We start from the raw sequence: 144,179 nt of genomic DNA on the forward strand, positions 1-144,179 counted from the left end.
ATTCGGGCTGGAAGTGAGGATTTGGGGGTTGTATATGAGTAGCATTTAAAGATGGGGATTTGGACGAGGTCACTCAGGGAGACCGTGGAGAAGGGCAGAGGCTGAGTATGTCCAGAGAGAAACCAGACGAGAGTCAGGTGGCAAAGCAGGGAGTTGCGCTAAGGAAGGGCCAGTCGGCAGCATAAGATGCCTCAGTGAGTTCTGCAGCTTGACAGGGTTTACTTGAGCCGGTGATCTGGGTGGGAGCAAGTCCATGGGAGCCGTGGAGATGGAAACTAGACTGTAGGGGTAGAGTGGGGCGACTCTAGCACTGCAATGAAGAATGTAGCGCGATGCTTCAAATAATGCGTGTGCTGCTCTCTTGCAGAGTCAGCCGGTCCACAAATCTCAAAATTAAAAAGGCATATCTTCCTGGTATGTCATTACATTATATTACATTATATTATATTTTCACATACACACATTATCATTTTTACTTTATGTGAGAAAAAAATGTTATATATGTTTCTCTGTAAATACATTTATATATTATATACATACTTTCCTCATGTCAAATAGAAAGGACATATATGTGCACATACATGTATATATACAGTCTAGATAAAGTTAACTGGAAACCCCAGTCCACCTCTGTGACAGTCCAAAGTCTTCTGCAAGATTTCTGAGAATTTCTGGGATGAAGGGGCTGGGGGCCAGAGGTTTATCTGCCTATTGTTGTCTCTGGCTCCACACACCAAGCATGCATCTAGCAAACCTATGGTTTAATGGCCCTATTTCAAACCACATGGAAATGGACCTGTGGCAATCAGCCCTCTTTCTTGGTTTCCACAGGTTCAACATTACATTAAAATTTGGGAAATAAAGGTAAGGTTGACATTACAGCAACACGAATGACTTGGTATCAAACATGAGATGTTATAACAATAACAGAGGGGCTAACTCCCCATCAGAGATTTTCTTCCCCCACTGGCTATTTTATCGCACATAATAGTCTGCATTTTCTTGTTAGTTTATTACATTTTCCTCTTCTCTCATGATTCACCCTCATTACTATCCTCCTAAATCACTCCTGGGAATTCCAGATTCTCTTCATTTTGTTTTGCACAGCCAATTCAACTCTCTCCAACCCCTGGCGAAGGGCAGCTCCAGTTTACCTTTGCATGTCCAAACTGGTCAGAGTGGTGCAGATCAAAAGATGCTTTTATTTAACAGGAGCCTCCCTAAGGTTATGGCTGTGAATAGAATTTCTCCCCTTGAAAATGGCATATCCTCTCATTGATCACCACAAAAACCTTTGGTGGGTCACTCACAATCTGTTATCCGGACTGTTGCCTCTGAACTGGCTTCTCCCTAACTGGTTCCTAACCAGTTGCTTCCTAACTGGTTTCTCTGTCTCCATTCTCCCTCACCCCACATTGGTCCTCCACATGATAGAGTGAGATTTTTCCAAGATGCAATTCTGTTGACATCAGTCACCTGCTTGAAATTCTTCCGTGGTAACCCATATTCTGCAGAATAAACTTCAAATCCCTTGGCCTGGCAAACATGGCCCTGCTGATCTTTCGACCTCATCTGTCCTCATGTGCCCTGTGCTTAAGCCATACTAGCATCGTGCAGTTCACTGAAGCAGTGATGCTGCCTCTTGACACACACCTTTCACATACCATCCTACCTGCCTGGAATTCCCCTCCCACTCTTTACCTCGGGGGAGCGCCTACTCATTCTTCAAGAGACCTTGAAGGATGAGTAGCTAATTGAACCAAGGAGATGGGGAACAGGGCGCCTTTCAAAGGAGACTCTATTCTCTTCCACACTCTCCCTGGGTGGCCTCAACCAAACTCCTATCTTTAAATTCCACTCGTACCACGTGATGCCCAAATCCTTACTTCCAGCACAAATACCACCCTCGTGATTCTAAACCCATACGTTCAAAAGAACAGGTACCTCAGACACAACGTATTTAAGGCTGAACTCATCTTTTTCCTCCAACACTGCTCCTGTTATAGTCTGTATCCCACTATCTTGCAATACATTTTACCTTGCGTTATATACTACCTGTGTAGATGTCTTAATCTTCCTACTATCCTACTGGATTCTATATCGTGGAGATCCGGGACTTTATCAGCAAGCACTCAATGCATATATCTCAATAGATGGAGATGATTAGCTGCTCAGCAACAATGAAGAGACCAATGACAGTATCTTCTCGCCATCCCTCCCAGGGTGGCCAAAGGGTGATGCGGGACCAAAAACGATCATGGTAGAGAAACCAAGCTTAGAGGCGAGATTGGTCCCAGGGTCTGTGACAGGGCAGGACCTACATGTGGAGGCTGAGGGGCTCCAAGGAGTGCATCACTAGGCAGCAGCCAGTGGTAGGCACTCCCTCTGTGTGCATTGCAGGGCCAGAGCTCTAAGAATATCTGCATCCACTCTTGCCGGCCCTCCTCTCTCAAAGCCTCACTCCACCCCTTCTCCCGTGTGATCTGGGGCCATGGTCAGGATGTAGTCACGAGCGGCTGCGCAAGCTACAGTCGGGAGAGTGTTCGGGTAAGCCGAGGACCGACAACTGGCGGGTGGAAGTCCTGTTCTCTACATCCTGAGGTCAAATGAGTATAATCCTTAAACCCCTAACCCTTGAATTCATTAGACAAATTTGCATGCCGAAGCAGAAGTCTTTACTCTGATATACTATCTATTCGTACATTGGCTATTTTGCACTAATTTTCAGATGACTAATCACTTGTTCCATATTGGAACTTTGTGTAATTAGCCATCTAGTCTTTATGACAAGTTCAGCAGCTTCTTAGCAACACGACTTTTGTGGGGCTAATAGATTTAGAAGTTTTAAAAATGAAGCATGTATTTGAAGTCTAGCCATCTCCTCTGATCGAAATACTGTTGTCACTCGTACCCACAGCTAAATTCTCTGTCTTCCTGAATGAAATCTCAGCTGATCCATCTGAGTAATCATCATTACATAAACACAAAAACAAATGATCTAAAGTCAGTCTCAAGTCACAATTTGAAATTTGCCCTCAGCTGTTGCCTCATAGTTGCAGACTATGCAGGAGACCAGCAGAAAGCTGAAAATATCACAGTCAGAAAGAACAAGATCATACTCACCAACGTGTTCATTTCTCTTTCTCTAAACGCTGCCAGGAAGTTTTGGTGATTCTTCTCCGCGACACTCATAAGAAGGTTAAGAATCTTGATCTGTCAGAACTTGTTGGGATGGTAACTATGCTTTTACCCCAGAAGCTGTCATTAATAAGTTTGTTTTTAAAGAAATGCAAATTATTTTTAACAGAAGCAAAAAAAGGCAAAACAAATCCAGCTTCTTCTCTACACATGATATTCACAAGTTAAAAGTCACCATTGGGGTGATGAAAAATATGAAATCCATGAAAAATGCTTAAGGAAAGAGACACACTGACAGAGATTACTTGAAATTCAGAGAGAAGATTCTGAGGTAATTCCAAATAAATTCTTGTGTAATCATTTATTAAGCATTTGGGATTACTCAAACGTGCCAGTTACCTAATCTAATATTTAAATGGAAAAAAATTTTAATGGTGATGGAAGGAGGAATGGGGATTGGGGATGAGCAAACACAACAATTATGAAAGATTCTATTTACTGAATACTCCAACCATCTGAGGCTGTACCAATCTCAAAACTGGCCTTGGCTTTTGCTTTAGTGGCTGTTGGTTTGGCTGCATGATTTTAACATATTTTCCTTCCTGCTTTTTTTCTTTTGGAAAACAGAATGACAGCATTTCCCTTTGGGTCTTTACATGTGCAAAAGCAGAACAATCCCAAGCCTCCTACATTTGAAGTAAAGATATTGGAGTCATATTTTTTATCCAGATCATTGCCGGTGTCTTGATTCACCTGAGAGGCCGGGAACTATAGTGGTCGAGGGTACATCCTTTGTATTAACACAGACCTAAGTCTGATGCTCAGCTCTGCCATTTACTATTTAACTTGGTGGAAATTGTTTGTTTCATTTGCCTTGGCTGAAAAATTGGGATAATAACCTCCTCATGTAAAACATTTCATGTAATGCCCAACACTTAATAAGTGGTCCAATAAATAGTGGTTAGTATTATGATGGGTCCTTTTAAACATGACTTTTCTCAAAGGAAAAACATCTCAGTTATGAAAGGTCCGGGAGTGGAATAAGCACAGCCAGGGGGCTTCTGGAAGCCCCTTTAACTGGCATCATCATTATCATCAAAAAGTGGCTTGGTCTGAACTAGCTGACTGCTCACATTACAGTATCCCCTGCAGAAAGGAGACAGGGCCAGGGGATGCCTCCCTGTGGAAGTTAGAGAACAGTCTACACTGGGAATTGCACACTAAGGGCGTAGGTGTTGACTGTGCCCTCTGGGGACAGTGTTTATCAGAAAAACACTTGTATGGGCAGGGAATGTACTCCCTGTACAAAGCAGAACCAATACCTGGAGGTGTTCTTTCTTTTTTTTTTTTTTCCTTTTTGGCTGCGCCGTGCAACCTGCAGGATCCTAGTTCCGCGTCCCCTGCAGCGGAAGCATGGAGTCTTAACCACTGGACTGCCAGGGGAGTCCCTATTTGAAGGTGTTCTTGACATTACTTATACAAGAAATCCATTGAATTTTCACTGTGCTCCCCAAATCCCAGTATCAACTCACAAGTCTCAAGAACCCACAGGTGCGAAACCAAATCCTCTTCTGTGCATTTTATACCCCCTAGCTCTCTTGGTTACCAGACAATTACCGTTAACTTCTGTCATGGGGGAGAGATGTAGGAGGGGATGACAGGAACCATAAAACGACAACAAAAAACATTGTATTGGATACTTTCTAGGAGAGGTAAGCAGAATGGAGGTTATTGCTTTAATAGTCAGAGAAAGAGTAAAGCTGGAGGATGATTTAAGGGGACAATGCTTTCAAGAGAAGCAGTAACTGAAGACTGGGAAGCAGCCCCCATAATTTTCTGAAACTTGTTGTTGCTTCCAGTTCCCTAGTCAACATTGTGCAGTAATTTCTATCTCTGGGGGAGATGCTGTGAAAAAAATGCCATTGGGAATTCAGGTATGGAAACCAAACAACTTGGGGAAAAGTTTTCTGTATTTTGAACTTTACATGGCATTATTTTTGTTCCTTCAGACTTGTCAGAACAGATCTCGAGTCAATTAATACCGTCGTCAAGGCGCACATTTATTCAGGCCAGTTATTCCAGAAGAAATAGATGACAGTCTAAATGTTGCCTGGGCCTGCATTTCACTGAATAGTGTGTAGGGTATCAAGATTTGTCCATGTCTAACGGTTGGTCGTTTTTCCCAGTTATAAGAGAACAAACAGCCATGGAGAGGTGCTGACATAGCGTTGACAAAGCTTGAGATGTATGTCCTATATTACATCAGTGATTCAAACTCTTGCCATATTTAGAGATAAATCTTATGGCAATGTGATGTTAACACTCCTACATAAAACAGTCTGGAGTCACCAAATCTTTAAACTAGCCTAAGTTTTCATCACTAAGCTCACTGCCAATCTTGTGGGTACCGCTTACCAATAGAAGTCTTTTCCCTATCTTTTTCTGTCTTCCCCACATTTTCTCATTAGATGCTGAGTGCAGTCCTGTGAACTCCCTAAGAATCATGACCTATGGCTAAAATGCTATTTCTCAATCTAAATGGATTCAGCTGAGAAACTGTGCACTAATTCCTCCTACTTATACCTGGGCAAGTTAGTAATTTCCACAGGCCAGGATAGTTCCACAAATATATTTTCTGTACATCAAAATACATAAATGTTCCTGTTCATACACACTAACACAAAGAAAATTTCTTAAATAACGTCAAGTGTCTCCCCAGTGACCTGCTAGAGGAACCCACACAAGTGTTTCTCCAACATCTAGTGTCGTTTTTTCTAGCCCTTCTTTCTTCTTCACCGTGTGCCTTTTTGCCATTCTTTCATGATCAGTCATGAGCACACCCTCTATTCCTGATTGTGTGAAGGTAACTGAGTAAACTACAAAAACCTGCTAGGGAGCTGGCAGGCGGGGTTGAGAGGGGAGCCTGATTTCTCAATGGGTCTTAGAATTACGTGGTCACATGAATTTCCTCTATTACCCTGATGTAGATATATTAATACATGGAATGAGAGATGTGTTTTATTCTGAAGCCTACTTCCAACTTACAGTAACAATAATCATTTAAAATAGTTTGGTTTAGGATAGGGCATTAGGATAACACTTGCGTTCAAGTGCATTCACCTAGTAGCTCTGAAAATACGATGTCTGGGAATTTGTGACAACTTGGGAACATGATCTAGGAGAACATGTCCTTATGTTTCTGTTTCTTCTTGCTTGATTCACCGGTTCCTATTAATATTTAAGAAACTTGTGTATTTGAAGGCTTTGGGGGCAAGATTCTCCAAAAATGTTAACAGTTTTTACAACGCCCATCCCCATCCTCAGTTTTGTGGAAAATCTTATCAACATAAAGACACAGCAATGGTTTTCATGTGTTGAAAGATACTCCAAAGTTTTATTATAATGTCGGACAGTTCATATGCGGGGTCATTACTGCAATTATAATTTACCACATATCATGAACTGAGACCAAGATATGAAAACAGTGCTACATCTAAGTGTTAACCAGCCATGCAGTGGAAAGAATACCACCACATTTTTTTCCTACAAGTATCCTATCTTTTCCAACAACCACCAAATCCCACTTGAGGAGTAAGCTTTACAGAATTACAACTGAACTCAAATGCATAATGTTTCCCCCTATCCATCTTCTCCCACGCAGGCTATTGGAATAGCCAATGTAATGATGATTGGTTTCAGATTTAGCTAGCTGGGAAATGAAGAAACATATAAGAAAAATATAAAGCGGTCCCTCAGTACACACAGAGGATGAACCCCATGGATACCAAAATCCAAGGCTGCTTGAGTCCCTTATATAAAGTGGCAGTCCAGTGGTTAGGACTCTGTGGTCTCTCTGCCAAGGGCCTGGGTTCAATTGCTGGTTGGGGAACTAAAATCCCACAAGCTGCACGTTGAGGCAAAAAATTTAAAATAAAAGTAAATAAATAAAATAATAAAAGTAAAGTAAAATAAAATAAAATAAAATGGAGTAGTACAGGGAATAGAGTTGGCCCTTTGTCTTTAGAGGATGCGACACCTGCGGGAACAGAGAGCTGACTGTAGTGTTCCCCGTCAAACCAGTTTTTCTGTTGTTCTGCGTTCTGGAAAACAAAGTGATGAAAATGGAAAGTAAAAAGGATGCTGAAAGGGCTCAGGTTGTGTGTAGAATTTCTCTTTGCTCGTGGTCTAACTGGCATAAACCTCATCAGGCTGTCCCAGACATGTTGGCTGTGAAACCGTGGGGCACTGGTACAGATCTAAAGCATTCATCAGGCTCAGAATCTACTTGAACTTTCTAAACATCTTGAGGCAACAGGTCCTTATAAACATGTTCCATAGGGGCCAGAGGCATTCATGCATGAACAAGGCAAGACCACTTACAGAAGAGAATCCATTTACAGGTGGCTTGGAAAGTGGTTGCAATTCTAGAACTACGCTTATTAAGTTAGACTCTAATAATAATTTTTTTAAGTTGGTTTTATTTTTTTAAAGATTTTTCTGATATGGACCATTTTTAAAGTCCTTATTGAATTTGTTACAATACTGCTTCTGGTTTTATGTTTTTGTTTTTTTGGCCATGAGGCATGTGGGATCTTAGCTCCCCGGCCAGGGATAGAACCTGCACCCCCCTGCCTTGGAAGGCGAAGCCTTAACCACTGGACCGCCAGGGAAGTCTTGACTCTCATAATCACTTAACTATTAATGTTAACTACATCACAACCTTCAGCAAATATCCATAGCAAAGTTCACAGGAGTCTTAAAAAGAAAAAAAATTTTTTAATTTCCATTTGAATGGGCTAGTATGGATTGAGCTTTAGCTGAATATACAACTAAGATGTTGGCCTTTCTACATTTACATCCTTGTGCAATGAACAAAACCCAGATATGCTAAATATTTCATCAGCTTCTCCCTAACGAGTTATCATCCTTCAAAATGGAGATCTGAATATACTTCTTAATTTTACTTGCTGAGTGTTTTCCCAATCCCATTCTGAAAACAAAAATCTGGCAGCAGACACAAATCCTTTCTGTTCTCTGCCTCCTTGGAGTCCCACTCTAGTTAAAAAAAAAAAAAAGAAAGAAAGAAAGAGAAGAAAAAGGAAAGGTTGCTTCTTTTTAGGCCCAGAAACTGATTTAAGAACCAGAATTGTCTTACAGACAACTACAGAATTGAGATATTATGAACAGCTTTGATGATCTGTTTCCCTACAGTTAAGTGGACATAATGTCTTTTCCTTTCACTTGTTTCTTTCAACACCACAAATACTAAATATGTTTTATTTTCCTGCCTCTTTTACAATAAGGGTGAAGTACATGCAACCAAATTAGAATCTCTCCTGTCTCACTAATAAGAAAACCAGGAAATTGGATTTAAAGTGTTCAGTTTGTCCTTGTACTCCTTGGAAGAACTCCTGGTCTTTAAATTGACAGTACAGCTGTTGATTGGAAATTATACAGAAAGATTAATACATCCTCAAAGTAATTTTCTGTGAGGCCGTTGACTAAGGTTTTACAAAATATGTATGTTTATATAAAGGCAATGCCCATTTTACATCTATAAGAAACGAATGAAAATAATTTGGAGGTAGAATAAAAAGCTCAATTTCATTTTGACCCAGTACTAAATGACAGGAGTGTCCTGTGACGACTGAATGCCTTGACAATGTAGGGTGGCCCCCATCACTGAGCCAGAATACTACCACATGCCTTAGAGTCAGAGGCTGGCTCCTCAAAGTAAGCCAGCTTTCCCCGGCAGATGACAACAGGATGTGCTGGAGGCTTCTATCAACACCCAGCTGACATGGGTGACATTTGTAGCCATAAATCTTTCAGAAACAAAGTAAATCTGCAATTTATCCACAACTTAAGGAAAATAGAGAAAACAAGGATAAAACAGTATTATGGTAATAAATGGAAAAGAGCAACTGACCTAGTAGCCAGATCTGGCTTCTAGTACCTAGCTTTCTAATGGGCTTCAGGCAAGGCCCTCAACTACCCTGGATACCCTCTCACCCAGGAAAGGAGAATAGGCTTGATATAACTCGATTGTCTCCAACTGTCTTTCAATTGTGAAGTTAAATATTTTAGATTTCAGGAGGAAGGGAAGCTGACTGAACTGTTATATTTTACAATACCCATCACATAGTTAATTTTAATCAACAGTTGTTTAAATAAGGTGATATTGATGCTTAAAAATTCTTAGACTTTTGGGCTTCCCTGGTGGCGCAGTGGTTGAGAGTCTGCCTGCCGATGCAGGGGACACGGGTTCGTGCCCCGGTCCAGGAGGATCCCACATGCCGCGGAGCTGCTAGGCCTGTGAGTCATGGCCGCTGAGCCTGTGCGTCTGGAGCCTGTGCTCCGCAACGGGAGAGGCCACAACAGTGAGAGGCCCGCGTACTGCAAAAACAAAAATCTTAGACTTTAGGCCTTGATGAAAATCCTCACACATCTAGCAATAACTAAGATAAAACTGAATTTAGGTCAGGACATGCCAACCAATTCAAGGTAGAAAATGCCAACATGACACTTGGAACTTCAAGTCCCATAACGCAATGTGATACTGCTAAAGCTGTACTTCTTCTTAAATAAAAAAAATTTTTAAATCCTTAAATTTTTTTGGTTGTTAAAAAATTAAGGGGCTACTTCGAATTACTAGAAATTCCCCAATACACAAACATCTAAGCCAGAAACCACCCATAAGCTACTGTTACATTTTACTCAAAATAATTGTTATTCATATCTTGACTTGTCAATCGTGATGGTGGTACACATGACCAGTTTAGATATACACTGGACTTGTGTAAAAAGTAATACTATATGTGTATCAATAGTTAGTATGGCCATTGGTATATATTAAAAAATGTTTTTTTAAGCTATGGTTTATTTATCTAGATTTTGTTCTAAAGCCAAAATTTGCAATGGGTTCCCTCATGGCAAGGGAGGATACCATGTATCACATATAGAAGTAAAGGCAGTCTTCGTATTAACTGCAAAGTAAGTTCCCCATCATATTCATAACAGCCAAGTTATTACACCTTTTTCCAGTGGCTTCACTAAAAGCAAAGTTAAAAAAACAATCTATGAATAAAAGAACAAGTGATTACAAAGAGTATGCTGTGTTTTGGAGGTATGATGTGACAATGTCAGTAAGATAGGTGTGCAAAATAAAATTTCTCAACTTTTCCATAAATAATTTTCTATTGTACAATAAACAGGCCTTATCTCTATAGCTGTCCTTTAAGAACTCCCTTTCTAAAGCAGAGTAAGTTGTTTCAGGAATTTCTTCACTGATTAGGTTAATATAATGCAACAAGAGCAATTCTGAGGCACTTCCCTCTTTAAAAAAATTTTTAAGAAACAAAATTTGTAATAGGACATATCATTATGGAAATGTTTAAATTTGACTAACACTCTTAGAAGGCATTTTTGTAGCATCCTACACGCTGGATTCCGTAACTCAGTTTAATCTTTAGACACCCACTTGTGCCAGGGCCAGGAGAACAGAAAATTCTATTTATCAAAAACTGAATTTCCTATTTAAAAGGAAGCACCATGTTTGATACCATTTATTAAAAGCTATTTAAGTCCCACATGAACTTTATATTTGGTTTCTACTGCAACTACCAGTAAACTCCACTATTACTCTGATTTAGGAAACTGCAACATTTTCGGCGTGCGAGAGTTCTGGTTTGACCTTGCAATGTGAATGCTCTGTGTACCACAGCAGTGGCTCCCAGGGGAACAGCTGAGCAGCCGTCACGTTTCCCACAACAGGGTGTAACATTCTTTTGCTCACCATGTTTATTTAACGGCACGCTCCAACTCTCAGGGCATGCAGTCGGCTAAAACTTTCAACCCTATTGTTCACTGCTATGAACCCGTTACTATACAGTTTAAGATGTTTTACCCATTTTAATCTCTTGACAATAAACAAATAAGAAACATACTATTTTATACTATTTGGGTCAAATTAATTTTATTATGCTCCATGATGAATTGCCACCAGTGCAACATCCTATTCACTATACATTTCAAAAAAATATTTCACATACTAAACAAAATTTCAGTTGATAAATGGAAATGAATGATTGAGAGTCTATGAATCTCATACATACAGCATGTGGCTAGCTGAAACTATCACGCAGCATTCAGATATAAAAAGCCTCATGCTAGTTTGTTAAAGGCGAAGGCTGTCAGACAATCATTTAGCTGGAGCACACATGGGAGGCCCTCAGGCTGTGCACAGGTGTAGTGCTGTCCACAACGCAAGGCAGTGGGGGACTGAAACATGCAACCTTTACGTCTAAAGCGGATTTAGTCTTCGTGGCTGGACGGAGCTCCACAGCTGCTGTGTTTAAACCAATAGCGCCTCAGACTTTGTGCAACAACAAACAACAACAACAAAGTCTTTTACTTTTCCTTTAAGAAGAAAGAATAAACTCGATTATCACTGGCAAATTTTATACCCACCTGACGTATTTCAAATTGCGTTTCCAATTCAAAGAATTGATATCCTCTGCTCAGAGCAGCTCCTGATAAATCTTTATCATAACAAAGTCAGCGGGGAAACCCTGAATTCCTTGCCCCAAAGTTAACAGAGATCTTAAATTGGCATTACTTTAAAGATATTTCTAAGATATTTAAAAAATTCTGTATAATGTCTAAAATAAAAGAAAGGAACACGTTTATTATTACTTAAAATAATTACAATGTTCTATTTACCATTTGCACAAATTTCTAATTTTACTGGTTAGTAGTTGTCCAGCCTCATCCACACCAGACCCACAGAGCTCAAGCCACAATAAAAATGAGAGTAAGCAGAAAAAGGTTTCCAGCAGCAGAGGGCACTGTTTTTGCAAGAAACAAAAAGTCTAGAATCTTTCCCACGTTCTTAAATTATTCCTGCAAGGTAGGTAACATTCTTTGAATAACTTAACTGTTTTACTGCACCACTTACTGCTTTCAGCAACAAAACCTTTTAAATTATTTCTCATGATAACTAGACGCATGATCACTAGAGATTATGTGATAACTGGTTAAAATTCAAGCCACATCTTGCAGGTCCAGCCTGTCAAGATCATGCCAACACCAGATTTTGGTCGGTACAATTATAGACAGCTTAATTTTTAGTTGGATATTGTGACTATAGTAATGAAATACATTTGCAACTACATTCTGAGTATGACTCAATGTGAGAAAAATAGGTGTCTGTATGTAAATCAGATAATTTTTCTACCTAAAATTTAAAGTAGGTAGGTATGATAATTAATGCTATAAATATGAAACAACCACCTTTAGGCAGACTAGTGTATTGTAGAGAGGCATCGTATCATTTAGCATACATAACAAATGTGCAGGTTGTAAAGTTTTATTTGTTTTTTTTTTTTAATCTGTCATTCAGTTTTGTATTTCAAGAAATTTGACATTGGGACCACCAATCTTTTAAGAAAAATGTAACCCTTCACCTGACATTTGACAAAAATCTTGAGAAATTATCAAACTTTAAAAAAACAGCATAATAGTTTCATCATTACAGTGTATACCTTTGCCAAATAGGTAAGATTTTTATGTCTGGTATTTCTGAATACCTCAATCTATACAGACTGCAAAATAAAAATACTTAATTCCACACCACTTTTATGATGTTCTGATTTTTACAGTATATTTAACCAAATATTGAAGTAACCACAATGTATAGCCTCCTTCAGTTCATGTAGAACGAAATTATCTCTAAGATCCCCAAACCTCAACAACTTTTGTTTCAGAATAGTACCAAAAATATTTTTAAAATTTTTGCCTAAAAGAGCCTGCCACATTTGCTATAGCACAAAATAACCTCAGTCAAGCATAGGTATGCAAGGGCTCCTTATGATTCCAGCCTCCAAATACCACATCTGTACAGTAACAGGCAATATTGCTGTAAGAGGTGTGTTACCATTTTCCCAACTAGCATCTCTGTAGTGATTTTACATAGCGCATATTGCTAAAATTTGAGAAACTGCATCAGTGTAGTGATGTCTAGAGAACTGTGCAATGTATCAGCTTCAACATTCATGTGGCATGTGTTCGAAATGAAGGGGCTAAATAAACTAAAGTTTGCGTCACTTAAAAAAGAATGTAGTGCTATACTAGATTTTAATAAGAAAATTTAGGTACAGAAAAAGTAGGGTATGAAAATAGTGTTTTCCTTCTGGCATTATAACTAAATTACATTAAGGTTTTTGTCAGTCTCACATATAATATTTAAACTCCCTTGTTGATGGAATGAGAAATATTCACAAATTAAGTGAGCATCCTGGTGTAAACGTGCACACAGTAACAGGGAGTAGCTTTGCAGAGGATTATGACAAACCCTTACAGATTAAATGAGGTATTGCACAGATTAATAAAAAAAAGCAAAAAAGGCAACAAAAATATACAGCAAATTGGTAGAACATTTACATGATAATTTTACAGAATCCATAGACAGAAAGTAGTGTTTAGTATTTCACCTTAAAAATATATATATAATATATAGATCAGTCTTCCCATTCATCATCATCCTCAAAATCTTCTTCGTCATCTTCATCCTCATCTTCATCTAGAAGAGAATCATTAATACAAACAATTAAAACGTATGTATAAATCAAATGACATTTCATAATTCTCAGGGGACTTCTCTAATTATTCAGCTTCTAAAACACAAACCTGGAGGAATCTAGTTACTAAAATGGTTTAAAATGAATCAGTAAAATACATCTAAAGAGTATTTGATAGTAAGCTGAAGATTAGAACATGACTAAGAAGACTTGGGTTCTAGTCCCTAAGTATCTATGTAACCAGTTTCAACCTGTGTTTCTTTATATGTAAAATCACATTTGAGTTGATCTCTCTGAATTTCAGGCTCACATATTGCAAACCCAACAAAGGCCCCTTCAATGACTGTCTTTAAAGAAAAGTTGTAAAAAATATAACCAGCCCATTGTTTGGCTACCAATTTTAATTATAACTCCAGTGACAGGTGGGAACCGCATCAGCACTAAGCCATAAAGGAAACGGAGTAGGCAGTCCCAGTACCTAATCTCCTCTTCTACCCCCTATTCTCCCTTGAACCCACTGACACCGCTCTTTCCGGGTCACCAAGAACCTACCGTTGCTAAAGCTAAAGCTCAATTCTCTGTTCTCATTTTCCTGACCCATCACACCCACCTGACCCAGATGATCACTCCATCCTCCTTCAAACACTTCTTCACCTGACTTCTAAGATACCACACTCTCCAGTGCTCCAAACTCATTAAACTTTCTCTTCTCCATTTATACCCACTTTGATGATCTCATCCAGTTCCATAACTTTAAATACCATGTATATCTTAATGACATGCAAATTTATATTAACCGTTCACATCTCTCCCCTGAATTCCAGACTCATAACCAAATGTCTACTCAATATCTACTTTTAATTTTTTAATAAGTATCTCAAATTTAATATGTACAGAATCAAATTCCTAATCCTTCCTTTCCAACTTGCTACTCCTAAATCTTTCCCACTCTGTTAAAGAAAATTTCACTCTTTCAGCTGCTCGGTTCAAAAACCTCAGAGTTACCCATCACTCCTTTTTTTCCAAACCTCACTTCCAATCCATCAGCAAACCCAATGACCTCCATATTCAAAGTATAACTGATATCCAACCACTTCTCAGGTGCTCCCAACCTGATTCAAACCTGCATCATCTCTAGCTTGGATCACTGCCACTCCTCTGCTAAGAACCTTCCAGTGGCTTCCCATCACATTCATGGCTTCCAAAGCCTTACTCCTGACCCGCTGCCACCTCTCAAACTACATTCCTTCTTCTTTCTCCTGCTCTCTTATTCCAGCCCTACTGACCTTGATTGGCACTGTTCCTCAACCTCAGGAACTTTGTACTGGCTGTACACACTTTCCTGTTTTCTACATGGTTTACTCCCTGAACTCCGTCTGGTCTTTTCTCACATGACATCTTAGGTAGGCCTCATTATCCTATTTCAAAATGAACTTCCCTCTCACGGCCTGTTAGTCCTTATATCTCCCTTTTCTGCTTAATTTCTGTCCTTAGTACATATCACCATTTAATATACATATTTTCTAATTTGTTTTATTTATTGTCTCTCTCTTTCTCACTAGAATGCATGGTCCATGAAGGCAGGAATTTTTGTTGTTTTGTTATTTTATTATTATTCCACAATAAATATTTGTGGACTGAATTAACCTATCCTATCTTTGTAACACGGTATGGAAATAAAAATGCCTATTTAAGAAAAACAAATGTTGCTAAAAGATCTTAGATACCCACATCCTTAAGGAGAAAGAAAGAGAAGGAAAATAACATTTACTGAACACCTACTATGTGCTAGGCAATCTGGTTAGTTGCATATTAGTTTACTTACTGTTCATATCAATCATCTGATTTATGAATTCTCTACATGTAACAAACTGGAGAATTGAGGTCCACCACAGGGAGTAAGTAATAGATTTAATAAGAACAAAGATCTGCTTCTAGTACATCATGCTCTCCAGTAAACCTCAACCATCACATCAGTAAAACCCATATTCTTTCTCTCTTTTAAAAGTGATATTCATTTACGTGGTGGTGTGTATATGTTTAATAACCTCAAATAAGTACTAGCTTATTCAAATAAACCTTTTAGGGAAAAAAAAAGAGGAAACAAAAAACTTTAGGATTCTTTACTAAACCCTAGAAACAGTATAAATTATCTCATTTCTCAGCCCCAACTCTTGCAAATCAGGGAAACCTAAATTTCTTATGTCACAAGAATGTCACAGGAATGAGATTCAGGACTCTCCAGCCTTGTTTACAAGTTGTTTGCCAGGCATTCTATTAGTATTTCTGGTTCAGGAAACAAAATTGTCATTTTGCTAAAGTTGTTCTTCCAATTTATGATTATGACAGTGGTGTCTTGACATCCATTAAGCTTCAAATAGACTAGTCACAGTTGCAACAACTTAAAATATATCCTAGAACCTACATCAATAAGTTATTCAATAGCAGGGGAAAATCTAGCAAAGACTGTGTCACAGAATAAAAAGAGAAGCAGAACTTCAAATATTCAAATTTATTAGATATATATATACACATGCAAATATACCTGAAGAATGAATGGCTTTGCTCCTTTTCTGCATCACTTCCATTAATGCACCTACAATTCCTGAAGTGGGTGCAGGTGTCGGTGGTGTAGACTCTGGGCCGTCAGATACCTTGGAAAGGAAAATCAGCAAAATTTAGTAACACATCCTTAGCAACAAATCTCTGTCTCCAGAAACTCTTTCTCTCTTAGAATCACTTTATTATTTTAAAACAAAACAAAACAAAAAAAGCAAACAATCAAGCCTAGAATAGGATTAACAAAATTAAGAAGAAAAAAAACTGCTGCCTTAAAGTAATTCTCCAAGATACATTTCCCCTCCTTAATGTATAAGCCATTAATACACTTCCAAATTTAATACAACAGTCAAACTTTTTCCTAAATAATACTTGCCCTTACAGCTGGGTTACTTCTGTTCATTCTAGTACACAAAGCCTTGGCTGATGAGAAACTTTAAAACGATTATCAAAGGACATCATTTTACAAAACTAAGGTAGTATTTAGATGCCTAAAGTTATTAGAGAAGAACATTTTAGGATATCTAAGAGCAATTAAAGAGACTTATGGTTTCCTAGAAAAACTCAGCTTTACTAATAGGCTTTATAACTTTAAATATTATACTTAATATAAAGTTATAATGTAAATATGTACAATATATAATATATATACTAGAATTCAAAATGAACCTTCCTTCTCATATCATGTAGGAGGAGGAGATCAGATGCGTAGCTTTCAAAATGTACCTCACAAGGCAACTAACTATCCCTAACTAAAGTACTTTACCAAATATAAACTACATTTGGGGGAAAAAAATCAATATCAAAGGGTCTCATTAAAATCTAATTTCTATATAAAATAATCCCTGATTCCAACACTCATTAAAAAAGAGACTACAGGAAGTTTGTAGAGATTTAGGAAAAAAAAATACAATTTAGAAACTATTGCTGTATGTGCACTGACTAAAATGAGCAGTCGTTTATACAAAACAGTCATTTTGTTAACTTTGTCCCTGGGATGATACTGGTATAATTAAAAATGAAATAGCACAGCTATACTAAATAATTACATACACACACACACACACACACACACACAGTTGACCCTTGAACAACACGAGTTTGAACTGCATGGGTCCACTTATATGCAGATTATTTTCAACAAATATATTGGAAAACTTTTTAAAGATTTGCTACATTTGAAAAAACTTACAGATGAATCACACTGCCTAGAAGTATGGAAAAAATTAAGAAAAAGTTAGATATGTCATGATTGCATAAAACATATATACACATCTATTTTATCATTTACTACCATAAAATATACACGAATCTATTATAAAAAGATAGAATTTATTAAAGCTTATACACAGACTGTACACGGCACCATTCCCTGTTGAGAGAAATGTAAACAAACATAAAGATGCAGTTTTAAATCATAACTGCAATAAGATTAACTGTAGTGCACATTGTACTACTGTAATAATTTTGTACCCACCTCCTATTGCTATTTCAGTATGCTCAAGTGTTGTAAGTATACGCTTAAAACTCCCTGTGATGTTATTAGTGTGAGCAGTTTGTCCCTCCAATAAATTGCATATCACAGTAAAAAGTGATCTCTCGCAGTTCTCATGTATTTTTCATTGTATTTAGTGCAATACTGCAAACCTTGACCAAAACCACGGGACCCATACTAAGCACCACTAGTAATGCTAGAAGTGCTCCCAAGAAGCGGAGAAAAGTCATGACATTACAAGAAAAAGCTGAATTGTGTGATATGTATTGTAGACTGAGGTCTGCAGCTGCAGCTGCCCACTGTTTCAAGACAAATGAATCCGGCATTAAGGACCATAATAAAAAAAAGAACAAGAAATTCATGAAACCATCGCTGCAGCTACATCATCAGGTGCAAAAACCTTGCACTTTTTGTGAAATAACTTTATATCTCATATTGAAATGCAGCTTCCATGTGGATGCAGGATTGCTATAAGAAAGGCATACCTATAGACTCTAATGATTTGAGAAAAAGTGAAGTCATTACATGACAACTTAAATGAAAAGGAAGGTGAAGGATCTAAAGCTGGAAAATTTAATGCCAGCAAAGGACGGTTTGATAATTTTAGAAAGAGGTTTGGCTTTAAAAGAAAAGCAGCTTCTGCCGACCAAGAGGCAGCAGAGGAGTTCCCAGATGCCATTAAGAAAATAATAGAGGAGAAAGGATATCTGCCTGAATAGGTTTTAAATGTAGACGAAAGTGTCCTAGAAGTGCCCTGGAAGAAAAATGCCACAAAGGACACTTATAAGTAAGGAAGAGAAGCAAGCACCACGATTGAGGAGGGATAGGTTAACTCTGCTGTTCTGTGCAAATGCAGTCAGGTTTACGATCAGGACTGCTCTTATCTATAAATTTGCTAACTCTTGTTGAAGGGAAAAGATAAACACCAGCTGCCAGTCTTTTTGGTTAGATGACAAAAAGGCCTGGACAAGGAGAACACTTTTTCTGAATTGGTTTCATCAATGCTTTGTCCCTGAAGTTAGGAGGTCCCTTGCCAGTAAGGGACCACCTTATAAAGTTCTTTTGATATTGGAGAGTGCCCAGGCCACCCAGAACCCCATGACTTCAACACCACAGTGGTCTACTTGCCCCCAACACAACATCGCTAATTCAGCCTCTAGATCAGGGGGTCATAAAGACCTTTAAGGCTCATTACACATGGTACTCTATGTGACGAACTGTCAACTACAGAAGAGAACTCCGAGAGAGAGAGCATCATGAAAGTCTGGAAGGATTACGTCATTGAAGATGCCATTGTTCTTACAGAAAATGTGGTGAAAGCCATCAAGCCCAAAACAATAAATTCCTGCTGGAGAAACTGTGTCCAGATGTTCTATATGACTTCATAGGATTTACAACAGAGCCAAGCAAGGAAATCATGAAAGAGATCATTGATATGGCAAAAAAGGTGGCAGGGGGTGGTGGCAGTGGTGGTGAAGAGTTTCAAGATACGGATCTTGGAGAAATAAAAGAGCTAACCAGAAAAATTAACAGAAGATGACTTGATGAAGATGAGTGTTTCCAAACCAGTGCCAGATGATGATGAAGAAAATGTAGAAGAAGCAGTGCCAGGAAAACAAATGGACATTAGACAATCTGGAGGAAAGAAGGGTTCTCGGACTATTCAAGACTGCATTTGACTTCCTTTACAACATGGACCCTTCTATGATATGGGTACTAAAACTAAAACAAGGAATTATTGGGTTGGCCAAAAAGTTCCTTTGGTTTTCAAGTAAAAATAAAAGACACATTTTTCATTTTCACCAAGCACTTTAGTGAACAATGTAGTCACCCTTTTGTTCCACTATCTTCTGCCACTTTTCAGGCAACATCATAATTCCATCTTCTAAAAACTTTTTTTTTTTTTTTGGCGGTACGCGGGCCTCTCACCGCTGTGGCCTCTCATCGCTGTGGCCTCTCCCGTTGTGGAGCACAGGCTCCAGATGCGCAGGCTCAGCGGCCATGGCTCACGGACCCAGCCGCTCCGCGGCATGTGGGATCTTCCCAGACCGGGGCACGAACCCGTGTCCCCTGCATCAGCAGGCAGACTCTCAACCACTGAGCCACCAGGGAAGCCCTTCTAAAAACTTTTTATCTTTTCGAGCAAAGAACTGTCCCAGGTGCCTTTTATAGTCTTCCAGGGAATTGAAATTTTTTTCATTAAAAAAATTCTGTGAAGACCGAAATAAATGGAAATCCGAAGGTGCAATGTCTGGTGAATATGCAGGATGAATCAGAACTTCCCAGCCAAGCTGTAACAGTTTTTGCCTGGTCATCACAGAAACATGCAGTCTTGCATTATCCTGATGGAAGATGATGCGTTTTCTGTTGACTTAATTCCCGATGTTTTCATCAAGGGCTGATTTCAGTTGTTCTAACTGGGAGCAGTACTTGCTGGAATTAATTGTTTGGCTTTCCGGAAGGAGCTCATAATAGAGGACTCCCTTCCAATCCCACCATATACACAACATCACCTTCTCTGGATGAAGACCGGCCTTTGGTGTGGTTGGTGGTCGTCCATTTCGCTTGCCCCACAATCTCCTCCGTTCCACATTATTGTACAGTATCCACTTTTCATTGCCAATCACAATTTGTTTGAAAAACGGAATGTTTTCGTTATGTTTCAGTAGAGAATTGCATGTGGAAATATGGTCAAGAAGGTTTTTTTTCGCTTAACTTATGTTGAACCCAAACATCAAAGCGATGAACATAAATCAAGCTGGTGCAAATGATTTTCACCGCTTGATTTGGATATTTTGAGTATGTCGGCTATCTCCCGCGTGGTATAACACTGATTGTTCCCAATTAATGTCTTGACTTGATCGCTATCAACTTCAATTGGTCTCCCTGACCGTGGAGCATCATCCAGCGTGAAATCTCCGGCACGAAACTTCGCAAACCACTTTTGACACGTTCAACCAGTCACAGCCCCTTCTCCATACGCTGTACAAGTCTTTTTTTACGTTTTGGCTGTGTTTTACCTTTCTTGAAATAATAAAGCATAATATGCTGAAAATGTTTTTCTTCCGTTTTCAATATTAAAACGGCTACACAAAAATTCACCAATTTTTGGTAAGTTTTTTTTTTTTTTAATGCACGCTGATATGACAGCTGTCACAATACAATCTAATAAAATTGTTTCGAATGAAGTTAAAGACAACCTAAGCGCTACTAGAGCCATCTTACGGGAAAAACCGAACAAACTCTTTGGCCAACCCAGTATGATACAGTTCTATAAAATTAGTGTGCCTGCCTCTCCTGCCTCCCCTTACCCCTCCCTCCACATCTTCCATTGAGGCCACTCCTGAGACAGCAAGAAAGACCAACACCTCCTTTTCCTCCTCCTGCTCTTCAGCCTGCTCAACGTGACGACAACAAGGATGAAGCCCTTTACGATGACCTACTTCCACTTAATGAATAGTAATCATCATGCTGTACAGTTAATAAATTTATCTGTTGTGTATGTGTGTCTCTGTGTGAAAATCTAATAACTATATGGCAAGAACTGTATGAAATATTTTTGTGTCATCATCATCACCTAAGTATTCATCATGTAGAACACTGTGTGTAAGAGTTGAAGTGGATAGCCGCTCCTTACATAGGCGTAAGGTGAGGGATATTTAATATAAAATTAATACTGTGTTAGTTTTCTTACTGTTTTACTTTGCTTTTGGAGAACTACATTACCATACAGTATGCCCCCCTCTCTCGTAACTGGAGAAACTGCGTATCTGCCTACCTTCACAGGCAAGTGGTTTTTGAAAAAACATATAACAATGTTCCCAATACAGTATTATGAATATGACTGTACTAACATATGCCATAAAAATTTTATAACGATTCATTCACTAGTATATAGGCTGGCTACTGTGAAGCAACCATATCGAATATGCTAGGCTACCATAAAGCAATCATATGGCTGCCTCTCTGTTAACGCTGCATGAATTATTATACATGTAAATAAATATAAATTTCTCACATTCTTTTCATTTTTGATGTCTACTGTTAGTATTACATATAACATCTACAGTGTTTGTATTATATTAATAAGACAATATTGACCAAATTGATGTAGGTACTAACAGATATTCATCTTGTAAACAGATGATGTAAACTTACAGCATCGATAAATACAGTTCAGTACTGTAAATGTATTTTCTCTTCCTTATGATTTTCTTTATAACATTTCCCTTCTCTAGCTTACTTTGTTGTAAGAATACAGTATGTAATACATATACAAAATATGTGTTAAATTAACTGTTTATGTTATTGGTAAGGCTTCCAGTCAACAGTAGGCCATTAGTAATTAAGTTCTGGGGAGTCAAAAGTTATACACAGATTTGACTGCTCAGGGGGCTGGCACCCCTAACTCCCATTGCTGTCCAAGGGTCAACTTATGTATTTGAAATTCTAAAGTATATGACCCCATTAAAATCTGCTATTCACCTGGGCTGTGGTCATTTTGACAATAATCCCCCCCCCCCAACAACTATTCAAAGTTCTTCAACTGCTCCTGAGAAACCTGTAGTCTGAACTAAATGGGGAGAGGGAGCAGAGGTGATTGTTCACAGGCTGATCTAAGTATCATCCTGAATACATATTAAGAAAAGATGTAGACACATTTTAAAGAAGTTTCTTAAATCTGTGCTAGGTTGATGTTTAAATGCTTTCCTTCGATTAGCTGTGTTCCCTAGCCATCATTCTCTTCCTAGCTAAAGCTTCTGCGATTTAGTAAGTTATCATAATTCTCTACACATTGCAAAATAATTTTCAATTAAAATCTCCTTTCAGCTCCATTTACTTCATAGAAAAATCTACCATCCGTAACCTGCCTGAAGCCCTGCAGAGCAAATGTTCCTCCTGGAACTGAGAGACCACACATAAAGGCCCAGAGGAAGCATGTGAATGTTAGCCAGGTTAGGCTCTAGGTCAGGGGTCAGGAAACTACGGCCATGGACCAAATCTAGCCCGTCCCCTGTTTTTGTATAACTTTTTTAAAGCTAAGAATGATTTTTTACACATTTTTAAATGGTTGAAAGAAAACAAAAGAAGAATATCTGTGATATGTGCAAATTACATGAAATTCAAATTTCAGTGTCCATAAATAAAGCTTTATAGAACACAATCATGCCCACTGACTTATGTGCTGTCTATGGCTGCTGCTTTTGTGGTATAATAGCAGAGTTGAGCAGCTGTAACAGATACCATATGGCCTGCAAGCCTAAAATGTTTATTATCTGGTCCTTTAAAAAAAAAGTTTGCCAACCTCTGCTCTGGAAGATGAAACGATGACCTCAACCAATTCAGAGAATCCAAAATTATCTGTCACTATAGAAATTCTAATTAGAACTCTGAATTTTCTGTGGAGTCTCATTCTCTACTAATCTAAATTTCAGACACATAAACTTTAAAATATGGTTTAGTTTTCATAAAGTTAATGGTTTGACTTTGCCAAAATGATTACAATTGGTTTCAACAGGGCTATTTTTACTTCTGTATAGTTTAATAAAGATTTTTCTTTAAATTAAAATTTATTTAAAAGTGTAGAACGACAGATTGCAAACATAGTGCAATATTCTTTATATGAAGTTCTAGAATAGGCAAACTAAACCTATGGTGATAGAAATCAGGTCAGTGATCCTTTCTGAGAAGGGAGAGGCATGAGGGAACTCTCTGGGGTGATATTTTGATACAGAAGTATGGACCACACAGGTAAAGGTATAAACTTACGCATTTTAGGGTATGTAAGGGTTGGAAAAACACACACCAAGAGAAAAAGTAAAAAAATTTTTTTCAAAGATGTCTTATAATTGCTTTAAAATTCCATTAAGACAGGCAGTCTAAACCGAAAGGAACAGATTACTTACAGATTTCAGCTGAATACCCTGCCGTATCTGGTCTAAAAGCGCATCCCTTCCAGAGCAGGACACCGGTCGACTGTTCTGTTCCACTTTTTTTAGCTGAGCACCCTCTCTGATTTGATCTAAAAGAGCTGCTTTGCTTCCTGCAGAAGTTGGAACCTGATGGTCACCATCGGAAGGGAGGCCGGGGGGAGGTGGCGGCCCCGGCGGCGGGGGAGGTGGAGGCGGCGGGGGCGGTGCCGCCGGCCCCGCCACCGACATTGGCGGAGGAGGTGGCGGCGGCCCGGAAGGCGCTGAGGAGGGAAGGGCCGGAGGAGGGGGAGGGTACATCCTGTTTGGCGGTGGCGGAGGCACCCCGACACCTGGCCTGGACGGAGGCGGCGGTGGCGGCGCAGCCGAGGGAGCTCTTGAAGGGGGCGGGGGAGGAGCCCCTCTTCCCCGGGCAGGAGGGGGAGGAGGGCCCGAACTGTGCGGAGGCGGCGGGGGAGGAGGCGGCCCTCCCCGGGACGGTGGTGGAGGTGGTGGTGCTGCAATGAAAACAGAAAAAAAGAAAAGCATGCTTTCCCCCCCCAAAACATGATACTGAAAAAGCGGCTCATTTCAACATGTATTAAAAAAAACCAATATGGGGGGGAAAAAAGAGGCCTCATCTTTGTATGTTACTTTACAAAGATACCTGGGCACAGATGATATCTTACAACTCTATTTGGGACTACTCGGCCTGAAGATCGCCTTCCTGGTCTATCTTGAAAAAATACTAGCTAAAATAGTAGAATTTAGTTTTTAGGAATCAGCACCACTTATCAAGGTAAGGGAATAAACACATTTTTATGTAATAATAATAATAAAACTATAACAATGATATCAAACATTTTGGGCAATAAGCGACATTTTACATTTTCATAAAAATGGATACCTTCTCTCTTTAAAGAATCAAGTATATTTAGTTGTTTTATAAAATTAATTTACATTCAGAATTAAATAGCTAATGTAGAATAATCTATTAGAATTTATTCAAGTTAATCTGAGCTAAACTCAAAACTTTTTGACAATGTAAATCTTTGTCACCTAACTTACATTTGTAATTTATATTGTCCTACATTTTTACATGTATAGAACATATAATAACATATAATACAAGTTATGTAATAAATATATATTATAGTGATATATAATACAATATATCATGTATATATTGTATCTGTTGTACTATATTAATAAAAGATGGTCAGCAATTCCAGTGATGGCATTAAGGGAGGCTGGTTGCTCAGCTGAAATGTTCAACTACTTATCCATTAACAAATTAACTGAGAATTTCTAAACACTGTAAAATTAAAGTTATTAATAAAATATTAACATTATCCTGGTAGTAATGACATATACATTCTTATTTTACTTAAGGGAAAATATAAGCTAAAATAGAGAAACAAATTCAAAGTACAAAATTTATTACATTTCTAGAGACATGATTTTACCAACAGCATACACAAACTTACATAATAATGAACTTCATTATTTCTCCATTCATTTAAAGAGTGACTAGAAAAAAATAACTATTTTTAGGAATAAAGAAATCCTAAAACCCATAACAGCTATTTGTATTTACTGGTACCAACTAATATATTATTGATGGATATTTTGACAATCTATATAATAAAAATACCTACCTTAATTTCAAATAATAATAGGCTCAGATGCTCAATAATACAATGATACCAGAGAAGAAAAAGCCCCCCTCAGTTCAAAGGAAATCAAACATTATCTTCTGATTTTATTTGGGACTATCAATGGGAAATACACTCTAAAATATGCTATCAAATATAGTCATGAACATTAGATGAAATATACGGAAAGGCCAAAGCTCACAAGGGTACTGTCTCCTGGCATAGAAACTTTTAAAACTGGAAATAATATATAGCTGCAAACAGGACAGTCATCCTACTTGGATACAGGCCATCACTGAGGGAAGTTCCTATGATTTACACTCAAGGCATACTGGAGATCTGGGTGTTGCAGCTAAGGTTCACCCAATTTTCTCACCAGATCCAAGGCAAGGAGGTTTAAACTTGCTAAAACCAAATTCTTTTCCTAACATAATTTGTAATAACAGGGTAAAACCAAGAGGATATGGCATATGTATATTATGTATACTCCCTGAATAAGATAGTACATCAAATCCTTCAAGCAGATACAAAGATTTCATTTTAATCAGCTGAGGTTTACATTTCAAAAAACAATGTTGTCTGAACTAGCATTTTTATGATTTAGTTGTTTGTTAATCAAGAGGAAAAGGACCCACTCTATTCTACTACAAAAGGTATTAGTCCATCATTTCCTGTGGTTTCACCAAGGACTCTGGAACCATAATCTTTTCTATGTACAATGATGTATCTCTTCAATAGATAGATTTAAAGTTCTTTTGAACTGGGAATAAGCACATTTATTGGAATAATTTGGGATTCAGCTAATACCCATTCAAAGAGACAGTAAATTATTGTTCAGGCAAAGGGAGAGCCTTAATTGATAGTGAATAAATTATCAACTGCACCAAGTTTGGGTACAGCACAAGTTCAGCATTTCTATTATCTGAAAAGTGAGCAGTAACATCTCTGTATTTTCATGAGGAAAACATCTATTACCAACTTTCTATTTTTAAAATCTGTATTATGCCTACATAAAAAAAGGAAAGTATGCAGAAGATATGCCATATCATACCAAGGTAAAAATGTGAAAGAATTAAAACAGGAGGAGAGGAGAGACAGCACGTTAGGTTCACATGCACAAAAATGTCTGCTGAGCAGATCACACACCACTGTGAGAAAGTCTGGCGGCCTACAGATTTTCGAAACTGAGTCACACAAACACCAGAATCAGAATGACAATGATAGTTCTTAGATATTTAATAAAGTAAAAAGCATGACACAAACGTTACAACAAATAAAACTGTTCTTACTATCAAAGCTTAGTTAGAAAAGAAGAAAGACTGAGGCTTATGGAAAAAACCCCGTCTTGATGCTGCACTATAAAGAAAAGTTGATATATTTAACTTTCAGATATTATTTCAGATCAAATTAATATTAAGAGTAATTGGTAGATAACTCTAGATATTTATTTAAGGGAATTATAAGCAGAAATTGTAAAATAATATAAATATAACTAATATTTAAAAGAAATGTAGTTTTATAGAATTCAGGAAACTACTCTCATGAAGATGAAGTAAACCAGGCAAGTATTATTCAAGACAAATTTAAACTTATGGGAATACTAACAACTCTCTGAGTAGTCATTTATAACTGCATGTTTGCTTATGTTTAGTCCTCCCCACTGCCCCAAATTAATGTAAAAACGTAAGTATATTTTATGTAGGTTATTGAAATAATGCCAATTGTGAAAAGCAATCACTAAAAATAAGTATATTAATAAAAACAGTGGTGCCGTTAAGAGGTAATCCACAGAATTTCAAAAAAATTATCTAAATTACAGATGAAATATGAGCTCTGACTCATATAGAAATAAACTTCCTTTTTTACTTTAGCATCTATGTAACATTAGTTACATAGCCCCAAACATTAGTTTGAATAGAAGGCAGAAAACCTTACTGGATGTTAGATTTGGAGGCAGGATAAATGAGTTGTAGCTTCTTTGAAAATAAACACATGCATAATTTAGTACACTGGGCCAAATAACATCCCCCATACATACCACTCCACTGTGGTGGACCTAAGAACAGATTATTAGAAATTAATGGACTTCAAACAATTGCAAAGACACACACACAAAAAGATACACTGGAAATCACAAGGTCTCCTACTTTTTACAAATTTGATTACATGATTTTACAAAATAAATTTCAAGAGATTTAAGTTTTACAAAATATATTTTTATGATAACTTCATAAACTTCTCTGTCTCTAATTTTTTTCATACTTCTGAACACACACTATGTTTTACCTAGAAAACATTTCCTTAATAAAAATCATTAATCTGTCTTTTTATTCTTCCTCTAAAAAAATGTACCTTCTATAAAATCAATCTTGGTTGTCTAAAAGGTTTCAAACTGGGAGTTAGATCCTTGAGTATATGAATCTTGAGTATAAGTTCCCAAAGCATGTTTTATGTAATGCCTGTGAATTTTTTTTGTTTTAGGTAATTTAACTGAGGAAAGACCTTGCCTAATTTGATGTTTTAAAAGCAATTAGAATAAAAAGCAGTAATAATAAGTTTAAAAAACAAACTCAATTAAGTTAATACAGACAACTCTCAGTTACAGATATTCAGGTGAGAGGGCAGCAGTATGGACTAACAAATGTCAAGAGTATTTATAAACTTATAAATTCAGAGAACTCAGAGAGACCCTGAAAATATTTTGGTATAAGGTGAAGGTGAGTGGTAACAGTGGAGAAAAAGAGAGTCAAGGAACAAACTAGGGGTCCACAAGACCTTCCATCATCTGTATACTAACTGTAACTACAACTCATTCTGGCCGCATTAAAAAACAATGTTGCTGTGCCCCAGATGTTTTTATTAAAAATCCACAGAATTTGGAAATGTAATCTCTTCATGAAATAAGATAAATTAGCATCATACTAGTTTCAGTGGAACTAGCATTGTGTTTCCACAACAGTAATTATGACTGTATACTTGTTTATATACCTGTTGTCACACCAGACTAAGATTTCTGGGGGCAGAAACCGTACCTTTATATCGAAATATCCTGAGTAGAGACCAGTGCTGACATAACAATGTTTACTGAATATATGAATGAGTGAATGAATGAACATCAGCAGTGAAAAAGATACAGGTAAGTCAAATACCTAATTGAAAATGAGTTAAATTCTTCAGAAGAATGCTATGATTAACTGGAGCTTTTGTTTTGCTACACTATCTATCATGAGTATGCAAAGACTAGGAAGAAGAAAAGTAACCCCAAATGAATAAGGTGGCAAAGAGATAACAGTCATATTAGAAAACTCAGAATTAACTGTATTTGCATTTTACTGTGATAATTATTAAGATATGACCAAAAAACAAGGTGATTTAAATAAAATATCAGATCTTAAAAGGTTGCAAGTTGTTTGTGCTCTCAGGTACCGAATGACAAATTTTATACTTTAGCCAAGAAAAAAAATGTATTTCAAAATAAATAGATTTTTCATTACTTATATTCTGAAAATGCTTATTATACATTACAGAATTCATGATTATATTTAAATTACTACTTCTGAATTGTAATAAAAACATTGATAGTGGTCTCTAAGATTCAGTAAGTGAAATATTATGCAACTATTATTTTTTATTCTAAAACAGATAGCCAGAAGATATTGTATGAATTTTCATTAATTTAATATAAGACTTTTTAATAATAAGGAAAGCCTTGACAAGTTTTTCAATTATACTGAAATAATGTAAAACACAGTACACTGGGCCAAACTAGTTCTCCATAAATTTGAACATTCTGCTTAAGGAAGGTTCACGTGAATGTATGTAGCTGTCGTCCACAAAACTGACCTCAAAAGATTCAAAAGAAAAAATAGATCAGAATGCCTGAATAGAAATAAAAGTTACCTTGCCTTCGTAGTTCATTTTTAACAGCTTCAACACCTCCTGTTTTTTCAATGAAGTCATATATAACTTTTGATGTTTCTCTGTCTTTAAGTTGTGCCTCTGAGATTCCACACAGATCAAAAAGATTCTTCAATTCTGGATCCAAATTATTCAGCTACAACAGACAAAATAACTGCTAACTATAAAACCTATGTCAAATTTTTTACAATAGCAAGTTGAAATATTATTCTCATATCTATGCCCTTTATGAAATTATTCTTTTATGTTTATAAATTTTTAATATAGTTAGATTATTTATATGCTAACTAAACTGTCTTATAAAAAATAGAAAAGATAAGAACGAAGAATAGGTTTTACATTTTATCTCATCTCTTTGTTCCCTACCTTTAAAAAGAAGGCATCTCATTTAAAGTTTTACTAATCCTTTCATGACTCAGACATCTCTAATGCTCACCTACTATTCCACCTTGTCCTAAATAAGATTTAGGTATAATCACAAATACCACAAAAAAAGTAAATCATTTGAAAATTTGAGGTCAAGGACCTCTTTATGACCCAAGCACCCTGTACAGTGCCCAACACAAAGAGGCACTCAAAAACATTGTGGTGTTAACACTGTAGTTCTAACAAAAATAACCAAAATAATTTTTGACCCCAATCACAAATAATATTTCTTTTCAAATAATTTTTCCAAACCCTGATTATCTGCCGAATGTTAAATACGTAACTTAGGTAACCAAGTTTCAACTATTTTGCTCACAATGCTATAAATTAATGAATGATGCAATTGCCAAAAAGAATAATAGAATAAAAAGATCTAGATAATTTTAACAATTGGATATTCAGAATTTTATTATAGTACTTTCCAGTAATTTGGCATATATTCCCCTCGAATGATCACTTTGCAGAAATAATTTTCTTCTCTTGGCTTTCAAAACATAGAGTTTTTACATTATAGTAGATAAAGCCAAGGAGTTAAAAAAAACTTTCTCTTTAGAGACTTAGCCATCAATGATAGAACAGTCTATGATTTAAAACCTCAGTGGAATATGAACATAAATACAAGCACATTCCAATAAACACTAGAGTTAACAAAAATGAATAAGAATAAAAGTCTAAAGATAGGCCATGACATTCCCACATATTTAGAATAATAATGCTTATGGCTTGAAAAGACACTTACATCAAAGCCAGTATTCGGATCCCAACCAACATGTCCAATGTGCCTAAAGCAGTAGATAGAAAAATATAGAAAAATAAAATGCATAAATGGCATTAAAAACCTAATATATATGAAATCCAATCCACTCAGTGAATTTTTGGCCTGAACTAACAGTTCTCATAGATATAACCATATTCAAGGAAAAACTGTACAAGTAGTCAAGAAACCAGGATTCTAGCCCAGGCTCTGCTACTAATTGAGCCGTAACATTTTTACACAATCTTTCTGAGTATCCATTTCCTTAACTGACAAACTAGCATAAGAACACAAGCATTATATGTATGAGAGGACAGGAGTTTTGTAATGAAGTAATGAAATAATGGATAAGAGAATGCTTGAGATATGTCAAATAAATACCAAAGGTATGATGCCTACTATAGACTGAGTGTGTCTTCCGAAAATTCCTATCTTGAGACCTAATCCCCAATGTGATAGTTCTTGGAGATGAGGATTTGGGGAGGTCATGAGAGTGGATTCCCCAAGAATGGGATTGGTGCCCTTAAGAAAGAGGTCCTGGAGAGCTCTCTCGCCCTCTTCCAACATGTGAGGACACAGTGCGAAGATGGCTGTCTATGAACCAAGAAGTGGGACCTCACAAGACATCGAATCTTGCCTGCCTCTTCCTTTCTCACAGCCTCCAGAACTGTGAGAAATAAATTTCTGTTGTTTATAAGCTACCCAGTCTATTGTATTCTGTTAGCAGCCCAAACAGATTAGGACAATGCCTTTAGGCAATTTCCAAATATCATTTATAGGGAAAAGTGAGATTTCCTTTTCATGTCCAACAATTAGTTGAAAAAACAACTCTAATTTTTCTTTTCTCATGGGTGGAAAAGTAAATAAACTAAGATTAATAAAACGTCTATTGAGCAATAGCCTTTAAAAAACTCCAACAAAATTTATAGCTAAAAAGGTTTGCAAGTGATAAATATAAGGGTTCTCCCAAAAAGCAAACCAAACTTTCTAACAATTTAAAAAATCAAGAGCAGAAATGAGTAAATCAAAAGTAAAGATAAGAATAATAAAAGAACTGTCTTACTGGAAATTGCTTGGTGTTCCAATATCTGCCTTAGTTAATCTCTTCTTTTTAGCTTTTCCTTTTTTCTTTTCTTTGGTATGGGAGATGTTGTTGACTTGTGGACCATAAAATCTATTTGTTGTAATTTCTGGATTTTTTATGTCAACTGTTGCCATGGGTAGATTAGGACCTGCAAATAAAGTCAAAATAATATAAAAGGGATATAATTTAAGATAACAATTATTACAATCATAATTTATAATTTAAATATTTTTTCCTGCAGTAGGACCACTTCATTACTATAAATTATTTAAATTTTAAACCTGCATGTTAATTTTTTATAATTTCAAAAATTCCTATATTTCCAAAGTCTATAATAAATTCTTTTTTTTTTAAAGTGTCTGTCTTTAATTCCATATAACTTTCTTACAGATTATACCATCAGTTACCTGAAGTGAAAAAGCAAAAGAGAAAGCAAAGCAAGACGCATATGCCCAAAACAGAGCAAGGGCAAAAGAATTTCATAAGGTGAGCAGCCACCGCCCCCCCCAATTTTTTATGTCTAAGGCACATCAGAACTATAACTGATAAATGTTATTATTCCCTCCACAGAAAACATTAGAGACACTTCGAGCCAAAAATATATGCTGACTTTCCGCACAAAGTGTAAAGGTTTTTTTTTTTTTATTATGTGTAACACAAAGTTATTTAAGTCAATAAATTTTTAAGGAATTTCACACGTTCTGATTCTTTCCACTGCCAATCACCTTAGTTCCTCCAAACTCATAATCTTCAAGATAAAACAGCCCTTTCAAAAAGAAGTTATCATGTGAGTCAGCCCACAATTCTTTTAGTTAGGCGTCTTTGATCTCCAATGAAATATGGACACACTTCAAAATTCCCCACCTGTAATCTTTGGGTTCCAATTTCCTCAAGCAATTTACTTTAGGACCATGTTTAGGGTCAGGAGATGGATCTGCCTGGTTCTGAATTTGACACCCTCTAAAAACGTATTAGGTTCAAATCATATTCACTCCTAAGCCATCACACCCTAGTACAGATCATTGGGATATGCCAATACCTAAGATAAAAAGTTTGTTAGGTTTTTCACAGTTTACTTGGCAGCTCTGTCTTGTAGTTCTTTCCCACAGATCTAACAGGTAGTTCTATGAGTAAAGGAAACCACGCAGTTAATCTATGAGGCGTTTCCAACGATGTAGGTTTACAGAAAAAGCCCCATCGGGATAGACCTCAACTATAATAAATTCTTAAACAAATTAGCATAGATACATTATTTCATAGCAAACTCTTTTTATAACATTAAATCTCATGAATATAAATTTTCAACAAGAATTTAAATTTAATTGCTCTGATCCATCAAATTTTGACTGTAACAGCCTCACATCCAACACATTACTCATTGGTAAAGTGGCATATATTACATGGGAAGAGTAAAAGAAGCATCGACTTTGTTTTAAATCTAGTAAAGAAGTCTAGTCTTACTTCTTTATTTCAACTTTATTAGTCTATGATGAACAAAAATTTATACAAATATTACTACCATTTTTTTCAAAATCTGTCATACTTAAGTCTAGTAGTATTCTCCCCATTATTATACATACACTTTGGCTAGCAGAAGTACACAGCTCAAAAATTTAAAATAGAAAAATTCTCAAAACATTCCATCTTCCACAAGGATCAACAGTAAAAAGATCTCAGGCATCTTCAGGTATTATTAATAGCATCTTCAGGAATGACACTAAACGTAGCACACAAAAATTTGTTTTGTAATTCACAGAAGTATTTTGGTCTTAAAAGTATGAGAGTCTGAACAAAATATATTCATCTTAAAAATTCCTTAAAAAATTTAACCAAAGGGCAATATATGTTCCTTAGAGATCCCATTTTAACATATGATTCTCTGACATAACTTCCTATTAGACCAAATTCCTCTGAGATGATATTAATGATGACTTTTAAAATACTGTATAAAATATAATCACTACTGTGCAGAGAAACAGTCAACATAGCAGGCCTGAGACTGCTATCTTTAGAAAGGCCTGCTTTGCAAGGTTGGCCCTTAGCTGGCATCTAGGATCTAGGATTTCAAGAGGGTTCCCATTATCCCCTGATAAGATGGGCTCATTGTGTCTCAACTATTTGTGCTAACAATGTGGTTTATGCTGAATACTTGCTTTCCTTCTGGGAGTCTAGAATCTTGGTATGTCCTAGACAGAAGACGCCCACGTGACTAGCTCCCAATAAACCCTAGGCACTGAGCTTCTTTAGACAACAGTTCATGTGTGTTGCAACAATTCATTGCTGGAGACATTAAGCATATCCCCTGTGACCAATGAGAGAATACTCTTGGAAGCTTGTGTGTAGTTTCCCCCAGACTTAACCCCATGTGTCTTTCCCTTTTGTTAATTTTTGTTTTATATCCTTTCACTGTAATAAATCTTTGCCATGAGTACCTCTATGTGCTCAGTCCTGTGAGCCCTAATGAATCACCAACTGGAGGAGTGGTCTGTGGAATCCCCAACGCAAGCATAGAATGGCAGACAGAAATCCCAAGACATTACAGGCTAATGTATATCGAGTGATCACTAAATGCTAACTTGACTATAATTCTTCAATTATGCTGAAAACCTCAAATGCATCCTATTCATAAAAGTTGTCTGAAATAAAATATTTACCTATATGGGAAATTATATATAACTAATTTTCTCTCCCTCAACTCTACTATTAAAGACAAAATAGAGTTAAAATAAAATTATAAATGCCATCTGCCACTTTATCAGACAAACAATTTTGAAAGAGGTGCAAAATTCAGCTATTTTCCCTTAATATTCAAAGTCTAATTACATAAGTATAATATGTAAATGTCTAAAGTTCTATTTATAATTTCACACAAAATTCCATGGGAAGTTGCTCATATTGGCAAGAAATAAAAATTCTTCTTGGAAAAAATGGAAGCTAGTGAACAATACGGATAAAACCTTTAAAAGCTGATTCAGTGTCAAGGAATAATCTGAAAATAATTGGATCAAAAGTTAAAGGTTAGTTAAACAATATAGAAGGCTTATTAAATAGTAGATAAAGAATTGGATTTTCAAATTGGTTCAGATTCAAGATTTCAGAATTCACTGTAGTTTCACAAAATAAGGGACTTATTAAAAATATCCAGAATTTGAGAGTTAGAGGGTTGAATTGGGGTGATACTAACATTTTCATAGACTTAATCTAGTAATATGTTTTCACTTCTCATTCTTCCCTTTCTGCTTTCTCTCCTCTTATAGTTTATCATTACCAATCATCATCAGCAACACCGTCCAAATTAAGATGTTGCAAATTATTACTCTCCTATCTTTACACTTAATAACATTTAAGAACTTCCTTGAGACAGACTTAGGTTAAGTCAGAGTTAGGCACTCTCTTTATACATGTCATCCTTCCTGAAATAGGTGTCCAAATAGTAATAATGAAGGAACAACCAGATTCACCATTAAAAAATAACAAAAAATTTGGGAATTCCCTGGCAGTGCAGTGGTTAGGACTCTACGCTTCCACTGCAGGGGGCCGGGGTTCGATCCCTGGTCAGGGAACTAAGATCCCTCGAGCCATGTGGCATGCCAAAAAAATGAAAACAAAAATTTAAAAATTATCATTAGTTTTTAGGAAAAAAATAAAAACATTTTGATGCTACTTTAGTTTACATAAAAGTAACCAATTATACTATGGATGTCCTAAATGCTATAGAGCTGGTAAGGTTAATAGTTTAAATTATCCAAACCAGTAAATTCTTTTCTGGGAAACAATAAAGTTAAGGTTCTTATAAGCCTGATTTATAACTCACTAGAGAAAATAACTCAGCCATCTCCGAAGAAAGCTCAAGGATGAAGAAGACAGGTATAAAATATAAGTGATACGCAGAATGAATACCAAAGTTTCCCCTCCTCTCTCTACCCCAAAATCAGGTGTGGATATATTGTTATGCATCCACCAAGCAGTTCATAAAGCTGTGGCATTAGCTCCTTAGTGTCCTTACACATGAACTTCATCAGTACTGGTTAAAACATTATTTAATTAAGTCTACATAGAAAAATCCAGATTACAGAGATGTACAGAAAATTGATATTCGCTGGGAAATTAAAGAGCTTTTCTAAATCTTTCATTTTACAGATAAAAACTAAGGACAAGAAGAGTCAGGTGACCTGTCTAAAGTCACACAATTAGTGACAAAGGGAAAGGTGGACTCTACTATCTTGGTTCCTACTCCACTACTCTTTCTATTAACTATTATAACTTTTTTCACAAAAGTTAAATGACAAGGTGATTGATAATGCTAACTTTACAAATGTTATATTTTATTTCTTTACCAATTTATCAGTTCTCTTAGTTTGCAGTCCAACAGTTCATCATTCAAGAAATACTTACGAATAACTTTCAAAATTTAGAAAAAAGGCTTTTTACACATTTAAGAGATTAGGTATTTGGATATTCCTGTTGACAAGCGTCATTTTACAGTTTGAAGATGTTAGGAAATAAATTTAAAATAATGTTCTAAAGCCCAATTAAATATTTGTTTCAAAAGTGACAGACCAAAAAAGTGATAAGTTGTATAAGGCACAGAGTCATTTTTTAATAAAGTTTATGAAAGATATGGTAATGGAAATACTCAAATCATATCTAGTAAAGTTTAATTATTCCATTTCTGAAATTACACTCATCCTAAGAACATGTACTAAGTAAACAGATAATAAAGGGGACTGTTTCCCTTCTTTTTCAAAAAGCAGTCAAAAGACAAATTACCTTCTTCTGATTAAGGACAACTGTCAGAGAAAAGATTTTTTAATATTCTCACTGAACAGCATTTCTAGTTAATTTTAAAACTAAAAGAACAAACTAAAGTCTTCCCCTTAATTACATAAAAAGCAGAGAGCTCTCACCAAGGTAAAATAGTTGAGAAATAGGGGGCCTAGAGGCCTCTAATGTCAAGCAGTCATGAAGCTGAGAACAAATCACTGGAAAGCATCTAAGCTAAAAGGTGAGACTGACCAATAAAGAAAAAAAAGAAAAATATACGGATTAGGAGTTAATGAGGAAGACACTGAATTGTATTTCAGGAATATATGTTACTTCTACATAAAGTGTCTTTTTAATAGTTAACAATGTGAAAAAGGTTTGCTAAACTGATCTTCTAAATGAGGATCTGGGACAAAGCTCCTGTATGGACACTGCTAGGCAGTTAAGGTGTCCACTGCCACCTAGTGGCAGTGCAGCAAATGCAAAAAAGTAATATGCCACCTGCAAAACAGTGGTCTCCACACCATGAGGAGAGCAAGGCAACCCACTGCACAGCAGGAGAAAATATTAAAACTTCTATTAATAATTATGTTATGTATATTTTAAAAATATATAAGTATGCAAATATTGTCAAGACATGCTGTATAATTTTGCATTTTAACAATGCCATTTTTTTAAACTCTCCTTTCATTTAATGAAAAAAAGTTTGGCACCACTGTATCAAAGGGTTAAAACTTTAGATCTAAAGATTTAAAACCAAGAACAAACTCAGAGAAAGAAACTGCATTTAATTATGAGTATCTCTCTTACTATGGGTAATAAAATTGTAAGACACCATTGTCACATAAAGAATATCCAAATTCTATTATGGATTAGGTGCCTTTTCAAAAATATATTTTATATGTATTGAAAAGATTAAATTTTAAAAAAACCATGAAGTATTTACATCCTTAACTTTAATTATATTATTTGTACAACATCTACACTTTAAAATCTCACTCAGGTTACTTTCCCCAAAGATGGTACCACTAGGAAGCCTTCTGCACTGGTAATTAATATATGCTCACAGAATGCCAAATAGTTTAATAAATTAAAAAAGACATTAAAATATTGAGCACAGAACAAGGGGGAAAAATTCTAACGCCACATTAAAGGTTCACGGATGAAGGACTTCTGGCTCAGCTGCTTCTGCTTCCTTTGTTTCTGTGACATACTAGCTGCATACCTCAAGGCATGTTACTTACTCTCTCCAGGTCTCAGTTTCTCCTTCAAAATCATCTTGACACAGCACAGTGGTTAAGGGGGCAGGCTCTTGAGTTAGAACACTTGAGACTGAATCTTGCTCCACTTTCCTAGTTTTGTGACCTGAGCAAGTTACCTATTTGTGCCTGTTTACTCATCTGAAGTAGGGATGATAGCAGCTACTTCATATGGTTTCTGGACAGTGCCTGGCAGGTAGTAAGTGATCACTCAATAGTAGCTGCTATTATTATCACTGTCATTGTCTTCATCATGATAACTATACTGATTAAGCACCATGCTAAACACTTTGATTACTTCATTTATCTCCAAGCAGCCCTATAACGTATTAAAAATTTCCATTTAAAAGAGAAAGTCAAAGTATATAACACTTGGCACATGGTAAGCACTACTGAAGGTACAGTCAGAGTTTTTTTAAATTATACTAAAGTAAGTAAACCAAAATTTAATACAGCAATATTTGGTTCATGTTTTTGTATCAGGAAAACAAATTTAAGGACAAAATCAGAAGGCAATATATTGGTTTAAAAGAAAAAATACCCAACAACCACTAACAGTTGTCATATATTAAGGACTCTGTACTATATTAACTGTTTCCCTGAATAATCACTCTAAATTCTGATGAGAGAATTTGAGATGCCTTTAAAAAGCAGCAGCTATATTCCCCATTATAACGAAGGCTCCTGGAGCAATGTTCTTTACTATCATAGGGTCAGGGGTCCCACTTCAATCTGATGAAATCCACGGATCCTCTCTCCCCAGAGAAAAGAACATATATACTTACAATATTTGGCACAAAGTTTCAGCGAGGGTTTATGGGGCCCAGGATGAGACTCTATGCCCTAGAGATCTGGCACCTTCGTATTCTGCTTTTATTCTTTGGTATAAATATATATATTTTAAATGAATCCATATTACTTCAAGTATTCGTTAGCAAATTAAGGAGAATTATGTACAGCTACTATGTGTTCTAAACGCACCAGCACAGTAAGCATAGCTACTATCTGTTTAAACACACCAGAATAGTTAAGTGTTCATTCTTGAAAGGGGCTAGTTTTATATTCCCAGTGTGAAATAATCTTTTGAAATAAGAAAAAAAAAGACTAACATGAAAATAGGAAATGAACAAATATGCTAGATAAAACTTACCACTTTTAAGGAAGACATTAAGACCAGGTTGTACAATTTCTAAACTTAAACAACTGTGAATAAGGAATTAAGATATAAGTAATAGTGATATTCACCCTATACAGTCTTCCCTCATCCTAGAAAAAAGCCAAAGAATAGTACATTTCTAAGTCCCATCTGTTATTTATTTTAAAATAAGAACACAATAAACTATAGTATTTAATCGTAGATATTAAATACTAGGTATTAATATATGATACATGTTTCCACAAGGATTAAATTAAATCTAAAATCTTTTTGATCAATAATTATCAAAGAGCTTACCGTTTGGAGGGTCTCGTCTTTTCTCTGTTAGGAAATAAAGGAATATTATTAGACATATGCAATACAAAAATCAACATAAAAAAATCAACTCATCTAAACTGTCTTATTCCTACGTCCATGTATAAGTGGTTAACAAGTTTCTCTGAGGAACTGACATTGGAGCAGACATTTGAATAAAGCAAGAAAGGGAACAACATATTGAAAGGCCCTCAGGAGGGAAGAACATGAAGGAACACCATAATACTGGACCGCAGTGAGCCAAAGGAAGAGCGGAAGGAGAGAAGTCAGAAGGAGAACCAGGGAACTGGAGCATGTAGGGTCCCACAGGGCATGGGTTAAGGAATATAGATTGTGTTCTATACATGATAGGAAGCTCTTACAGGTTTTTGAATAGGGGAAGTGACATGATCCAATCTATGTTTTTAAAAGTTTTGCCTGGTTACTATGTGGGAGAGAGCTACTAGGGGGCATACAGTGACAGCAGGGAGTCCGTCATAGTCCCGATGACAGACAACGGTAGCTTGGATTAGGGTGGTAGCAACAGAGGTGGTGAGACAGATCCAGGACTTGTTTTTGAAGATAGAGAAAATGGGACTCACTGATAGGGCTTATGAAGAACCACTGTGAGCCAGACTGACAAGGTGGAGCCAACGCCTTTTACTGGGATGGGGACAGCTAGGAGAAGAGGAGGAGCAGGTCGAACTGGGGCTTGGGGAACACGGGTCAGGTGTTCTGCTCACACATACTAGGTCTGAAGGCTATTCTGACACCCAGCTGGAGCACACAAGTCTGAAAGTCAGGGGCGAGGTCAACAGGAGAGAGAAAACTTTGGGAGTCAGCAGTATATAGACAGTGTTCAAAGCTATGGGACTGAACGAAAGCATAAAGATAATGAAAATACCTAGAGATGCCTGAGCTATGGGGGAGACCAAAATAATACTTAGAAGCTATAGCCAATTAAGTAGGAGTAATACCAGGAGAACTTCTATTAACCCTTTGCATTCATACTCTTACATATCAGGTTTGACACAATTTTGGTTTCAAGAAAGCTCAAAACTGGTTGAGAATTTTCAACAAATATAATTTCCACAGATTTTTCTAATACAAAATTTTCCAAAATTATAAGACAAATAGCCATAAATAATAATATAATAAAATATTTAGTTTATAAACAGCCACAATCCTAAAATTAATTGGATTTAATTGAGGGACAAGTTGAAAATCCTGGCAATGGGAAATATAAATGTATTACTCCATCTGGTGGTCTGATGAAGTAATTTTCTGAAACATTTGATGTAAGCACATCCTATCTAATGTCAATGAATGTCAAATCCCCAATTTCCAAGGTGATGTTACCTCTGCATCCACAAAGGAAATACTTCTTAAATTGGCAGTGCCACAAATATGGAAATATGCTGAGATAATGTAAAGTTCAGAGTATAAGTTCTAAAAAGCAATTACTTAGAAACATGACACTATCCTGGCTTGAGAGCCATTCTTATGAAAAAAAGAGAAGGTTTGGTTGAACTAAGAATGGGAGTTGATGGTGTGATGTATTTGCTAGAAACACTAGCAGAACAGTGTTTAATCATATTAGGGGACGTTTTTAGTATCACAGTACTAGTCATACTACTGTTGGATTACTGTGTTCAAATCTGGACATCATATTTGAGCTGGACCATTTTCTCAAATCTGGATCATTTGAAGAAGACATAAAAATGTACAGGGCATTCAGCGCACAGTATATAGTGCTCTGAATACAGTATGATGAGTCTGTAAGTTATACAGTATGATGAGTCTATAAATCATATCATGTGAGGAATAAGAAACTGGAACTGGTTAAGCTAAAGAAGTGTAGGCCTAAGGAGGGCATGGTACATGGCTTCCAACATTAAATGGCTAATGGAAGGAAAAGAAAACACTAATTCTTTGTTGCTCCAAAAGTTGGACCCCATGCATCTAAGTTAAAGAGAGGCAAGGCTGAAGGTTGACTTAGCATGAAGGGGCTACCCAACAATCAATCAGCTGTCTCCCATATGCTGTGATCTTCTGCTTCTGAAAACACGATGCCTAAAAGCTTAGGAACTGTATAAAACAGAATTCCCATACCAGTTAAAAGACACCTTCAAGTGACCTATCTATTTCAAAAGTCAATTATTCGATATTTTAAGAAGTATTTTTTACTTTTTTTTTAATTGAAAATTTAGTCACACAGTGTGACTAAAAGAAGTCCCAGGGAGTCCCTGGCCTGGCACCACAACATGTCATTGAAATAAGAACTGAACCGTGAATTATTCCACAGAATTAAATTCTTCCACAGCATGGAATCAAGTGGTAAACACCCTTGGCCCCAAAAAGAAGTAACAAAAAACAATAGGCTCCTAATCATTCTCCTATTCACTCATGACAAGGGGGATATATAAGATGGCAGTAAGTAAGGCAACAACTTAGTTCATTTCATTTTCATTTTTACATTACCTTCCTCTCGGAAACCCATTAAAATAACAATAAACATATATAAAATGTAACACACGTGTTTACATTTCTGTTTTCAGGATCCAGTGCCTTTCTTTTTCATGACTTATTCCCTCCTATTGGTAAAGCACATCCTTGAATACAGTGATTTTCAGACTGGGGTAACATGTATACTTGGATGTACAAACTTTTCAAAGACTATATGGGCATGGTTAGTTTTAAGGGGATTTATTTGCTGATCTCAACTCCCATATGTTATTTCTCCTAAAAGTGACCTGCTTAAGAAGATGATTTTGGAGAGGTTCACCTTTCCTAATCACCTTTCTCCCACGTTACAACAGAAAGGCCTGGTATGTGACAGCTGTCAAATAGTTCCACATCAATGAATTTAAAGCTTTACACTATCCTGCGTCGTTCTCTAATTGTCTTATATGTATTAAAGTCTCATGCATTAAACTAAGTTCCTTATAATTTTACAATATACAACATTAGGGACAAAATAGAGACAAGGCAATGTTTACAGATCTTGTTTGCAACTTTGCTTATTTGCTTCTAGGCTTGCCTAAAGTATTTGTTCACAAACTATAAAATATTTTTGTAAATGTAAGTTACAAATAATGTCATAAAAATGCAAAGTTAAGAGTCAGTATATGTAAAATGTTATCAACAGAAAAGGTTATTGGAATGAGTTCTTTAATAAACCTGAAAAAAATCAGCTCTCAATAAAAACAGTATTTCTTGTAAGGTTAAGGATTAGCAACCTGTTTTTTGTAAAGGGCCAGATATGCGTCACATAGTCTTTGTCATAACTAGACAACTGTGTTGTGGAAAAAAAGCAGCCAAAGACAATATGTAAACCAACAAGCATAGCTGTTTTTCAATAAAACTTTATTTACAAAAACAGATGGCAGGCCAGATCTGCCCCATGAGCCATAGCCAGCTCCTGTTTAAAGGAATTTTTTTTTAAAAAGTTTACCAGATTTCCTTTGTCGACGGCCCAACAAGTCTGTAACTGCTTTTCGAAATTTTTTTGCTTCTTCTTCATTGGCAAAATTAAGGGCAACTTGACAGGTCTGAAATATTTTCATCAAAAAAGGTAAACAACAAAAACCACAAATCTAGCTTTACTTAACAAAAAAATTAATAACCAATAGAAGTACACTCTGAAGAAGAAAAATTTCACTTTATTAGCAGACAAGAACTTACTTTATGACTTAAAGTTATAACTTATAACTTAAGAAGGCAAAAAGCATAGAGAAGGTAGAGTAAAAGAGTACTATTAGAGAGGTTACCTATCACAGTAGACACTCAAATGTTAAACTGAATACTTCATCTTCAATTAAAAAAACAAAATAGTAAATAGAATTTGATCCTTCATAAGAGCTCTATGAACATTTGGATTTGAAAAGGCAAACGCTGGAAACATTGATCAAATGCAGATCAACTCTATGTTTTTCAGATATTATTTAAATTATAACCTTAATTCATGTAAATTATTAGAAATGTGGAAACACCCTGCATTATTATGGCATTTAGTCCACACTTTTATATATGTACATATATTTATATACAATCCAGAAAAATGTGAAAAATAACAAATAAGGAAGAAAACACTTTTTGAAAAGATGGACATATCATCTAATCCAACCTTTTATTGTAGAAAATTTAGGAAATACAAATATGAAAACAAAAAAAATTAAAGTCACCCATAATCCAGTCACTCAGACAAGTCCTGTGAGTATATGGTATAAAAATCCTTCTACTTATTATATTTTAGTACTCTTCTAGATCATATTCTTTCACAAAATAATTTGAACAGCAATATAATCTTCAATTTTTAAAAGTTACCATGGATTAGTGGTTTCACTTTTATAGATAAGAAAACTAAAACTCAAGAGAGGTTAAACTATTTGTCCAAAGTCACACAGAGGTAAAACTATCTGACTAAAGAAAGAGAAGACGAAAAAACAAACCTCTTTTCTACATACCAAATTACATTTACAGTACTCTTTGAAACCTTTTTTTTCCCTTAAAATCTTAGCCATTGCTTCCTACTAAGCCATAATATGGAGGCTTTTAAAAGTAAAATAATTCTTTATATTTTATACAATGTTTACACAAAAAGCTCAAAAATACTTTCCATAGACAAATGTAACAGTAATTACATTAAACAGGGCAATAAAGAAAATATGACTTACATCTCCAGCAAAGGTATGAAAATATCCTCTAGGACTATTATATACAAAGTTATTGTATAGCTCTTGTTCCCACAATAGTTTCCCATCCTAGAAAAAAGTAAAAGTTAAAGTAAGAACTACCAATAAGTAAGCCTCTTGGAAAAAAAACACACACACACACACACAAAACAAAGCCGATGGGCCTTCCCTGGTGGCACAGTGGTTAAGAATCCACCTGCCAATGCAGGGAACGTGGGTTCAGTCCCTGGTCTGGGAAGATCCCACATGCCGTGGAACAACTAAGCCCATGCACCACAACTACTGAGCCTGCGCTCTAGAGCCCGCGAGCGACAACTACTGAGCCCACACACCACAACTACTGAAGGCCATGAGCTCTAACGCCCGCGTGCTGCAACTACTGAACCTGCATGCTGCAACTACTGAAGCCCGCGTGCCTAGAGCCGGTGCTCCGCAACAAGAGAAGCCAGGGCAATGAGAAGCCCACATGCCACAATGAAGAGTAGCCCCCACTCGCTGCAACTAGAGAAAGCCCGCGCACAGCGACGAAGACCCAATGCAGCCAATTAAAAAAAAAAAAAAAGCAGATGACTCATATTGAAGAAACTTTATATTAATACTAGCTTTTACATACACACAGACCACATATATGTATAATACATAAGTAACATATCACATAATTTAGTAAGTAGTAACAGTAAATACTGGATAATGTTTCTTTCATAAAAGCTACATACCATGTGAGTTGAATTCAGTATGCTAAGATATAATCTCATTAGCCAAGCATTTCCAAATATAGTTACTTGGTCAAATACATAACCAAACATTTACTAGATCATCAACGTCAGATAGAAGGGGTAGGATACTTTTATATATGCACTGATTATCAATGCATAGTTCCATCAGCAGTACTTAGACTGTAAGCTATCAAATATTACAGAAGGATTTCATTCTTTTCCTCAATTCTGTAGATGCTGGGAGGGTCAAATAAGTCTTCTCTGTACTGCTCATTAACAATCTTTGAATTCCTAAGTTTTGCAGAGTGGTCTAATTAAACATTGGTATAAACAGTATCAATCACGTGCAGAAGGAGACTGAGGATTAAAGTGCACCGAGGTTAAACTATGGTTAAGAGATCCATGGTGATTGTCATATTGATAGCTGTAGTACAAGAAATATAATTAACCTTAATACCAAAGGTGGCTAATTCCAAGTATTTAGCAATGGCTATCTATAATTGGAGATGAATGGTTAGACAAATATAATCATTGCCCTATTCTGGTTTTGTTGTTGTTGTTATTTTTTTTGCGGTACGCGGGCCTCTCACTGTTGCGGCCTCTCCCGCTGCGGAGCACAGGCTCCGGACGCGCAGGCTCAGCAGCCATGGCTCACGGGCCCAGCCGCTCCGCGGCATGTGGGATCTTCGCGGACTGGGGCACGAACCCGCGTCCCCTGCATCGGCAGGCGGACTCTCAACCACTGCACCACCAGGGAAGCCCCCATTGCCCTATTCTGAAATGCAAGGTTCTACATAGACCACAATTTTAAAATATTTTAAAATGTTGTACACACATTATGACCATTGTAATAGAATCCCTTTCTTCTCAGTGGAGTTATATGTACATTTGATTTCTAAACAGTGCTTCTCCTTGGTGGTGAGAAATAAATATATCAAAGGACTTAGGAGTGTCTTTCAAACTATGCATGTGTTCCCCATCCCCCAGAATCACTGCCATAGTAAGTAAGCTACTGTTAGTAACATGAGTATGCCACATCTCTCAGCTGTCTTGGGGTATGGAGAAGGGGATGTTACAAATTTCTAATGTACAAAGTGCAGTAACTTAAATATCATTTAATCTCAGGGGAATACTCTGCAACAGATCCAGATGGTTATTCCATTTTACTAATAAGTAAGCCGGAGCCCAGGGAAGTAAACCAGTTTGAATACAATCTGTCTAACCATAAGTATCGTCCAGGAGTTCAAACTCAGTTTTATTTTTCTGTAACTACAATCCCATTACACTTATAGCCACATATGAATATTAAGCAAGGAGGCTTACCCACGGAAAAGATTTTAAAAGATAAACGGAGACTTCATCTCAGCCAAAAAATTATTTTTAGTGACTATCAGAGATGAATTCCTGACAAAGGGTATCCAATCTAAGACAAGGTGGATTTATGTTTAAGAGTGAGGGATACAAAGCTGTGAAAATCGGAACATACCTATGTTGACAAACAACATAAAATGGGTAGCAAATACTTTATTATAGATATTGTATAATGCTTTAAACCCAGGCCAAAGTAAGTAAGTACACACCAGGCTAAATATACTTTTGTAGCTCTCTGAAAGAACTATATACACTAGTCTGTAATGGACAGGATGGGATAAAAAGAGTATCATTAGAAAAGGAGAGAATGTGGGAAAAGCTCAAGACCCAAAGGAATAAAAACAGACAAACCAACAAAACCTTTAATGTGCAGACAGATAAAATGGGGAACTATTCATGTCCTGGTTTAGAATGTATTCCCAATTTGGTCACAGTGCCCATGGTTCAATATCTAAAACCAAGCTTCACTCTTCTAGTGTTAACTGAAGTAGAATATAAATATTACATACAGGATAAACAAATCTATACTATTATAAATTACAATTGAGGTAGAAAACCCTACAGTTTAAGTGGAAGCAAAATAAAACTCACCTTGATATCAAATATTCTTAAAAAATAAGATCTCTGTGGATTGTCCTTAACAAGACAAGCAACACCACTGCACTTCTTTGACCACATACAGTTCCGATCTGCTGCATATAACTGTACCACTGCTGAAGACATAGTCTGCAAAATATAAAATTTATAGCCATTAGGTTCAAAATAACACTAGGATAACCATAGCTTCTGCTAACACCTTGACTGCAATCTCGTGAGAGACCCTGAACCAGGACCCCCTGCCAACCTGCTCCTAAATTCTGGACCTGAAGAATTAAACATTTATTGTTATTTTAAACTACTTTTTGAAGTAATTTCTTATGTAGTAATAACTAATATAATAACTATACTAAAAATAATTATTGAAAGCTAACATTCATTTAGGCTTAAAATGTGTAAGGAATGTGCTAATAAGCACTTTAAAATATTGGGTTGGCCAAAAAGTGCCTTCGGTTTTTAAGTAAAAATAAAAGACACATTTTTCATTTTCACCAAGATCTTTATTGAACAACATATTCATCTTTTTATTCCATCTTCTCAAAACTTATCACCTTTTTGAGCAGAGAACTGTTCCAGGTGCCTTTTACAGTTTTCCAGGGAGTGAAATTTTTTCCATTAAAAGAATTTTGTAAAGACCAAAATAAATGGAAATCTGAATATGCAATGTCTGGTGAATACGGTGGATGAATCAGAACTTCCCAGCCAAGCTGTAACAGTTTTTGCCTGGTCATCAAAGAAACATGAGGTCTTGTGTTATGCTGATGAAAGATTATGTATTTTCTGATGACTAATTCTGGATGCTTTTCGTCTAGTGCTGCTTTCAGTTGGTCTAATTGGGAGCAGTACTTATTGGAATTAATCATTTGGTTTTCCGGAAGGAGCTCATAATAGAGAACTCCCTTCCAATCCCACCATATACACAACATCACCTTCTTCGGATGAAGACTGGCCTTTGGTGTGGTTGGTGGTGGTTTACTTCGCTTGCCCCACGATCTCTTCTGCTCCACATTATTGTACAGTATCCACTTTTCATTGCTCGTCACAATTTGTTTTAAAAATGGAATGTTTTCATTACGTTTAAATAGAGAAGTGCATGTGGAAATATGGCCAAGGTTTTTTTCCGCTTAACTTACGTGGAACCCAAACATTAAAGCGATGAACATAAACCAAGCTGGTGCAAATGATATTCAGTGCTTGATTTGGATATTTTGAGTATGTCGTCTATCTCCCGCGTGGTATAACACTGATTGTTCTCAGTTAATGTCTCGATTTGATCACTATCAACTTCAACTGGTCTACCTGACCATGGAGCATCATCCTGTGTGAAATCTCCAGCACGAAACTTCGCAAACCACTTTTGACACGTTTGATCAGTCACAGCACCTTCTCCATATGCTGCACAAATTTTTTTTGCGTTTCGGTTGTGTTTTTACCTTTCTTGAAATAATAAAGCATGATATGCTGAAAATGTTGCTTTTTTTCTTTCATCTTCAATATTAAAATGGCTACACAAAAATTCACTAATTTTGATAAGTCTTTTTTTAAATGCACACTGATATGACAGCTGTCACATACAATCTAACAAAATTGTTTGCAATGAAGTTAAAGACAACTAAGTGCTACTAGAGCCATCTTATGGAAAAAACCAAACGAACCTTTTGGCCAACCCAACATAACTCAATTGTTATTACTATTATAACCTCACTTTATGCTTGAGAAACCCAAGGTTAAAGAGGATAAATAATTTGCCCAATATCACACAGCTGAGCTGAAATTCTAATCCAGGCAATTTGTGACTTTAGATCCTGTATTCTTACTCCCTGTACTATATACTGTTTTCCAATAAAATGAACATTTGATCAACAAAGTAGTAGTATCAATAAAGTCTGACATCCATAAAGCAGTTAACCCCTTAAGTAAAGATACTAAGTCAAACCTGAAAGCAAGATTTATGTTTACTAATTACAGTGCTGGAAACTTTGAACATATTATCATATTGGAAGATAAATTCTAACATCTCCTTTTTAAAAATTAATTAATTAATTAATTAATTTTTGGCTGTGTTGCGTCTTCGTTGCTGCACGCAGGCTTTCTCTAGTTGCAGTGAGCGGAGGCTACTCTTCGCTGTGGTGCGCTGGGTTCTCATTGCGGTGGCTTCTCTTGTTGCAGAGCATAGGCTCTGGGCGCGTGGGCTTCAGTAGTTGTGGCTCGTGGGCTCTAGAGCGCGGGCTCAGTAGTTGTGTCTCACGGGCTCTAGAGCGCAGGCTCTAGAGCGCAGGCTCAGTAGTTATGGCGCATGGGCTTAGCTGCTCCGCGGCATGTGGGATCTTTCCAGACCAGGGCTCGAACCTGTGTCCCCTGCATTGGCAGGTAGATTCTCTTAACCACTACGCTACCAGGGAAGCCCAAACATCTTTTTTAAAGATGATAAAACTGAGGGGAAAAAAAGATTTAAAGTGAACTGCACCTGGCCATACAGCTTGAAAGCTATACTGAAGATATGGAAAGTGATTTGAGTGACGACTGTCCCAATCATCCCAAGGATATACCTAACTAGTACTCTTTTAGATGCACAGTAAAGAAGCTAATTCATTACATACAATGGACACCTTAGAACGTGCATTAGGGTTTTCCAGTACACCACGCTGCCACCTCCCTCATGACTATATCATGAACCAGTGGAAACTTTCATTTAACTCTAATTTAAGTTTCCTGTATATTATAATCTAGAATGTTAACTATTCAATCCCAGTTTCTGTAAGAGTTATTACACCCATTACTGGTACAGTACTTACAAATCTTCTAAAAATGATAATTTTTTCTGATCCAGCAATCTCACTCCTAAATTAGAAATTAAGGAAACAATTTAAAATAAAACCAAAAATTGTATTTTTAATATAAATATAAAAACCAAAACAGTTATATGAATATATATTAATTATGGTTTTTTAAATAACCAGAAATAGGAGACAATTAAGTAACTTGGTACATCAGTTCAATGAATACTGGGCACTGTAATAAAAAACAGACTACATTAAGATATGGAGATGACACTGTTTTGGGTTACTTAACTATGCCTAGGGAATGCCCTCCTTTGACAAGAGAATTCCAAAGACCTATTCTACACGCGAGTCTTTTCTAATAATAATAAAGTCAGAAATGTAAGATCAGTGTACTGCTGGAGATCAGAATTTCAGAAGAACTTTCTTTCCCAGATAACAGTGATTGATGCCGTTTTTAACTTTTGCAGACCAAACTCATCTTTGAATTTCATAGACGGTCATGAACAGGACACAAAGTAGCAGGAAAAGTTCCACAAGAGCCATTTTAAAAATTATGAAGATAGCTTAGAAACTAGGACATTGGGTTTTTAAAAAGTAGATTGAAGAATGTGGGTGTGCCTTTGGCCTGCTCAGAACATACCAGTGTGCTGCAAGTGCACAGTCTCAGCATGATACCTCCACAGGCCCCCTGACCCTAAACCCCTAGCACTGAAACCATCAGAAAAATGGATTTTGCATACATTATACAAAGATGTTAAAGACCAAGCTGAAAAATTTAAAAATCAGATGAGAAAATTTGTTTTCCAAGGAAAATTCATATAAATTACAGCCCTTTTTAGTATGGTGCTGTCAAACTGCAGTCATTTCTAAACAGAAAAGCAATTAGTAAACTAGATACCAAGATAAAGTTCTAAGAACCTTACTTTACGTTTTAACTAGAAAATAAGAAGTTACAGCTTGCAAAAGAAAAAAGTGTGCTATTAAATAGAGTATGAAATTCCATTATGGAAATCCCCTTGTCAAAAGAACCAAATATAAAACCAAATGTAAAATACTGTCTGGATGTATATGTGAACTTAATAACAACAACAACAAAACCCCCCAAATCCCATTTAAACATTTACATAAATTTAAAACAAAATCTAAAACATCTGCTTTTAAGAAATAAAGACCCTGGAAACAATGTTATAATTTTCCACACAAACATGTTTGGCATTATAAACAATTCATAAACTTTTAATACTAAAGAACTCAACTAACCAGCAATTTTCAGTAATGGGATTTTCAAAATTTTGCTACAATGTTATTGTCAGTCTAAGTGTGCCTATTTCATTCCTTCTTATCTTAACCTGTCAAAAGTCTGAAAATTATATACTATAATACCTTATAAAAGCCTTTTCTGACTAATTCAGATTATAGTAAATGCAAGAATAGCATAACATTTAATAATACAAATGCCAGAAATAATAACAACAGTGACTAGAACTCTAGATTGACAGTGGCTTAATTAAGTTTTTAAAAACATTCCTTCCATTCCTTTAAAGTAATTATAGCTAATCAACTCTATTACTTTTTGTCTTTCATAATCAAGAAGGTAGTCTTGAAAAACAACCTAAGGACAAGTGCTTAGGAAAGGAAACCTATTTCTTATTAGCTCAATAATGTTAGGGTTAAAATTTGTTAATTAAAAGGGGAAAAAAGTACTCTATCAATTTTTGTAGAAACAGAACCTGCCCTATCTCACACATTCCTGATATCTCAGTAGTGAGTTACTGCAATAAATAGCACATCCGTCCTCAGAACTTTCATTGTCAAGGGCAGAAATAAAATGGAGGATGAATTCTGGGATGTGAATCCCTCCCACTCTCCTTCAGCATGGCATGTCCACCTCTCTGGGGCTGAGTGCACCAGTCACGAAGTATTTGGCTGATTCTCTAGGTTGAAACGACTGCTTTTTCTTCGTGTTTCTAGAGTACCTTTTTGTGTATCTTGTATGAAATCTTGTCATGTGACAGATCTTATTCTAAAATAGAATTTTCTATGTTGATTTACTATCTGTTAAGTAGACTGTAACTCCCTTAAGCACCTAAAATAGTTTTGTAAGCCTATATTTCTACGTCACCTATACTTTGCCCCAAGTAAGCAGACACGTGTTAAATTAAATTAAAAATTGCATACTATGATTTTGATAATGATACTATGATAATGAAAAAGAGATTGACCTTTATTTTAGGATACACACTCTGAAGTATATGGGGCATCATATCAGCAACTTATTCTCAAGTGATTCAGAAAATAATAATATGCACGTATATACACACAAAGAGTAAAATGTTATAAATGGTAAAATGGTAACCCATGGTAAAATGTTATAAATGTTTGACAAATATATTCGAAGGATTTACAGGAATTCTTTGTACTGCATTTGCAACTTTTCTGTAAGTTATAAAATTATTTTGAAATAGAAAATTTTTAAAAGCACAAATGATTCAAAACAATGCAAGACTCTTAACCCCCTTCCACAGTCATGACAGGCTTGCGAAGGTGGCTCTCTTCTCAGTCAATGCTACCTCTACACATGTTAGCCACTGCCACTCTGACCCAAAACTGAGAAAACTGCCACTTCTTCCAAGTCCCTCTATACTAATACTAACTTTGTTAAAAGGAGTTTCATCTTGAATAAGACTCAAATCATATTATCAGAACAACCATACTATATAACAGGTCAGAATAAGAATTTTAGGTCAAGAAAATAGATTTTTATTTTAGAATCAGCTAATGACAGGGAAAAGACTGAAAAACACCAGGAGTTACAGATCCTTGCTTGACAATCGTCTACAACAAGTACTATGACTTAATACTGAATAATTGTCTACAATGATTACTGTTTTAATAATCAAAAAACATACAATGGTGTTAAAGAAAAAATTTTTAATATATTTTCAATGAATATGAAAAATAAACTGAGTATGGAAAAGGAAATCATATGATTGAATAAATAAAAGTCTTTTCTGCAATCACAATGGCCTAGATTAATAGTCAAAAGATTTCAGCTTTTGGGCTTTCCTGGTGGCGCAGTGGTTGAGAGTCCGCCTGCCGATGCAGGGGACACAGGTTCGTGCCCTGGTCCGGGAAGATCCCACATGCCGCGGAGCAGCTGGGTCCGTGAGCCATGGCCACTGAGCCTGCGCTCCGCAATGGGAGAGGCCACAACAGTGAGAGGCCCGCATACCGCAAAAAAAAAAAAAAGATTTCAGCTTTTTTTACGTGCGTGTGTGGCCCCAAGTTCCTAAAAACGAATCTGGGAAAATCCATCCTAAGTTTTCTTAATACATAAAAACTAAGCTTTAAATATGTTCCTAGATACTCTGATGACACATTCAGATGAAATGTCCCATTATTATCCTGAACATGAAATTTTAATATGAAACATAAAAGAAATTTTAAAAGTAAAGAAAGATAAGGAGTTTGGTTATTCCTCAATTAAAAAAAATTTAACTGTAAAAAATTTGAATTCTTATAATTAATTATACAGTGATCTCAAAGAGCAATTTCTTAAATAATTAAATTATAACACCACCTAAGTTACATGGCAACCTAAAAACCCAATACAGAAACCACCCATTTAGAAAACAGAAACAAGATTCATAAGTGGTAAGTACCAGTAAAAATATCCAGAAAAAGAAAACAAATAATTCACTTTGGAAAGAAGAGATTTTTATTACCTGGTAATTTCCACAATGAGAAATAACCAGAAAAAGAAAGAAAAAAAAACAATAGAAAAGGTAGAGATTGAAAAAGAATACATCAAAGACAAAAGGCTCCACAAGGAGTAGTAATTTTAAAAAAGCAAAGCTGGAGGACTGAAAGAGGAGGAGCACAAAAGCAGTAAGTAAAAAGCAGGATTTCAACAGTGAGGAAAAATGGAGCCATATAAAAGCAGCTACTGCCTTAGGACCAAGCACAAGTAGTCTTTTAGGTCTTATTAGCTATTTAAGAAAACTGGTGCTGGATGTATTCATTCATCAAATGTTTACTGAGCACCTACTATGAACACAGGACTGATCAATGGGGGTGGGGAGGAATAAAAGTGGGGTCAAACACAAAAGTGAATTAGATAGACACGGTCCTCGTGAAACATGAGTTCTAATGGGCAGACAGACATTAATAACTATTACAAATGCTATAAAGGAAAAATCCAGTATGCAAGGAGTGTGTACAGTCTACCGAGCATGGAAAGGCTTCCCTAAAGTGACACTATACCTGAAGGATGAAAAGGGATGAGTCAGGTGAGCAAAGAGTTGGGGGGAAGTGGAGAGGAAACAGCATTCTAGGTAGACACATCAACAAAGACCCTACCACGGGAAAGTGCTAGGGGAGTTTTAGAAGCTGTTTGGGGTGGGAGATAAGAAAGAAAAGAGTGGTATGGAATGAAGTTACAGCCAATATTAAAGCAACATCAAACAGTTCAACTCCAGTTGAGAGAGATAAACAGAGATACACAGTTTGGAGATGTGGTACAGCGGATTAATCGTTCCTATATTGGCCCTTGATTCCTCTCAGAATCCAAGTTCTTTTATAAACTCTCCTCCCCCCCGACCCTGGGTATGTCTATATGACTTGCTTTAACCAGTAAGATTTCAGCAAAGTAGAGCTTGAAAAGTACTTGCACACTGTGCCTTGCCTTCTTAGAACTGCTGCCCTGGGGTAAAAGACCACATGGAGAACATGGGCCCAATCATGTCACCTGCACTTGCTGAGCCCAGTTCCCATCAGGCCTGCCAGGTGAACACCACTGCATGAGTGAGCCCAGATGACAGGAGTAGACTAAACACCCAGCCAGTCCACAGAATCGTGAAAAATAAATTGATATTGCTTTATATCACAAAAATTTTAGACGCTTTGTTTGTGGCAATACATAACAGATGTTGGGGATTGTTTTAAGATACTAAAAAGCACAGTAACCTATAATAGGTAACTGTAGCTCCTGCCTCCATTCCATTTATATTGGACCTGTGTTTAAAATTACAAGTAAAATCATAAAAATTCTAGAGCTCACTCTCATTACCAGTACACTCTCTTTTTCGAAACCATTTAAAAAATCACTTTATAAATGAAAGTCTTACTAAAAGATATACGCTGTGCAACAGATGAAGGTCACTCAGTAAACTCACAGCCACACATCATCTCATATGGTGCCTGTGATTTAAATTCATACATCTGGAACACTGTAAATTATGTGGCACAGATCTTCAGCATTACCTGCAAATGCTGGTATTTACAGATGCTAAAACTACAAATGGCAAGGCTTACTATATTCTTAATTTTCTACTTCAAGGATAATTATATACAGATTAAGGCTCTGAGAGGGATACTGATCTCATTACAGACTGGGTCACATTTGCAAGCAGGTGAGGACACTGTTAAAAGTGTGAGCACACAGGTATGGCTTGCTCTCTTCTGCTTCTCCCTTCGCTGCAGCTTAAGTGGACCTACTTAAAAGGAGTTTTTCTCTTGTTGCCTCTTCCCTTTGTCTGCTTCTCTCTTGCAAGGTCAGTTGGCTTATGGTAAAATCTGAAGTTTAGGATTGGGTTTTCAGGGAATGAAGGTGGGAAGGGTTCCCTAGGATGCTCACCTCAGCTAACCAAAGTTTAACGTTACCAGCTGAGACCCAAGCTCTCTGATGACAAACAATCCCCTCATTTTATAGATGAGGTCACTTTATTTGCCAAAGGTCATATATTGGTCAGCTCTGGATGCATTTTCCAATTAGCTGCTCATTTTCTATTCACTGTACACCATACTCATTGATTCATCTAGTTCCTATATTGTCATATTTTTGCCCTATCCCATCTAAATGATTCTCTAAGAAAAATATACCCTTAATATAATTTTATTTCTCTACTGATCCCATTTGGTTTAAGATTCTTACCTTATTTTGGCGGAGGGAAGGGAGAGGCTGGCGGTGGTGAAGGTGGTGGGAAATAGAAGATTGCTAGTGCCTGAGAGAAAAGGATCTTTGTGAAAAGAAAAACTTCAAACAGATATACATTCTATGTCCTGAGGACACAGGTAGATTTATCATGAAGTCAGTTAAGTTTAAGTTATAGGCAGATTTACCATGAAGTCAATTAAGTTTAAGTCAGGTTAAGTTAAGTTTCCTTTACTTGGAAAAGTCCCTTATAAGGCTTGGCTTATTCTCCTTTGAGGACACATGAAGTAGCAGCAACCCCTCTCATTCCCAGGGGATCCTTTCCAGCTATCCCTGGTGGTGATCTTGGTATTTCCACCAATGATGCCTTATCCCAACATCTGCCCAGCCCCAGAAATAACCTGTCCCTCTTGGACCACATGATCCACGCAGACCCAACCGTTAACTCTAAGCAGAAGGATCTGAATAAGTGCTGTCCAGCTCCCTGCTGGGGGTGGAATACTATGACCAAACTTCATGGACATTTCTGGGGGTGGTGGCAGCGGTCCAGCCAACTGAGATCAAAGAGGTGGAGTTTTCCCAAGGCAAGAAGCACCCTCTAAGCAAAGTGAAGGAAATTAGAGATGTGCCATTACCTGTAACTGCTTTCAAAAAATTTCTTTCAGCTTTACAACTATCAATAAATAATAAGAAACAATAAATTTTGATCAAAGGTACTAAGCAGGAATCTTTTTCTGCAAAGTGCCAGACAGTTAATATTTTAGGCTTTGTGAGCCATTTGGTGGTCTCTTTCCACTCTACACTGTAGTGTGCAAACCCAGCCACAGATAATTTGGAGATGCTTGTGTTCCAATAAAATTTTATTTACAAACTCAAGCAGGCTGGATTTGGTATAGAGGCCATAGTTTGCCAAGCCTTGGACAAGAGGAAAGATTCTCTCTATAGAAAATATAAGATTGCTGTCACGTAAAGAGGCGCTGATAAATATGTGGCCAAAAACAGTAGATAAAAACTATTAAGGAGGTGTATCAGTCAGTAGTAGCAGAAATAAGTTATAATACTAAGGAGCTACTTTTCTGAATTTTGTAATGTTTATGGTATTTTTTACTTGTTGTGATCCTTTCTCATACTAAATAACCATTCATTTTTGTATTTAGTTTTTGGATTCTTTTTCTTAAAGACAGCCTCTCCAAATTGAATAAGTTTCAGACCACAAAACCTGGATCAGCCTTACCTGGAGTGAGAAAATGATGCATCAATTAGAGCAACAAAATTCTGAATCTAAAGAAAATGAACTATCTAAGCTAATATATTCCTTTTGCCAAACCAAATTTAACATAGTTATTTTTTAACATACAATGACCTTTCCCCACTAAGAAAACAGGCTAAGCAACTTAAAAAAACCCCACTAAATAAAACAGGCTGGAAAGGCCAGTTATGTGTTTTGGGGGGGGGAAGGAGGGAGGGGATGCTTTTATAGTCAAATCCTTCATATAACATTCTTAATAGATGACTAAATAGCATTTGCTTGAACGCCTGCTGTAATGAGGAGCTTACAACTTGAGGAAAAAAACTATCTCATCATGGAGCAGCTCAGTTAGAAAATTATTAATACGTAACCTAAACCTGTTTTCCTAGCAATTACCACTCATAGGTATTTTAATCTTTAATTATCCATTTAAACACCTGTTGAGCGTTTGCTATGTGATAGGCACAGCGCTAGGTACTGTAGCTACAGCAATATAAAAGTGGAGGTGTGTACTGTCCTCACTAATTACAGCATACTGACTCCTGTGTAGCGGCAAGAACATTCACTTCCCTAGAGATGTGTCCCCACAACCCTATTTCTCAGGTCATCTCCTTTCCAGCTAAAATTTATTTTGATCATTCATCATCTGACCTGATTTATGGATTCCTTATCAGTCTGGTAAAATGAAGTAGATGATATTTAGATGTGGTCTCATCAATGCAGGATATTAGCTAAATGATGGGGGAAATAATTTATTCCCAATCACAAAAAGGAATGCATGTACAGCCTCATTCTCATCTATCACACTGCATATTGGAGACACACGGGATTGTCTTTGTCTAACTCATTATCCTTTCTCATATCCTGATCTTCCATTTCAATTCCATGCTCCCAAAGGCAAAACACCCTGCATCTCACCCTCCTTTTACCTGGCTAACTCTATTCATCTTTCAAATCTCAGTTCAGGGGTCATCTATGGGATGCCTTAAGTGTTAACACTTAACCTACTAGTATAGCCTACTACTTATGAGGATACGCAACATGAGCTTGCCTAACAAAATACTTTGGTCAGCTTCAGCCATCAAAAACTAGAGGGAGAAAGCAGTGCCTCTTTTCACTAGGCCTTAACAAAGAAGACTCTTCAAAAATGCCAATGGACTGGTTAGGTAATTAGGTCCTTTCAAATTACACAAACGAGTGGGTTAAATATTTTTTAGTGGACTGGAAATACTAAAGAATAAAATGAAATACAGAATTAAAAGCCAACAAGAAGCAAACATGCTGAGAAACTTAAAGTTCATTTGGAAACAAAAAAAAGCCTGGAACAGGAAAAATTACAATCTCTGATGTAGCTAGTACAGGGGTTTCCCCATTAGCACTCACAGATACTAAGAACAACTCTCCTAGAAGGAAGCCTAATGGAATGTTTCCTTGACAGCAGAGTTGCCATAAATCCTCTGCAGTCTAGCCCATGCACTCAAAAAATATAGGCAAGCATTACTCAAACAATCTTGCCTATGTGGAACAGTAATAAATTTATAAAACACTGAGAGAAAAGTTTTTAGTAATTAAGAGGGATGAGAAATATTACATAATCAAAGATAATATAACATACAGTATAAAAGAAGAGCTATAACTGATTGGCAATAACCCTAAAAAGTATTACCATGGTCAAGATGAATAAATTCATAAGATGATTAGATAATTTGCATCCTACAGTAACAACAGACTTTGGGGCAAGGAAATGCAACACAGTAAAATATATGGTACCCAAAATGTTCACATAGATGACCTACCTTATCATATAGGCGTTAAAATAAGTTCAGTTCAGTCTATTTAAACCAGGGTAAAGGAATAACTCATTTTAGAAACACTTCCATCAAAACTATTAAAATAATTCAAATCTTACATTTATTAATTCAAACCTTCAGAACCTTAAGATTATCCAAAATTACTCAGGCAACTGGAATTTTCTAGATCATCAAGAAAAATACCCACTCAATTTATTAAATAAGCCACAATTCAGCTATACAATGGGATATTATACAGCTGCTTAAAAAAAAATAAAGAGGCTCTTTAACTCATGATAAAGAAAGACCTTCAAGATATATTGTTATGTGAGAAAAAAGCAAGATATAAAATGAAGGGTATAGTATGCTAACATTTGTGTGCAATAGCAGAAGCAAGAATAGATAATTTGCATTGCCTAAATATGCATAAAACCATCTGGAAAAAGACACAGAAAGCTAGTAACAGTTGCCAGCTGTTTAGGGGTTTTCTGTGTGTGCATGGGTTTTGTCAGGCAAGGAGGGACTGGGCAAATAAATGTAGGATAGGATGAAAGAGAAACTTTTCACTTACTTTTCATACACTTAATTTTAAACCAAGTAAATATTTTAGCTTTTCAAAAAATTAAATATTGATTTGAAAAATACACACACAAAAGAAAAACAAAAGACCTATTCGTGTCATATCGTGGTATAAGTCTGAGAAAAATAAAAACATCATCTTTCTGATTTAGAAAACTATAACTGAGGAAGCATTTCTAGTAGCTTTTAAAAGCCTTCCCCTTAAAAAGAATTAGAAGTGAACACTGATGAAAATAACATACTACAGTGTCTAAAGCTATAAAGTAAGAGAAAAGCAAACTTTGGCTAGTACAGGGAGATAGCCTATGTCTGTAATGAAGGTCAAAGTCTATGATTTCTTTCACAAACTTTCCCTTTGAGTATTTTGAACTCTTAAACATGACTAATCAAGTAAGCAAGTTTAAAATACAGTTGGCTCTATCGCCTATATTTGTTACTATATATGCAGCAATTCATAATTATCCAAGCTTTTAAAGACAATCACAGGAATGTGCTTATATATTATATATATAAGCACATTTAATTTGCTTGACTTTCATATGTACAATCAAGCTGGGGAAGGACATGCAAAGAGAAGGTTAATCTAAGAGTCAGTAACAGTTTAAATTCAATGTACAACCTAACTTAAGGACTTTAAGTACAACATCTGAGACTCTCCCATATATTATGCATAAGAATTAGATAGGCAAAAAGGGGGGTGGGGATTGCAGATAGGCAAGAACAGTTCTGAAGTTGTTTTTACGATTTACACTTTATAGGGCTTCCCTGGTGGTGCAGTGGTTAAGAACCCGCCTGCCAATGCAGGGGACACGGGTTCGAGCCCTGGTCTGGGAAGATTCCACATGTCGTGGAGCAACTAAGCCCATGAGCCACAACTACTGAGTCTGCACTCTAGAGCCCGTGAGCCACAACTACTGAAGCCTGCATGCCTAGAGCCTGTACTCCACAACAAGAGAAGCCACCACAATGAGAAGCCCACACACCGCAACGAAGAGTAGCCCCCACTCGCCACAACTAGAGAAAGCCTGTGCAGAAACGAAGACCCAACACAGCCAAAAATAAATAAATAAATAATATTAAAAAAAAGATATGTACAAGCTTCCATGCACCTATTTAAAAAAAAAAAGATTTACACTTTATTACAATTTCAGAGACTTAAAACTGTAGTGTAAAACATTAATAATGATCTAGTCAGTAATTTGAAAAATAAATTTACTCAACAAAACAAGCTTTATATACTTCCTCAGAAAGCTCAATGTTGCTAGTTTCAAAAGGCAATTTTTATTCTAAATGCATGAGCCAACATTTCTAACTCTGGTTATTATTACTGAAATCGAATGACCATGCATAACTAGATGTTAGACTGCAACCCCTACAAAGGAGTAGGAAACTGACTGTATTTAAAAGGTATATCATATTAGTTTTTTTTTTTTTTAAAAAACTTTACCATTTAATAGATCAAGAACTGGTGGGTAGCAGGGGCAGGGGAGTGGGGAAGATGTGAGGATTTTATATAATAAGAACAGCTCTACTACCAGCTTATAAAAGCTAGTAACTGGAGTTCCAGCATTCCTCAGTTTTCAGCAAGTTGGTCAATGAAAATAAAGAGAACCAGGAAAAACCCCAAGCTTCCAAAAACACGAAAGATACTCTTACACCTTTACTATCTGCAAATCTAGGATCAAAGTTGTGACTAAAAAAGTACGCCAGTATAGTACAGAGTAAACATTTTTAATAATGGCACCTAAAGAAGGTTTAGGTCAGTGAGAGACCAAATAAATAACCATTTACTGTATCTCGGTAGGATTTTCACTAGCTTTTATATATATGATAAACTTACCTTGCAGGTCCTGCCTGTTCCCCACCCCCAATACTTCTAATTGTTAGAGAACTGCTGCCTCTTCCCAGGGACAAGCACAGGCGCTACAGCTCAGTCAGTTTAGATTCCCTCCCAGGAATTTAGAATTCCAAACTGAGTCATAAGACTGAGGAGTTCAGGGAAGAGATGAATGGAGTTGAGAGAAGTTCCACTGACTCTTGCTGTTCTCAGAGCTTCCCAGCCTCCTGCTGTTCCTGAAACTTTATTGTTCAATTCTGTTTTGGATTCCATGGGATCCTCTGGTAGCCAATATATTCCTTTTTCCTTAAGCCATAACATTTCATTTACACATCCAATGAAGCACTTATCACTGAATGACTTGTTATAGATTCCTATGTGAGGTATGCTTCACCAATAAACTGTTCATCCTCTAAAGACAAGGGCCATGTATGTCCCTCAGCCCTAGCACAGTACTTAAAATGCAGTGTGCACTCATTCACTGGATGAAATAAACTGAGAAAGGTGAAAAGTGAAAGGATTCTTTCTTAGAATCATATTAATTATTGCTACATTATCAAAATTATTTTAAATACTTTTTCAAAAAGTAGAAATTGCTAATCTGTGCTATTTAAATTATTTTTAGATGACAACAGTTCTCTTCTTGGCACTTCACTGACCGAAAAAAACATCTACATGACATAGTGAAAAACTTCAGTCAATGCAACCACATTCCTAATATTTTAAATGCCACAAAACACAGGAATTTGCTTCCACCACAACCTCCACCCACAGAAAAGGGGAGTGAGCAAGGGTTTGGGGACAAAAAAAGCATACCAAAGTCAAAACATATTTTTAAAAATAAGAATGTACTTTCCCCACTAATTTTCAAAGCATGTCAAGGCCAGTAAGATGAGCACAGAAGCAGGAAATAATTTCCAGTACATTCACTTAAATAAACAAACAATGCTGTGGTTTTCAAGTGAACCTAAAAAATAGACAGTGCTCATCTTTTAGAGAATACTCAATCCCATCCATCTGGATCTGGTTCACATTTATAGAATACTTCAACAGTAGAACACACATTCTTCTCAAACTTAAGTGGAATAATCACCAAGACAGACCACATTCTGGGCCATAAAACACAACAACAACAAGGAATTCATACATTGTTGTCTGTTCTCAGACAACAATGTAGGAATCAATATAAGAAAGACAGCTGGAAATTTTCAAAACATTTGGGGATTAAATATACTTCTAAATAACACATGGATCAATGAAGTCTCGAGAGAAACTTTAAAACATTTTGAACTAAATGAAAATTAAAACATGGCTTACCAAATTCTGTGGGATTCAGCAAAAGCAGTGCTTAGAGGGAAATTTATAGCACTGAATGCATGTATGAGAAAAGAAAAAAAGATCTAAAATCAATAACCTAAGCATCTACTTTGGGAAACTAGAAAATGAAGAGCAAATTAAATCCAAAGTAAACAAAAGAAAAGAAGAAAAATAAAATTTATAGCAGAAATCAATGCAATTGAAAACCGGAGGAAAGAAATCAAAAGACAAAAAAGAGATAAGACACAAATTAATAACATCAGGGCCCAGAAGTAGACCCACACAAACATATCCAACTGATCTTTGACAAAGGAGCAAAAACAATTCCGTGGAGAAAGGATAATCTTTCTGAAATATGGACATCCACTTACCAAAAAAAAAAAAAAATCTAGATACTGATCTTACACATTTCACAAAAATTAGTTCTAAGTTGATCACAGATTTAATTGTCAAGTGTGAATCTAAATAACTTCTAAAAGATAACATAGAAAATGTACATGACCTTGGGTTTCATGATGACTTTTTAGGAACAAGAGCAAAAGCACAACCTGTCAAAAGAGAAAACTGATAAATTGGGCTTCATTAAAATTAAAACTTCTGGGGCTTCCCTGGTGGCGCAGTGGTTGAGAGTCCGCCTGCCGATGCAGGGGACACGGGTTCGTGCCCCGGTCCGGGAAGATCCCACATGCCGCGGAGCGGCTAGGCCCGTGAGCCATGGCCGCTGAGCCTGCGCGTCCGGAGCCTGTTGCTCCGCACCGAGAGAGGCCACAACAGTGAGAGGCCCGCGTACCGCAAAAAAAAAAAAAAAAAATTAAAACTTCTGCTCTGCAAAAGAAACTGATAAATGAATGAAAAGCCACAGACTAAATAAAAATATATACAAAATGCATATATGATAAAGGATGTATATCCAAAATAGGCAAAGAACTCTTAAAACTCAATAAGAATAAATTAACAATCCAACTAAAACTCGGGCAAAAAGACTGAACAGACACCTCACCAAAGAAGATACACAGATGGCAAATAAGCATACAAAAAGATACTCAACATCATATGGCATTAGGACTTGCTAATTAAAAGGATGACCTATGATGATAAACCTATTAGAATAACTAAAATCCAAAATACTGCTAACACCAAATGCTGATGAGAATGTGTAACAACAGGAACTCTCATTTATCCCTGGTAGGAATGCAACAGCCAGTTTGGAAGACAGTTTGTCAGTTTCTCACAAAGTTAAACACAGGTTTCCCATATGACACAGCAATCATGCTCCTAGATATTTACCAAAATCAACTGTACACTTACGTCCATGCACAAACCAGCAAATGAATGTTTATAGCAGCTTTATTCATAACTGCCAAACATTGAAGAAATTGTGATTTCTTTTAATAGGTGAATGGATAAATAAACTCTGGTATATCCACACTAAAATGAAATATTTTTCATCAATAAAAAGTAACAAGATATCAAGCCACATAAAGTCATGGAGGAATCTTAGATGCATATTGCTGAGTGAAAGAAACCAGTCTGTAAATACCACCTACTGCATGGTTCCAACTATGACATTCTGGAAAAGACAAAACTATAAAGAAGGTAAAATATCAATGGACCCTAGGGTTTCAGCAGGAGAGAGGAGGGATAAATAGGTGGAGGAGAGGGTAGTTTTAGGGCAGTGAAACTATTCTGTGGGATACTGCAATGGTGGGTATATGACATGCATTTGTGAAAACCAAAATTATATATCTGTACAGACTAAAACCTAGTGTAAACTATGGACTTTAGCTAGTAACAATGTATCAATATTGGTTCATCAATTTTTTTTTTTTTTTTTTTTTTGCGGTACGCGGGCCTCTCACTGTTGTGGCCTCTCCCGTGGCAGAGCACAGGCTCCGGACGCGCAGGCTCAGCGGCCATGGCTCACGGGCCTAGCCGCTCCGCGGCATGTGGGATCTTCCCAGACCGGGGCACGAACCCATGTCCCCTGCATCAGCAGGCGGACTCTCAACCACTGCGCCACCAGGGAAGCCCGTGGTTCATCAATTTCAACAAATGTATCATACTAATGCAAGGTATTCATAATAGGGGAAAGTGGGGGTGGGGAGAGGGAGACAGGGTAACGTAAACCCTCTACACTTTCCACACGATTTTTCTGTAAATCTAAACCAGCTGAAAAAATAAAGTCTATTAATAAAAAAAAATACAAGCTAACTATCTATATTAGAAATCAGACCTTCAAACATAAATTTGGACCACAGCCAAGAATAATCAGATAATTGAGGAAACGGGAGCAAAGAAGAGAGCAACTACATGAATATTAATTGAAATTTTTTTTCAATGATGAGAACTTAAAAAAAAATTAGTATCTTCAGATATATTTAATTAGTTATTATTGCAGAAGGAGGGGGAGACTGCTCTTAAAATACAGCAACTAGCAAATGCAGAATACTTTGATGGAAAATAAAAAATAACACCTTACCATTAAAAATTCAAAGATAAGTGTCACAATATCTGGTATCCAATAAAAAAGTTACCAAGTATGTGAAAAAGCTCTTACCATGCTAGAGCAAAGATAGAACATGTTAAGTAGAAACACAGAATATACTTTTTTAAATCCAAATTAAACCCCAGAGATGAAAACTATAACATCTGAGATGAAAAAACTAACATCTAAATGGTATTAATGGCAGATTAGACATTGTAGACAAAAAAGATTAGTGACTTTAAAGACATAGCATTAGCTACTATCTAAAAGAAACAGCGAGAGAATAAGATGGAAAGAAAAAAAAAAAGAGCTGTACAGTAGTGAAGTCTAGGACAAATTCAAGCAGTCTATATGTGTCTAGCTTTTTTGAAGTCAAGGGTTTTTTTTTGGGGGGGTGGATATTTGGGGGGGAAAAAGACTGAAAATTTTCCAAACTTGATATAAACTTACTATAAACTCACATATCCAAGAAGTTTAAGAAATCCCAACATAAGAAACAATAAGAAAACTAGAGCAAAGCACATCATAATCAGAGTCCTTAAAACCAGTAATAAAGAGAAAAATCTTAGAAGTAATCAGAGAAAAAAGACATGTTGTATACAGAAGATTAAAGAAAAGGACAACAGCAAATTTCCTGTCAGCAGTAACTGCAAACCAGAAGATACTGGAGCAACATCTTTACAGAAAGAAGAAAAACAAAAAAACTATCAATCTAGAATTATATATATATCCAGAAAAAATATCTTTCAAGATTCAGGGCAAGACATAGACTTTTTCAGAGATACAAAGCTGAAAGAATTTACCAGCAGCAGACCTGTACTACAAGAGATGTTTGGGGGCGGGGGGGGGGGGGGGGGGGAAGAAAAGAAAGAAAAGGAAGGAAGGAAGGAAGGGAGGGAGGGAGAGGAAAAAATACTCTGAAGAAAACTGATAGCAGAGAGAAGTCTAGATCTAGACAAAGGAATTAAAGGCAACAGAAATAACAAGTGGATAAATATAAGAATTTTTTTTCCTTACCATCAAATCTCCTTAAAAGATACTTGAATCATTATGGCAAAATAACAATGTATCAAGGAATTTAAAGGTAAAATGTATGGCAACAATATAGCATAATGGCTTGAAGGGAAGAAATGGAACTGTGCTATTGTAAAGTTCTTATACTAAATGTGAAGTGATATAATAGCCTTTGAAAGTAGACTGTAATAAGTTATATACTGTAAGCCCTAAAGCAACTACAGAAACAAAATAGTTACAACCAATAAACCAGAAAAGGAGGTTAAAAGAAAATTTAAAAATACTAATCCAATCTAAAGAAAGCCAGAAAGAGGAGGAGGAAAGGAACAAAGAAAATGTGAGACAAACAGAAAACAAGTAGCAAGATGGTAGATTTAAACCCAATCATATCAATAATCATCTAATTAAATGTAAATGGTCTAAACACCCAAAGTAAATACTACCAGACTGGGCTTAAAAAGCAAGACCTAACTATGTGCCGCCTATATGAAACCCATTTTAAGTATAAAGACTCAAAGAGATTAAAAATAAAAGAATGCAAAAAACATTATAACACCAATCAAAAGAAAGCTTCAGTAGCTTTATTAATAACAAAGTTGATATACAAAGAGCAATGTATATCAGGGACAAAGGGGGTCATTTCATGATGGTCAACTCTTCAACAGGACATAACTGTTGTAAATGTTAATGCACATGATAAACAGGTTCAAAACAAGTGAAGGGAAACTGATAGAACTGCAAAGTGAAACAAATTCGTAATAACAGTGGAAGAATTCAATGCCTTTCTCTCAAAAAATTGATAGAGCAAGTAGACAGAAAATCAGTAAGGAGAGAGACGACTTAAACTACACTACGGACCATCTTGATATAATTAACATTTTCTGAACACTCCACACAACAGTGGAGTACACATTATTTTCAAAGGCATGTGCAATGCCAATTTAGACCATATTCTTATCAATAAAAAGGATCCATGTATTTTCTAACATAATAGAATTAAGTTAGAAATCAGTAACAGAAAGACATCTGGAAAATCCCTAAATCTTTGGACACTAAATTGCATACTTCTAGAAAACCTGTGGGTCAAAGAAATGAGAAGGAAAATTAGAAAGTAATTTAAATTAAATGAAAAATAAAATACAACATGTCCAATATGTGGGATGCCAGTAAAGCAGTATTTACAAGAAAATGTATAGCACTAAATCTCTACATTAGAAAAAGAAAAAGGTCTCAAATCAATTACCTGAGTAGTTACCACCTTAAAAAAGAAAAGCAATTTAAACCCAATGTAAGCAAAAGGAAATAATAAATATCAGAACAGAAATCAATAAAATAGAAAACAAGAAAAACAACAGAAATCAGTTAAACTTAAATCTGTTAAGAAAATCAATAAAAATAACAAACCTCTAGCCAGACTGATTAGGACAAAAAAAACCTTATATAATGCCCGCTATTTATTTCCAAATAATACAGGAAAGGCAAAAGTGGGTAGCGATATAAAGCAAACAAGACTGGCCATGAGTTGATACCCACTAAAGCTCAGTGACAGGTCCACGTAGATTCATTATCCTATTTTACTTTGCATATGTTTAAAAGTTTCCATAATAAAAATGTTAAAAAAAAAAAAAAAGCATGAGGTCAATCTATATGTACATAATATAATCTGCCCAGAATATGACCCCTTTCAGGTAAAATGCAGAGATACGTATTCATATACATACATACAAACAAAAAGGAAGGGAAAGAGACACATCAAAACCTTAAGAGCTTTCTATGGAGCCTAATTGTATTAGGGGATGAGAAGTGTAAAGGGCTGTTTTACTTTTAACTCCATATAGCGCAGACTGCATGTGTGTGTGTGTGTGTGTGTGTGTGTGTGTGTGTGTGCGCGGCGCGTGGTGTGTGTGTGTCTAAACAATGAGTATAAATGGGTATCGCTTTTGTACCTAAAAAAAAAAAAAAAAATTTAATGGCTAGTACGGATGATATGAAAACTATATAACTACAGAAGGAAATAAGACAAGTGGCAAATAAAACAGACTTGCTTGCCAATGGAAATCCCCACTATGTCAATTTTTCTTAAATTAATCTACAAATCCAATGCTATTTTAAAGCAAATATTCTTTTGGTGGGAGATGGGGTGGGAGGTAGTCTTGAAAAAATACTAAGCATAGGCACATAAAAATAGCTAGAAAATACTGAAAAGGAGAGTAATGAGGGACTTTAATCAAACTATGTCATAATTATAAAGCTACACTAATTAAAAATTCAGTATACTGGCAAAGAAATAAACAAAAAATAAGAGAATGTAGAAATGGATCTAAGTACATCTGGTAAGACAGCGTTTCAAATAGATGGGAGAAAATCAATTGCTCAATAAATGACATCGTTTGTAAAAAGGTAGCACTGGCTTTCTACTACCCTTGTTTTCCAAAGTCACTCCAGAAAGATCAAAGATAACACGTACAAAATAAGACCATAGAAGTACTAGGAAAATGTGAGTAAATATTTTTGCATTTCTCAACTAGGACAGTATTAAATAAGAACTTGATATACTAGAAAGATTATCATATTTAACTACACAAAATTTAAAACTTATGCAATGACCAAAAATACTCGTCGAAAAATAAAATGAACTGCCAAAAAATACTGTAAAATTACTATCCCTAAAGAGTTCTTTAAGTCACTAAGAAAAAACAACCCAATAGAAAAACGGTCTAAAGAATAGGCATTTCACAGAAGAAATATAAATGACCAACAGACATGAAAAAATATTTAACTTCACTAAAAACTACAAATCAAACAATGAGATTTTTTTGACCAGTGAAACTGTCAGAAGCAAAAAAAGATTTTTAAATTCTAGTGTTGATGTGACTATACAGAGTTTGGTAACACCTGTTTTGTAAGATAATTCAGCAGTATCTATTACTATTTTTTAATACTCATGCTCTCTGACTTCACTGCTTTGAATTTACTCTATAGAAATACTTGGAAAGGATACAAAGAAATAGGTATTTGAATGTTCATTACAGCACTGTTTCTAAAAATACACTGTTTATAAAAATACCCATTGTTATGGGTTGAGTTGTGTCTCCCTAAAAAATACACTTAAGTCCTAACCCCTGTATCTGTGAATGTGACCATATATCGAAAAAGATTCTTTGCAGATGTAACCAAGTTAAGATGAGGTCATTAGGGTTGACACTAGTCCAATGACTGGTGTCCTTATACAAAAAGAAGACAGAGAAACAGACAAGTAGAAAACATCCTGTGATGATTACATAGGTAGAGACTGGAGTGATGAATCTATAAGCTGAAGAATATCAAGGATGGTCAGCAGATGCCAGAAGCTAGGAGATGCATGGGACAGATTCTCTTTCAGTGCCGCCAAAAGGAACCAAGCCTACCAACACCTTGATTTTGGACTTCCAGCCTCTAGAAATGAGAGAGATTAAATTTGTTTTTTAAGCCACACAGTTTGTGGTACCTTGTTAAACTAGCCCTAGGAAACTATTAGAGGTTAATAAGCTATGAGAAATACATAAAATATAGGATGTAGTAATGAAAAGGATGTACCAGATATAAATGAACATGGAAATGTTTGAAAGATATACAATATAAGTGAAAAAGTTAAGTTGCAGAATACCACTTCTCTGGTAATTTAAAGAGAACATCTTTCTCCCCCTTCAACTCCTCACTGAAACCCATCCTTTTCAAATGTTGGTCAAGTCAAATATGGACTAGACTGCCTCCCTCTGTAATCTTCACGTGCACTGACACCTTCACGGATCTAACTCCACTCCTAAGGCCTCGACAACCAACACTGTAAAAAGGATTCCAACAGCTCTAATCCTACAATTTCTACTATTTAGCCATTTCCACAAGGAGGTTCTGTTGTCATCTTGAATTCACAGAGCCAACCAAGTACTGACATTTTTTTCTTCACAATGTTTCTAGAATAGAGCCTTGGAATGGCAACTAGATTTCATCAACTGTGAACATGGACTGATTGGTAGTGGCTGTGTGTAGGACAAAGTAGGAAAAAATGCTGTTAGTGATAAGTGGTGTCTGCCATGAGAGCAAAGGCCAAGGATTTACTATCCTTCATAATCCTTTTTCCGTACCAGATGCTGCTACAATTCAGGTTCCTTAGCCAGGCCAGGCCTGGTCTGCTAAGATAATGAATAAGAAACTGTTTAGTAAACTTTAAAGTGTTAATTATTCTTATTACGAATAATAATTTCCAGTTTTCCCCATTCCTAGATCCTTCCTATCTTGACATTTTTTGAATCAAAATCTTTGTGACTTCTCCCTACTTAGGGACTAAAGCTCAATCCCTAGGTTTGACGTTCAAGGTCTTCTAAAATCTGGACTCAATTTATCTTTCGAACTTATCATTCACTATCTCCTCAAGCAAATACCATTCTCAGTTCTAGCCAAGTCAGTCTATTCAGTGTTGCAGAACACTCCATGAAAATTTTCTACTCCTAAGTTGCTCACACATTTTCCTACACTTGAACTGGGCTACTTCCTTGTTCTGACATAAATTCTGTAGGCCATTTAAGGTTCTCATGCTCAAACCCCACAATGATGTATTAAAACCCACAGTGATACACCTATCTCTCCTATTATTCAAAACTTTATTATATGCTGGCTTGTAAAACTATCTTTACATGCATAATTTTTGTCTTCCCTGGCTTAGTGAACAACTGAGGGGTAAGGACTAAATCTTCCCTACCCTTTCCATGTAGTCCAAGATACCGGGAAGGTGTTATGTACTCAGCAAATCCTCAATTCTTGATCATGACTATATTTTATTAATAAGAATAGAGGAAATCATTTGATTAGCTTCATGCACTGCATACAAATCAATAAGCTCCTTTACTACTATGAATATTTCTTAGGTATTTAGGTATCCTCTGATATTTTTATGGCAACAAAAGTATTCATCTTACTGGAGGGAGAATTTCACTTAAAATTTTTTATTTTGGAACCAAAAAAATGATAAACAACTTCACCTCTATTTTAATACTTAAAAACACTAGATAATTTTAGCTTCTCCAAGTTTAATATGAAAGTTTAACTTTAAAATCAAACTTTAAAATATTTCATTGTCCTAAAGTTACTGTGTATTTGTCTGATGATAATTTCGATCTCCTCATATTTTTAACAGCATTTTATATTCCCAGATGTCTTTCGCATTTCCTTTTGTTTCAATTTATCTGGTCTTTAATGAGTACTCCTTTTATAGAGACAGATTTCTATAGTAATCTTCAGGTCAAGTAAAAAATAAGTTAAAAAGCCAAATCATCATGGCAGAGGAACCGAGGACATAGAGAACAATTAAACTAACAGATAGTCATAGTAATTGAAATATGAAGTTACTACAAATCTTTCATTTGATTTTATTTTCTAAAGGGAGTTCTTCTAGATTCACCTCTTCGACATTACACCAGTTATTTGGTTTCTTTAAAAAGAAAAGGGTAATAGGAACTTCCCTGGTGGTCCAGGGGTTAAGACGCCATGCTCTGTACGGGGGCCCGGGTTCCATCCTGGTCAGGGAACTAGATTCCGCAGGCGGCAAGTGAAAATCCTGCATGCCGCAACTAAGCCCCGGCGCAGCCAAATAAATAAGTATTTTTTTTAAAAGATGCTTTTCTAAATAAATAAAGGGTCATAAAGTCCTTTACAACACATTAACTCCAAAGGGAAACTGATGTTTTCTAATAATTCCACTCTCTTATATTAACACTATAGTGATGTAATCCTCTATTTCCAAGAATACTGACAGATACAATAAAGAAAAACAATATATTTTTGTTACACTACATTTATGAATATAGTTAAATATGCCAAATGTCTTCTAATTAGTAAACAATACTTAAAAAAATACTAGATTGTTCAGTTATACAGCCAGAAGAATTTTATTTACAGTTAACAATATATATTAGATTACTCTGGAGAAGAGTGTATAAACTTGTTTTGCTTCCAGAACCTTTACAATGAAAGTGAACTCTATTAATAATGCTGAGTTCTTATCTGTTGGATCAAAGCTATGAGTCTCAGACAGAATAATTTATAATGAAGCTGAACTCCATCTGCTCTTCTAAACCTCAACTTTTAATCATTCTAAAATAACCAAGTCAGTTCACTATAACTACTGAGTCTAACACTTAAAACTAAAAACTTAAAAAAAAAAAACCTTATTTTTAACCTTAGATAATAAGCAATAAAAGGTAACACCAAACTATCATATCACTAATAAAGTTTCATGCAAGAAATGAGGTTCTAGACGGAACTGGTTAACAAAAGAGGAACTCTTTAAAATAACTCCATCTTAATTAAAAGGCATACTTATAATAAGCCAAAAATTCCTTGTAATTAGAATAAATAATTAATAATTCAAAGTTAGTTGAGAGCTGATTATTCTATTACTAATGCTTTTTAATTCTGTTTACCCTGGTCTTTCTACGGTAAAATATCTATCAAATTATGATGCTAAGAAAAAGGTGAGTTAGAAATGGGAATCTGCAGGGAAATGACTGTAGATTATCTACCTTGCACTTAGATATATACTATCTTTGTCTCCACTGAGCAAAACACACATATTCCAAGGTTAACAGAAGCTCTGTTCTTTCCCTGCTAGAGTCCCTGGCAACTAGAACATTTAGAGTGGTAGAACATTAAAGGTGGAAAGACTGTGGTGTTACCTGTCCAACCACTCCTTTTCAGACCAGGAAAGTGAGGTTCAGGAAGGTAGATACCTGTTCACATTCACAATTAATTGGTGGAAGAGCATGGACTAAAACCCAGGAACTCCTAACTCTTATACCAGTATCCCTTTTTTCCTTTCCGGTCAGCAGCCAGAGGGGCTTAGGCTGCCCAGAAATTCCCCAAAGAGATTTGTTCCAGCTGCTGCTTAACTCTTAATTTACATACTCTATAATGTACTGACTTTAAGTCAAAATGTTAGAATTAATTTACCTAAATCAAAACAAATACAATATACAGTTCAAGATTTTACTTTAAAACCTCTCTGCCAGTAACAAGAAATCTAAACCAAGTAGTGAATAGTATTAATGACAACATTCTTTCACATGCTTCTCCAACTCCCAGAACACTTTGCAAGTGGCCAGCATTCTAACTGCTTTACACACATTATTGCATTATTCTCTGAAATCCTTGACTAAGTCCATTTTACAAATCTAGACACTAAGGCTCAGACTTGTTAAGAAATATGACTATACTATAGAGCTAAGAATAATAAAAAAAAAAAGGATATATAAACCCAGATCTGCTGGATTCTTCTAAATCTCCTGTGCTTATAGTTCACCCCGTATGACACTCAACTTTTGTACTCACCTTTTCCCTCTTCACTAGCCTAGGTTGCCTTCATGTCTTTGTCTATTCCAAATCCTGTGAATTTTTACCTTTTTTTTTCTCCTTAAATACCACTCAAGGTGAAATACATTCCCAGCACTAACTTCCCTCCGGGACCGCCTCAATTTAGAGCTTCATCAAGACAATCATCCCTCATAGGCACCTCTCTCTCTAAACCTATTTAAGAATTTAGCACAGAAACAAATGTTGGACAGCTACTGCTACCAACTACATTAGTTCAGCAGAAGAATTAAACCACTTTGTTCTCCTAATAAATGAAGACTGAAGTCCAGATACCATCTGTATTAGAAACTAAAGGTTTTAACAACCTGATCAAGTAATGAGAAATGCTGAATGAACTCCTAAGGAGTAAACAAGTTAGCTATTATAATTATGCAATCAGTAAGTATTCAGTGATCTGTATGCCAGTTATTATAAAAATTATAGAAGACTATGTAGGCATAAGGTCTAATCTCCCAGAATTATATATAGGGTGAGAAAACAAACAAAAAACTAAAGACTTTAAGCAAGTTTAAAACAAGTGCTGAGGAACTAAAGAAAATAAAAATTAAACTTAGTTAATAAAAATGCCTTCTTAATATCACTAAATCCTGAAACAAACCAAGTGAGTATGCAGGGAATGGTAATAGTTAACATTTCTAACCCCAATCCATCTGGACCAGAGGGATAGTATAAGGTTTTGTTTTCTCCCAGTCCTTAATTTCTTACTTATTCAGGAATGTGTATATTTAACTTTTCTTGGCAAGATGGATATACTCTTTACAGAAAATAAGTTAAATCACACACATGAAAGGCAACAGAACTAACTACAAAACTAGACCTAGTAATCTTGTTTCTAACCCTTCTTAATTGTTCTAAGAAAATACCACCAGCTAATAAATTGCAACAGAACTATTAACTTTATGTAAAATTACATAACATATATTTACATATAACTTTAAATGAACCCTCAACTTTTTCAAAATCTATTTTTAAAAACTGTGGTAAAACTATAGCTTTACTGAAAATTCACCTCCTCCATGAAAACAATCAGCAACCTAGAGTTTCATTAACATCTAGGCATATTTACATCTAGTGACACATGCATGTTTCTGCATACTTTTTCTGCTGGTGGTTTTATACCTGCCTTTTCCCCAGTTCCCTTCCTTCATGCCCTCTACCTAAGGGGGATGAAATCCTACTGGAGTCTTTTGCTCCTTTATCCCACTAGCACTGCTTTAATTCACACCCTCATCATATTTCATGCAGGTGATTGTAAACACATATCTGATCTCCTTTGCCTCCAATCTAACAACCCTCAATCCACCTTCTATAATAGAGTGCCTCTACCTTTCTCCCCAAACTTTCTAAAAGTCAAATCTGATCTTGTGGTACCCCACTAACTAGTGCAATACTTCCTCAACTGCATCTCTTACACCTATGAAACACACATTGTTATCTGAAGGGGTTAGAGAAATGCTGTCCTGAAAGAGTTTATGGACCAAAGATTGAGGGAAAACCTATTAATATTTCCAATGTGCTTCAGGATTACCCTATTAGAAAACAGTGGATTTTAGCAGTGGTTCTCAAACTGTGATATAAGTTGGAGACTTCTATTAAGCTTGCTAAAAATAGAAATGCCCAAGTTACACCTCAGACTCAATGAATTTGAATATTATCTAGGAATTTGGCCTAGCCATATGCATTTGTAATAATCTCCCCAATGATTCCAATGTATACCTAAACTTGAGACCCCTTCTTGCTCCATAACATACTATTAGGAGGTCCCCTGACTTCCCAAGCTGTTTCATACCTCTCATCAACCTGGGGGGTAGTTGGCCCTCCAAATCTCTGGACATGGAGGGCTGACTGCAAGGGACTTGAGCACCCGATGACGACTATACCTACTAATCTTAAATGTTCAGGTACTGACCATTCTAAAAAGCGTTTACTCATCCTCTCTTCTGATCTCCTAAACTTTTATAAAAATAATAGCATCTACACATATAGTCCTTCTAATCCACACAACCACCCCAAGAGATAGTATCCTTATTTTAGAAAAGAGAAAACCAATGCTAGGACAGGGGGCTTAAGAAACTTGTCCAAAGTGACCATATGAGTTTAAACCCTGATCTGCTGATTACAAAGCCAGGATACAGGATTTTCCATTGTGACATGCAGCCTCTTGCACATCACTCTGAAGTATTGACATACTCATCAGTTTACACATTTGTTTCTCTTTTTAGATATAGTAAGCTCCCTTAGTGCAGGCATCAACCCTGATTTTGACCTCAACATTTAGCTACTCAATACATATTTGCTGAGTGAAAGAAGGAATGAAACTCCTTGAGAGCTGGAACTACAACTACTCCTGTTTCATTTCCTGAATTCTTAGATAGAGTTCTGAATACATCTTGCTAAACAAATTTGGTTTGACCTATAAATCTCATTGCTTCATTTTTTTTTTTTAATGAGACCATGTATTTCAGTATTGTACAAAAAACTGCATAGTCAGCAAAGGGGAAAAAAAGGACTGTTCCAGAAAATTAACATATCATTCTTTACTCTGTAATTGGAGACTTCAAATATTAAAGTTAATCTCCGCAACCATTTCACACCACAAGAGCAGGTAACTACAACAGTGTGGTTTTAAATGACAGAAATTCATTCTCTATCTATCGTTGTATTCTTCCACATCAGTCATTTTTTTCAAACCAGTAAACATTACAGGTAAGCACAGAGCAATTAGTCAGTGTACTTGGGTATAAATGTAATGTCCTTCCTGCTTAAAGTTAATGCGTCTGGTAGGTAACACATGGTACAACTACTTGCTTTCTGATACAGATTACACAACAAAAGTGGTAAACCCACAAACTTTAAATAATGTCATTTTTAAAGTACTGAAGATTTTCCTAAGTTGAAAATATTCAAAAATTAGTGCTGCTTTAAGAGTCTTACACTTTAATTATATCAGTTTCTGATGAAAAATAGAAGTTACTATTTCTTTCATACCACTTTTAAATAAGTCAATAACAAGTAAGAAAAAAAACTCTTCTAAAACAACATGATGTAGTGGAAAGTACAACAGAGTAGGCATCAGGAGTCCTGGTTTTCTAGTTCTGGTTACATTACTAAATTGCTGGGTGACTTCGGGCTCACTGGCTCAGTTTTCTCATTGGTTTAAACAGTGTGTGTGGGGAGTAAAGGGCTTGACTGCCCTTACAGTTGTTTCCCCCAGTTCTCATTTTAAGCCACCCCCCTCATTTTATTCTTCTAATCAGGTCTAACTTCTGAAATCTGAAACACATCTGAACTGAATGTAATGATTCAATCTCCTACTGGATGGCACAGGATACAAAGGGTAAACTCCTAGAAAATTAACAATTAATCTGGTAACTTCCCAGAACCTGTCTAATCCCAACTTCTCAAACAAGCAGGTGGAGTCTGGTTTGACACACTTAGCACTACTAAGAAAAGCTGTAAAAGGTACAGCCCTGTTGGCATTTCACTCGGTGCTTCCCGGGTTCCAGTGGCACATACTCCGCAGGTGTTAAGCAGTAAAGGGGGGAGAAAGGGACCCAAACAGCGTTCCAACAAACTCAACCACAGTTCAACCCAGCCAGCGCAGTAAGATGCAGCCTAACGAGGCCTACCCCGCAGAGCAGAACCTCCCCACCCGCAGAAGTGCCAGCGGCCCGTGTAATGAACGCTTCCGTCAACAACACACATTCCCCTTCCCACAGCAGAGCAGCTCGCTCCCAACCGGCCATTGGGGCTTGGACCAGGCCGCACTGCACCAACCTAAGAACCATTCTCAGACCCCCAAAGGCCAAGAACTGCTGGAGACTGCGGTTCCTCTGCGCTTGGTGTGGGAAAGCAACATCTCCCACCAATGGAAAGAAAGAAAGAAAAGAAAACAACCAAAAAAACCCCAAAATCAAAAAACAGTGGAGAGGAGAGAAAAACCAGGCCTGGGCGAGACCGCTGGAGAAATAAACCTCGTTTCTCTGCAACGGGGAGCAGTAGCATTTCCTGCCCTCATTCTGAACAGACGCACTCGACTTCATTCCTCAAAGGAATGAAGATCCTCAAAGGAGATTAAAAAACCACCTTATGGTCCGATTCATTCATATTTGGGCCTCGGTCCCCGACCGACCCACTCCTGAAACCTCTGGCATTGTGAAGGAAGGCGCCCCCAGATCGGCTGTGGGTGGAGAAGCGAGGGCCAGTCCAGGGGCCCAGTTACTAAGATCAAGCAGCTCGGGCAAGAAGAAAATCCCCGTGAGGCCTGACAGTAAAGTCTGAATCAGCAGCAAGAGCACGGACCCGGGTCCGACCGAGCAGGGCTCCAGGGCAGGCCTGCGGAGGTGACACTTCCCTGCGTGCTCCCCGGGCAGGTCCGGGAGGCGGCGTCCGGCCGCGCCGGCCCGCACCCAGGAAGCCGAGCCGGAGGGCCGACGCGGGGCCGGAGGGCCGACGCGGGGCCGGGGCCGACGGGAGGCCTGGCCGGCAGCACCACCGCCCACCCGCGCCGCTCCCGCCTCCTTCCCCACTCCCACTTCCCGGCCCTCCAGCCCGGGCCCGTGAGGTAAGGTCGGGGGCGGCGACGCGTGTCTCGGCCACTGACCACACATTTCTTGCCCAGGAAGGTGAAGAGGGACTCGTTCTCCTGCGGGGTGAGCAGCAGGGACCCCACGTTAGTGACCCTCCGCGGCGGCGGCGGCTGCTGCTGGCCGGAGCTCATGGTTTCGCCGGCGGGGTAGGGAGGCCAGGGCAGTCTCCTCCAGCGAGTGGGCGAGCGCTCGTCCCCTTTCTCGGTGACAGGGGCGGGAGGAGGGTAATCAGAGGCGCAGCATCTCGCAGCTCCGCCGGCGCGGGGAGGAGGCCACGGGAAGGAGGAGTCGACGGCGGGCCGCGCTGAGAAAGGGAAGCTCCCAGCTCCGGCCGGCCCAGGCTCTGGCCGGAGGCTCGTTGTCTTCGCACTCCGGCGACTGCGCTAAACTCCCAACTCCTCCTCCAACCCTCCTTCCGCGGCGGCGGCGGCGGCGGCCGCACAATTCAACATGGCAGCGGGGACGGGCGAGACCACAGGACGCAAGACGCGGGGGAGCGCGCCGGAAACGCGCGTCTGCGGCCCCGGGAGGACCCCCCCCCACGTCGCGGCTGGCTTCGCCGCGCCGGACCGAGGCCACACCCCCTTCCGGCCGAGGGGCGGCCGGATGCGGGGCTGCGGGTCAGGCGCGGGCTCCCGCGTCTGGGCTCCTTTCTCGGGTGTTTTCCGCTGGCAGAGCCCTGGAGGGAGGAGGCGTCAGGTCTCCGTGGCCGAGCTGCCCGTCTCTCTTATGCTGACGCACACCTTTGCGGAGCTTCAGTGCAGACCCAGGTCATCCTCCGCGGACGAGGTCGCATTTCTGGGGCGCGACAGCCGGACGTTCACACCGCTTGTCAGAAAGGTCTGGAATCTGCAGACGGAAAATGGGCGAAGGGACGCGCTCCCCCGTGCTCCTCGCTGGTTCCGTCAGAGCCGCAGGTGCCTACGGTTTCTCAGAGTTTGTCCAGACTTCAGCAGTGGGAGTGGGAGTGAAGGACCAGGTCTCTCCCAGAATTCTGAAACAGATCTTGCTGATGGATGTTCCGAGAAAGCAGACGCACTTAGAAAAGATTTCTACCGCCCGCTGGTGTGTCTCGTAGGACAAATGTGTTTGTAACATTTCAGTTCAGCCTCTTCTCGAAGGGTCCTCCACACATTCCCCCCCCCCGTTTTGTGAATTAAAAAGTATTTCTTTTTTCCCCCCTCTCGTCTTTTTCTTTCTCTCAAACCCCAAAGACTTTGTGTTCTCTTTATCCAAAATGAATGTGCCCATTTTGGGGTGTCACCCAGGGAAATACATATTGTGATTTAATCCTTAGAACTTACAGATTTCAGGAGTTTTTTTGTTTTTGTTTTTGTTTTGTATGTCTCAGAATACTGAAAGCCACCTAGGATAACCCCCTTTGTTCAGTAAATTAAATACTAGACAGCTGTATTAAAACCAAGTTTTGGAATATGTAAATGATAAATAATACCCACTGCTGTGAATTATAAATAAGCATCTCCACTTTAAACAAATTAGCATTTATTGCATTAACTTTACCATCATGTTTGCTTGCTATTCGGTTAAAACAAAAGAGTTACCTATATTAAACTTAAGACATCTGTCCTTTGCCAAATGAAATTTGGTAAAACTATTTGATTTTAATATTTCTGAAAGCTCCCAGTACAAATCTTGGATGTACTAAACAGATTGCTAAACCATTATCAATACACTTTAAAAATATAAAAAATTTGGGCTTCCCTGGTGGCACAGTGGTTGAGAGTCCGCCTGCCGATGCAGGGGACAGGGGTTCGTGCCCCAGTCCGGGAAGATGCCATATGCCGCGGAACGGCTGGGCCCGTCAGCCATGGCCGCTGAGCCTGCGCGTCCAGAGCCTGTGCTCCGCAACGGGAGAGGCCACAACAGTGAGAGGCCCGCGTACCGCAAAAAAAAAAAAAGTGAGGTTCCTATATATAAAAGCCACAGTGATAGTGGAAAGCATTACCAATTCTTGAGAAGTAGAGATTAGTTCCGTAATATTTTCAAACCTGTGAACCAGGATAGTAACAGAAGTATAGGCTTCAGATAGGCCTAAGTTGGAGTTCTTATTCTGTCATTCTAACCTTACGGACTTTGGCCAAGTTGCTCTTCTGAGTTTGTTTCCTCATCCATAAAGTGAAAATAATTTCTGTTTAATAAAGGTGTAGCATAAACAGATAATTCAACATACTTCAAAGTTACAAAATTTACCAAGATAACGTGTAAAATACCTGATACAGAGTGGTTACTCAAATACTATTTGTCCTGTCATTGACCATCCTTGCCTGTGGTCCGCTCTGCCTTCCCTTAGCTAAGGGAGCAAGCGTTGAGCTGAAATGTGTACTTTTACCTTGGTCGTATCTAAGCATGCTACTTTGAAAACTGTCCTTCGTATTTGGGACTCTATATAGTTCTTCAGATAGATAGTGGTGAATTTGGGGCATAATTTCTTTGTTAGCAGAATTTCTAGTTAGGCTATATGTTATGTCACATAGGTTTATGTGTCCCAGTATGCTGAAATTACAAAACTTTTTGAAACTATCAATCTAGAGACAGAATCATATTAATTTCTAATAAAAACTGAAAGATAGCCATTTTTATGCCAGAATACCAGCTTTTAAACGTTGCAGACTACCAAACTATTTTGAAGATAGGAGAGAGAGATGTGGAAAAGGACTGAAAAAAGAAGCTATAGGAGGATAGTTGAATGGACAGTAGCTATGAGTTGAAGAATCTGTCCCGTGCTGACAACTGTTGGGTTCCAATCCTTTCACAACCTGTTGTTAGTCTAGACTATTTATGTTTTAATTGATTTTTTTTCTTTCAGGAAATTTTCAACAACTTATCTATTTCTAAATGCAATTTTCTGACTCTTTTGCCCTTGTTCTTTTTTCTTTAGAAATGAGGATGGGAAATTATAACGACCATAGGCTTTTGTCTCAAGCCCAAAACATGTCTTTAACTTTTCCTCAAAATTTTAAATATGGTTTTGTCCACAGAATTGCAATTTAAGTTCTTATTTTCTACCCCTTCATTGTCGTTTTTGCTTTTCTCTGGGCTTTTTCCAGCTTTTTGTTCTTAATTCTTAAATTGTGGGAAATGTAAGCGTGGACATTGCATTGGCAATAGGACTTCCTTACTCTCATGAACATGTGAACAAGCAATATTTGGATTTTCCTGCCTTACCATGCATACAAGGATTCTATTTTTCCACGATCATCCTGAGACCAAGCAGTACCAGCTGTATTTGTTTGAAAGGTTTTAGCAAGTCCCCTTCTTCCTTTGATTCTTGAGAGCATATCCTTTATTTGGCAGAACACAAGACAACCTTCTCTCTGTTTTCTTTGGCAAGTTATTTTCTTATCTCAAATTCTTTTTACCCAGTTTGAGAGACTGGATTTGATCCAGGAAATAAGAAGGATTCTATTTCCCTTCAACTAAGTATCTTGAAGTTTGTAAGCTAGGTGAAGAAGACTGTAGGGATTCTATCTTCCTGTAGGTATAAAATGCATAAGCTGTCTTAAAATGTCTATGGATATCACTCAGAATAAGGCAATTCATGTTTAATTTTTCCTATTGACTTTCCTTGACTCACTTAGAATCTATTTTAGGTCTTTTATTTTCTTCTCTCTTTGCTATAATCCTTTAAGGTAAAGTCCTCATTTTAACAGAAAACATTAGGGTAGCTTATTTACGGAAACGAAGGCATTTTTTTCAGATGCATTCCCTGCCGTTACTGTTATACTTTGCCAATTTCTCCTGTCCTAGTGCTCTGTTAATCCACTTTTCTCCTTTACAAATATCATTGTTTATGTACTGTTACAAGTCCTCTGAAGCACCCTGTTCCCCTTGCTAATGTTAATCATTTAAAAATGGAATGACACCCTTCCTTGTAGGGGAATGTAGAGGTAGCTGCACACAGGGATCTGTGACATTCAACAGCCATTGTAGTCATAATTACCAATCCTGACTTGCTGCTTTCCCATGGCAGAGCTGAGTTGTAGAGACAGAACAACAGCAAACCTGGCTGCTGCAGGAGTGGTGAATGTCACTTCCCACACGCAACCTCCAAGTGCCATGGGTTTAGAATATTCGCCTTGTAAAATATCTCTGCACGTTTATGCGAATGTTGCATATAGAAATGTTTAAGAGAATTTGTCCTTGTCCTCCCAAGTTAAATGTTTTATTTTTCATCAACTAAAATCTTGAAAAGTAAGCTAGCGAACGATATTCCACTCCCTCTCCCTTTTAAGTTCATTTTGAGTACAAGCCTCTCTGGGGCTTACTTTTTCAGAAATAGACAGCTTATTTACAACCCATTCTGATTTCTTATTGGTCTTAGTGGAAAACTGAATTCTTAATCGTGCTAGTGAATTACCAGTGATAGTTACTACCACTACATGGCCAGTACCACTAGTCTCCACATACCTAATACATAGCTTCATTCAAGAAATTATTTGAAATATGTATGTTATAGTTCCCAGGATGCTGCTAACTGTTTTTTTTTCTTTTCCACTGCTCTTTAACTTTAATGAATACTCAGTGGTTCTCAGTTGGATTATTCCAAATGAGAGAGGGAGGACATTGGCTTCTTTATTTTAGTGTGCTCAAGGTCAGTCTGCCTTATGGATGAGTAGGCAGTTTGGATACTTATGATGTTTTGACGATGTCTTGAGTCTCCATGGATTACTTCACTCAAAGTATTGAGATGAAGGATATGGACTCTTCTACCATATAACTTTTTTGTTGTAATTTTGATCAAGTTTGTTATTTCTATTTCAGTAATTTTTGTGTTCATTTTTATTACTCTTTTCTTCAGGTTTATTAGTAGTTCATTTTCCATTTCAGAGTTGAAACCTAGGCTTACATATTTTCTTTTTTTTTTAATTGAGATATAATTAACATATAACATTATATTAGTTTCAGTTGTACAACGTAATTCAATATTTGTACATATTGCAAAATACATATAAATTTTTAAAAATCAATTTTTAGCTTTATTAAAAATGATACATTCACATGATTTAAAAAATAAAATGATACTACAAAGCTTATAACAACAGCATAACCCAGAAGCTCCATGCTTCCTTCTCTACCCCCATTTACTCCCCCCCAGAGTCATCCTCCACTCTGAACTGTTTCTTTTGGTATTTACATTACAATATTTACATTCGTGTAGGGCTTTTACTTTGTTGGGTTTATTTTCCCCTCCATGATTTCTTCAAATTTTCTTTTGTTTAATTGTTTCATTTCTTCTGTATTCTTTAACGACTGTAAAATCCTTCCCCATACTCTTTTCCACATAATCAAATGTATCAGGAATCTATTAGATGTACTTATGTTGTTTTTGTTTGTTTTAATCAGAGACCTGTCTCCCAGGGCCCTCCGCTTAATCTAGACTGTTGCTCTCTTGACTGCATGGCTGTTGTCTGGGATTTCCTTTCACCTCTTTTGTGTTGGGTTCTCTGATTCTTGGATCCTATGTTAACTATCTTGTTTTTTTCCCTTGTTTGGAGAGCATGTATTCATTAGTGACTTCCCTAGACAAATATATGTAAAAAGTAAAATTTTTGAGATCTTGCACATCAGATGTCTTATTCTAATCTCACAAGTGGCTGATAGTTTAACAGGGTCTAGAATTTCAGATTGAAAATCACTATCCTTCAGAATTTGGATGTGTTATTCCATTGATTTCTAATTTTAACATTGCTGTTCAAATATGATATTATTCTGATGCTGGTCCTTTGTGTGTGGCTATTGTCTCTAGAAGTTTTTAGGATCTTCTATTTGCTCATGGAATTCTAAAATTTGATGATATACCAACAGTGGGATCTTTTAACATTTATTGTATTAAATGGGTATTTCAAATGCCCTTTCTATCTAAAAACTCATGTCCTTTAGTACTGGAAAGTTTTCTTGTGTCACTTTCTCATCATTTTCTCCACTCTTTTCTTCTCTTTTTGAAGTTTTTTTCTTCTCTTTCTGAAATACCTGTTGGTCATATGTTAGGCCTCCTGATTCATTCTCTATGCAACTAGGAACTACACCCAGGTTTCACTCTGGAACTGCTGCAGTGAACAGTGATCTGTTGTCATGTCTGGAGAGACACTGTAAATCCAATGCTAAAGTTGAGAACTAGAAACTAGAATTCTTCTGGGTTTCTAGAAGCTGTATATTTCTGCTGCCACCCTTATGCCACCTGCTTCTTTATGTGCTTTGAAGTCACATTTGCCCATGAGTTGTCTGTTTAGAGAAAAGTCACAAAGCTGTGTCCTAGCTGGAAGAGAGTCTGAGATTTCAGGTTCAACTTTAGGGATCTGCAGATTCATAAGGTCAGAAACTCCCTGAACATAGGATGAGTATTTATAGGTACTCAGCAACTAGTTAATTTAGTTGGGGAGAAGTTAGCAAGAGACAGTAGGAACTTTAGGACACTGGATGACTGGAGAGGAGGTCTTTTTAGACAAAGCAAGAATATAAAATATTAAACATAAATAGTACTTGCTTTCCAATTTTATGAAAGTGATAACGATAGCATTTTGTATACTGCATTACATGCATATAACATACATACCTGAGAGAATTATAAAACTTTGTCTCTTCAAAGTAAGCAGTCCTTTTTATTCCATTCTTTGTCTTTAATATGAACTAGCAATTTTTTTTCCCTCCACATAAATTAGGTTATTTGCCCTTGGAAAGCTAGTAATGGTTGAATGGATTGGTACCATAAGATAATACATTTTGATGTCATTTATCTATGAATAGCTACCTAGCTAATCCATTAAAGAAAATCATAGTGTATCATTTTAATATAATATATTGTCATAGCCAGTGATATACAGATTTTCCATTTGGAAATTATCATTACTTTTTAAATGTCTGTCTCCATTGTTATTCTTAAGGCTGTCTGAGAGCTGGGAGCATGTCTTATTCATCTTGATATCTTCTTAATGTTGAACCTATACAATATTAGATGTATACTTATAAATCAAGTGATCACATCTGATCCAAGGCACAATATGTGAATATTTTTCATGAGGTACAAAGATAGCTATACATGGTCTGAAATCAGGTCAAGAAACTTAGAGTCTTGTCCAAACTCTGCCACAGAGTATTAAGCATGTGATATTCTGCGAGCCCTGGGAGAGAAAATGCGATCTGCAGAAATCAGCACACAACCTAAGGGGAGCAGGGAGAGGGGTTGTGGCTAACAGCAGTAGACAGGAATGGCTTCCACCTTGGATGACAAGCAAATTAATGCAAGTCCAGAGCATGAAGTGATTTTTTTTTTTTCCTGAGCAGGAGTAGATATCCAGGGTCCCAGTCTGAGAGGAGAAATACAGGGTATGTTTTATGGGTTTCTGGGAGTAATAGTTTTTAGCTTGGTGCAATTGCCAGAACAGTAAATCAAGGTTGACTTGGTTTGGGAAAGCAACTCTGGAAGCAAATACTGGAGTAAGAACAAGAACCAGAACAAGATATAGTAGACTGGCCATCCCTAGGATCTTGGGGGGATAGACCAGTAGTTCTGAAAATGTGGTTCCCCCGACCAGTAGCATCACTTGGGAACTCGTCAGCAATGCAAAATCTCAGGCACCACGTTGAATCAGAAACTGAATTAGGAATGTTGGAGGTAGGCCTCATCAGTTCATGTTTAAAAGAGCCTTCCGGGTGATTACGATGGCCGGGCCTCCATGAGGGCGTCCAGGGGATTCAGGATTCAAGTTACCTCCACCAACAAGCACCTTCCCTCTCCTCCCCCAACATATGACACTCAGTAGTGTATGTCAGGCTGTATCTGAATCCCATTGCTTTTTTGGGAGGGAACTATAAACCCCCCTGGGATATATTCTTGTCAGTTTGAGGCCTAGATAGTGTAGGCTCTGTAGGGACAATGTCTTCATTGTTCACATCTGGCAAAACAGCTGCTAGGGCAAACGGATTAGCTGTTCTAATCTGAGTTCTGATATTAACTAGCCATGTAATCTTAGTAAAGTGACTCAGCTTCTGTATGCTTCCATTTACTGCTTTGTGAAATAAAAGGAATGAATTACTGATTGCTAAGGTCCTTTTCAGCTTAAAATGATATAATCAATCCCATGGGAAAAGACATCCAACTTTTTAAAAAGTAATGGGTAAAAAGGCAGTGCAAAAGAGAATATAAACAATATTTTTTTTATTATTACAAACAACCTTTTGGTGGTATAGAAATGAATATGTAAACCTTATTATAAGCCTACCTCTAGGAGGGGGTGATAAGAATTACAATCCCTTGAGCATAAATATCCTACTTTTAATTACCTCAGTAGAAAGGAATGGGTGATTTGTGACTGTGGTTTCATGGAATTATGGCTCTAATATGTATCATTTATATTCAAAACTAGATTGCATAATACTTGATCATTGTTAAATCAGTCATGCCTCTCAATTCCCCATGGCTGGAAGTTAATATTTTGGGGTTTTTTTTTTTTTTTTAAGTAGTTGAGGAAAAACATTGAACACTCAAATAATTTAGCCAAAGTCAGTGGTCATGTTAGAAATAAGTTCCTTATTCCTTGTTTGGGAATCAAGGGGCCTTAGCAATTATTTGTTCAAACTCCTCGTTCACCCGTGTCTAAAAATGGAAAAGGCAGAAAAGTATAAGAGAATATGTGGATGTATATGGTTTGTTATTTAGCAACAGCTGTCGATTAAATGTGTCTAAAAATTTCACTGAGAGGCAGCATGATATAATGAAAATAATGCAGTCCTTATAGTCAGACAGACCTAGGGTGAAGACCAGCTCTACAGTGGTCAGATTACTTCACTGTAGCTCAGTTTTCTCATCTGTAAAATAGAGATAATACCTATCTCATGGTTGTAGGGAATAAAATTGAAATAATGTATATAACAGCACCTGCTACAAAACCTGGCACTTAATGGTTGCTCACTGAATGGTAGCTATTGCTACTAAATAGAACTAAAGTTAATGGATCTCCCACAAAAAAAAAAAAGATTTTCCAGAATCCTTTTTTCTACTCAGCCATAAACTTGTAACCTGAACACCCTATAGAGTGTAGAACAAGTTTTAAAACTTATTTCCCTTCTGTTTTCTCAGTTCTTAAGTTTCCAATACCAAACAAAATATTTTGTCATCTCATCAATAATTACAACTTTGCATATTATTTAAGGATCGAATCCCTAAATCTTAGTATTGGAGTACCCATTTTATCTTATTGCTTAAATTATTCCTGTGTTTCTCCAGAATCTATTTGTCCTCGAGATTTTTTTTTTAAAAAATCATCATTAGTACTTGTATTAGAGCAGGTTCCCTAGAAACAAAGCCTGAGACAGGGGTTCAGGCACACATGCTTTATTGAAAGAACGTTCTTCAGGAAACACTTACAAGGGAATGAAGGAAGCTTCATAGGGAAGGGGAAATCACTGCACAGTTGACATGTCTGATGAAGTCTAGCCTTAGCCTGATCCAAGACAATGAAACACTGGATCATAAATGAAATTTCACTTCACAGAAATGTCACCTTGAGGCAAGAGGTTCAGCCTTTTGTGTGTCACTTATTACACACTCAGCCATTGGCTTTGGGAAGAGGGAGCTTTGGGATTTGGGTGCTGACTCCCATTAGCCAAAAGCAATGCCAAATCTCTGGAGAAGGGAGCAACTGTGAGCTGTTAGCAGGCAACACTCCCAGCAGCTGGGAGCTGGGTGCATGAACTGGTCAAGGGAAACTGTCAACAGTGTAGTTCCTTTAAGTGGAAGGTTTCTAAATCCATGATTTTCCATTGCACTCACAGGATGCCAAATGATAATTTCTATATCTGTATGAGCTGATATCTGGCTCACACTCTGTTAGACAAGTCGTGTGCCCTGGCACCCAGAGGAGACATCTTTTGCTAATTCCTACAAAAGCATTGAATAGACTAGTGACAGCTCTAAAGCATAGGCTGCAAGTGAAGGGCCTCAATAACTAGTCCTGAGCAGGGCAAGGAAAGCAATACTGACAAACGTTTAAAGTGAAATAGTACTTGGATATAAGTTATCTTTTCATCAAAGTCCAATAATTGTTTTTCTCTGCTTGGTCAGCGCTCTCACTGAGTGAACCCAGCTGGAAATCAGCTGATTTGGAAGCTGGGAATTGTATCTTGTAAGGGTGACCCCCCTACAATACAGAACCGAGCAGAGACAGGGTGAGAAATTGGTTCGATAGCAATTTCTCAAGGACAAGTACAGTTATTTGCTAAAATAACCTTAGAAGGTTGTATTTGGCCATCTAAGTTCCCAGTCCCTGTATCTCCTTTGGGCATAGCAGCATATATATATATATATATATATGTTTTCAAATCATTTCCTTTTGGCTGTACTTTTCCCATTCAGTTTCTGCTCATTGCTAGCTTTCAGATCACGTACTGATCACTGGAATCCATGTCATCTTTACTCTTCTATATTTTCCTGTAATAGATACCTATTCTTTTTCAAAAGCTGATGTTCATGATCCTGAGTAGTGGTAGCCACATTTATATTTTGTGACCTTGCCCTTAGAAGGTCACATCTAAGGTTTAAGGCCCTTCTGGCCATAGAAGATTGGACCAGGGCTAAATAATCTCTGGGCCAACAAATTTGTTTCCTGAGATCTGGGGATCATGTATTCTAGATGTTAGTATATGCTAATTGCATAAACTAAGGACATATAAATTCAAGGAATGTGGGGTGGCCATTTTCTGCTGTGTTCATGAAAGAAGAACAAAGCAATTTACAGAGAGAAATTGGAATGAAGTGGACTTAAAGAAAGAAGCAAAGATGTGAGATCATGTGATCTCTAGAGAGGGAGATAAAAGGAAGAGAAGTCTCCATCCCTGCTAGCTTTCCATTTCCTAGTTGAGGCCCAGTATCAGTTCTTGTTCCTGGATTCTCCATCGTCCTATGTAAGTTCCTCTTTTTTGGTTTATTCCAGAGCTCTCTGAAAGTGCACCTCAGGTGGTACTGGAACCCAGTTGCACCTCAGCTGGAACTTGAACCCACAGTCTTCCAACTGAAAACCACAACTCATCTCAGGACTTAATGAAGCTCAGGTTCTTTATGTCTCGGCACAGAAGGAATTCAGTAAGAGGCAAAGTGATAGGTAAGAAGTAGATTTATTAAAATAGGACGCTTGTGAAGGATTCAAGCAGGCAGTCAAGAGGGCTCTGCCCCAAGAACTAAGTGGGCTACATTTTTATAATCAAAGGAAAAGTGGGGAAGGGTAGAAGACCACCTTCCTCAAAAGATGTTGCAAGAAAATGGGGCATGAGAGGATGGTCATATCCCGGGTCTCAGCTGAGTCCTTGGGACAGGCCGCCAAATGAGGGTCCTTGGCTTCGTGCAGGAAAGAATTCAAGAACGAGCCAGAATAAAGTGAAAGCAGGTTTACTTAGATACTCATTCCATAGGCAGAATGGGGTCCATCTCAGAAAGTGAGACAGCCCTGGGAGATACACACTCCATAGATAAGAGTGTGGACCATCCCAGAGGTGAGAGAGCCCCCAGGCTGCAGGAGTGGTTAGTTTTTATGGGCTGGGTAATTTCATAGGCTAAGGAGTAGGAAGATAATTCCAACTCTTTTGGGGGTGTGGGTGGGGATTTCCAGGAACTGGGCTATGTTTTGGCCTTTGATGGTTGGCCTCAGAACTGTCATAACACCTGTGGGTGTGTCATTGAGCATGCTAGTGTATTATAAAGAGTGTATGATGAGGCTCAAGGCCTACTGAAAGTCTAATCTTCCACGTCTTGGGTTTAGTTGGTTCCAACCAGTTTATGTCTTATCCTCAATGGCTATGTCATTCTTTTAATGGTTGTGCCCTGCCCCCTTCTCTCCTGTCTCATTTCTATTACCTGCACCTAAAAGATCCTTGACCAAGATAACATTTTAAACTAATTTGAACAAGTTGTTTAAAAATTAAGTTTCATATTTTCTTTCTCCCATTTCCATTTTCCTCCTTTAAGATTCGTAGGAAGATAAAGACAGTGGAATACTGGCACTTCTTTTTTACCTGGATACTCTTCATACTGAAATTCTTCATACTGAAATTCCTGTATGTTTACGTTATATTCAATTAGACTAGGACTCTGAATTGATGAAAGAGGGAAGTTATAATAAGCGTCCAGACTGACTTGGTACGATGACTCAGCTCCTACGTAATGATGGTGTCTATGTGCACGCACGTTATAGTGTTCTGACACACGTAAGGAGAATGTGTCATTCTTTCACAATTAGCTGTTTTCATGCAGGTTCATACACATCCCAATCTTATCTTCCTCAGGCTCTCCAAGCACCATTGGATTTAATCTAGATCTGTAGCTCCGACTGATAAGCTCCTGAAAGGCATGGTGCACAAATTCGAACTCATTGATCTTTGTTGCAAATCTTTCTTCTTAAGGTGTTTTCTTGTCTTAGTGAATAACACAGCTGTGTACTCTTTTCCAGTCAGAAACCTCAAAACCGTCCTGTCCTCCTATCCCTCACACTGTCCCCGTCCTCTCTCCAGTCGCTATAGCCTGTCAGTTTTACCTCCTATTCACTATCATCACCTCTTTTTCGTCTCTTCTGCCTATGCCCCAAATCAGACCATCATTGACTGCCTTCTTGGTCTCCCTGTTTTAAGTCTCGCTGCTGTGCCCCCAGTTCATCCCGTACATTTTTGCCAGCAAGCAAGTGAGAAGCCGATCATGTTAGCCTCCCTAAAAATTTCTTCAGAGATTCCTCATTACTTAACAGGGTAAGATTTAAGCTCCTCACTCAGATATATAAGGCCCTTCAATATCTATCCCTCCCAACTTATTCAGCCTCATGCTCTGGTAACTCTTCCCCCTGCGCCCAACCCCTTACACTTCACACTCCGTCAGTGCTTAGAGTTGCTTCAACAGGCCACATTTCTCACACCTTATTCCCTCTGCTTGGAGTGTCCTCTCCTGTTTCCCTAAGGTTGTCTGTGTGGCAAGCCCTCCTTCAACAACCAGGTGAAGTATTTACCACTTTTGTGAAGGCTTTTCTGAATTTCCCAGGTAAGGTGCCCTTTTCTCCTTGGTTCCCACATCGAAACTTGCGTGCAATTCTGCTACAGCGTAAAATGAATTAAACCGATGTGTATTTATTTGTTTCCTCATTTGACTCTAAGGTGATGGATCCTGTATTTTTATGTGCATACGACCCCATATATGTGTATTTTTCAGTTACATGATCCCCCACTGCCTAGCACAGATTCTCAATAAATATTTGTTGACTAAGAATTAGAGAAACATGAAAGGGAAGGGAGGAAAGAAAGGAAGGGAGGGAAAAACTAAAGGAGGACTGTTCAGAGTTCTAAGAAACTGCTTCATATCCTTGTAGTTCTCAATATCCTTTTCTTCTAAATAATCCTGGCTCTCCCAATGCAAAATTTTTGAATCACGGCCAAGACTTCTGTTCTCACCCATCAGGATATAAATGCTGAAGCTACCCTCTGCAGCCAGGTGAGACTTCAAAATTCTCCGATTTTCATTGGGAGATCTTTTGCCAGGTACCAGCTTCCTCTCTAATCTTACTTGCTTTTCTTTGACACTCTTGATACATAACACTCTCATAAGCAAAGAAAACAAAAATTTATTTTGAAGGTGACAATGACTCTGAATAATAGAAATACATTCAATAGTAGTACTGGTTTGCCCAGGAATTATATATTATATTTAAATAATCTGTCTAAATACATTTCTACTGCAAAAATGCAACATTAAAGACATAGAAGCTAGTCACTGTGGACATTTTATTCACCATTCAAAGTATATGTTAGTCAAAAAACTTGTCAGTTTCTCATGGAAAACTGAACATACATTTTTCTGGAAGCTCTTGCCTTGTATTTCTTTTGAATTAACAAAGCTACAAGTGATAAATAAAGAAAATGAATTGTCACACTGATATTGCCTGTATAGAACAATCTTCTTGTTTTCTAAGCAAGTTGGGCAGGAGTAGGAAAGAGGGACCATGTCAGTATAAGTAAATAGAGAAATTGACAGTATACAGTTGTTGGGGTTACAGTATGTTAGGGGTTTTTGCAAGTCAAGGGTTTAAAATGTAATCATTGGGTGGAGAAATCACTGCTCTTAAGACACTATTGGGGCTTCCCTGGTAGCGCAGTGGTTGAGAGTCCGCCTGCAAATGCAGGGGGCACGGGTTCGTGCCCCGGTCCGGGAAGATCCCACATGCCGTGGAGCAGCTGGGCCCAAGAGCCATGGCTGCTGAGCCTGCGCGTCCGGAGCCTGTGCTCCGCAACGGGAGAGGCCACAACAGTGAGAGGCCCGCGTACCGCCAAAAAAAAAAAAAAAGACACTATTGGGTATCTGTTAATTCTATGGGAAATATGATAAGAAAGGGACTTATGGTCTCTTACTCTAATATTTTGCCTTTAATTCCCTTCTTAATTTCCATAAATTTCTGAGAAGTAGTATATGCTAATGAAGTAGTTTTTCCTGCAAATATTTATGCAAGTAAAAGAAAAAATAACTTACATGTTTAAATTACCAGAAACGAAGACTTAAAGGAATAACTGCTTTTGTAGTCCATCTTTCTAGAGTCATCATTTCTTCAACTAATTCACTACAAAAACAGTTCAGGTCTTTATCCTAGTCTTCATATTTATTTAAACTAAGGCTATGATTAAAACTATTTTCATACCTAAAAATAGAAAGCAATATACTCTTCTTGCTTCCTTAGTATAGCAAAACATTGTCCCAAGGAGCTTTAGTCTATCGATATGTTCTATCACTCTCTTCTGTTAGGTCAGGTTTCATTTTTTATCGTTTTACTCTTCCTAAAGCTATTTTAATTTCCTTCTGAAGATAAGCTTTCCAAGGCCAAGTCCTGATGTTTCTCTCATTTGCCTGTTGCTGTTGTTCCATTATAATACTTATTCTTTCTCCAACAAATAGATTGTTAGGTTTCCCACTCTCCAACTTCTATTCCTATAGTTCCTAACTGAAGAGGCCTACTAAATTTGGATTTCTAATAGCTTATTTTCTCTTCTGAGGGACATTATGTTGATATCTTACCTATCATGACAAGGTTCCTAATTGTAGTTGCTACAGAACTCTTTGAATTACAAAAAGCCTTTTCTTTTGGTCATCAATAATAGTTGCCTTTGTTTTCTTGATTTTGAAAACGTCAGAGTCTGTCCTCAAGTAGAAATGTAGAACACCAGTCCTTCAAAACCACCTCAGACAGCATAAACCATAATTTTTTGCTATTCAGCTACTCTCAAAACCCAGTGAGAAATGTGGGATTTTGAAAAGTTTTCAATGGAAATGCTCTCCATCGAAACCCCTAGGTAACTTAACTTTTATTTTTGCATTAAATTCAATCCCTGGGAGGCCGCATGGTTGTACTGCATTAACTTAAGCCACTTATAGAATCAAGTGCACTAAGTTATAGTGTAAAACTCTTGATTTTAATAGAAGATTATTGTAAGAAAAAGTATTATGAATTCACTTGTATATTGATGATAAAACTATTGTTCAGGATATTTTTATTAAGTAATATAAGTTAATAGTCTCTCTATAAGAGTGCTAAGTGAGAAGTTTCTTTCGGAATTTAGTTACAGAGAATAAGCTGTCCAGAAGCATTGGTACAATTTCTCTTTTCCGATGATAGTTGTAAAATAATGTATTTCTTTCCACACACCCCCTCCCAACCCCACCCGCCCCACCTCAGGCTGCTCAAATACTCAGAGCAAAATTTGATGCTATCATATCAACTATGTCAATGCTTTCAAAATTTCAGACATTTGCATGATACCTTCATGATGTTTGCCATATCCTCATACCTCCAGAAGAATTTATATTCTAATTTTAATCAAAGCAGTTTTTTACTTTAACAAATGTATTTTAAAAGAAAACTTGGGTTTGATATGCTAGCTATATTTTTAATCCACATCAAAATATTATTAAACTGTCAAAATAAATGCTTTGTATAATGCTTAAAATCATCTCACATACTATCAGTAGTACATATATCATGCACTGAAAAACATTGAACTGTGTTAAGTTAGGATTAGTTTATTTTGCTCTCCTATTCCTGGTTCTGATTTTCTCTTAAATAATTTTATTGTGTATGCCCTTTGTTGCCTCAAAATGTCTTTGATAAAAGGGACTCTTGACTGCAGGTGTCAGAATCTAAGTGCAACTAGCATATGTAAAGAAAAGAAGAAGGAGAAGAAGGAGAAAGGAGAGGGAGAGAGAGAACTGGGTCTGTTAACTGACAAGTTCAAGATAGACCTCTTAAGGCTTAGCTGGATCTGTCATTCATTGATGTCAGTATGTCTCAGCCCTTCATTCTCTACCTTTCAGCTTTGTTCTATGTGGCCATGATTCTTGGTCAGACTCTCAGTGTACTGGCTCCCTGCAGCTCCAGGACTTATCATCTACCAGTTTAGCAATAATTCCAGGGGAAAACACAGAAGCAAATTCCTCTTTTCGCACAACTAGAGCAAAAGTCTTAGGTCTGATTCTCATTACTCTGACAAGCATCATGTTACTTAACTAATCACTGTAGCACGGAGTTTTGCAGTGTCTGACTAATAAATTTGCATCATGCACCTGGGGAAGGTGGGTCAGTTCCACCCACACCAGATATAAGAATACTAGGGTAGATAGTTTCTAAAGTAAAAAAGGGTATGGTTACCAGCTGTAATAGACTTAATGTTTATGTCTCCTCTCCCCCAAATTCATATGTTGAAATCCTAATCCCCCAACATGATGGTATCAGGAGGTGGTGCTTTGGGGAGGTAGTTTGGTCATGAGGCTGAAACCTTCAAGAGTGGGATTTCAGCAACTATATATTAGGGTTGCTGGGCCTCGGCACTGTTGTTACTTTGGACTGGCTAATTCTTCGCTTTGGAGGGTTTTTAAACTAAAAGTTAGGTTGAAATATCAGAATCAAGGATAACTGTTTACTTTTTTGTTGTTTTTGTTGTGTTTTTTTATTTTTAAAATTTTTTATTGGAGTATAGTTGATTTACAATGTTGTTTAGCTTCTGCTGCACAGCAGAGTGAGTCAGTTATACATATACATGTATCCACTCATTTTTAGATTCTTTTCCCATATAGGTCATTACAGAGCATTGAGTAGAATTCCCTGTGCTATACAGTAGGTCCTTATTGTTATGTATTTTAGTGGTCCCCAACGTTTTTGGCACCAGGGACCACTTTCGTGGTAGACAGTTTTTTCAGGGAAGCGGTGGGGGGTTCAGGTGGTAATGCGAGCGATGGGGAGCTGCACGTGAAGCTTCGCTCCCTCACCCGCTGCTCACCTTCTGCTGTGGCCCGGTTCCTAACAGGCCGCGGACCAGGGCTTGGGGACCCCTGATCTATTTTATATATAGTCGTGTGTATATGTCAATCCCAACCTCCCAGTCTTCCCTCCCCCTCCCCCAAGGACAACTGTTTAAATAAGTGCAGCCATGTTTATATAATAAATGCTGCTTAATGCAGCATCTGTGCAGCATTAAGATGTTTAACAACATCTCTGGCCTCTATATGCTAGATGCCAGTAGCATCCTCCATTGTAACAGCCAAAAATGTTCCCAGACGTTGCCAAATCCCCCTGGGAGGAAAAGTTTCCCCAGTTGAGAACCACTGCAATATATGTAGATATAGATGTACAGATGTAATGACATTTACAGTTAGAAATGAGCCTCATTGCTGATCCAGGTTTGTGATTAATGGTAAAATGCTATTGATGGTATTACAACTACTCCATGACCAACATTTCCTTCCTTATTACATCTACATAAAGACTATCCTTAGTTGTATGGTCACTGATAAGATTTATTGAATTTATTGCTTGTGCTTCTGTATCTCTACCTCATGGATTCATAATTATTTTGCATGACAAAGGAGAGAAAACAACTTTACTGTACATCAGGGGAATCTGTCAGTTGCTGCTCTCACACATAATTCTATAGCCATTATTTATGTTTGAAATTGTATTTGATTTCAATCCATATCAATTGTTGTTCTTCTCTTCAGCTCATCATTTGCATATGTTTGTAATTCTATCATTTTCCTCCATATATATTCTTATAGTTGAGCTATGCTATAGCATTTCACCTTCCTGCTAGTATATTGGTTGCAGTTTAGAACATTTTGGTTGTTATAATATTTTGGCATTTTTGTTATGGGTAGTTTGTACATGATTCTAATTACTTGGATTTGGAGAGAGGTCACTAAGACTGGAAGCTGAGTGGTTAGTGGATAGAATCCATGGATAACTGCAATATCCGGTCACAATTCAAGTAAAGTGGGCACCAAAATTTACAGTGGGTGGAAAGAGCATCCTCAGACATGTGATACTCTGATGCCTAGATGTAATTGTCATCTGTGAGGGTGGTGCACAAATAATAGCATTTCCAACCATTAAAATGATGTTTCTAGAACAAAATTTCAAACCCAAAGACTGAAGTTTAAAAAAATAAATGGCCCCTAATCTAAGTGGTGGGAATGAGCAACTAGGCAAAAAACTGGAATTGAAACTGAGAATTCTGGACAGCACAGAGGTCCCATTAGTTGAACTATGTGGTATAGAAATTGTGACTTATGGAATAGTAAGGGAAACCAATGGTAAGCGAGGTATCTTTGGAACAGAATTATAGAAAACTGGCTTAAAACTAAGCTTTGCCTGATGAAAGCTTCTTGGGCACTTTCTGCCTCAAGTCAAAGTGGAAGTGCCATGGGGTGAGCAGATCAAAGAACCCAGAGGGCTATCCGCCAACTGATGAGCGATGGAAGCTGATAGCCGATGTTCCAGTTAAAAAACTGGATTTGATGGCAGGCTATACAACACCTCTGAAAAAAGATTCATAGTGCCAACTATTGATGACACAACATGATGTCTCCTAAGATTCATTGGTTGTCTTGATTTGATTTTCTTTTTTCTATGTCACTGGAACGTGTATTGCCTCATTAGAATATTTTTATAATGGTTTAAGTCTATTCTTGTCTGTGGAAGCTACTGGCAGTCTTTAATCTTTTTCCTGGTTCTTGCTCAGACTTATTACTTGCTCCTTTAGATTTGGCAGTCAATTCAGAAGTTTTTGCTGTTAATACAATGATGGTCCATGCTCTTCTTGTATGAGTTCCTGTTTGTGCACTTGTATGGGGAAGAATTGCACAAGCTGTAGTTTATCAGGCTTGAGCCTTAGTTTTACATTTTTTTAAACAAATTTATTTAATTTATTATTTGTTTATTTTTGGCTGCATTGGGTCTTCGTTGCTATGTGTGGGCTTTCTCTAGTTGCGGCGAGCGGGAACTACTCTTCATTGTGGTGTGTGGGCTTCTCGTTGCAGTGGCTTCTCTTGTTGCAGAGCACGGGCTCTAGGTGCGCAGGCTTCAGTAGTTGTGGCACGTGGGCTCAGTAGTTGTGGCTCACGGGCTCTAGAGCACAGGCTCAGTAGTTGTGGCACACAGGCTTAGTTGCTCCGCGGCATGTGGCATCTTCCCAGACCAGGGATCGAACCCGTGTTCCCTGCATTGGCAGGCAGATTCTTAACCACTGCACCACCAGGGAAGTCCCTAGTTTTACACTTTTAAAAAATTAGACATTTACTATTTCAGTTATTTAATAATTATAATTATGAATAATATATGAAGGAATAATGTAAAGTTTGCTCTGTTATTCTTTTTAATTTCTTTCCCTCTTTTCTATGGAAAATAAGATAAGTATAAAGTATCACTACCTGAGATTACATTATTGGTTTTTAAATTTTATATTAAATTGTACTAGCTCAATTTTATACTAGTTTGGAAAAGGATAACTACAGTGTATTTATATGCTCATCACATAAAATGTTTTTACTTAGCATGCATTTCTCACATGGTATTAGCTTTCTCAGTTTTACCTTAGTGTATGTATGTGTGTGTGTGTGTTCTCTTTACATCAACCAATGCATTGTTTGAGTCAAATCTTTACTATTTGCTTTACTTAAATCCCTTAAGCTTATGATTCAGATCTCACAAGATACCACAGAAATCTCAACCTAGATGGGAATTTCGAGTTGTTCAGATTGAGCTTTCTTCTTCTTTAGCAATGTTCATTCTTTGTTTTAATCTCTCCCCTCAGGTTCTGTGCTTTTTTAATGAATAAATTTAAGTAGTCAGTCAATCAGTGAATCCATATTCACCCATCCGTTCATAAAATATTTGCTTCACACTATGTCCTGCACGGCAGTTGGCTAGGCAGTGAATGGACATTACCTCACAAGCCAGATTCTTGCCTCTATGCTTTGCTCACCAGTGAGGTATGCTCCCCTGCCCTGCCCTTCAGTTAGTGAGCAAACCCTGTCAAGTCCGCCTCTTTTTCAACTGCTAAATCTGTCCTTTGCTGCTCCTACCTGTCTCTGTTACCACATTCCTAGATCAAGTGTCTATCTTTTGTCATTGGGATACCTACGACTGATGAATCTCTCTTCCTCTGATTCTTATTCAACTCTGCAGTCATAGGATCTTTCTGAAATGCAAACCAGCTACTCATAACCCCTTGGAAACCTTCCATTCTCCTACAGTGAAGTCAATATCATTAACATTCTTCAAGGCTTTTCCTGATCTGACTCAAGTATATCTCACCTGCCTCATCTCTTGATACTTCCTCCCTGAAACTCTTCTGTCCTTCTATCCTTTATATCCTTGTCTTCTTGTTTTTATGTCTCTTCTTGTCTTTATGAGACAAGGGAATTGTCTTTTCCACTCTTTATACCTGGAAACTAGCTTAGTACTTGTTATATTATAAGTGTTAAATAAGTACTTGTTGAATGAATGAATGATTGAACAAGTGAACAACTCATCAAGTATCTCAAATATTAAAAAAAAACCTTCTAAGTCTTAAAAAATGCCATTAGAGTCTATGTTCTATACTCCATAATAGGATTATAAATAGAAAATAACTAATGACTTTGTTGTTAGTTCTCAACCATGTCTGGAATAAGACAAAAAAAAATACATGCAGGAATAGAGTCACTTTGCTTTGTGTCATGTATAAAATGCTGAGTGCAGCCAATTTTCGACAGGGACTTAGATTTAGGTTTCTTAATTTCAATCTCTGGATTCCCTTTTCTTTTTTTCCCCCATTAAATGACACACAAAAAGAGTGCCCCCCCCAGACACACACACCTTTTTGTCATCATTCTCCGTATGAACCCTTAAAGTAGCAAACATTCCTAGACAACTGGTGTAATGGAAAGCCCACTGAACCAGAAGTGGAAGACCTGCAGCAATTTGGAAAAATAGGGGAGACTACATTTATCTCAAGGGCAGGCTTAAACTGGTTGGGCCACTTTATTCATCTGGGAAATTAGAGGAATTGGATCAGAAGAGGCTATTCCCGGAGAACATCAAATACTTACTATTCTATATTCCATTTTAAATAGGAATTAATTTACAAATTTTCAATTTATATAAAAGTTTCAGGAAAATACTACATAAAGTAAGGTATATTTCTATAGGTCTCTGCATTTGAATTACCTTAACTTGCATGTAAATCCTTATGTGACAGGGATCTCAACTTCAAAGTGGACTGGGTCCACCGCCAGGATTTAGTCTTGACTAAGCATCTCTTGAAAACTGCTTGCACAAGCCTCAGAAGAGCCTGCTTTTCATGGGTTGCTTGTCAGGAGGACTTTGGTTTGGAGCTTTGGGAAGTCTGAGGAAGCTTAGTGCATGGGAGCCTGGGCTCTAGAAACAAATGCTATGGAGGGCACCATGTCTCTTTCCTGATCTCCTATTAAATGAGAGCCTTTGGGGAAGAAGTGATTTGGGTGGAAGCTGAAGGAGCTTTTTTTATGACAGAAGGTGAGATTTTGGAGAGGGACATTTTCTACATTTTGGAGCAAGACATTGCTGCACTGGCACAGTAAATTGTGACTGGAGTGTGGTGCCACTTCTGATCCTTCAACTGCAGATTTGGGATGCACTGGGAGACACAGCTTTTGACAATGATGATGCCTCCCTTCAAGTGGCTTCTTAACTGAAGTAGGTATGGGGATTGGCTGTGAACACAGGCAAGACATCCCTGGACACTGAAAAAATATGCTGATGAAGTGGAATATTGCAACAGACTACTGTCCTGTGAAGTGTAAGGAACAACAAGCTCACCAAATCTGAGTAATTGCTATCAATAAAAACAACTCTTTTGTATCCCTAGGATGATGACACCAGGGGAAACTTGGATTAAATTTACAAAAGGGTCATATAGGTACAGTCTAAGCCATAACTACCATTGTGCTATTTTTTTTTTTTTTTTTTTTCGGTACGCAGGCCTCTCACTGTTGTGGCCTCTCCCGTTGCGGAGCACAGGCTCCGGACGCGCAGGCTCAGCGGCCATGACTCACCGGCCCAGCCGCTCCGCGGCATGTGGGATCTTCCCGGACCGGGGCACGAACCCGTGTCTGCTGCATCGGCAGGCAGACTCTCAACCACTGTGCCACCAGGGAAGCCCTGTGCTATTTTTTAATTTTGTTGTTTTATTTTATATTTTTTACTGAAGTATAGTTGCTGTGCAATATTGTATGTTATGGATGTACACTATAGTGATTCACAGGTTTTAAAAGTTATACTCCATTTATAGATATTATACAATATTGGCTAATTCCCTGTGTTGTATAATATATCCTTGTAACTTATTTTATACATAATAGTTTGTACCTTTTACTCTCCTACCCCTATATTGTCCCTCTCCTTTTCCCTCTCCCAGCTGGTAACCACTAGCTTGTTCTCTATATCTGTGAGTCTGATTCTTTTTGTTATATTCACTAGTTTGTTGTATTTCTTAGATTCCACATATAAATGATATCACACAGTATTTGTCTTTCTCTGACTTATTTCATTTAGCGTAATGTCCTTCAAGTCGAACCTTGTTGCTCCAAATGGCAAAATTTCATTCTTTTTTATGGCTGTGTGTATATATATACATATATGTGTGTGTGTGTGTGTGTGTGTGTGTATACGTATATACACAGCACAGTTTCTTTATCCATTCATCTGTTAATAAACATTTAGGTTGCTTCCATATCGTGGCTGCTATGAACATTGGGGTACATGAATCTTTTTGAATTAGTGTGTTTGCTTTTTTTTAGATATATAACCGGGAATGAAACTGCTGGCTCATATGGTAGTTCTATTTTTAGTTTTTGAGAAACCTCTGAACTGTTTTCCACAGTGGCTGTACCAATTGACATTCCCATCAACTGTGCAAGAGGGTTCCCTTTTCTCCATATTCTCACCAACATTTGTTATTTGTGTTCTTTTTGATGACAGTCCTTCTGTCAGGTGTGAGGTGATATCTCATTGTGGTTTTGTTTTGCATTTCCTTGTTGATTAGCGATGTTGAGCATCTTTTCATGCAAATGTTGGCCATCTGCATTTCCTCTTTGGAAAAATGTCTGTTCAGTTCTTCTACCCATTTTTAATTGGGCTGTTTATTTTCATGTTGAGATGTATGAGCTGTTTATATATGTTGGATGTTAATCCCTTATTGGTCATATCATTTGCAAATATTTTCTCCCATTTAGTAGGTTGTCTTTTTGTTTAGTCCATGGTTTCCTTTGCTGTTCAAAAGCTTTTAAGTTTAATTAGGTCTCATTTGTTTATTTTTGCTTTTATTTCCTTTACTTTAGGAGAGGGATCCCAAAAAATATTGCTTCAATTTATGTCAGTGTTCTGCCTATGTTTTCCTCTAGGAGTTTTATAGTATCTGGTCTTACATCTAGGTCTTTAATCCATTTTGAGTTTATTTTTGGATATGGTGTTAGGGAGTGTTCTAATTTCATCCTTTTACATGTAGCTGTCCAGTTTTCCCAGCACCACTTACTGAAGAGACTGTCTTTTCTCCATTGTATATTCTTGCTCCTTTGTCATAGATTAATTGACCTTAAATGCATGGGTTTATTTCTGGGCTTTCTATCCTGCTCCATTGATCTGTTCCACATATCCTGTTCCATATGTGTCTACTTCTTTTGTTTGTTTGTTTTTTGCTTTTTTTTTTTAATGGAAGAAATTCTCCCATCGTGATCTATACTTACTCTGTGCAAAATTGTAGCCACTGGCCATACTGGTCTGTTGAGTACTTGAATTGTGGCTGATCTGAATTGAAATGTGCTGTAAATATAAAATAATGATTTCTGAGACTTAGTATTAAAAAAAGAATGTAAAATAGCTCAATAATTTTTATATTGATTGTATGTGGAAGTAATATTTTGGATATAGTGGGTTAAATAAAACATATTACCAAAATTAACTTCATCTGTTTCTTTTTACGTTTTTAAATGTGGCTCTAGAAAATTAAAAACTACATAAGTGGCTTGCATTGTATTTCCATTGGACAAGGCTAACTGATAATTAACATTTGGCTAGTCAATCATATGCCATTTATTTTACTTTTTAAGTTATGCATACAAAAATTTTTAGGTTGATAAAATTATAAACTCCTTAAGGATAAGTTCTCTGTTTCTATGTTTCATTTTTCCAGGTACTTATATCACTGATAGTATGTGATAGGTTTTACTGCATGCATGTTCATTTGAATTGATTTAAAAAGACTATTTGTTTATTTCTATAAAACTGTGACGTACTTTTAGATTGTGTCCTAGATAAGTGTATTTTGGTTATAAACAGAACTTGGTATTGTTACAAAAAGTATTCAGTTCAGAAAATGTATTAATAAATAACAATTACTTTAATTCCATCATGAGCTCATTTATCCATTTTCTTTATAGTTTTTAAAATGAAAGTTAAGAAAGGCATTAGGGCAATTTTCTTCATTAACGTGTTTATTTCTATAAGCCTTTTGATAACTTAGTCTAATTGGGAGAAATTTTAGCTGAATTTCTAAAATTCCAAATTAGTATTTTTATTTTTAACTACTTGTTTTGAAATAATTTTCCTACAGAAGACATAAGAAGAGCACAAGAAACTCCTGTGTACCCTTCAATCAGATTCATCAATTATTTACATTTTGCCACATTTGTTTTATTACTCTGTATTTATCCTTTATCTGTCTATCCATATTATTAATTTTTTCATGAACCATTTGAGAGAGAGACACAGACATACTTTTTTACCCCAAAATACTTAAGTTAGTATTTACTGAGAACAAGGATACTCTTATAAAATCATAGTACAATGATCAAACTTAGGAAATTTAACACTAATTTAATGCAATTATCTATTAATCGATACGTATTTAAATTTTGGCAATTTTCTTTGTGTTACACCTCCATCCCCACCCCCTACTTCCCCACCCCCCCACCCCTGCCAATCCAGGGTACAATTCAAGAGCATGCATTGCATTTAATTGCCATGTCTTTTTCAGTTGCTTTTAATCTAGAGCAAGTTCCCCAGCCTTTTGTTTGTTTGTTTTGGTATGGTCTTTCATGACAGTGATATTTTTAATAGTCTGGGACAGTTGTTTTGTATGGTGTTCTTTGACAGGAGTTTCCTAGCGATTAGAAGGCAGATTATGAATCTTTTGACACAAGTATAACAAAGGTGATCTTCTCAGGAACCACATCGGGAGAACATGATGTCAGTTTCCCATTTTGATGATGTCAGCTCTATAAAGGTGGTGTCCACTAGGTTTCTCCACTGTTAAGTTACAATTGCAATTCCCAAATTTTAATTTTTATGAATTTGTACTTCATAAATAATTAGGAGGGAGATACTTTAACTATCTAAATGTCCTATTCCTCTTAAAACTTTCACCCTTATTTTTATCCTATATTGATGATTCTTACCTGAATTAACTATACTTTATATTCTTCAACCACCAATATATTGCAACAGATTAAATACAAAAATAGATATGAGAATCCAGATGAATTCTATCCAGCAGACAATAAGAGATTTGCAAAAATGTGCAACAATGCCACTCTTCTACTAGTTTATTTTTGTTTTGTAAAATAAAGCTATTTCCATAAAAATATGCTACTCATATTAATGTATTATTGGATTTGTGATTCCACATTTCAACTAAACTTCACTGTTATTTTTAAATGAATGAATTTTTAAGAAATTTCTCAGAAACAATTTCTAATATAGTAAGCATCAATAGGAAGAACTCACAAAAACCAAAGCTCTCTGAGATCCTCAATAAGTTTGAGGGTGTAAAGGGGACTTGAGAACAAAAAGTTTGAGAACTATTTATTGTCCAGAACCAAGTGAAATGCTGACATCACTGCTATAAACTGGAAATTTCTTAGGAAAGTGACAATGAGGGGAAATTGTAACTGAGGTTCTCAAATGAAGTCTATCTTTTGGACAGTAGTATCTTCAGTATAAGCCTGAAATTCTCCACAGAAAAGTCTTATCTTTTAGAAGTATAGCTGATTCACTTTGTTATAAAGCAGAAACTAACACACCATTGTAAAGCAATTATACTCCAATAAAGATGTTAAAAAAAAGTATGTAATGAGAGGTGGAATAATGTGATGTCTGACATTTGCTTTAAAATAATACAATGGCAATAATGGTGGTGTGGTGGTGGTAGGGGTATAGATGAAATGAGATTGTGCTTTAACTGTTGAAGCTGCGTGGTTGGTACATATGGGTTCATTATAAAATTCTGTTTTGAGTATGTTTGAAGATTTTCAAATTTATTTTAAATGTTTCATCTCTAGATAAACTTTTTAATGTTATGGACTTAGGAGAGAATCAAGCTTGATTGCCTGAAATGTCATAATAATTTAAAACATGTTAATTATACTTTCTTGGATTTATGTAAATATCTTTCTTCTAAAAAGTTCAAACTGATTGACCTTGACTGGTTTTTACAACATGAATACTCATATATTTCTTTGACCTTTTGAACGTCTTAGGGAAGTTTGCAAAATAAAAACAAATACATTGAGTACACATCAAAAACTCATAAAATGACAAGTAATATTATTGTATTTTTGGAATTAGCTGTCATGAAGTATATATTACCATAAAATCAGATAGACCTGAGTTTGATTCCTGGCTCTGCTACTTCATAATATTTATAATAACAATAACAGAAATAATGTACTAAAAAGGCCAACATTAATTGAGCTTAATATATGATAGGTTTTGTGCTAAATCTTTTTTTTTTTTTTTTTTTTTTTTTATTTTTGTCTGTGTTGGGTCTTCGTTTCTGTGCGAGGGCTTTCTCTAATTGTGGTGCGCGGGGCTCTCACTGTCGCGGCCTCTCTTATTGCGGAGCACAGGCTCCAGACGCACAGGCTCAGTAGCTGTGGTGCACCGGCTTAGTTGCTCCGTGGCCTGTGGAATTTTCCCAGACCAGGGCTCAAACCCGTGTCCCCTGCATTGGCAGGCAGATTCTCAACGACTGTGCCACCAGGGAAGCCCTGTGCTAAATCTTTACATTAGTGTATTCACTGAATCCTTACCACAGAACCAGAAGTTACTCTGCTTAGGAAATGACCTGCCAAATGATCACATTTCATAAGGGATTGAGCAGAAACTCGAAGCTGGGGCACTGGATCAGCTGGATCAGCATCCTTGCTTTATCCACTGCACTACATTGCCCTATTTATCACCTAACTGCCTTGGACAAATTATTTCTTCTCTCTCAGCCTTAGTTTTCTCTTTCATAAAATAGGGATACAAATAGTAGCTACCTCACAGGCACAGGGATTACATCAGACAATGTATGTAAAACACTTGACACAAGTGGCTAGCATGTAGGAAAATAAGAAATGCCAAAAAAAAAATGATTTATTTTTACCCAGAAATCATCTGGATAGTAGAAGTCGCTCTCCAGTTTGGTAACCACTAGCCACATGTGGCTACTGAGCCCTTGAAATGTGGCTGGTCAGAATTGAGTTGGGCTGTAAGTGTAAAATACACACCAGACTTCAAAGATTTAGTATGAAAAAGAAAATATCTCAATAATACATTGATTGTATATTAAAATAATATTACTATGGATATGTTGAGTTAAAAATATTATTGAAGTGAATTCCAGCTGTTATTTTATTTTATTATTTTTTTAACATCTTAATTGGAGTATAATTGCTTTACAATGGTGTGTTAGTTTCTGCTGTATAACAAAGTGAATCAGCTATATGTATACATATATCCCCATATCCCCTCCCTCTTGTGTCTCCCTCCCACCCTCCCCATCCCACCCCTCTAGGTGGTCACAAAGCACCGAGCTGATCTCCCTGTGCTATGTGGCTGCTTCCCACTAGCTATCTATTTTACATTTGGTAGTGTATATATGTCCGTGCCACTCTCTCACTTCGTCCCAGCTTACCCTTCCCCCTCCCCGTGTCCTCAAGTCCATTCTCTACGTCTGCATCTTTATTCCTGTCCTGCCCCTAGGTTCTTCAGAACGTTTCTTTTTTAGATTCCATATATATGTGTTAGCATACGGTATTTGTTTTTCTCTTTCTGACTTACTTCACTCTGTATGACAGACTGTAGGTCCCACCTGTTATTTTAAAACATTCTGTAAGGTGACTATTGGAGCATTTAAAATTACATAGTGGCTCTCATTGTGTTTGTATGGACGGTGCTAGTCTAGAATTTGGGTTACTTCACAAGTGCTGACTTGCTTATGGAACTTTTTTTAACCCTTGCATCAAAGCGTGAAATACTGCTGCCTTTCTGTAGTTGAAATCATTTACAATATGGTCAATGCTCATAATGTAAAAGAAAGGAGAAAGCATTAATCTCTGCAATCCTAGTATTTTGAGTGGCATGGGGATGCCTTCATGGGCAGAAGCCAATATTTTTCAATTATCTTCCCAGCTGCTAAGTGAGGAATTCCACTGTGTATTATTCTTCCCCAACAGCATAACTCTGTCATCACTTCCATCATTCAAATTATACAGTTTCAAAGGAAAAGTGGTAAAAATGGTGAGGATTCTTGTGCTGGAAAAATAAAAATATATCATTGTGTTTAATAGTTTTGTGATCTTCCTGTTGCTGTTTTCAACTCAAATACTAATATTGGATATGTATTAACATACAAATAGTTTTGAACTTTGACCTGTTAGTTTAGTTTTATTTCAAAGTGCATTCCAAAAGAAAACTAATCCTGTAGAATTAGGATGACCATACATCCTGGTTTGCCAGGCATAATCCCAGTTTACACCTACTGTCCTGACATAATTATTAACAGCTCTCTCTTGCATTCAAGAGCAGTTGCTCAGTTTGAGCAATAAATTCATGGTCATCCTTCATGAAATCCTCATTGATGAAAAGATTCCTTCGTCAGCTAAGTTTAGGAAGTGAATCACACTCCATCCTTCTCTTAGAAGTTTACAACACATACCAGCACTTGAGAAGTTATACAACAAAGAAACTTGTTTAACTTCCTTTAACTCAATGTTTCTTAAATTTACTTAATTGTGGAATTCGTTTTTTCCTGTAATACATATTAACATCCCACAGAACACACTTAAAACTGGTTTAACCATACTTAGAATTTTTCAAGGCCAGATTTTTAACTAATAGTTGCAATTATTTTTTATCATTATGAAAATAAATATAAAATATTTATACCTTTATACCTCTTATACCTCTATAAAATATATAATATACCTCTGCCTTTTTCTAGAGTGTAGCAATGACATGAACAGATACCTGTTTAAGGACATATTCCTCTTTTATTCATCATCAGGAAATCTGAGTTTCAGCTCTGAAATTCTGATTCAATTCAATAAATTTTCACTTTATGCCTTTTATACATCAAGTCCTGGCCTAGTACTGATAATTCAAAGATGAATCAGGCATGATCATTAGCCTCAAGTTGCACATAATTATATGGATTGATTTGCCTCCTCTATCAGGGACTTTTCCTCAAGTTTTGGTTGATTGGTTGTTTTTTCTAATTGTATTTCTAGTTCTTGTCACATTTCCAAAATTCTGTAAATGTTAGTGCAGTTTAGTGGTAGAGCACACATTATCCTGTTAAGTACTGTAACACAGGTATAAACAAAGTGTTAGTAAAACACAGAGAGGGTAACTGCTCAACACCACCCCACCAAGGTCATTGAAAAGTACTTCACTGAGGAGGTGCTATGTGAGTAGAGAACGTTAAAATGCTCACAGACACAGAAGGAGTAGCAGTATTTCCAGGCAAAGAGAATTGTTTGTACAAAGAAGCAATGCCAGAAAAGTTAGTTTCATGCTGCTGTGGGTAGGTTAGGTGTTGACAGGGGACAAATGTAAGTTTGGAAAGATAATTGTGAACCAAGTATAAAGGTTCTTTAAATACCACTTAAGGATCTTGAAGAAATCTTGAGAAGTACCTGTGCTTCTCACTACTATGACTTTATGACCTGGATGAGTACACATCTGTATTCAGACAACTCATTAAGATCCTGAAGAGGAACTTCCGTAGGCGTGTTAAAACTCTACCAAAACAATACAGTATGCTGAATCACCATCGTGCATAATAGCATTTAGTCACTCCCTTTCAATCAAATAATAGTCATAAACTGTGTTCATAAGCTAATCTTATTATTTTAGCAAGAACTTCCTGCAGAAGGTACCTGGCTGCTGCTGCTGCAGCAGAGTATACTTGTAAAAGGGGGCTTAATTCTGTGGTTTGAATGTGATTTCCTTTAGTTTCCCATCTGTCTAATAATATTATCCTGGTATATTAAAGTATCTCTAGTTTTGATTTTTTTTCAAATTCTTTCATTTCAGTCTATTTACCAAAATAAGACGGCAAGGAAAAACTAAACATATTGTGTATTTACACAATAAAAAAATAAGTTGTCGGATGAATGAGTTCAACATGTTGGAAATTTAGCACAGACTTTTCGTATACTCCATAATAGCAATATCATGGTAGGTTTTAGAAACTATTGGGATGTTTGTAATCAAGAATCTTCATTTTTCACCAGTTGAGAAGCTGCTTAATTCCACTAGAAAGTGTGACATAAACTCCACACTGACCTCACTTAATGACTAGCCGAATAAAAACAGGAGTGTAGAGGTTTCACAGCTGCTGACAGAGAGTCCTTGGAAAGAATTACGTTGGAATATTCTCACTGTTGCTAAGGAAAGGAATTAAAAGGTTCAGAAATAAGAAACGAGGAAGAAAACAAGCCTGTAAACATTCAAAACTGATTACTAGGGAATTACTTAGTGGTTAAAAATCCACAGTATTTCAGCGACTTATTTAGGAATGTTTATTCCAAAGGACTTTCATTGTGTATATTTTGCTACAAATAAATTTGCTTACCTTAACTCTATAAAGAGCTTTACAAACCACAACTGCTTGGATTTGAATTTGCCAGTTTTCACAACGGCTCCCAACTCCACTGAAAACCAGGAACCTTCCAGGATGTGGGAGGGGCCCTGGCAGTCACAGGGTCCAATTATGTGGTTGTCCCTTTTGTTATGGTTCACATTTTAGAAGAAGGCAGATAATGAGCTGTAGCTTCCACCATTAGCAACTGGGAGCCTGATAATTGTGTAGGGACCCCTTTACACTGAGTGTCAAAAAGGGAGATGTGGTGTTTTTCTAATCTAAACCAGTTGGATGATTTACTTTCATTCTCTCATTTGCTTTAATACTTGTGGCATAAACAATTATTGAAAAATTAAGTATATTGATTTCTTTGAACAAACAAAGGAATCTCTCACTTGGATTAGAGAATCACAGTGCCTGTTAAGGGGGCTAGTGGGCAGTGCATGAATTGAGATTCGGAGGACCTACACTCCATTTTCTACTTATTTATTGTTTGATTAGTCTCATCCTAAGGTAGGTTAATTTCCTCAGTTTCAGTTTCATCATCTTTAAAACGGAAGTGATGATACCTATAGCAGAATGATGTAGGGATCAAGAGAGATGGTGTGTTGCCAAAGTATTTCATTAAAACAGTAATTTACTATACTGCCTCATTTGCCATCCCTGCCATAAACACATTTTTGCTTCTTAAAGTTCCTTGATCTCAGAGCTAGATTAAGGCATGGGCCACATGGACAGCCCCAGCCAGGTGCCAACTTATAAAAGTGCTGCACAGCCCTGAATTACATTGAAAATATGTTGCCAGATAATGCAGGCTTTGACCTGCCATCCTTGGCAAAATGCAAATTTTGGTCCCACTTCTGCCAAAAGAGGCAAGCCCTTGAGCAGAAATAAAAATACAAAACAAAACTCTTCTTGCTAGAATTAGCTAGCTATACTGAGTTTTCTCGCAAACTAGCAGTAACAGTCAAGATGCCAAGGTCCAGGATACGGGTCACAATGCTGCTTAACGGGGACATGATTGATCTTTTTATTTAGATTTTTAATCTATGGATAAGCATCCCACTAAGTGGTCACGTTTTTTTCAGAACATTGACTATGCTTTGACCAGTAGACGTCAATCAGTAAAGGAATTTGTTTCTATAAAGAATTTTTTGTTGATATAATTTTCCACACTCCCTAAGTAAATCTTCAACAAGTAGTTTTTGTATATTGGTTGAAAGAGGTGCCAGGCCGTTTGCCTGCCAATGATGTTTAGATTTTCTTGCATTCACGGTGCTTTTTCCATATATTTCCATCTACAAATATTTTGTATTTACTCTACTTTGTTCACTACTCATCTTTTGAGTCCATTAAAAAAAAATCAATTGCTCTATGATACCTTCCTGTCCCCCTTAGTTTCCTACAGGGAATTATATTGATAATATTTTCTTGGTTCTAAAATAGCAGCGTTTTTTGAAAATTGAAGCAAAACAAATAGAACGTTAAAGATATGCATCAGGTTTAAGACATGTTCCAATAGAGAAACACTAAAGTGATCAAGCAAGTTTTAAAATCTGGAAAGTGGGGTAGTTCCTTTCTTCTAGGAACATTTCTAGCACAGTAAATTCTCTGTTTTAGTACTTCTATATCCATGTATCTGACTGTAAGGAATATGAATTTCCCCATGAGATTTGAGTGAAACAAAAATCATATTAACTTATTTTGAAAAATCAAAATAAGTCTTGCTCTGAACTCTCTTGTCAACATGTTTAATACCAATTACTAGAGAGCTCCTCCTTGAGGTTGTTCATGATTCCCAGGGGAGATTATATAGTTTATCCTATGTCATCATGGAGGAAAGGATTCTGTTTTTTTTAATACTTATTTATTTATTTCGATGCACTGAGTGTTAGTTGCGGCACGAGGGATCTTCGTTGCAGCGTGCAGGATCTTTGTTGCGGCATGCAGAATCTATTTCCCTGACCAGGGATCGAACCCAGGCCTCCTGCATTGGGAGCGTGGAGTCTTAGCCACTGGACCACCAGGGAAGTCCCCAGGAAAGAATTCTTGACTTGAGTTCATTCTAGTTGCTTTAGTTGTCATGCCCGTTGCTCAAGCCCACGTGACCTATTTTAAGGTAGGCTACTCTCTTGCTTGTGTAGTACCCTTCCTCCATTGTCGTCTCAACCCCGGAAGCCTTCTCCAAGGCTCAAAAGACCACAGCAATAGAGACTGAGCCACCAGCTTCCTACATACATTCCCTATCAGGGGTCCTTCCACCTAATGAAATTCTGAGTGGGAATAAGATCCAAGCCCCTACCCACCTCAGGAAATCACCTCCAGGTCTCAGTCACACCCCTTCTTCAATTCCAAATAATAACCTCTATCCACTCCCCTTCTGTGATAATCCAGTATAATCTTGCTGAGTAGGCCTGAATCCAGAACAGTTTAACTTTCTTTCTGAAGAGTTCCATTTGGGTTTACTGAGCGGGGATGGGGCAATTGCAATATAACGGGAGAAGAGATCTTTTCAGGTGCAAGGTAGAAGAGGAGATAATTTATTTTACCACAGTGAATTGACTGCAGGGAAAACTAAAACTAACATTAAACAACAATCAAGATTGACCAGTTGGTCTGGTGTGTATGTCCACCCCCTCCCAGTAGTCAGTGGTCTTCTTGAGGGTGGGAGCGATGTTTTCTTCATGGATGGATCCTCAGCACTCAATACAGTGCTTATGTGCTTATAGTGCTTATTATATGTTATCAATCAATAGATACTGGATCAATGAATTGAGTGTATTATAGATTATTATTCTCATCTTTTAGAGTAATGCTGGTTTTAGGACTTTTAGGTGCATTAAAGTGTAAAACTAGTTGAATAGCACTCAAAAAAAATCCCTGCTCTCCAACCATACATTTCAATGAATTTTCGTTTAGAGATGTAAGGAATATTGGTTGCCAATATTGGTTGTGTAAGTTGGAATTTTAAAATTCTGGGATCTAAAATAGATTTCAGCTCTGCTTTTTACCCCTGAGAAGTCATTTTAACTCTTTGTGACACTGTGTCTATTCACATAATGTGAAGTTAGTAAAGTGTTCCAAATTTAGATGGAAAGTACACACTGTTCATTGAGGGCAGAGCAATATCTTTGAAAGTGAAATATTTGCTGTGTACACAGATGCTTGTACTTTGCTTTTGTTACATATTTAGCAGCGGGTTTATATCACTGATAAATATCAAGAACATTTCATGGGAGAACAAGGAAGTACCTTGGTTACCATGCAGTCATCAGAGTACGCTTCAAAGCCTGTGTGATTTCACTACCTCTGTTCATAAAATTCCCTCATTTAAAATGTCATTTTAAGCCAACTTTCAACCTCACAGCTAAAGCCCCATGCTGCTGCTTTTCATTCCTTCACTACCTAATAAATGTTCACCACCAGACCACTACCACATATGAATGGTTACAGTCACTCTGATAGAAAGTACTTATAGGATTTGTTATAGCACAAATTAGAGAAAACAGCTGAAACTCGAGAGACCAAAATGACCCACGAAGGTTTATTTATTCAGTACGTATTTATCAAGATACCTTAGGCAAGGAGCTATAGGAGGCTCTGATGAAAACTATGATTTATCAGTAACTACTGTCCTCAAGAATATTGCTGTCTCCAGAGGTGGGAACAACACAAACACACAAATAACTGTAATTCAGGACATAAAGTGATGAATACTATACAAAGAGGAACAGAGTTCAAAAGAGGTAGTGACAACTTTCAGTTAGAGGAATTGGGCATTTCCCCTTAGAAGCGTCATTGAACTGTGCCTTAGAAAATGGGCTACATACCATTTGGACAAAGGATGACTAGGAGGGAAAGGATTCCAAATGCAAGGAGTGCCTTGAGCAAAGATACACTCATGCCACAACATGCTCCCCCAAAGAAAAGCAAACATTCTCTTTTTATCGTATTTCCTACTTGGGTAGATCAAGTATATGTATTTCTTTGGAATAATGAAATATTATCATGTAACATCCTATATATTTACTATTTCATATACATTCAAAACTGGACCAACAGAAAATATGTTAAGAATAAAATAGTACTTTCAGAGTTTTCTTTGATTGCTTTTCACATTTTTCTTGTAAAAGTAAGTTCTTCATTCAGAGCAGCTATTGTATTAGTGTTCTCCAGAGAAACAGGACTAATAGGATGTGTGCGTGTGTGTGTGTATGAATGTGCATGTGTACATATACATATATGTGTATATACACATACGGTCAGCTCTCCATATCTGCAGATAAGGAGGGTCAACTCTATTCATTGTACTACATCATTTTATATACGTGACTTGAGTATCCATGGATTTTGGTGTCCATGGGGGCTCGTGGAACCAGTCCTCCATAGATACCAAGGGATGACTGTTTATGTATGTACACACACACACACACACACACACACACATATATACATATACCTTTCATATTGGTTGGGGAGAGAGAGATTTATTTTCAAGAATTGGCTCATACGTGTGTAGGGCTGGCAAGTCTGATATTTGCAGGGCTGGCCGGTAGGCTGGATATTTTTGGCAGGAGTTGGTGTTGTAGCCTTGAGTCTGAAGTCAGCCTGGAGGCAGAATTCCTTTTTTTTCAGAGAACTTTAGTTTTTTCTCTTAAGGTCTTCAACTTATTGGATGAAGCCTATCCGCATTATGAAGGGTAATCTGCTTTACTCAAAGTCTACTGATTTAAATGACAATGTAAAAAAATATTTTCACAGCAACATCTAGGCTGATATTTTATGAAACACCTGGGTACTCTATAGCCTGGTCAAGTTGACACATGAAAATAATAATCATAGTTACCACGAATCATGAAAACATGGCACTAATGAAAAGAGGGAAACAGTATCTCTGTGTAGTTCATCATAGTTTTGTAAACATTTTTGCAAATGTTAAAAACCCTGTGAGGAAAGAAGGGAGCATATTGCTAGCAACAGTTTCTAAATGACAAATCTGAGGCAGAGGGAAATTCAGAATCTTGAAGGTTAAGGAGCTAGAAGTGGCACAGTTGGTGTCAGAATTGGAACTGATGTCTTCTGATGCGTTATCTAATGGTCTTTCCATTGCACCATCTACTAGTGATCCAGTACAAATTCCTATAGCATTGATTATCTGTAACAGTCTCTTGACAGTTAAATGTACCTTTACTGATATATGTTCTACTCGCCAACTAAATTCTAAGACGTGCCTTATTATAGAAAACCCCACTATGTCCTATATATAATTGAATATCAATAAGTGTTTTATAAGAGTGAATTCTGCTACAAATCCTATTTACCCTAGGTAACGGCTTGTTTATATATCTTCTGGTGACAGACTCCTTGAATTAGTTTTCAAGGCATGTGGATGATGCTGTGTTTCAGTGCCTTTTTTATGGCTGGCAAGTGTGAAAGGCCTAATTCTCTGTATTAAGAAATGCTTATGAGTTGTGTGAACATGGGCAAGTTGCTCAACTTCTCAAAGGTCTAATTTCTTTATCTGTAAAATAGAAGATGATACTAGAACCTCAAGAATGTTTTATGTGAATAGAAAGTGTATAATAAGTATGAATATCTCCATAACACTCAAGGTACAAGAGATGTCATGGTTCCTTATTTTCTAAATAAAGCCATCTCCAAATCAACAACTTATCAAGGTCAACTTACGAAGTCCGATGTAAGTGATTAACTGAGCTTACAAAATCCCTGGGGCTTACATATTCCTAGGAACATGGGGAAGGGCCTGGCTCTTGGTCAATAGGGATGGCTCTTTTTCCCCGTGGTTCCATCTAGTTGCTACATACTGGGACACAAACTTCACAGACATGGATGGTAGCTCAGTCTTCTAAATGCTCAACAATAGTTGGGCACTACTTCTATGCCATATACTGGAGATGGCCTCCTTGGGTGGGCTGACCAATATATACTCGAGATGTTCCTCTCTGCTGACTCCTCAGTCACAAACGACTTACTCGAGGTGCTCAAGCTGCAGCACTTAGGGCCAATTCTCACAGGTATTCAAACATCCATTCTCATACAAGGACTTGTTATCTCCAGAGTGCTGAGTCCAGGCACTTGAAGAAATTACAGTCCTCCCCATGATTCAATCGGGGAACAACCTCCAGGGTTGGACCAGTTTCCTGAAACCTCCATTTTCATCCCCTTTGGGATAGTTCAATTTAATCCCTATATTGGCTGAGGGCTTTGAAATGAGTCCTATTGCTCTCACTCTGAGGATAAAGGGAATCTAGATTTCAAAGGCGTAGGGCACTAGCATTATTCTTGGTGTAAAGACAATAGAAAAAAATCAAAATATTAATTAATTTCTCAGAAAATCACACTGATGCGTAGGCAAATCACTTAGCATAGAATAGTTGTTCAACATGTGTTGCTTTTTACCACTGTTATTTGGAAGACTATAAGTGCATGTTGTTTATGCTCTGTTGAATCTTCTGTATCTCCAGAAGCAGATTGTATAGGGGAAGGATCCTGGCTTTTGGAGTCACACAGCTCGGGTGTTGGTTCTTGGCTCTACTGCTTATTTCTGTGCACTTAGGTGACTTATTACCTCAACCAGCCTCAGTTTTTCTTCTGTAAAATCAATTGTGTAGGTTAAATGCACATAACCCATATAGCCTTAGGTTTCACCTGACAGGACATATAAGTATTTCACATTTATAATAATATCCCGAATCTCAAGGTTTTGAGTCCACAGCTGCTCGACTAGTAGAAAAATCAGTTTTTTGGTGGCAGCCCTTCCCATTCATTTAATTCTGTCTGGGAGGCCCTGTGGGTGAGGTTTGCCTGCAGTCACTCTGTTCTCACATCCTCTGCTCTTAGCCCCAGGCTGCTGCCCTCATGCCTCTCTCCAGTTCTGGACAGTAGAAAAACTCGTTTCAAGTCTCATGATCAGAGATATTTCAAGTTAGGCCCCTAGAACCAGATCTGCAGGTAGGTCCCAGCCATAGCACACTCACGCTTGGTGAGGAACAATGTCAGGGAAGGTCATGTGCAACCTCCTGCTGCCACATCCATGGCTCCCTTTGACATTCAGGCAAGGTACCAGCTTAGACCTGCTCTTCCATATCTTCTCACAGTTTCTAAGGTCCCCTTCTCCAGGCCAGCCTCTTTCAAGGAATCCCAGTCCCCTAGACTGGTTTGTGGATGCCTGAACACAATATGTGGACCAGGTTTAAGTTCTCACCTACAGATATCCTGGGCCCATGCAAAATAAGATGTGTGTCTGGGCATCTGTGTTAGTCCTTAGGAGCATTCTGTGATGGTCACAAAGCCCCTGGGACATTTTGTAACAAGAAGTTGTGCTATTAGGCACAAATAGAGGACTTCATGCTTCAGCCTTGAGCGGGTCCAAAATATTACTTAAAACAGCTAGCATCTGCCACATAGTAAGCTCTCAGTAAATAAAGTCCCCTTCTGTCTTCTTTGCTTAAGAACAATTTGATGTATTTGCTAGATAGTTGACTTTAAGCATATTTTATCTTTAGGCCAAGTGGACTGTTTTTACAGTGATAAAATCTGAGACCCAATGTCCTTTGAGTCCTATTGTTAAATAGAGCATCTCAGGACTTGAGAGCTTACTATCAACGTAGTCTCCATGGTTGTAAGCATGACTGGCTTAATCAGAAATATGATTAGTGGAATGTATAATAGTTACCGGGGAGAGTCATGGTACTGCACCATGGTGGGAGCCATTTCACCTTGGACCCCAACAAACAAGGAATTCTTACCAAAAATGGAGCAGAATAAAACTGGCTCCTTGAGTCCTGTGGGACAGAGACATATAGGGTAAGACACTAGCGTTAAGAGTATTGGGCCAAGCAAATAATTAAATATCTTCCCCACAGCTTACAAGTAAAGCAGGAAGGCAACTGTTTGCAAGCTATATTGCAGGGAAACGAAGCCTCTATAAAGCTTATATTTAAGTGAACTTTGATCGTTTGCCAATGTAAAGAATAAGCACTATTTATTAACCGTTATAAGGCACTAAAGAAAAGAAGCCACAATTTAAACACAGAACAATGTGGGGTTAGACATTCTGGGAAAACAGAAAATGGTTAGTAGAGTTGGGACAATACAGGAAGAATTGTCCAGATCTGACCAAACCTGAAACTATTCCTTTTGTCACAAAAGGGGCAGGGAAGAGGATATGGAAATTGATAAAAACAAAAACAAAAACAAACAAAAAAACCACTTATGTGATGTTTATAAATATATTATGAGCCTTTAAAAAAAACATTTATTTATTTATTTTGGCTGCGCTGGGTCTTAGTTGCAGCATGTGGGATCTTTGTTGTGGCATGTGGGGATCTTTTTTTAAATTTTAGTTGTGGCGTGTGAGATCTAATTCCCTGACCAGGGATCGAACCTGGGCCCCCTGCATTGGGAGCGTGGAGTCTCAGCCACTGGACCACCAGGGAAGTCCCTATGAGCCTTTTGTATAGTAACGTCCTTTATCTTTAAAACAAGCATATGAAGTACTGTTGGCTCCATTTTATAGATAAAGTAACTGAGGCACAACTTTCCTAAAAACACAGAGCTAGAAACACCAGAGCCAGGATTAAAAATCAGGTACTCTTTATTAAACATGGTTATCATATCACCTAACAATTCCATTTCTAGGATCTAGTCATTTCATTCCAAGAGAAATTAAAGCATATGTTCACATAAAAATGTGTACACTAACGTTCAAAGCAGTATTATTCATAATAGCCAAGAGGTGGAAAAATCCAAATGCCATTTGGAGGACGAATGAATAAACCAAATGTGGTACATACATACAACGGAATATTATTCAGCTACGAAAAGGAATGAAGTGCTGATATATACTACAACATGGAGGAAGCTTGAAAACATTGTGCTAAGTGAAAGAAGCCAATAACGAAGAAGCCAATTCCATTCACAGGAAAGGTCCAAAATAGGCAAATCTGTAGAGAGAAAGTAGATTAGTGGTTGCTTAGGGTGAGAGGGATGGGAAATGGGGGTGGGGAGGGGAGGGTAAAGCTAATGGGTAACAAGATCTCAAAAGAGAAAAAAATCTGGTTCAAAATCTGGACTTTCAGCTCCTGGACTAAGGCATCTTTCTTGAACCCCGAAGCCTGCTGACTACAACTTCTTGCTCTATATACTTGAAGACTATAAAATACATTTGGCTTTGATATGCACAGGGGGGAAAAGTCAGGTGAAAACAGTCCCTTAAGGGAGCCTGGCTTAATGAGTTTCAATGATAAACTGATGGGTAACATGTTGAGGTTTCAACATCTGTTCGCTGACTATTCTTGTACCTTCCCTTACTGTAGATCAGGTCTACCATTGTCCTGTTGCTGCTGAACATATCAGGAAAAGCTGGGATTAAAGTGTTACCGTGGGGTATTCCAGAGCAGGTTCATTACATTGTTGCTTTCTTTAAGTTCAGCTTTCAAAAATGGCTAAATGGAACCCCAAATTTAATTTCTCAAGGAAGCTATGAAAAATTAATAAACAGAAGCCTCAGTTAAATAGAGTTGGGAGACCAGAAAGAGGAGCTCTCATACCCTGTAGAAATGACAGAGCCCATTGGACAGAAAAAGACTCCTCTTCTTTCCTGGCAAGGACTCAGGCAATGAAAAGCCATGGACTCTGTTTACTAAAGTCCTCCTAACTTCCTTTTCCCCTGTATAAAAGCTTGCTCCTTCCCTTGCCATGCAGGGACTTGCACATGGCTTGACATGGTTGCAGACCCTGAACTGCAGTTCTTTACTGATCCCAAACAAACCTATCTTGGCTGGAGAACTATGGCAGAAATATTTGTTTCAGGTTAACAAAGCAATCTTCAAGCTGTGCGAAAATGTCAGCTAAATAAATGGGGCACAGATACTTGAAAGCTGAAAAGCTGAAAACTTTTGTTGTTCATGCCTTTTTCAAAAAGAATCTCACCATTAAATTCTGATACTGACCAATAAACAGATATGAGGAAGGGCCCCCTGCTCACACTTTACTAATAAGTACTAAGTGAGTTGGAGGCCTATGCTCAGTGCCTTGGCCTAGCACGTGTAAACTTTCTAAAATTACCAAGACTCTCGGCTCTTTGATGATAATAGTCTTGGGTTGGTTGTAAACCACCCTCTCATCACTACCACAGGCCATTTTCACTGACCTGGGTTTCCCCAGATCCCGGTGAACAGCCATCAATCAGAAATGATAAGGTGAAAAGTCATACACCCTCTATTTGTCCCTGTTTTCTAAGGAGAGAATTTCATTCCTCAGGTATCAATTCCAAAGCTCTCAAAAGGCTTTTGTTTGGAAAACTGATTATATCTACAGCAATTGTAATAATATTTAAAAGCGCCCACAACTACTCATTTCTTAATAAGCAAATCTCCAATTTCTCCTGTCATTCTTACCCACCAGGTGGTGCTACTTCCTTACATTTCCTAAAGACCTCAACTTCTGAAGTAACTTTATAGTAGGTTCAAGTTCCCTGTGTTAATACTGACTCACAAACTTCTGTTGTTCGAGACTCATAATGTAATAAGGAATTTTGTAAATGGAAACCAGTCAGTTGTAGTTGAAAAGCCAGTTGCAACACAATCAGATGTTTAACGTTGAAGTCACTCTTGTGTATTTAAACCAGAAGTAAGGCCAAGGTTATGGGCAAGCTGTGGTGATAGAAACCATGCATTCAGTAGACCCTACCCTTCTACTTGTGTGGTGCCTTATTCCTAACAGGTATAAGAGTAGATGAGTTCTCGTGCCATAAACACTGCTTCATTAAAAAAACACACACACAGGGGCTTCCCTGGTGGCGCAGTGGTTGAGAGTCTGCCTGCCGATGCAGGGGACACGGGTTCGTGCCCCGGTCCGGGAAGATCCCACATGCCACGGAGTGGCTGGGCCTGTGAGCCATGGCCGCTGAGCCTGCGTGTCCGGAGCCTGTGCTCCGCAACGGGAGAGGCCACAACAGTGAGAGGCCCGCGTATCGCAAAAAAAAAAAAAAAAAAAACACACACACACAAAATATTACCTACAATGATCTTAGAACTGTAATTTAGCATTTAATAAAGCTTTGTAAAGATCTTGCAATATTTTTCCTTGATCACAATATTTAAAGCAGTCTCTAAAACAAGGATAATAATATTTATCCTGAAAACAAGGATAATAATATTTATCCTGCATTTAAAGGCAACCTTGGCAATGAAAGAACTTAAGTAAGGAGGAGGCAGGTGGCTGGATACATGAATTATGTTCATGGGGCCGTGGCAGGGGCAGATCAAACCCATTTGCTCTCCTGCCATTTCCTGGTCACCTTGCAATTAGATGGGTTCAAAGGACTAGTTCTGACTAGTGAAATAGTAGTGGATGTAAGTGTATTATTTGAAACGCCTTTGCAAGTGCCTCGTTTCCCTCTTTCCCTAACTGAACACCAGAGGAAGCTGCGTGCTCAGGCTGGTGCACCTACAACATGGCGGCAGCTCCACTGGCCTGGGTCTCTCAATGACCGTGTGGAGCAGAAAGTCTGCCAACTCATATGAGAGGTGTAATGTGGACAAAAATATAAACTTATGTGTTAAGCTACTCAGATTTTGGAGTTGATCGTAACCCTTGAGCACATGCCCAGAATAATGCCAGCTTTCTCTCTGCAAGGATGTTCTGCTCTCTTATGTCATTCCTAACCAATACATGACTTGATTCTGTTTCAGATTATTTACTTTTGGGGCCCTTGTTAGGGTGTAGACTTTAAGTCAGTCTATAGTCATCTGTATTACATGTTGTGTTGGAATCCTCTACTTTCATTTTCTTCTCTTTGCAAGGATTAACCACAAAAATTTCAAGAAAAGGCATTTTAGCAGGAGGTTGGTAGGTAGAATTGTTTGAAATCCCAATAATGTCATCTTATAATTTGTGTTACATAACCTTTATGAGCATCGATTATTTCTTTTCTAAAACAGAATTAATAAGCATACCAATCTTAGAAGTTTGATGTGAGGATTGGTAATTTTTAACATAAATAATATAATTTCCTTTTTTGCTTTTCTGAACTCATGACTTTTACCTTGGTGTTAAGAAAGCTCCCATCTGTGCAGGATGAATCTAAAATTTGTTTATATTATGAATGCAAATAGAATAAATTAAAATTCTTCTTCTGACGTATACATTTGGATTGTGCAGTAAGACTTCAGCCTTATAAGCTTAGAGGACTCAGCTTAGCAGTTAACCAGTGATGGAGAGATGTTTCCCCTTCTACCTATGGTGGCCAGCCAGGCCCTCTCTGGGGTAAAACACACTCCTTTCAAACTAAGGGTAATTATGGGAAGAAGAGGACAGTAGGAGAATGAAGAGAGTGGATGTCTCTGCATTTTTCCTTCTCTGGGTTTTGGCTCTGGCCTAGACCCAGGCATTCTTTAAGTGCCAGGAACACAGAGAATGGAGAGGTACTCTTTCACCCTTCTACTCACCTTTTGAGATTCTGGGAGGAAGCAAACATGCGGGCTGCCATGTCCCAAGTTGCAGCACAGGCACATAAGAATGAACTATGTTCACGTGGAGGAAGGCCTGGGGATTTAGGCTTCCTGCGTTGCCTTTGATCCTGTGTGCGGTAGACTGACCCCAAGAGATTGAGCATCGGGCTGGAGAGCTTTCAGCAACATCCTGGTGGATAAAGAATATTGCACTAGAAACCAGAAGAGGCAAAGGATATTACATTCAAGGCCCCTGACACTTCCTTGTTGCCACGCAGTTGTATAAGTTGTACCCCTGCATGAGAGGGCACCATCCTTAGGGAGAGAGGCAGAAGAATGGAAAAGACCCTATGAGACTTTTATTCTATAGAAAGAAACATTATACTTGTTTTTTTTTAACGTTGAGCCTTCTTTTAATTAATTTATTTATTTATTTATTTTTGGCTGTGTTGGGTCTTCGTTTCTGTGCAAGGGCTTTCTCTAGTTGTTGCAAGCAGGGGCCACTCTTCATCGCGGTGCGCGGGCCTCTCACTGTCGTGGCCTCTCTTGTTGCGGAGCACAGGCTCCAGACACGCAGGCTCAGCGGCCATGGCTCACGGGCCTAGTTGCTCCGCGGCATGTGGGATCTTCCCAGACCAGGGCTCGAACCCATGTCCCCTGCATTAGCAGGCAGATTCTCAACCACTGCACCAGCAGGGAAGCCCAGAAACATTATACTTTTAAAGATGTTGGATTGGATTAAATTTAAATGGAATTGGACAGTTAATTTTTTTCCTATTCAAATGTAGGGAATTCAAGTTGAAAACCAAAGTAGTTGTAGACAAAATAAAGCAATTACATTTTATGTAATTTATTTACGATAAGAAGTACATTCATAAATAAACATATATATGTATATGTAAAATGTATACATTACATAGTATGATGTAAAATTCTGACCCTGCTATATATATTAAATTCTGAATACAGTGCTCATAATAAGTGCTTAATAAATGTTAAATTAATGTTAAAATTTCCAGAATGCATGGAATCTCTTCTTGGATATTTAAGAAGCACATAAAATTTAGTATGTTAAATAAAGAATTCTTGACTGCCCACAATTCCGATTTATTTCTTCTCTGCCTTTTCCATTTCAGTAAATGGCCTCACCATCCAGCCAATTTCCTCAGTCTTTGAGTTTTCCCTTTTCTTTCATCTCCACATCTAATCCAGAATATCTTTTTTTCTTTTTAATGTCAGCACTTGGTCTTTGCTCTTTTAAATTAATTAATTGATTGATTTGTTTATTTTTAAACATCTTTATTGGTGTATAATTGCTTTACAATGTTTTGTTAGTTTATGATGTATAACGAAGTGAATCAGCTATATGTATATATATACCCCCATATCCCCTCCCTCTTGTGTCTCCCTCCCACCCTCTCTATCCCACCCCTCTAGGTGGTCGCAAACCACCGGAGCTGATCTCCTTGTGCGATGCAGCTACTTTCCACTAGCTATTTATTTTACATTTGCTAGTGTATATATGTCAATGCCACTCTCTCACTTTGTCCCAGCCTTCCCTTCCCCCTCCCTGTGTCCTCAAGTCCATTCTTTATTCCTTTCCTGCCCCTAGGTTCATCAGAACCACTTTTTTTCTCTTTTAGATTCCATATGTACCCGCATGAAATCTTGTTGGCTTTCTTAAATATGTGTTGAATCTTCCTTTCTCCCCATGTTCATTATCTAAACTTAATCAAAACCAACTGGATTTCTGCATTTAACTTCCTAATAGTACCCCATCCATTCTGTATCTCTCCCAGAAGCGAATGTAATCTTTTAGAGACATAAGAGGAATCTGGTCAATCCCTTGCTTACAAAGCCTTTGATGACTTTCCATTGCTCTTGGAATAAAATCGAACCTCGTCACCTTCATCAGCTAAGCCCTGCGTGGTCGCTCTCTGCCTGCCTGTCTTTCTCCCTCACCACTCTCCCCCTTCCTCCCACAGATCAGACCACGCAGGACTCTGAAATTGTTCACTCATGTTCTTTGTGTCTGGAATTCTCTTCCTCAGGGTCTTTGCAGGACTAGCTCCTTCACAGCCCACAGCTCTCATCTCCAGTATCACTTCAGACTTTCCTGACTCTCCTGCTCATTCTTTATCAAATGTTTATCTCCATTATAACATTTATCACAATCTATAACTATTTTCATTTGCAAACTCTGCTTACCTGTTTGTCGTCAGTAGATTATGAGCTCTGTGGGGGCAGGAATCTTGTCTATTCACTGTTGTATCTTCATCATCCAGTACCCTTAGCTGTACATAGAGGAGTTCAATACTTATTTGCTGAAGGGAGGAAGAGGGAAGGAAAAAAGGAAGAGAGGGAAGAAGGAAGGAAGGAAAGATGTGGGTAACAAATGAAGACTCCCATGTCCAAATCATTAATAAAATTCATTATAATGACTGTAACATATCCTAACCTATTTTCTGCTATATAAGTCTTAATAAACCATTTATTATTTATAATAAAATTAGCATTATTTGTTTATTACAATCATTGCATATTCTGAACTAATGTCACAGGAAATTTAATTTATTTATTTTTTATTTTTTATATTTTTTGCGGTACGCGGGCCTTTCACTGTTGTGGCCTCTCCCGCTGCGGAGCACAGGCTCCGGACGCGCAGGCTCAGCGGCCATGACTCACGGGCCCAGCTGCTCCGTGGCATGTGGGATCTTCCCAGACTGGGGCCGAACCCATGTCCCCTGCATTGGCAGGCGGACTCTCAACCACTGTGCCACCAGGGAAGCCCAGGAAGTTTTATTAATCTTGGTTATTAAATTGTTTTACCAAATTTGAAACATAATTCACCATGTGGTAGTGCTAGTCATCAAATATTTCCAGGTTCTTGCCTTCAGGTAGATGGTGGGAGTGTACTTTCTGGTCCCTTTTTTGGTTGGGAGGGGCCACGTGGCTAGTTCTAGCTAATGAGTAATTAGTTGTGATGGAAGTGGTGTGTTTCATTCGCAGACTGGAGCACTGTAATTACTGATACAAGGTCTTTCAAAGATTTCTTTCCTTGTGCCAACAGGTTCACCAGAGAAAGTAGTAGTCTTTATGTTGCTTTTTATTATTATTTGTTCTTTAGATGCTTATAGACACTTAAGCATTTTCCCCATTTATTAAATTTTGATGAATGTATGTAACATTTGCTTTGTTTTGTAAATCTATTACTTCAACGTGTCTTGGAAATCTATTTTTATCAGCTGTTCATCATTCATTTATTCATTCAACAAACATCCACTAAGTATCAGGCCCTCTTCTATGCTCTTGGGATAAATCAGTGTACAAAACAGACCATGACGTTCACCCTTTCAAAGCTTGCGTTGTAGAGTTGTAGAGATAGACAATAAGTATAATATTTAAGTAAATTATATAATATGTTGTAAGGTAATAAACGTCATGGGAAAGAGAAAATGTGAGTGAGACTCCGAAGTCTGAGATTTAGAGGAGGCGGTCAGGGTAGGGTCACTGGGAGAGTGAAGCACAAGCAAAGTCTTGAGGAAGGTGTGGAACTGAGCCAAGCAGATATGTGAGGGAAGAGCCCTCCAAGCTGCAGTGGATTAGCTAGGGCAATGATTCTCAGTGTTTTGGTCTCAGGTCTCCTTTACACTCTTCAAATCTGTTGAGCTTTTGTTTTATAGTTGACATTTTAGATCCCATGAAAGGGTCCTGGGGACTTACAGGGATCCCTGGGGCATCCTTTGAGAACTACTGAGCTGGAGCAAAGTCTCTTAGGGAGGCACACGACTGGTCTGTTGTAGGAACTCCAAGGGTGCCTGTGTGACCAGAGAGTGATCCAGGGGAGAGTCAGGAGAGGAAGTCAGAGAGGTAGGTAACTGTGTCCCAATCACGCAGGGCCTTCCAGGATCATGTAAAAACCTTAAGTTTTACTCTGAGACACATGGGGCATCATTGAAGAGCTTTGAGCACAGAAGGGGTATGATCTGACTTAAGGTTTTAAGAGGACACTGTGGTTGCCATGTTGCAACTAGACTGGAGGACACAGGAGTGTAAGTTGGGAGACTTGTAAGAGGCTGTTACAATCATTCAGGGGAGGCAACCACTTTATCAGTTAACTCTAAATACATCAGTAGGCTCATTACAAACTCCTTTTGTATTGTTACAGTGATGCCACTTCCCTCTGACTGAGTCACATTCAATGTATTCTCTTCTCTTCCCCTCATGGCCTTATGTAAAGATGTTATTTCTTAATTGCACATTTCCTGTAATTTTCTTGTTAAAAGGCAGTACCGAAAAAAAATCACTTACTTTCATAGCTCCTTTTTAATATTTTCAATTCTTACTCTTTTATCAGCAGACTAATTTTTCTAGATCTTTTCAAACATATACTACTTTGAAAGGCAATTATGAATTCTTTTGTTAACATTTTTGTTAGTCATTTTTTTTCCCAAACCCATGGTTTTTTTATTGAGCAAAAATCACCATAGCGAAACCTTTGACATATTACAAATATGGCACCCTGAAGTACAGAACCACATCTATTCAGAGTATTGCCCGGCCATGTAAGTTTGCCTTTAATAGTCCATTCCAGCATTCAGTGAGGCCGGTGATTTCTGGAAGGTACAACCTCCTATAGTCATTCTCTGGGCTTCCTCTGGTTTTTGCAGAGATCAGACTGGTGAATTAAACAGAGATGTGATCATGACCACCACCTCTGCATCCCACAATTTTAACGGTGACACTAATTTCCACTCTCTCACTTAAGATGTAATAATTGGTTTTCATTTACTACCTCGACTTGGGTGCAATTTCAGGGCTTCCTTACACTGACGGGTCTTACCCACAGGACTGGAAACCAAAATGAGGTTATTGCAACTGCTAAATATATCAGCCCCAAATATACATGTGGGTACTGGAGACATGATCACTGTGAGCCACATTTGAGTCAAGACGGCCCTGACCCCTTTAGACCCAACTTTAATGGGGTGACCATTTTGACCCTTTGGGTTTCTATGAGCCAATCAATGTCAATGTTTTATTACTGGTCCAGGTTTCCTCATTTTCTCCTCAAGTAAATGATAGACTATTAAAAAAAAAAAAGAAAACTGTAGTATGTTTAAACTTATTTATTCTATCTCTAAAATTTGTATCACAGAGAAAATGTCACCTTCTCTTATGTCAAGATGGCTTATAATCCATGTCTCAATCTAATAGATCAACCCTATTTTAAAATTCTTTGACTGTTTTAAAGCAGTGGTGTACTCAAATTTGGTCGTGCCAGTAGCCATGGCAACCACAGACCTCAAAGGCTACCTTTGTGGAAAGTCACTATTAGGACTTGGCAGCCCTCCACCGTGGACCCTCGGCTCACACCCGCTGAGGTGGGAAAGAGACATCAAACGTGGCCTCCAGTGGTGAGAAGATTGGAGGCGCTGGCTGAGTTCTTGCAGGTATGGAGACCCACAGAAGCCTAACACGGAACAGATTATTTTTTATTTTGGTCAATGAAAAGACCCAAACCTAAGTTATATAAAAGGAGAGGATAATGGAAATGGAAAATTTCTAAGAATAAAAAGAAGAAAATTAGTGAAACAATTTGAAACACTTTTCCTAGCTCAAGAAAATGCATTTGATAATTTCCTGAATGTCTCTAAAAGTATGGTTATACATTTTGCTATAATGAAATTTTAAGTCACTTTTAATGAAATTCGATTCACAAACAGCACAATTCACCCACCTTTAGTGTGAAGCTTGGTGAGCTGTAACAAATATAAAGGATAATCACCACCCCAACCGAGATAGAAAACCTTTCTATAACTTCAACAATTAACTCCTTCCAAAACAGAGTGGATATATGTATATGGATAACTGATTCACTTTGCCGTACAGCAGAAACTAACACAACATTATAAATCAACTACACTCCAATAGGGATTAATTTAAAAAAACAATTAACTCCTGCTCCTTTAGAGTCAATCCCTCACCCCCAGGCTCTGGCAGCTACTGATCTCTGTATTTACAGTTTTGCCTTTTTAGAATGTTTTATAAATGACCTGGCTTTTTTCACATACCAAAACACTTCTGAAATTAACCCTGTTATTCATCAGTAGTTCACTCCATTTTATTGCTCAGCCCTTATTTCTTTAGATCAGTATGTCCCAATTTATATATCTCTTTATAAATTGATGGATAGTTGGGTTGTTTCCAGTATGTGGCTATAATGAATGAAGCTGTTATAAACATTCATGTTCAAATCTCTGTGTGGGTATTTTTTACATTTCTGTTGCCTAAATATCTAAGACTATTCAAAGAGACTGCACCATTGCACCCCATCAACAATGTAGAAGGGATCCAGCTCTGCACACTCAAGCATTTAATGTTGCTAATTTTTCTTGTTGTTGTTGCTTAATTTTAGCTCTCCTAGTAGCTGTGTATTAGTATCTCATGGTGATTTTAATGTGAGTTTTTCTGATGAAAACTGATGGAAAGAAAGCGCCTTTCTATGCGTTTGCTCTCCAAATCATTTCTTTTTGGTAATGCATCTGTTCAAATATTTTAATGAGTATGTTTAAGTTCTTTATGTATTATTGATACAGTCTCCCATCAGATATGTGTTTACAAACATTTTCTTTCTGATCTGTGGTTTGTCTTTTTATTTTCTTTTCAGTGTCTTTCAAAGACCAGGGAGTTAAATTCAATTACCCAGTTTTTAGGGGTTCTGCTTTTTATATATGTTCTATAAAATCTTTGCCTAACCTAAGATCTCAAAAATTTTCTCCTATGTTTTCTTTAATTTTTGAATTTTATTTTTTAATACAGAAGATTCTTATTAGTCATCCATTTTATACACATCAGTGTATACATGTCATTCCCAATCACCCAATTCATAACACCACCATCCCACCCCCCAACTGCTTTCCCCCCTTGGTGTCCATACGTTTGTTCTCTACATCTGTGTCACAACTTCTGCCCTGCAAACTCGTTCATCTGTACCATTTTTCTAGGTTCCACATACATGTGTTAATATACGATGTTTGTTTTTCTCTTTCTGACTTACTTCACTCTGTATGACAGTATCTAGATCCATCCACGTCTCAACAAATGACCCAATTTCGTTCCTTTTTATGGCTGAGTAATATTCCATTCTATATATGTACTACCTCTTCTTTATCCATTCATCTGTTGATGGGCATTTAGGTTGCTTCCATGACCTGGCTATTGTAAATAGTGCTGCTATGAACATTGGTGTGCATGTGTCTTTTTGAATTATGATTTTCTCTGGGTATAAGCCCAGTAGTGGGATTGCTGGATCATATGGTAATTCTATTTTTACTTTTTTAAGGAACCTCCATACTGTTCTCCATAGTGGCTGTATCAATTTACATTCCCACCAGCAGTGCAAGAGGGTTCCCTTTTCTCCACACCCTCTCCAGCATTTGTTGTTTGTAGATTTTCTGATGATGCCCATTCTAACTGGTGTGAGGTGATACCTCATTGTAGTTTTGACTTGCATTTCTCTAATAGTTAGTGATGTTGAGCAGCTTTTCATGTGCTTCTAGGCCATCTGTATGTCTTCTTTGGAGAAATGTCTATTTAGGTCTTCTGCCCATTTTTGGATTGGGTTGTTTGTTTCTTTAATTTTGAGCTGCATGGGCTTCCCTGGTGGTGCAGTGGTTGAGAGTCCGCCTGCCGATGCAGGGAACATGGGTTCATGCCCTGGTCCGGGAAGATCCCACATGCCACGGAGCGGCTGGGCCCATGAGCCATGGCCGCTGAGCCTGCGCGTCCGGAGCCTGTGCTCCGCAACAGGAGAAGCCACAGCAGTGAGAGGCCTGCGTACTGCAAAAAAAAAAAATTGAGCTGCATGAGCTGTTTATATATTTTGGAAAATAATCCTTTGTCCATTGATTCATTTGCAAATATTTTCTCCCATTCTGAGGGTTGTCTTTTTGTCTTGTTTATGGTTTCCTTTGCTGTGCAAAAACTTTTAAGTTTCATTAGTTCCCATTTGTTTATTTTTGATTTTATTTCCATTACCCTAGGAGGTGGATCAAAAAAGATCTTGCTGTGATTTATGTCAAAGAGTGTTCTTCCTATGTTTTCCTCTAAGAGTTTTATAGTGTCTGGTCTTACATTTAGGTCTCTAATCCATTTTGAGTTTACTTTTGTGTATGGTGTTAGGGAGTGTTCTAATTTCATTCTTTTACATGGAGCTGTCCAGTTTTCCCAGCACCACTTATTGAAGAGACTGTCTTTTCTCCATTGTATATCCTTGCCTCCTTTGTCATAGATTAGTTGACCATAGGTGCGTGGGTTTATCTCTGGGCTTTCTATCTTGTTCCATTGATCTATGTTTCTGTTTTTGTGCCAGTACCATATTGTCTTGATTACTATAGCTTTGTAGTAGAGTCTGAAGTCAGGGAGTCTGATTCCTCCAGCTCCATTTTTTTCCCTCAAGACTGCTTTGGCTATTTGGGGTCTTTTGTGTCTCGATACAAATTTTAAGATTTTTTGTTCTAGTTCTGTAAAAAATGCCATTGGTAATTTGATAGGGATTGCATTGAATCTGTAGATTGCTTTGGGTAGTATAGTCATTTTCACAATATTGATTCTTCCAATCCAAGAACATGGTATATCTCTCCATCTGTTGGTATCATCTTTAATTTCCTTCATCAGTGTCTTATAGTTTTCTGCATACAGGTCTTTTGTCTCCCAAGGTAGTTTTTTTCCTAGATATTTTATTCTTTTTGTTGCAGTGGTAAGTGGGAGTGTTTCCTTAATTTCTCTTTCAGATTTTTCATCATTAGTGTTTAGGAATGCAAGAGACTTCTGTGCATTAATTTTGTATCCTGCAACTTTGCCAGATTCATTGATTAGCTCCAGTAGTTTTCTGGTGACATTTGTAGGATTCTCTATGTATAGTATTATGTCATCTGCAAACAGAGACAGTTTCACATTTCTTTTCCAATTTGTATTCCTTTTATTTCTTTTTCTTCTCTGATTGCCGTGGCTAGGACTTCCAAAACTATGTTGTATAATAGTGGTGAGAGTGGACATCCTTGTCTTGTTCCTGATCTTAGAGGAAATGCTTTCAGTTTTTCACCATTGAGAATGATGTTTGCCGTGGGTTTGTCATATATGGCCTTTATTATGTTGAGGTAGGTTCCCTCTAGGCCCACTTTCCAGAGAGTTTTTATCATAAATGGGTGTTGAATTTTGTCAAAAGCTTTTTCTGCATCTATTGAGATGATCATATGGTTTTTATTCTTCAATTTCTTAATATGGTTATTGATGTTAATCACATTGATTGATTTGCATATATTGAAGAATCCTTGCATCCCTGGGATAAATCCCACTTGATCATGTGTATGATCCTTTTAATGTGTTGTTGGATTGTTTGCTAGTATTTTGTTGAGGATTTTTGCATCTATATTCATCAGTGATATTGGTCTGTAATTTTCTATTTTTGTAGTATCTTTGTCTGGTTTTGGTATCAGGGTGATGGAGGCCTCATAGAATGAGTTTGGGAGCGTTCCTTCCTCTGCAATTTTTTGGAAGAGTTTGAGAAGGATGGGTGTTAGCTCTTCTCTAAATGTTTGATAGAATTCACCTGTGAAGCCATCTGGTCCTGGACTTTTGTTTGTTGGAAGATTTTTAATCACAGTTTCAAGTTCATTTCTTGTGATTGGTCTGTTCATATTTTCTATTTCTTCCTGGTTCAGTCTTAGAAGGTATACCTTTCTAAGAATTTGTCCATTTCTTCCAGGTTGTCCATTTTATTGGCATAGAGTTGCTTGTAGTAGTCTCTTAGGATGCTTTGTATTTCTGCCGTGTCTATTGTAACTTCTCCTTTTTCGTTTCTAATTTTATTGATTTGAGTCCTCTCCCTCTTTTTCTTGATGAGTCTGGCTAATGGTTTATCAATTTTGTTTGTCTTCTCAAAGAACCAGCTTTTAGTTTTATTGATCTTTGCTATCCTTTTCTTTGTTTCTATTTCATTTACTTCTGCTCTGATCTTTATGATTTCTTTCCTTTTGCTAACTTTGGGTTTTGTTTGTTCTTCTTTCTCTAGTTCCTTTAGGTGTAAGGTTAGATTGTTTATTTGAGATTTTTCTGTTTCTTGAGGTAGGCTTGTATAGCCATAAACTTCCCTCTTAGAACTGCTTTTGCTGCATGCCATAGGTTTTTGGATTGTCGTGTTTTCATTGTCGTTTGTCTCTAGGCATTTTTTGATTTCCTCTTTGATTTCTTCAGTGATCTCTTGGTTATTTAGTAACACTTTGATTAGCCTTCATGTGTTTGTGTTTTTTACATATTTTTCCCTGTAATTCATTTCTAATCTCATAGCGTTGTGGTCAGAAAAGATGCTTAATATGATTTCAATTTTCTTAAATTTACTGAGGCTTGATTTGTGACCTAAGATATGATCTATCCTGGAGAATGTTCCATGCGCACTTGAGAAGAAAGTGTAATCTGCTGTTTTTGGATGGAATGTCCTATAAATATCAATTAAATCTATCTGGTCTCTTGTGTCGTTTAAAGCTTCTGTTTCCTTATTTATTTTCATTTTGGATGATCTGTCCATTGGTGTAAGTGAGGTGTTAAAGTCCCCCACTATTATTGTGTTACTGTCAATTTCCTCTTTTATAGCTGTTAACAGTTGCCTTATGTATTGAGGTGCTCCTATGTTGGGTGCATATATAATTGTTATATCTTCTTCTTGGATTGATCCCTTGATCATTATGTAGTGTCCCTCCTTGTCTCTTGTAACATTCTTTATTTTAAAGTCTATTTTATCTGATATGAGTATTGTTACTCCAGCTTTCTTTTGATTTCCATTTGCATGGAATATCTTTTTCCATCCCCTCACTTTCAGTCTGTATGTGTCCCTAGGTCTGAAGTGGGTCTCTTGTAGACAGGATATATATGGGTCTTGTTTATGTCACCATTCAGCAAGCCTGTGTCTTTTGGTTGGAGCATTTAATCCATTCACGTTTAAGGTAATTATAGATATGTATGTTCCTATGACCATTTTCTTAATTGTTTTGGGTTTGTTTTTGTAGGTCCTTTTCTTCTCTTGTGTTTCCCACTTAGAGAAGTTCGTTTAGCTTTTGTTGTAGAGCTGGTTTGGTGGTGCTGAATTCTCTTAGCTTTTGCTTGTCTGTAAAGCTTTTGATTTCTCCATCGAATCTGAATGAGATCCTCGCTGGGTAGAGTAATCTTGGTTGTAGGTTCTTCCCTTTCATCACTTTAAGTATATCATGCCACTCCCTTCTGGCTTGTAGAGTTTCTGCTTAGAAATCAGCTGTTAACTTTATGGGGGTTCCCTTGTATGTTATTTGTCGTTTTTCCCTCGTTGCTTTCAATAATTTTTCTTTGTCTTTAATTTTTGCCAGTTTGATTACTATGTGTCTCAGTGTGTTTCTCCTTGGGTTTATTCTGTATGGGACTCTCTGCACTTCCTGGACTTGGGTGGCTATTTCCTTTCCCATGTTAGGGAAGTTTTCGACTATAATCCCTTCAAATATTTTCTCTGGTCCTTTCTCTCTCTCTTCTCCTTTGGGACCCCTATAATGTGAATGTTGTTGTGTTTAATGTTGTCCCAGAGGTCTCTTAGGGCATCTTCATTTCTTTTCCTTCTTTTTTCTTTATTCTGTTCCACAGCAGTGAATTCCACCATTCTGTCTTCCAGGTCATTTATCTGTTCTTCTGCCTCAGTTATTCTGCTATTGATTCCTTCTAGTGTAGTTTTCATTTTAGTTATTGTATTGTTCATCCCTGTTTGTTTGTTCTTTAATTCTTCTAGGTCTTTTTTAAATATTTCTTGCATCTTCTCGATCTTTGCCTCCATTCTTTTTCCGAGGTACTAGATCATCTTCACTATCATTATTCTGAATTCTTTTTCTGGAAGGTTGCCTATCATTTAGTTATTTTTCTGGGGTTTTATCTTGTTCCTTCATCTGGTACATAGCCCTCTGCGTTTTCATCTTTTCTATGTTTCTGTGAATGTGGCTTTTGTTCCACAGGCTGCAGGATTGTATTTCTTCTTGCTTCTGCTGTCTGCCCTCTGGTGGATGAGGCTATCTAAGTGACTTAAGCAAGCTTCCTGATGGGAGGGACTGCTGGTGGGTAGAGCTGGGTGTTGCTCTGGTTGGCAGAGCTCAGTGAAACTTTAATCCACTTGACTGCTGATGGGTGGGGCTGGGTTCCCTCCCTGTTGGTTGTTTGGTCTGAGGCAACCCAACACTCTAGCCTACCTGGGCTCTTTGGTGGGGCTAATGACAGACTCTGGGAGGGCTCACGCCAAGGAGTACTTCCCAGAACTTCTGCTGCCAGTGTCCTTGTCCCCACAGTGAGCCACAGCCACCCACTGCCTCTGCAGGAGACCCTCCAACACTAGCAGGTAGGTCTGGTTCAGTCTCCCTGGGGTCACTGCTCCTTCCCCTGGGTCCCGATGCACACACTACTTTGTGTGTGCCCTCCAAGAGTGAAGTCTCTGTTTCCCCCAGTCCTGTCGAAGTCCTGCAGTCAAATCCCACTAGCCTTCAAAGTCTGATTCTCTAGGAATTCCTCCTCCTGTTGCCGGACCCCCAGGTTGGGAAGCCTGACGGGCTCAGAACCTTCACTCCAGTGGGTGGACTTCTGTGGTATAAGTGTTCTCCAGTCTGTGTGTCACCCACCCAGCAGTTATTGGATTTGATTTTACTGTGATTGGGCCCCTCCTACTATCTCATTGTGGCTTCTCCTTTGTCTTTGGATGTGGGGTATCTTTTTTGGTGAGGTCCAGTGTCTTCCTGTCGATGACTGTCCAGCAACTAGTTGTGATTCTGGTGCTCTCACAAGAGGGAGTGAGAGCACGTCCTTCTACTGTGCCATCTTGGTTCCTCTCCTCTGTTAGTCATTTTTTATTTATTCATTTTGACTCCATGTTTTTTTTTGCTCTTTTTATCAGACATATTTTTCTACAATGAATGTCTTACATTTTAAACTAGCTCTTTCTTTGACTTCATTTCCAACAAGAATTTTTTTCTGAATACATTTTTTTTGGTACATGAGTTCATTATAAAGTAAAAATAGAAGTTTCTTTCCCTTGGTACATAAAAAAATCAAATAAGTCTATATCATCTGTTATGATTCAATTAGAATGCAGTCACTCTGTTTCTCTGCATTTTAAAAATTCTTTCTACTCAACTATTTCAAATCTCAATGTTATTTTGAAAGATAATTTATTATGCAACATTGGTTTCGATGTCTATTTCATCCTCTTGAAGAAGAAGCTTCACTAATCTTCCTTTACCCACCCCTCATTTCCTGTCCCTTGTTGGCTCATGAGGATGTGATCAATTTAGGCATATATTTATGTTATTTCTCATTCACTTCTGGTTTCCATACTGAGGCACTTGAAAAAATCTTACTGAACCAACTGAAACATTTTAAAACTTTTAAAAATTGAGGTGTAACTGACATACAATATTATATTCATCTCAGGTGTATAACATAATGATTTCATATTGAATATATTGAATATATTGAATATATTGAATATATTGCCAGATGGTGTCCACCATAAGTCTAGTTAACTATCTGTCATCATACATAGTTACAAAGATTTTTTTCTTGTGATGAGATCTTTTAAGATTTACCCTCTTAGAAACTTTCAAATATGCAACACAGTATTATTAACTGTGGTCACTATGCTGTACATTACATCCCCATGAGTTATTTATCTTATAACTGGAAGTTTGTACCTTCTGACTACCTTTACCCATTTATCCCACTTCCTCCCTCCCACCCCCCAATCTGACAACCAGCTATCTGCTCCCTCCTCCCTGTATCTATGGGCTTTGTTCTTTTTGGATTCCCCATACAAGTGAGCTCCTATTATATTTGTCTTTCTCTGTTTTTTTTTTTTTTTTTTTTTTTGCGGTACGCGGGCCTCTCACTGCTGTGGCCTCTCCCGTTGCGGAGCACAGGCTCCGGATGCGCAGGCTCAGCGGCCATGGCTTACAGGCCCAGCCGCTCCGCGGCATGTGGGATCCTCCCGGACCGGGGCACGAACCCGTGTCCTCTGCGTCGGCAGGCAGACTCTCAACCACTGCGCCACCAGGGAAGCCCCTTTCTCTGTTTTTACATAGCATAATCCCCACAAGATCCATCCATGTTTTTGCAAATGGCAAGATTTCACTTTTTATGTCTAAATAATATTTCATTATGTATACATATGTGTGTGTGTGTATCACATTTTCTTTATCCATTTATCCATTAATGGACATATAGGTTGTTTCCGTATCTTGGTTATTGTAAATAATGCTTCTGTGAACATAGGAATGCATATATCTTTTCAAGTTAGGTGTTTTTGTTTTCCTTAGATAAATACCCAGAATTGGAATTGCTGTATCATGTGATAGTACTACTTTTAATTGTGAGGAACCTCCATATGGTTTTCCATAGTGGCTACACCAGTTTACATTCCCACCATTAGTGTACAAGGGTTACCTTTTCTCCACATCCCTCCTCACAAACACTTGTTATTTCTTGTCTTTTTCATAATAGTCATTCTAACAGGTGTCAGGTGATATTTCATTGTGATTTTGATTTGCATTTCCTAATGATTTGTGATATTGAGCGTCTTTTCACATATCTGTTGGCCTCCTCTATGTCTTCTTTGGAAAAATGTCTATTCAGATCTTCTGTCCATTTAAAATCAGATTGTGTGTTTTTTTATCATTGAGTTGTGTGAGTTCTTTACATATTTTGGATATTAACACTCGATCCAATATAAGATTTGCAAATATTTTCTCCCATTCAGTAGGTTGCCTTTAATTTTGTTGATGGTTTCCTCTGCTGTGCAGAAGCTTTAGTCTGAGGTAGTCCCACTTGTTTATTTTTCACTTTTGTTGCCTTTACTTTTAGTGTCAAATCCAAAAATATCATTACCAAGATGGATGTCAAGAAACTTACTACTTATGTTCTCTTCTAGGAGTTCTATGGTTTCAGGTCTTACATTCAAGTCTTTAATCCATTTTGAGTTAATTTTTGTGTATGGTGTAAAAGATAATGGTCCAACTTCATTCTTTTGCACGTGGCTGTTCAGTTTTCCCAACACCATTTATTGAAGAGACTGTCCTTTCCCCGTTGTATATTCTTGGCTCCTTTCTCATAAATTACTTGACGATATATGTATGGGTTTATTTCTGGGCTCTATTCTGTTCCATCAATCTATGAGTCCAAAACTATTGTTTCTTAAATTTAAGTGGAATTGATGGTTGGTTCGGGGGTAGCACTGGTAGTTATTAATCCAGAAAAGGAATTTTGGTGTATTCTGTATAAATGGATCTTAACATGCTCTTAAATAGAGATGAGATGTTTCAGTGTGCTCATTAACTTGAGCCAAAAGTTACATGAAGCCTTTCCTCTCATGAGGAGAAAGAGTAAAAAAGTACAAATTGGTTTATTGAAGATGACTAATAATTCTATAGTTAAATTTTCAAATTAAAAAAAACCCCTACCTTATTTCTAAGCCGTTAAACTCTTATAAATAAAGAATAAAGTTAATAAATAAAATTATCATATTGACTGATGTCACCAATTTTATTGTTTGTTTTGATTTTATAATTTTTTTTGCAATTTCATATTCCTCCAGTTTGTAGGTTAATTAGAAAGTACTTTGAAACTTCTTTTTTTGTTGTTTGTTTTACTCAGACAGTGTCCTCTTCCTCTTGCTCTCCCAAAGGAAGAGAAGAATGATCATCAGTGGCCAATGGCAGTTGCAGAACCAACACCAAGAACCAGCTTCACACTCAGGAGAGAACACTAAGCTTCTTCCTCAGAGTTTCAAGTGCTCTACACATTCAGAGAAACTTCTCTCATAATGAACTACAGAAATGATCCCTGAAAACACAATCTTTGAAATTTCTATTTTCGGTGCAGGCAGTTCCTGACTTATGGTGGTTCCACGATTTTTCAACTTTACAATGATACAAAAGCAATATTCATCCAGTGGAAACTGTACTTCAGGTTCTGAATTTTGATCTTTTCCTGGGCTAGTGATTTGCCCTAAGATACTCTCTTGTGATGCTGGGCAGCGGCAGTGCTGCAGCTCCCAGTCAGCCACGGAATCACGAGGATAAACAACTCATACACTTCCAACTATTCTGTGCCCATACACCCATGCTGTTTTTTTCTTTTCCTTACAGTATTCAATAAACTACATGTGACATTTCAACATTTTAGTACAAAACAGTCTTTGTGTTAGATGATTTTGCCCAACAGTAGGCTAATGTACGTGTTCTGAGTACATTTAAGGGAGGCTGCACTAAGCTGTGATGTACAGTAGGTTAGGTAGATTAATGTGGTTTCAACTTAATATTTTCAACTTATAATGGGCTTATTGAGACTTAATCCACCGTAAACTGAGAAAGATCTGTGTTATACTTCTCTTGAGTCTATATAGGGCAATTGCTACATATGTAGGGTGTACATATACTTTATTTTCTAAATTGGAGCAAAACTGAGAAATAAAAGGTGCACTAGAACCTAGGACAATGGGTGTAATTGTGACTGTCCCCAGCACACCAAAATATCTCATCACCCTATAGACATGTATTGGAGAAGCACATTTCTTTCCACGGTTTTTGTGTCCCGAAGGGAAAGAAATTTCCAGAATAGTATGGTAGAAACACTTTTATCTTTTCTCTGCCTCTTCCCTTATCCCTCCCCAGAAGAGGAGGAGATTCATGAGTCTGGGAGAAAACTGAGCATGTAATCTGCAAGTACAACCACTGCCAAAGCAACCAATGTAATACTTGATACTTCCAAAAATAAAGATTTTCCCAGATGCTTGCTGCAGAAGGTTCTGATATTATATAAAATGAGAAATGTTTGCTTGATAATTCTAATTTTCAATATCCACGTGGAGTTTTGAAAAATTAAATTAAAAAATATCTCTCTCTTCACTACAACTCCCTCTACTGTAAATCTTTTCAAAGTCTTCAGGTAGAAACTTCTTTTTAAAGGAAAGCTTTCTTCTCATTTTTACGTATCATCAAAAGATGCCTTCTCTGTTTCTGAGAATCCTCTGTTTAATAAAATTTAAATTTAGCTTTTGCCTTTTTGCACACATTAAGGGTGCAAATCAAGTTCAACCTACTTTATTTTGTGTATTCTTGAGCTACATTTATTATTAATCTAAAATTTAAAATCTAACCCAAATTGTGGAGCCCAAGTTGGGAAGTTTTTGTTTTTTTTTTCATCTTTTAAAGACTTCCCTACAAAAGAGTGCCAATGAGTATATGTCACTTTTGAGCAGCCTATAGATCTTTCCATGGTATTGAATCTTTAATTTTAAAGACAGAAACAAAAGATACTAAAAGCAAAGCTAAACATTAACAAATGCCTATTTTCAACTGCTTGAAAAAAAATAAGATGGCTTAATAAATAAAAAAGAAAGATGCAGGGCTTCCCTGGTGGCGCAGTGGTTGAGAGTCCGCCTGCCGATGCGGGGCACGCGGGTTCGTGCCCTGGTCCGGGAGGATCCCACGTGCCGCGGAGCGGCTGGGCCTGTGAGCCATGGCCTCTGAGCCTGCGCGTCCGGACTCTGTGCTCCGCAGCGGGAGAGGCCACAACAGTGAGAGACCCACGTACCACACACACACACACACACACACACACACACACACACAAAGAAAGATGCAGTACTGTTCCAAATATATCTTTTAGATTATGAAATATCTACAGTCGTATACTACTGTATCAGCTAGCATTACCCGTATCTCTTAAATCCACTAGTATTTCAGGACTAACAGACATCAAGCTCCTGATTATCTACTATGACTCTAAATATAGTGTCAGTTTGTTCTTTTACCTCTTCAGGAGTAAATTCAGTTGAGTATATGGGAGTCAAGAGGCCTGAACCATCCAGGCATCTTTTTTTGAGACGGAATCCTCTCTTTACTCTAGCTGAAGGATCCCTAGGGAGAGACATCAAGAGGACACAGAGACTGCACTTGAGTCTGAGGACGAATGCTGCCTTCACTAAGTGGATTCACTCATAAAACCCTTAACTGTCTTGAAACTGCTATACTGAAGGTCATTAGTCAGCATCTGATTGCCTCAGCAAGTTGTCTTTTCTTGGTTCTCATCTTGCACAGCTCATTACCTTCTTTAAATGCTTGTGGACTCTTATCCTTGGGTACACTGTCCTGACTTCCCTATTCTTTCGTGGCTTTTGTTTTTTCCTTCTGTTAGTGGATATTTTCTCTCCTTCTTCAATTTTGAGGTGATTTCCAAAATCTTCTTGTCTCACCTTTTGCCTGTAGATATTTTCTTCCTTTGTGTCAACCGCCTCCTCAACAAAGAAGATTCCCACTTCTATACTTCTAGAAAAACTCCTAACTTCCTGCTAGACTTCTCCACCTCGAGCTATCTACACCTCGCAAAGCAGTGTGTGTTGCCATTTGCGCAGGCCCTTTGTCTCTCTTCCTCTGTAGTTTTCTTCCTGCTCTTCCCTCCATCTGGAGCCCCTTTGCAAATTCAACCTGTTCAAATCCTGCTTAAGTTCAAGCCTCAAATACACTTCCAGCTCAAAGCTTATCAAGACTTCTTTTAACCACATTTGATATCTTCATGTTTTGAACTCAGGTGGCACTCTGGGTTGTCTAACTTACAGAAATGATTCAACTTCGTATAATTTGTTGGTTATTTATATACCCTTATGCTGTAATTCATAATTTACTCGTACTATACTATGTACATGTTAAGAAAATGTAGCTTCCCCCCTATAGCCAGGCTGATTGCCTTCACAAGCCACCACCCACCTGATGTGAATAAAGCACAGTAGTAAATGGCATATATGACATGACAATTTTTTCCTAAAGAAACATGTGATGAGTGTGGTTATTCACATATTTTTCCTGACTTTACCCACCATTGAGGATAAATGGTTCACATGTGTAATAATACACAAACTCCAGTGTCTGAGACCCCTCATGTGGCTATACAATACTTTACTTTGTCCCCTCCAATTTGTAACTTGAGGAGTCCTAGAGGAAGGGAGAAGAAAGATCCTGACTTAATCAGCACGTTGCATTCCTTCTGCTCCAGTGTCCTTTGCTCAGACTTTATGACCCCTTGTCACAGTTTACTCAAGGGGTTTGTCCCACCCCTTTTCTGTGTGGCTACCAATCTACTCCACTCCTCCAAAGAGCGATCTTCTTATCTCTCCCCAGATATCTGAGAAGCTTGCTATTTTAATTCCACGGGGAAATTATAGGTCCCTGTGGCAGTAGGAATCACAGTGCTTTCTTCTATATCATTGTTCTCTTTTATCCAGAGCAGTCAAGCTCTTGAAGGGAGGAGACAAAGAGGGGTCAGAAGATGGTCAAGCCCAGTATCACACTGTACTTGTACCTGTTCCCTCCAATCTTTGGATGCTGGACCTCAATCTACCTACCCTTCAAGAATACTATACTCTTCTTGTACCCGCTCCAGCCGAATCTCTTTCAGGGAGCCTGAGTTCATCTGACAGATCTTACAAATTGGAAACCTATCTGCAGGGAAGATTCATATTTTCTCCCACAGTCCTAGACTCAGTGAAGATCAGAAAATATGTCTGGACTCCTGTTCCAGTGTCCTTGAGGTCATTAGACTGACGTGGCTCTAATGCCATTGAAATCTGTGTAAGTAAGCAAACCAAAGTCTAAGTCTGTATTTTATAAGCTTTATAGAAAATTTTTTACTCCTTTGTTATTAATTTTTTGTAAGGGAATTTAAATAATTTGAATTTGACCTGACATCATTTTATTACAAATTGGAAATATGGGTGAATTTGAACAAATGCTCTATGGAGTCAAATCTGCTTTAATCATTATTTCCTTTCTTTTTCTTTTTAGAAAACTACTATGGCTCTCTCTGAGAAAATCAAAACCGTAAGTAACCTGCAGGTAAAAAATAAATCTATTGATGCCATGTGGCTTCTACAGGGCTCCAACTTTCATGCAAACAAGACATGCCTTGAGAGAAAATTTCACCTATGTCTGGAATGCCCCACAGCACATTGTAAGAGGCTCTATGATGTTATTATAAACCTTTGTTGGTTTAAAGTTGTTGTAAACTGCAGTGTGATTTTTTACTGGATCCTAAGTTAATTAAGTGTTATCATAATGAACTTAGTGGTTGTTGATTTCATCATATGTAAAAAACATATCTATCTGGGAGACGTCACAAAGTTTACTGTCATTGAGTGGAAAGAATGAAATCCCCAATTACATATGAATTTGGAGATATATATATAGACATATATATCTGTATATATGTCTCTATACACACACCACACACACGTGTGTGTTTAGAACCATGTTAATTGGTTCACATTTTAGTTGAAGAACATGCATAACAAAAAGCTAAACCACATCTTTTTCACCTTTGACACTGTCCTGGGCAGAATTGAAAGTGAGGTCCACAGCACTCTGAATGCTATTGGCAAAATGATGTCCCTTTCCCAATACTTCTCACTACAGAATATCTAAGATACCAATGACAAGTAGGAGGCTGTAATTGGAACTGATGACTTACCTCCCTTTAGGACTCCATCAGAATGCATTCCATCATGCCTTTAACACATAAAGCCCAAACTCCCAGGTTATTTTTATCACTTGTATTTTCCTCTATACCCTGTCATGGAGCCAAATTCACATCCCTCCCTGACCTGACAAACCTGTCCATTATATCCTCTGTAATTTAAAATCTGTAGTCAAGAAAATCCCCTAGATCATACATCTCTTTTTCTGAATGGTCACTTAACTTTCTTGATATAACAGAAAACTGGCTGTCTTCTGCTTCCCCTGCAGCATTCTTTTTAAGTTTATTCTTTAATTATGGTAAAGTAAACATACAATCAACTTACCATTTTAATGATTTTTCAAATGTACAGTTCAGTGATATTAAGTACATTCACATTGTTGTACAATCATCTCCACTGTCTACCTCCTGGACTTTTTTCCCTGAAGCCCTCTTGATTGATGGTTATTTTCTCTCTCACCTGTCACCTCCCATTGGACAGGGAAGGAGCAGGTGTCTCCTCATTACTGTTTGGGACCATTGCCCTTCCATTCGCTACTTATTGGACAACCCCAATTTACTGAAGCGTATGGCATCAGTTTAAACTGAACATCAGGCCAAACCTCTCAGAGCTGCATCATCCACAGATCGCTAGTTGCAATGACCAGATTTTAGCACTTTGGTCACTCGTTATAGAGTTAAATTCAAAGTTCAATTAAAAAAAGTTAAAATTTTTCTTTTTTCTTTGGCTTAAATCCTTTGGGAACATATCTGTCATGAGAGAAGGGAGGTATGTTTTGCTTCTTCTCCATTGTCTTTCTTCCAAATACTAGGCTGCTGCTGGCTCCTTCAGGGTGGAAGAGGGGATGGAGTGGCTTCAGGGAGAAGCAGGAAATGTTTACTTGGGAAGTATCAATCTATAATTGAATCTTTAAACCTGACTTTTGTCTTATGAGGGCTTTCATGGCAAAACAAGAGAAAAAGTTAAAAGACGGTGAGAAACTGGGAAATACTTCAGGCTATTTAATGGAACCACATAATATATTTCATAATATATTTAACAAACTCCTTATTGATCACATATGTATGTTGTTTCTAGCTTTTCTCTATTGCAAATATAGCTCCCATGAACACAATTTTGTCAATGTTTTCCCATTTAAATCGATTTTATTTTTTAAAGAATTTTTAAGTTCACAGCAAAACTGAGCAGAAAGAGTTTTCCTACCCCCCCACCCCGTCTCCACACATGCACAGCCGCCCCCGCTGTCAGTATCCCGCATCAGAACGGTACATTACAGTCGGTGAACGTAGAGTGATGCATCATCATCACCCAAAGTCTACGGTCCACATTAGGGTTAACTCTTGATGTTGTACATTCTACAACATCAGGGTTTTGAAAAATGACATGAATTCACGATTGTCGTATCATATAGAATAGTTTCACTGCCCTAGAAGTCCACGGATTTTTTTTTTTTTTTTTTTTTTTTTTTTTTTTGCGGTACGCGGGCCTCTCACCGCTGTGGCCTCTCCCGTTGCAGAGCACAGGCTCCGGACGCGCAGGCTCAGCGGCCATGGCTCACGGGCTCAGCCGCTCCGCGGCATGTGGGATCTTCCCGGACTAGGGCACGAACCCGTGTCCCCTGCATCGGCAGGCGGACTCTCAACCACTATGCCACCAGGGAAGCCCCACTGATTTTTTTTTTTTTACTGTCTCCGTTGCCTTTTCCAGCAGGTTGTATACTGAGAATACTTTTCAGATTGGTTTCTTTCACTTAGTAATATGCACTTCATGGCTTGAGAGCACATTTGTTTTCAAGGCTGAATAATATGCCATTGTCTGAATGTACCACAGTTTATTCATCCATTCACCTATTGAAGGGCCTCTTAGTGGCTTCCAACTTTTGGCAGTTATGATTAAAGCTGCATCCTTGTGCAGGTTTTTGTGTGGACATAAGTTTTTAAGTAATTTGGGTAAATACTAAGGAGCAAAATTTCTCTATCATATTGTAAGAGTATATTTAGCGTTGTAAAAAACTGGCAAACTGTCTTCCAAATTAGCTGTTGCATTTTGCATATCTTCTTTAGGGAGGTGTCTATTCAGATCTTTTCCCTTTTAAAATCAGGTTGTTGGGTTTTAAGAGTTTTTGGTAGATTTTGGATAATAATCTTTTATCAGATATGCTTTTTGCAAATATTCTCTCCCAGTCTTCAGCTTGTCTTTTCATTCTCTTGATATCATCTTTCACAGAGCGGAAGTCTTTAATTTTCCCAAAGTCCAGCTGATCAAATCTTTCATGAATTGTGTCTTTGTTGTTGTATCTAAGTCATTGCCATGCTCAAGATCATATAGATTTTCTCCTATGTTATCTTCTAGGGGTTTTACAGTTTTGCATCTTACATTTAGGTATCTGTAACTCTTTGCGATGTGTAGAATTACGTTGGGTTCACCACTGTATCCCTAGACCTGGCTCATTGCCTGAATCACATCAGATACTCAGTAAAGATTTGTTGTATATATGTTATGGCTCAGAAAATTTAAATCTAGTTTTATATTCTGAATAATAAA

At 37.5% G+C, this 144,179-nt stretch overlaps 1 protein-coding gene across 2 annotated transcripts; it reads right to left on the reverse strand.

Annotated features, from left to right (window-relative positions):
* Nucleotides 1–11,105: 11,105 nt before the first annotated feature.
* On the reverse strand, nucleotides 11,106–77,769 carry WASL (WASP like actin nucleation promoting factor). Of its 2 annotated transcripts, XM_082845999.1 has the most exons (12): nucleotides 77,360–77,769; nucleotides 46,361–46,495; nucleotides 43,665–43,751; nucleotides 42,443–42,539; nucleotides 38,992–39,015; nucleotides 31,495–31,663; nucleotides 30,417–30,459; nucleotides 29,234–29,387; nucleotides 23,676–24,196; nucleotides 16,261–16,369; nucleotides 13,629–13,717; nucleotides 11,106–11,556 (listed from the first exon to the last, which is right to left on the reverse strand). In XM_082845999.1, the coding sequence occupies exons 1-11, from the start codon at nucleotides 77,474–77,476 to the stop codon at nucleotides 13,656–13,658; spliced, it is 1,518 nt and encodes a 505-aa protein (XP_082702125.1). In that variant the 5' UTR covers nucleotides 77,477–77,769; the 3' UTR covers nucleotides 11,106–11,556; nucleotides 13,629–13,655. The 2 variants fall into 2 exon arrangements, with proteins under 2 accessions (XP_082702125.1, XP_082702124.1); XM_082845998.1 differs by having other exon boundaries at nucleotides 11,106–13,717; nucleotides 77,360–77,768.
* Nucleotides 77,770–144,179: the final 66,410 nt, after the last annotated feature.

This window comes from Leucopleurus acutus (assembly GCF_964270905.1).
Source record: "Leucopleurus acutus genome assembly, chromosome: 9".
Taxonomy (NCBI): Eukaryota; Metazoa; Chordata; class Mammalia; order Artiodactyla; family Delphinidae; genus Leucopleurus; species Leucopleurus acutus.

Excerpts from the sequence above, each read along its gene's own strand:
- WASL (XM_082845999.1), bottom strand. The coding sequence starts at position 77,476 with ATGAGCTCCGGCCAGCAGCAGCCGCCGCCGCCGCGGAGGGTCACTAAC. Across the intron at positions 42,540-43,664 it reads TTCATACCTTTGCTGGAGAT|ACCTGTCAAGTTGCCCTTAA; the intron begins GTAAGTCATATT and ends AAAATATTTCAG. Across the intron at positions 31,664-38,991 it reads AAGACGAGACCCTCCAAACG|GTCCTAATCTACCCATGGCA; the intron begins GTAAGCTCTTTG and ends CTTTATTTGCAG.